This window comes from Balaenoptera physalus (genome assembly GCF_965194825.1).
Source record: "Balaenoptera physalus genome assembly, chromosome: 2".
NCBI lineage: Eukaryota > Metazoa > Chordata > Mammalia > Artiodactyla > Balaenopteridae > Balaenoptera > Balaenoptera physalus.
Genome location: NC_138883.1, coordinates 5,996,365 through 6,140,202, shown reverse-complemented (window position 1 = coordinate 6,140,202; position 143,838 = coordinate 5,996,365). Strand labels below are relative to the sequence as shown.

Below are 143,838 nucleotides of genomic sequence, written 5' to 3'. Positions count from 1 at the left end.
TCACACCACTTTGCAAATTCAGTCAGCTGGCCCTCTGTCCCGTGTCCTCACCACACACCACTACCCTCGCAGCCTGAGTGCCAGGGAGTGAATCCACCTATTCATTGATTACCTCCTGCCACCAGGAGCTCCCTACCGCCGCTGCCAGCTGGAAGCATGCCCCTCAGCGCCTGCCTTCCACTCACATGAAGTCAGAGAGCCTCACAGCCCCTGAGCACTGTGTCCCCTTGGGCTGCAACGTGGAGGTAGTGAGCACTCCCACAGACCCTGCAGGAAGGGACACCAGCTCCCCTCCCCCAGGGGACCCCACTGGCTTCAGTGAACTCCAGTGTCTGCAACTCCGCCAACTAGCTGGATGTCCTTGAGCAAGTCACCAACCCGCATCGTCTTCATGGGAGTAATGAGAGTGCCTCCATGGCGTCTCGTAGAGGGAATGCCAGGGAATGGTTTCGCACAGAACTGGGCATGTGGTGGTGATAACAGCCATCACTTTCTAGGGCTGATGGAGTACCAGATGCTTCTCTAAGGACTGTCCGTCCTTCTCTTGCATGGTCCTGGCCATCTTCTTATGTAGACAGCTCTAATGCCACCATCCCTACCTTTCAGAGGAGGAAACTGAGAGGCACAGTAACTTGCCCAGGATTTTGCAGCTGGCGAGTGAAGGATCAGGGCTGGTGCTGAGGTCCAGCTTCACAGCCACGGCGCTGCAGGCCCAGAAGAGAGAGACCCTGTGTACAGCCGCTGTCGCTACTCCTAAGTGTGCTAAGTGTGGTCCAGCGCAGACACGGTAGCTGTCGCTCATGCTCTGATATTCTGAGTGGGATTTTGTTGATGGTGTTCGGCTCTCTCCCCTTGAGTCTTTCTCTGGCACGCTGCCTTGTAAGCTGAGCTTACAAAATCAACCTTAAGAACACTGTTTCCCAAAGTGGAAATGATCAACAAAGACCTCCAGTGATGCGCTGCCTCGGCCCGGCCCCTGCCAAGCGCAGCCACCCAGCTCGCGAGCACACACGCTCACTGTTGCAACTTGTCCTCCAGTCTCCCTCCCGTCTACGCCATTAGAGGATCGGAGACTAATCCTGCGCCCTTTCTTCCAGCACACGGCTACCAGCGCCAGGGCCACTCCAGGAGGGGAGAATTCGCTAACCCGAGCTGGTTCCAAGACAAACAGAAAGCTCCCGCCTGCCCATCTCCACGGCCTGTGAAAATGAGACACGCTTTCTCCTTCGCATCGTGTGTGTGTGTGTGTAAGTGTGTGCACGTGGGTGTGTGTGCAAATGCAAGTGTGTCTGTGTATGTTGGTATATGTACATTTGTGAGAGCGGGAGTGTGGCTCAGTGTGCATTATCTGTGTGTGTGTGTGTGTGTGGTGTGAGTGTGTGCGTGAGTACGTGAGTGGCAGGGCGGGGTGTGGTGAAGGATCAAGAGCCCAGGTGTAAACCCGGACACCCTGAAGAAATGCTTGTCTGAGTAAATTCCCTGGGAAATTCCCTCTCCTCGTCTCGCTTCTTTCCATCCATTCCCAAACCCCTTGGGGCCAAAAATCCTGAGCCCCTCCCAGCTTATTTGTGCTAAAGTACAATTTTGAAGGGCAGAGATACAGGGGAATAAATCTCTGCATGAGGTTGAAGACAATGCCCTAGGCCCACCGGCTGAATTGGCCCAGCAAACCCTTTGGGGTCAATCACATCACTTGGAGCCAGAAGGAGCCCATGCGGTCAAGCTGCCCCATGTTACAGATGAGGGCCCTGAGGGAGAGAGGAAAAGGAAACCCCACCCAGACTGGGGACCTGCCAAGGGCACTGGCACCTGCTGTCTTCCTGAATCCTGTGACAGACCTTTAAGACAAAAGTCTACTGTGCAAAGGAGGAAACCGAGGCTCCAAGAGTGACTTTACTTGCCTTTAAGGTCACAGAGCCGAGAAGTGGCAGGCGCGAAGCCTGGTCCTCTGAATGCAGGCCTGTCTGTCCACTGCTCCTCGTGGCCTGGGAGGCCTGGGCTGGGGAAAGGAGAGCCTGCTGACACCCAGGCCCCTGCTGTTCTCACTCGGCTTCTAGCAGCTCAAGATTTGGCTTTTCCTTCCATTGGTGGCACAGTGGGGTGTTTTGACTGGGGCTTGGGTGTGGTGGGGAGAGGGAATGTTTCTGGTTTGGAGGCTCTTATTGCTGGTTAGCTGTCTGTTCAGATTCACCCTGGGCACTGAAGACTGCCCAAAAGTCTATCATCGTCCCATCTCCCTCCGAAGGGCCCTGTGGCTGAACGTCCTGGCCAGCTGAAGCCGAGTGGCTGCAGCATGTGGGGAGGCACGTTCCCATGTGCAGCCCTGGGCCCGGCTTCCCGGGACCCCACCTCCCTGGCTGCTCTTCCAGCTCCTATTCCTGGAAAAATCCCCTCCAGGAGGTCCCTGTGCATGGAGCTTGGGGTCCTTCGAAGAACCAGGGACGGCTGCACAGGAGTGGGCCAGGGCTGACCGAAGGGTGCGGGCCCTTCGCTGGGATGGTCCCTGGTCCGCATTCTCCCTTCTCAGGCCCTGCACTGCTCAGGCCTCCCCGCCTCTCTCTCTCCTTCCTTATCCCTTTTCCTCTATCTTAGCATCTCTCTCTCTTTCTCTCTCTCTCTCTCTGTGTCTCCATTCTCACTGTCTGTCTTCTCTCTTCCCTCAGTTTCTCTCTGCCTCCATCTCTGGCTTCATCTCCATCTGACTCCATCTTTACCTCTCTAGGCCTCTCTTCCCCGTAATAATCTCTCATTCGCTCCTTTCTTCGTTTCTACCACCATGGGACAGGCTTGAGTTCAAATCCAGGCTCCACCCCTTCCTAGCTATTTGACTGAAGGTGAATCATTTTACCCCTGAGGCCCTCAGTGTCCTAATCTGTAAGATGGAGACAGTAACATCAGTCTCCCTGGATTCTTAGGAGGGTTTGAGAGGTAACAGAGGTAAAATACCGAGGAAACAGGTTGCAGTTATGACAGGGTCAGGGGAGGACAGATGCTGAGGGAGGCCCGGAGCTGGAATGAGACAGGTCCTTCCCTAGGCTTGGAGCCCCGCACGCTGCCCTCGCATCTCTGGCTCTGCCTCCGGTCTCCTCTGGCTTCTCTCTCACCGTCCGTGTCTTCACTCCAGGAGGAGCTCCGTAAATGCCAGGCTGTCGCCCCTTTGCTCATTGCCCCTGTCCCCAAAGTAGAGCCATGCCTGGAGCCCATTCAGCATAAAGCTAAGCCAGTGGAGAGTTCTAGAAATAACTCCTTTGCCCCATGGAAGGAGATGCTTCTTTATACCTATAAAGTTGGCAAAGTTAAAGAAGACACTGTTAGCACCCAGCCTAAGAAAGGGAGCAGGGACCGTGCAGGCTCCCGTGTTGCTGGTGGGACAAAAGAGCAGAGATGGTGTTTTATATACTACTGTATGCTTTGTGCTGGCACTTATTAGTAAGTGAATGGCATAATAACAACAAATGAATATCACAATAATATTTTGATAAGGGAGTATCAAAACAAGACTTTTTTCAATTCTTATCAAAATAAATATTATAAAAAGATTTTTTCAATTTTATTAAAAATCTTGTGTTATACTTACTGTGTCAGTAACTGCCCTAAGCACAGAAAGGTTAAGTAATTCTCCCAGACACACACAGCTCGTAAGGAGCAGAGCTGGGATTCAAGCATATAAAACTATAATAGTAAGACAGGAATAAAGACACAGACCTACTAGAGAATGGACTTGAGGATGTGGAGAGGGGGAAGGGTAAGATGTGACAAAGTGGGAGAGTGGCATGGACATATATACACTACCAAACGTAAAATAGATAGCTAGTGGGAAGCAGCCGCATAGCACAAGGAGATCGGATTAGCTCGGTGGTTTGTGACCACCTAGAGGGGTGGGATAGGGAGGGTGGGAGGGAGGGAGACGCAAGAGGGAAGAGATATGGGAACATATGTATATGTATAGCTGATTCACTTTGTTGTGGGGTAGAAGCTAACACACCACTGTAAAGCAATTATACTCCAATAAAGATGTTAAAAAAAAGAAAACTATAATAGTACAGTATATAAAATATATAAAGCATATATCTAATTTTACATATTAACATATCTAATAAACATACATAAAAACACATAGAGCATATATCTAATAATTGATATTTTATATACAATATATAATTTACAGATAATTTATAAACATATATACATTTATATATGAACATATATAGTTTTATATGTATAATTTATAGCTATTTATATGTAAGGTATATAAAACAAAAATTTGCAAGTGAGAACATTATAACAGTATAAACTGGCTGGAAATACCACCTGGTAAAGTAGTGAGTTGCCCATCGTGGGAAGTGTGCAGGCAGAGGCTAAAGGGCTGCCCACTGGAGCTGCTTGAAATGGAAGTCTCGTGTGGGGAGGGAGGTGCAGAGACTGTGTGCTCAGTGACCCTTGATCCTCAGTCTTGGCAGTTAGCCTGCTGGGGTGGGCTGGGGAGGCGCCTGTCTCCAGCGTCCCCGTGAACGATGGGTGGGTCTGAGGCCAGGGCGGACAGAAGAGAAGAATAAACGTCAGGAGCATCGAGAGCCGCCAGCCGGGACTTCTAGCTGTAAGTCGGGGGTTTCAGGCCACCTAGCAACCCGGACAGTGTGGAGATGGGCAGCCTTGCTGCAGCACCCTCCCTGCAGAGGAGGGAACCACTGACCATGACACCAGCTAGGAACCCTCTGCCTCAAGGGCAACCCCACGCCACGCTCCCTGCTCAGCACACCAGCACCAAGGAACGAGTTCATCCCCACCGGATCTGCTTCTGCACAGGTCCTGTGGGGATGAACGCACGGTGGGGGAACTGGAGTCACGGAAATGAAACTGACACCAGCACAGGGCAGGCTCTGCTCGGTACCAGGGCTTGTGGGAAAGGATGCTGGGAACTGCTGCTTCCTGGTTCTCTATGCTGCCCAGGGAGTCAGAGTCGGAAAGACCTGGTTCTAAATCCCAGCCCTGCACTCACTGGTCTGCATAAGCCACTTGCTCTATCTGAGCCTTACTTTTCTCCTTTATAAAATGGGATAACACTAAGCCCTACCTCGCAGGGTCGTTGAGAATGTTCAAGGAAATGCCGATTAGAAAATGGCCCCCTCAGAGCCCGACACTGCGGGTGCCCAGCAGACCTGAGCTTCCTTCCCCAGCTCCTGTGTGAGCCCGTGAAGAGGTATGAGATGCCTGAATATGGTGGTCCCCGTACGGACTAGAATCAGTTGTGTTTCTGATCCTTGGCCCACCTCTGTCTGCCTCATGGAGTCGAGTCACTTCTATCAAGGCCCTTCACCTCTCTGGGCTTCGCTTCCCCTCTGAGACTTAGACCTCAGAGCTTTCCACGGACCGCCCCGTCAGAAGGAGCCTACGGTGAAAGAAGAAATCTTTGGAATCAGTGCTTAAAAAGCAGTACAGGGGAGCTGACTCCCAGCGATAGCTGAGACCCACTGCATGAGGTGATACCCTGCGTAATGATCTTTTTCTTTTATCCTGACCTGATAGCAATACTGAGAGGCAAGGGGGCATGGGGCCTATCCCATTAAAGACGGGGAAGCAGAGGCCCAGGGAGACCGCATCACTCCAGGTGGTTGGGAACTCCCTTCTCTTGGCCCCCATTTCAGTGCATTCCCCAACCCCCTTCTTCTTTTCCCCAGAGAGATAAAATAAAATCATCATCGTAAAGCCGTGATTCAGACACCTCTCTCATCCCCGGCCACAGGGCAGGGTCCCACTACCTCTCGAATTTGTCAGCTCAGCTCTGTAACCTTATCCCAGTAGTCCTGTGGCCACAGCCCTCACTCCACTCTGGGTGTTTCTGAGCGTGACAGAGGAAGACAGAGCTCCTGTAACATCGGAGCCCTCCCTCCCTTGCCCGCAGTCAGAAATAAAAGTCCTTACTCATTTTTGTAAGACAAGCCAAGGCCGGGAGTCACAGCTGGACGGGGGGTGGGCAGCAGCCTGTTTTCTCGGGGGGTGGGGGGAGGGTATCAAAGATGTGAGCGCTGTGAAGCCACCTTCTGTCTCCTCCCAAAGCAGTTCCTTATTTGGGAAGCTTTTGACTATGATCATGGCTCCATTAGCATAAGTTCTTGGGAGACAGAAAGGACTCGTCGCGGTTCTCCCACAAGACTGTGTTCACACCAAGAACAAGGGAGATGCCAAGAGTGGCCTTCGCCGTCACCAGAAGTGGCAGCTGAGTTGAAGAATTTCTTCCTCTAGGCGTGTTTTCCCCTGTCTCCCTGTGAACTGACTTCTCTCTGGGGAAAGTGGATCTCACTGTCACCGCCGCAGCCTCCCTGCCCACCCTCCATGCTCAGCGCTCCAGTTAAAATCATGTCCTGTCTCTGCTACAGGTTTATGAGGCCCTGTTTCAAGGATGACAGTCTCCTCTCCGGGTGAGAACAGGAGAGCCGGGGCCAACTGTTACAAAACAGGCTTCTTGGAAGGAAGCCGGCGGGGGTGGGGAGGGAGACCCACAGTCAAACTAGGACAGCGTTTCCCAAGAGGAGCCAAGCAAGACTCCACATGATTTCAATCAGGGAAGGATACCCGGCTGTTAGCCACTCCACCTCCCAACCAGAACCAGACACATCCAGATGTCTGCATTACATCCTGTCTCCCCCAGGTGTCTGCCTCTTTCCACCGCTGGCCTTGCCTTGCCCCTGCCGGGGCACACCTGAAATGCACTCCAGCCCTCACTGCTCTCCAAGGTCGGTGGTAATTGCTCAGAGCACTCACACAGGGTTGTAGTTTACGGGGTATTTTATAGCTTTCACAGCATTGCCCATGAAGTGATGAAACAGCATAGGCCCTGAGCTGCTCCTGGGCTGCTGCTCCTGGGGGGACATTTCAGGGTGTTACACAGGAAGTGGCATGGTGGCCCCGTTTGTACTCAGTGGGGGACGTGTTTCCAGATGGAACTCCCAGCAGGAAATGAAATAAATGCCCCTCCCAGTCAAAGGAAGGGTTTAGAAGCCACAGCCACCAGCACAGCGGGAGGAAAGCCCACTGGTTTAGGGGCCAGGGCCCTCAGCTCTGAGAGCTAGGGAGCTACAGCAGCACCCAGCCCCTCCAGACTCCATGCTGAGGTACTGCTGTGTGCAAGGGGGCAGGTGATGCAAAGCTGAGGTCCAAGGGCAGACCCAGGCCACTGGCTCAAGGCCAGAGCCACAGAGCTGATCCTGATGGGCCCAGAGCCGTTTCCCCAGCCCCAGGTTAGCAGGTGTCAGTGAGGACAGACAGGAGCCCCCCGTGGAGTGCCCTCAACCCCTTTAGAGCCTGTCAGAACTGCAGGAAGTTCTCATTCTGGACTGTGGGTTTGGTCATGGTCCACCCACCCTTGAGACATTCTTGCTAAACCCCCAGATTGAGAGCCCACCCAGTATTATTGTCCAGATGGGCAGGCCCCTCAGAGAATTCCAGCTGAATGGCCTCCGTGATACATCTTGGCATCCACCATTCTATTTGACCACTCGGACACTGCTGCTAAGAGAAGGTTCTCCTGCTGGAGGGAGCCTGGGCTGTGTCCTTTCTCTGCCTCACTGTCTATCCTTTGTGGGCCCCATCCCATCCATAGACCACACTGTCTATGCCTGGTCCAGAGCACCTGGGCCAAATGATGTCTGAGGCTCCTTTCTAATGGAAAACCTCCAGGACTCTGCCCTCTGAATTCAGCTTCAAGAGGAGATGGTTTTAAACCTCAGGCTCAGAGTGAAACCTGGGGACAAGGCAAGTTCAGGGAAAGATGGATTCAGTCCTTTATCTCCAAGCAAAGGCACAGCCCAGATCTCCCAGGAAGCCTCCCTTATTTTCCACCTCAAGCCTTCCACGCTGGGAGGAGCATCTGCTTTCTGCTTTCTCATGATCTCCTGTCCCCTCCCCTGTCTGCTCCTCCCTCTGCCTGCCCCTCCTCCATTACAGCAGCCTCCTGCATGGCTCTGACAGTGTTCCCTCTCCTCCAAAATGAGCAGGAACTCAAAGGTTGTCGGAGGATGTCAACAGGGGTCAGATGGAGCCTGGATCTTTCAGACCAGAGCCCTTGACCTGGGGATTGTGGATGGCTTCGGGAGGGACAAAAGTCCCTGTGTGTGATTACGCCCGCATGCATCTTCCTGGAGGGCTGGAGTCAAGTTCTGAAAGTGTTCTGTGACCCAGAAAACCTCAAAATCAAAGCAAAAGAAAGGAGACGGAGAAAGTTGAGAGTGTTTGCTCATCCATTAGTTGGTCAGTCATTCAGTATTACCTCTGGAGGGCCTGCTGAGTGCCAGGCTCTGTGCTGGGCACTGGACATACCCAATTTAGTATCAGTGGAGATTAAAAACTGTCCTTGTGGTGCTTACAGTTGCCTATGGGGACACGTGTTAATCAAAAGTACACAAATAAATGTAAAATGGCAACTCTGCCAAGAAGAGGTCCACGGAGGAGCCCAGGAAGTAGAGAGAAGCCTGCTATGACGGAGGTACAGATTCAGGGGTTTGAAGACAGAGAACTGATAGGCTGATGCCAAATCCGAAAGGACCTAGAGTAGCCAGCTCAGAGCCTGGCCTTCAGATGGCTTGGTATAAGGAGAGCGCTGGCAGAGAACCAGCTGGAAGGCCACAGCACATTACCCTATGGGGGTAGGGATGAGTGGCTCATTTGACAGATGAGAACACTGAGGCATGGAGAGTTTAGGCAACTGGAAAAGGTCACATGGGGTCCTGTTGCCACCTCCCAGGGGCCTCCAACTTCCAGGCACCCCATAGCAGGGCCTGGGGGAAACCCCAGCCATCTAAGATACTCATCACCCACCCTCAAAACCTGCTCCTCCAGCCAAATGTTGGGTCTGTAAGCTCCCTGGAGGCGGGGCTTGCTGAGCAGAGTGTTAGGCACATGGTAGGCCATGGAGAGTTGCCTGGATGACGAAATTAATCATCAAAAAGAGGGTGGATGTGGTCCCATCAATGACACCCAAGGCCCCCTTCCTCACTTGAGGTCTGGAGGTGACACAAGAGACAAGGGAGCAGCTTCTTTATCTCAAACCAAACCCAGCCCCAAAACCACAGGCTGGAAAATCAATATGGAGCCAAACAAATTAATAGTCAAGAGGTGGAGGTTAAAACCCATAGCCAAGTTCACGTAGCTGTTTTCAACGAACAGAGCCTGGAAGCCCTGCTTTTTCGTTCAGGAAATATGGCCCCCATCAGTTGCTGGAGAGTAATTACCCATTAGAGCCACAAAATGCCAATGCTCTGCTCTCTCCACTTGAAACGAGCAAACTTTTATGATTTGGAGGGAGGAATAAATTGCTCTAAGTATGACATGTACAAACAGCTGGGCTCTGCCGGGATGCCTGAGGAACCCATAGTCAATAAACACCTAGAGGACATTAGGATGGGCTCTAAGAAAAGGCCTCCTCCAAGGGATTAAAGCCCAGAGGTGAGCTGGAAATCTTCCTCTCCATCCTGACCCCTTCCTGGCCCATCCCCCAGCCAACAAAGCCAGGTATTCAGAGTGGATTTTCCCTCCATCCCTCCCACCTCCACCCCCTTCCACATCACCATCTCTCTCCTGGTTGCAGCAGCAGCCTTCCAGGCCTCCCTGGTCCTAGGCTCATCCCTCCACTCCAACCTCCCCCCAGGCTACTACACATGCAAACCCAACTGCAGCACTCCCAGCGCAAAGCCCACCAATGCCTCTTCAATGCCTCCAAGATCAAGGCCACAGCATTTCATCCAAGACTGGACTTATTGCAGCAACCTCCCACCTGCTTTCAGCTCACCAGCCTCTCATCTAAACTTCAGATAATTTACTGCTTCTAGGGCAGCTCCACTGGACAGTCCACAGGTGCCTCGAACTCAGTATGGCAGGACCAAACTTGTCACCTCAGCCCCACCCACCCCAAATTGCCCTCTTCCCCTGCTTCAGTAAACGGTCCCACCTTCCAGCCAGCCAGGACCACCTCCAAGTGGGCAGTCAGGACCTGCGGCCTTACCCCCTGATCTCCTGCCCCACACTCACCCTCTCTCCATCAGCCTGCAGCCCAGCTTCTGTCACTTTCCCCATCCCCATAAGCTCTCACATGACCTTCCTGCCCCCAACTGACCCACTTCTTCCTCAAGGCAATGCCAGCTGCTGTTAGAAATAAAAAACACAATTTCAGAGGTCTAGCATGATAGATCTTTATTTCTCACGTAGCTAAGGGGCCAGGGCCAGTGCCCCTGGTTACAGCAGGTGTTTTTTCTGCAGGTGGTGACTCAGGGACCCACGTTCCTTCCATTCTGTGTCTCTGCCATTCCCCAGGACTCAGAGCTCTCTGCTTGGAGATAGTGGAAGAGCTCTCCATGGAAGAGCTTAGAGACCCAGCTTTATCTCCAGCATCCCAGCCCCTGACTGATTGAGAGCCAGTCACCTGGCTACACCTGGATGCAAGGGCTTCTGGGAAATGTAGTTCTTCCATGAACAGCCTCACCTGAGTCCTAATACCATATGGTGGGAGAGGAAGGGTGAGTTTCTTGGTGGTCCTCAGCCACCTCGCCACACCATCCCCCTCTCTACCCCCTTACAGAGTGAGGCCAGTCCCGCATCCTTGGGGGGCATAAGAGGTTCCCTGGACAGTGTAGCTCACCTCCTCAGCCTCAGCCCTACCCACACGTTTGCCCTGTGCCCCCAGGAGGCTGAAAGCCTTGAAGGCCTCCGAATGCACTGGCCTCCTCCTCTCCACACCTCGGCACAGGGGGATCCCTCTGTGGACGCCAGGATAAAAACACCAGTTGACTGTGGAGAGCAATGATGAACCTTCAGACAGTCGCCGTGGCCCCTCCGAGCAGATCTTAGACCTAGAGGGAGCTGGACTCCGGGACATGGCCCGTGATGCTTTCTTGCACTCCCGGCGGGGCCAGGCTGTGGACAGGACATTAACACACTTCACTTCGCCGGGACCTCCCAGCGAGCCTGGAGCAGGGTCCAGTCACCGCCTTCCCTTTGCCGATTAGGAATTTGAAGCTCTGGAGGGCAGGGGGCTCCTTCAGCGTCACACACATTTGCTGAGTGGCTCCAATGTGCTAGGCAGTGAGAGCACAGGACTCATGGGCAGGGCACCCTCACCCAGCACCACCACCTTGGGGCTCAGCACAGAGCCTGGATCCCAGGCCCTCTGGTCCAAGGCAGCCCTTCTGGCCTCTGTCTCAGGGCCTCTGGGCGGGTGAAGGTCCATCCTCCCTAACTAACTGTCACCGGTTCCAGAAGGGCGGGCTGGAGCTGTATCTCCTCCCTGCTCCCTGAACCACAGACTTGAACAGCATCCTGGGACCAGAGAGAGGAGAGATCACACGGGAGGGGGGGTTGGCCTTGCGGTGGAGTGGGAGCTAAGCTCTACCAGAAAGCTTTTAACCTGAGGAGAGAGAGACAGGAAAGAGTTTTAGATGGAAGAATCAGGATGACGGGATGAAGGGATCTCGGAGAAGAGGCAGGGTGCAGGAGTCCAAGTGTCGGAGCAAAGAAGCCCTGGGGCCTGGCGAGGCTGAAGCCCAGGAGGCCGGGCCTAGAGGCGTCAGCAGCCCCCGATCAGGGAGGGACTCTGGCCAGTGCCCCCCGTCTCAGACCCGCAACGTGGCTTTATCCAGAGCAGCAACTCGGTCACCACCGACTTTGTGGAGGAGAACAGGCCGGGGAGCAGCTGTCCCCAGAGCTCCTAACCCTCCTGGCGCCGATCAATCCCCAAACCCCTCCCCCTCAGGAAGCGAGCCTGGGCTGCTTGGAACAATCCCAAATCAATAATACATCTTAATCAAATAGTAGCAAATCTTTAATTGAAACCAATCATGGAATTGCATTCTTCTCCCTTCCAAAGAGCTGTGCTTTTGATTAGGCAGACAGAAGACAGCATAATTTCCCACCCAGGGACTCAGGGTCCTGCCCAGGCCCCCCCTTTTCTCTGCTCAGTGGCTGAGGAAGATAAGACCAGTTGTGGGGTTGGTGAGCTCCCAGGCAGGCCGCGGTCTGGGGCTGGCTGTGGTGTGGGTTTCCTTGTGTGGTCCCACAGAGGCTCCCTGATGAGGCCTGGCTGGGGTGGCCACCAGGAGGTGGGAGCTGTCCCTACCTGGGCTCCATAAGAGCCCGGGGTTGGGTGTTGCTGTCTCTGTAGCCCCAGGGTGAAGGAGGGATGAATGAGTATCCCAGGGCCTGGAGGTGCCAGGAGGGCCTCCCTGGGGGGGAGTCTGCAAGCAGCTGGGAGGTGGAGAGCTGGGGATCTGGTGACTGCCGGTAACTGGACCCGGCCTCTGTATCTCAAGGCCAATGTCCAATCGAAGTGCTGTCATCTCTCCCTTCCACCCCAGCCTGAGCATTCCCATACACAGGATGCAGCTCAGCATCTTTCCATGAGACGTGAGTGGGTTGGACCTGAGTCATCTACTCTTTTACCAGAGACCTTTGTGACCAAGCATGCCCTCGGCTCTGGCTCTAGCAAGGCGACCCATCCTCTAGGGGCCTGAGTCCCTGCCCGGCCGCAGTCCCGGGCTCACTGCCCTCACCTCCATGGGGAACCTCCTGGGGCCGCACTTGGCGTGTGTAAGCACTTTGGGTCTCCCAAGCCAGGATTCTGCTAGTTGTCCTGCTTACCTAGCCCCCCTCAGGACCTCTCATTCTTGCCTCTGACAGTCAGGGGGCCCACCTGACCCTGTGGAGTAAAGGGTTAGTTAGCTCTGTGTCCACATGACCCACCCCCTCCTTGGCATTCCTTGGGAAGCCTCCCCAACTCCATACATACTGTAGGACAACTAATCTTAGGTCCTGTCCCCCATCCATCAGAGGAGCCAGGCTGCCAGTGTACCTCACCCCTGGCCACAGCAGTTTGTTCTGGGACAGATATATGAGCCAGATGAGGCCGGTCACAGGCTTCTGCCAAGATCGCTAAGCTCGGAGGATGTTGCCCAGGTGAGCACCATCTTACCTGCCAGATGAAGTCAAGAAGTGGCCAGCAGAACCGTGAGATGCATGAGGGAGTGGGGCACTTGGCAGTGTTGCTTGAGGTCCTGGATCCAGCTGACCTGAAGGTCCAAATGGGATATCTCAGTTACCGGGACAATAAATTCCCCTTTTTGTTCAAACCCCTTTGAGTTGGGTTTTGTCACTATCAAAGGGCTTCTAACCTGATCCTGATGAAAATGTCATGAAATGTCACAAAATGTGTGAGCAAATGCTGGACTTAAAACCACCCAACATCACGACCCTCACAGTGAACTCCGGGGTCACTTGTTCCCAACCTTGCTAAGGATGAGGACTCCTTTACAATGTCCAAAAAAACCTCACAAAGCCTCACAGAATAATACCTGCACCTTTACTCTCCCTGGCATGATTGCAAAAACACACAAAGAATTCGGTAAACTCTCTAAATGAATGTGTGTTTTTTTCTATAACGAGTATCTGCATACATCAGAGAAAATCACCCACACGCATGGTAGAATATTCATTATTATCAGTCCTGAGAGGTGCTTGCTGGCAGGTCGTGTGGACTTAGGCGGGAAGTCTCAGCGTCTCCCGGCCATCTCCCAATCAGCCAGAACCCGAGTCTCCCAAGTCCTCCAGGGAGAGGTTGCCCATCTCAGGCTCCAGGTCCCTGCACTGGGAAACCAGGGGATCACTCTTCTCTTAGCCTTCTTCCAAGACGCCCAGGCTTCCCGCAGCCCCAAGTCTGAGTGGCCCGGCCACCAGCAGTGTCAGGAGCCTTTTTCTCGTGCTTGTTTAAGGCACTTCTTCAGGATTCCCGTCTTCAGTTGGTTTCTGCAGGAGTTTCATTCCCCCCTGATATGCTCTACACCAGTGCTTCTCAATTGCAGCAACAGATCACCTGGGACATCACCGGAAATCCCAGACCCGGATTCTGTAGGTCCAGCTGGAGCCCAAGAATTTTTATTTCTAACAAGCGGCTGGCTGTGTCCTTGGCCACGTGATCTTGCTGTTCAGCCCCACAAACTTGAATGTTCCTAACATCCCACGTGCCGGCTTCATCTGTGCCCCTGGTGCCCCACCCACTGTGGTGACAGGAGGGACATACTTGGGCACGTGAGGTAGGGAAAACCACTTCCTTGTTGGAGTCCAAACAGGACATGGCACAGCAGCTTCCTGGGACACTTCCTGTGTAACGTCATGAACCTTCCCCTGGAAACAGCTTGACCATTTCCTATCCAATACCCTGAGCGAGGGCTGACAAGCTCTCCAGGTCTCCCCACCCGCCCCCAGACCTCATCTCTACTCCTCCACTCCTACCAACTTCTTTAGCCAGAACAAAACACTTTCAATTCCTCTGCAATGCCAGGCTACCAGCCTCTCTCTCTCTCTCTCTTTCTCCCTTCCCCTCTCTCTCTCCTTCACCCCCTTCTCTCTTTACTTTTACTGTCAGATTTCACCTCCTTGAGAAGCTTCTTGCTCCACACACCATCAGAGTTAACCATTCTGTCCCCCATGCTTCCTGGCCCATGTGCTACTGAGAACTTGCACAGCAGGGTGAGGAGCTGGAAGGCAAGGATGGTTCTTATCCACCTCTACTGCCTAACGCACTGCCTGACCTGTGGTGTGGGGACCCAGTATCTGTTGATTTGGAGAGAACAGAGTGTCCAAAGTTGTAAGACAGGGAGTTTTAGCTTTTAGAGCAAGAAAAGAGCAAAATCTAACACCTTCGTCATAGAGATGAGGCCACAGAAGCTCAGAGAAGTGAGGGGACTTGTCTAAGGCCACCCAGCAAGAAAGTATCACAGCAGGAAATCAAACTCAGATCTGAGTCCAGAGATCTCAGGCTTTTCTGGCTTTCCCAGGCTGTCCCTATGGAATGGTATTTGCTGAAATGGCGTTTTAGGTCTCTGAGCAACTCTTCTTTCTTTTGATTTTAACTTGGAGGACACTGTAAACTAAGGATGGCTTGCTTGTTTTACCCTCTTTGCTTTGGCAGCTAGCAAGCTCAGAGCCAAATTTCTAACAACATAATGGATACAGGCTGGCATCTCATGGACTGGCATTTCTCTTTTTTCTTATCCTCCTGCCCTGGTTTCCTCCCTTACTAATTCTTTCCTCTTGTACTGTTTGTTGCACACCTCTAGGTACAAGATATAAATACTTGAATAGTGATGTAGCACACATGACAAGACTGGAGTCAGAGCCAGCCCTCTGGACCCCCACCCTGGCACTCCTCAGCATCTCTGAACATCCCTTGCCCTCAAGGAGCTTACAGTTGTGGAGCTCTTCCGACCAAACCCAGGAGAACTTTCAAAGATCTCACCATCCTCATTTTATTTATCCCAAACTTTAGAAATTTCTCTGAAAACCCGATTAAGCATTTTCGCAGCACACAGCACACAAAAATCAAAACCTCCCCAGCCATTCATTTTGCCAGTTATTCTGGGAGAACAAGAAGAGTTCAGGGGAAAGAACAGAAGTGAATTTCATTACTATAAGAAGACACCAAGAACAGAATATGATTCACAGAGGTCACTGAGTTCTGACAGGCACATTTTGCTAAACAATTACCTGTTTTGTGCATTGTCGTAAACTATGGCATCTTCCATAAAATGTCCAAATGTTACCGAGGGTGGAATTGGACCTCAGGGCCCTATTTCCCACCACATTACAAGTCAGTAATTAACTCAGCTCAGAGGTCCTGGTCCTCCCTCGGCACCTCCAGGTTCTGCCTTTCTTCGCGTCTTTCAAGACAACTCAGTAGCTCACAGACTCAGAGCCTCAGGACCGTGTCTGTAAAATGCTCCCCATATTCCCAAACATCACACCACCAGGCAGCCTGATGCAGTTTAATTAACCTTCACCCGGGGTCACCCACATGGCAAAGAGGTTCTCGGGGGTGCCATCAAAGGAGCACACACTGAGATTCCCGAGGAAATCCTGTTCTCGTGGCAATACAGGGACACCAGACCCTAGTTCCTTGTGCCTCCAAGAGCCTGTCAATGGCTCCCTAACCAGAGCTTGAACCCCATCTCCCAGGAGAAGCACTCAGGGTCTTCCATGACCCGAGGGCTCCCTCATCAGCCATCTTGTTCCACCTACACCTACACTCCAGCCCCACACAAGCACCGGGCCGTGCTCCAAAGGTACCATGTCCTTGACGTCTCTGTGCCTTTATCCATGCTGCCCATCCCCCACCTTCTCTTGACAAACTCCCGCTCATCCTGCAAGAACCCCATTAACTCCTCCAACAGCCTCACTCCAATCACCCATCATTAGCCAGGTCCTCCTCCTGCATCTATCAAGCTGACGGCAAGAAAAGTCAATTCCAACCTCAAGCCGTAGAAGGAGGCCATGTGGCATGGTGTCCAGAAACCTCTCATTCCCGCTCACACCACAGTTATGGTTGGTAAATACCAGACGTACAGTCATGTACAGCAAGCAACTACTACTAAGTCACACTTTTTATCTGTTTTAGCTGTTTGGGTTCCATATCCGATTTCTTTTTAAAAAAAAATAATAAACTTGTTTTGTGCTTTAAAAAAAAATTACGCTATGAGTTTGACACTGGTTCCTGGGAACGGGTGGAGAATAGCTGTGAACCAAGCTGTCGGAGACTACAGAGCAGAGCACCTCCCAGACGGGACAGCGTTAAGTAGGGCTAGCCTGGGGGAAACCGGGAAGGGCATTTCGAGCAGGGGGTACAGTATGTACGAAGGCCCTGACTTTGACACATTCATCTGCCAAAGGCCACAGCCTCTGTCTATCTGCCCCTCTCTCCGGGTCTATGCCCCTTTGCCCTCTCAGGCCTGGCAGGGGCAGCTCCCCACTGGCGGCAGGCAGGGGGGGCACTCACCAGCCCTTGTTGGTTTCATTTAGTTCTGCCCACAACTTTGTAAATGTCCTCTCAAACTCTCCAGTCACCCCTTCTGAGCATGTCAACTGCTCCCCACCAGGACCCAGACCTACACTGCCCACAGTCTTGATTCATCTACTCAACCATGGAGAAGAAAAGGATGCAAATCTGGAATTTGTAGAGTGCCCACATCAGGACAGGCACTTTGCCTGTGTCATCTCATTTGATCCTCATAAACAATTCTGTGATACAAGTGTCATCGGTCCCTTTTAGAGAGGAGGAGACAGAGGCGTACAAAGGTGAAGTGACTGGTCTAAAATAACAGGCTTTTTTCTTTTAATCCTAGAAGCATCTTTTCTAAACATCTCTCCCTCGCTGTGAAGGGACATGACTAAGGACCACTCTTGCTTCTCCCGGATTTATGTATACGGAGAATCTTGAATGATGGCCACTTAAGGTTAGTGATGCTTATTGGGGGGTGGGGCGAGTGACAGGATTTGTGGTGTATGAGATTGTTTTCCTTTTACCTTTGTACTTTTATATATTGCTTAAATTTTCAAAATAATGAACAGCCATCATTTTATTAAAAAAAAAATGATAATTATTCTAAAAAATAGAAACTGGGGCATAGGAAAGTCAGTGGTGGGGAACATTCTGTGCATTCCTCTGTCATGACTGCAGGGCCAGAAAGGAGGGTGTAATCCCAACATCACCCTGATATCAGACACTGGCTCAGCTCACTGAGGCCACCCCTCACATTAAAATGGGTACCTGGGCTGAAAGTGTGTATTTTCATCCTACTCCAAAGTAATTTCACAAAAATATTTGTGAATTAGTAATTTTGTGACATAGAAATTTGCTTATATCACATGCCAGAGTCATATATCTTGTCAGTGAAAGTGTTTCTGGTTCATATTTCAGGAATTAGGAGAATCTGTAGTTCCTAGTGTGTCACCAAGAGCCCCGTGACATCCAGATGTGGGTGTTCCTTCCAGAATATATTTGCGACCTACCGGAGAAGGTGATGTCCAAGGTCCCGTCTACCCCAAGTGTCAAGAGTCTGTGTATTAGCTGATGTAGATGTCACCTAGAGATGATCCCATCTCCCAGGCTAAACCCAATAAAAAGTCGGTGACTGCCAGGCGTAAACTGAGAAGGATTTGATGTTACAGTTGGGTTCATGGGGAAAAGAGCAATGATTGATTAGTCAGGTCTGCACGGTTGTGAGAGGAGGTGTTGGAGCAATAAAATCTCTCACCTGATTCCAAGTCCTCAGATTCAAGCAACTTGATCAAAACTTTTGTTATATTAATTCCTCAAGATATTTAAAATTGTCTGAAATATTGCGAGGTGGCATGCTGCTCACCAACTCTCCACATTTCCTGCTCTCCTGGGCACATCTGAAGTTTAGTTTAGGCATTCTTTTTTTCTTTTAAATTAGCTTTAGTGAAGTATAATTTATATACGATAGAATTCACCAATCATAAGTGTACAATTTGGTAAGTTTCCACAAACGTACACAGTCATGTAACCACCACTATATTCATGATATAGGACGTTTCCATCACCCTGAAAGTTCCCTTGTGCCCTTTGGAAGTCAAGCCCCTCCTCCCACCCAGTGGCCCCTCCGACTCACTAGTCTGCTGTCTATCACTGAAGCTTTGCCTTTTCTAGAATTTTACATAAATGAAAAGAATTCATATAGAATCTTTGGCTTCTTTCATTTGGTTTCTCTCATTTAACATAATGCATTTGAGATTCAACCATGTTCTTGCACATATGAATAATTCAATACATTTTATTGCTGACTACTATTCCATTGTTTATCCATTCAAACACTGATGAACATCAAAGTTTTCCCAGGGTTGTTGGCTATTATAAATAAAGTTAGGCAAAACCTTTATGTGAACCCATGTTTTTATTTCTCTTAGGTAAATATCTAGGAATGCAATTGTGGGTCATACAGTAAGGGTGTACCTAACTTTTTAGAAACTGCCAAGCTCTTTTCCAAAGATGTGTATTATTTTGCATCCCCATTAGCAATATATGAGCATTCCAGTTGCTCTTCATTCTTGTTGGCTTTTGTTAGTCTCTGTCTCTGTCTTTTTTAATTTTAGCAATTGACTGATGATGTTGTGCACGTTTTCATGTGCTTGTTTGACATTCATGTATCTTCTTTGGAATAGTGTCTGTTCAGATATTTTGCCTGTTGTTTTTATCCTATTGTTTGTCTTTTTATTATTGAGTTGTGAAAGTTCTTTTTATATTCTGGATACTAGTTCTTTATTAGATAGCTGTTTTGCAAATATTATTTCCCAATTTATGTCTTGCCTTTTCATTTCCTTAATGGGGTCCTTTGAAGAGCAAATGTTTTAAGTTTGAAATCCACTGATTTTTTTGTTTGTTTGTTTTTTAGTTCACCTGCTTTGTGTTTTATTTTTTAAATCTTTACCTAATTAATACAAGATCATGGAGATTTTCTCTTGTTTTTTTTTTTTAAGTTTTATAATTTTAGCTCTTATATTTAAGCCTGTGATACATTTTATGTTAATTTTGAGGTGGGAAGTAAGGGTTGAGGTTCATTTTTTGGTATATGGATATTACCTTGGGACAATAGTCAAAAACCGATATGTATGTATGGTTCTATTTCTGGACTCTATATTCTGCCCCATTGATCTATAAATCCACCTTTATGGCAATACCAAGTCTTGATTATTATAACTTTACAGTAAGTTTTGAAATCAAGTGATGTGAGTGCTCCAATTTTTTAAAGTATTTAGGCTATTCTGAATCCTTAATATTTCTACATAAATTTTAGAATCAGCTTGTCAATTTCTATTTTAGAAATCCTGATGGAATTTCAATTAGGATTGTTTTGAATTCATAGATAAATATAGGGAGAATTAATATTGAGTCTTGCCATCTATGAACATAGTATATCTCTTCATTTCTTTAATTTCTCTAAGCAGTGTTTGGTAGTGTTCAGTGTACACACATGCATTTTTTGTTAAATTTATTCCTTGAAATATCTTTTTTTATATGATTGTGAATTGTACAGGCATACCTCAGAGATATTGCAGGTTTGGCTTCAGACTGCCACAATAAAGCAAACATTGCAATAAAGTGAGTCAGGTGAATTTTTTGGTTTCCCAATGCATATAAAAGTTGTGTTTACACTATACTATAGTAAGTGTGTAATAGCATTATGTCTAAAAAAAGTACATACTTTAAAAAATAGTTTATTGCTAAAAAATGCTAACCGTCATCTGAACCATCAATAAGTCTTAGTAGTAACATCAAAGATCACTGATCACAAATCACCATAACAAATTTAATAATAATGAAAAAGTTTGAAATATTGTGAGAAGTACCAGAATGTGACACAGAGACTGGAAGTGAGCAGATGCCATTGGAAAAATTGTGCCTGTTGACTTGCTCAGTGCAGGATTGCCACAAACCTTCAATTTGTGAAAAATGCAATATCTGTGAAGTGCAATAAAGTGAAGCACAATAAAACAAGTTATGCTTGTATTGCTTTTTAAAATTTATATGACAATTATTCATTGGTATTTATAGAAATACCATCGACTTTTGCATATTGACCTTGTATTCTGCAACCTTATCAAATTCACTTATCTGTTCTAGTAGCTTTTTTGTAGATTCTTTGGGATTTTCTATGTGGAAGATAATGTCATCTGGGAAGAAACAGCTTTACTCCTTCCTTTCTAGTTCATATGGCTTTTACTTCTTTTTCTTACCTTATGGCATTGTCTAGAATCTCACATATAATGATGAACAGAAGTGGTAAATGCAGACATCATTGCCTTGTTCATGATCTGAGGGAAAAGCATTCAGTTTTTCACCATTAAGTAGGATGTTAGCTATAAGCTGACTTAGTTTCTTTCTGTAACTACTTAGCTAAGAGTTTTTAATCATTACTAGGTACTGAATTTTGTCAAATACATTTTCTGCATACATTGAGATGATCATATGATTTACTTTCTAGTCTGCTAACATGATGAATTACATTAATTGATATTTTAATTCCTGGCATAAAACCCATTTGATCACGATGTATTGTCATTTTATATATTACTGGAATCAGTTGGCTAAAATTTTAAATATTTATATGCAAGAAGGATATTAGTCTGTAGTCTTCTTTCTTGTAATATCTTTATATGGTTTGAGTATCAGGGTAGTGCTAGCCTCATAAAATAAGTTGTATTACCCCCTCTTTTTCTATTTACAGCAAGAATTGGTATGCAATTAATATTATTTCCTTCTTAAATGGTAGATAGAATTCACCAGTGAAGCCAGCTGAGCCTGGAGGGATTTTTGTTGGTTTATTTTCGTGGGAAAGATTTAAACTACAAATTCAATTTATTTGCTAGATATAGAGCTATTCAGGTTGTCTATTTCTTCTTGACTGAGCTTTTGTAGCTAGTGTATTTTAGAGAACTTGCCCATTTCATATAAGTTGTGGAATATATTGGCATTAAGGTGTTCATAGTATTCTCTTATTATTATTTTAATATCTGTAGGACATGTAGTGATGCCTACTCTCTCGTTCTTGATATTGATAATTTGTGTCATCTCTCTTTTTCCTGATTGGTCTAGCTAGAGACTTATCAATTTTGTTGATCTCACAAAGAACTAGATTTTGTTTTTATTGATTTTCTCTATTGTTTTTCTTTTTTCTATTTCAGTGCTTTCTGCTCTTATCTTTATTCCTTTTTTCTGATTATTTGAGGTTTAGTTTGCTCTATTTTTTTAGTTTCTTAAATTGGAAGATTAAGTCACTGATTTGATAACTTATTTTCTTATAGAAATATTTAGCGCTGTAAATTTCTCTTTAAGCACTACTTTAGCTGTGTCTCACAAATTTTTATGTTTTGTTTACATTTTTATTCAGTTTAAAATATTTTTTAAATTTTCTTGTGATTTCTTGTTTGATGCATGAATCATTAAGTGTGATATTTACTTTCCAAATATTTTGGGAATTTTCCAGATCTCTTTTTGTTATTGACTTCCAGTTTAATACTATTGTGATCAGAGAGCATTAGTATGATTTCTAACCACTAAAATTTATTAAGACTTGTTTTTATAGCCCAGGATATTATCTGTCTTAGTGAGTGTTCCTTATGTTCTTTAAAAAAATGTGTACTTTGCTTTTGTTGTTTAAGTGTTCTATAAATGTCAATTAGGTCGAGGTGATAGTGTTGGTTGGTAGTAATGTCTTCCACATCCTTTTTCATTTTCTATCTATTTGTTCTGTCAAGTATCAAGAGAGGAGCATGAAATCTCCAATTGTAATTGTAGTTTTGTCTATTTCTCTTTTTAATTTTTCCAGGTTTTCTGCACATAGTTTAAAGTTCTATTATTATATACATATGCATTTAGGATTATTATACCCTCTTCATAAATTACTATAGGTACACTGTTGAGGGTTATCATGGTCCCTTTTATAAGTGATGCTCAACTTTTTTGTCTGAGGCCCACTTAGTTGTAGCAAATCATCCTGAAGTTCATTACCCTGCCCATTCCCATTTTCCAAAGTAATTACCAAGAAAAAAAAAGATTAACAAAATGAAAACCTAGAAGGTATTCTACCAGTACATTTACCAATTTGAGACTAGAAACCATTGAAAACCACTTGAATTCAAGACCACACTGAAAATTCACTAATAACAAAGTGTCCTTACCCAAAACTAAGGAAATTTCAACTCTTTACCTATGTATTTGATCTGCTGTAATTTTGCATCATTGTCAGGAAGTCAGGTTCCTTGATGGAGTGCTAAAATAAAGTTCTTAGTAAACTCCGGTAATGCACTATATTTAATTTATGAGAACTATATTTGTTAACTTTGAATAACTCAATGAGTTACTGCTAAGTAAACATCAGCCATGCATAACAACAAAAATAAATGAGCTTATGCATCATTCACAACTAAGAACTGGACTCAGAATGTACATTTCTAATTAGTTTGTGACTTTCCAGGAGTCCCTTACTTCCCACCAGTGTGTGGTGGACCACACATTGAGAACCACAACTCCATGCAAGGATTCATTAGAGAAACTGCTTTCAGATTAAGGTACCAGAAAACACTCTGCTTCCTCTGAAGCACTACAATGGCTCTTTTCACACTGATGACTATACTCATTGTATCCCTTTTCTCTTTGACAGCCAGGAAGCTCGGAGCCAAACTTGCAAATTGTCTTGCGTGTTTTCATTCTCACTTCTATTTAAAGCAGCATTTGCCCTAATCGTATTATTCATATTGCTCTAATTATTAAACATTGCTCTTATCAGCCATCTCTTTATCTCTTTTTCTTATTTGTGTGTGTGTTGAACCAAGCACTGACATGAATAAATAAATGCATGACTCTCTGTGGGTCGCTTCAGATATTCCCACCATCCCTGAACGCAAAAATCCGACCCCAGCTTTGCATTCTGCAAGTCCCCTCCGGCCCCTTCCAAGCTGCTAAAAATATCCTTGCGTACTTAACTCTTTTAAGATAGAGGAGAAACAAAGTCAGCTCCCTGCCAGCCATCCCAGCATAAGAACATCCCAGAATTGCAGACACGGCCAGGGCCTGGTGGGCATGAGACGACTGAGAAATGAAAAGCAATCCTGGTCACGTGGCATCGCAGTGGAAGCCGGCTGCCGGGGGATGCCTTGTGCATTCTGCTAGAGCAGTTACCGGGGTCTGGAGTCCCGGCGAACATGACATTGTAATCTCAGTTATGTTTTATTTATGGGGAGTGGTGGCACATCGAGGTTGTGTTAACAAACAAAGATGATTGCTTCTGAGCCACTCTCGTCCTGAGGTAATTAACACAAAGTAATGCACCAGTTGGGGGATTCAAAGAGCCGACAACATCTTCCATAGGAAAATGATCTGCAACACCCAGGCCAAAAGGGTGGAATCTGGAGAAATGAGGAAGTGTTTTATCTCTGGTTAAAGGTGCCTCATTAAAAGGCACTGGCATACATTATCGTTCCTTTTTTAAAAAAATCCATATAACATTAAGAAAACTACAGAGTATAAAATGTCAGGGGCAGAGATGTGTGGATTTGCAGCTGTTGGTAAAGTGGGCCAGGGGCTCCCGGTGTATCTTGCATGGCATAAATTAAAAATATTGACTGCAACCCAAATAGCATTTGCAATCAGCTCAATGTGGCAATGTGTTATGCAGACCATTTGCTTTTAAAAAAATTAAAATATGAATCAAACTTGGATGACAAAGAAGTTCAACTCGGGAAAAATCAGATACATCATCAAAAGGTCACAATTCGTAGACAAATTGCTGTTAAAATTTATGACTTGTTTGCAAAATGTACTGTTGATCATTGGTAACTGCTAAATGCTTGGGCGCCTTCTGACTAAATAAATAAATAAATAAAGCGCTCTGCATTCATTAGGGGGAAAAAATATGAAAAACTACCTGGGATGCTAATACCTAGCTGAGGGAGGGTAGAGGCCGAGGCTGCTAGTCTGGGCAAAGCAGAGGAGGAAGGACTCGGGGAGCTCAGAATCCAAAAGCAAAGAGGAATGAGTATCCGCCAGACTGAATCACGATCACTCCTTGGGAAAATCTGAGATGGCCAATTGTCTAAAAATCACAAAAAGCAGAGCATCTAAACATTAACCAGCAAGGTTCCTGAGGCCCCAGAAGACGTGCTTAGAGATTCTGTGCAATTCTAACCTTCCCGAGGGCCCCAGCTCTGACCCTCATCTGTGCCGCATTCTCCAACTTCACTCCCTACTCATCTCTGAACTCCCTGGTGGCAGAGACCACGCCCAGGTCAGATGGGCCCCTCCAGTGCCCAGCAGAGCACCCGGCACCGAGCAGGGCAAACTGGAGGGCTTTGTGGTCTCTCCCCAGCATGCCTTCCACCCTTCTTGCATTGGGCAGCAGCTACAGATCTACGGTAGGGTAGAAATGCCCCCGTCATTCCAATCCTAGGCCGCTGGCCACCCTGATTGGTTTAGAAAACCAGGATTAAGCCAGTTGGCACATAGCTTTCTTCTGGCCAAGGAATTGGTTCAGAAATAGCCATGCGGTCCATTTCAGGCCAATGAGAAGTGAGGGAGAGTTGGCTGGGGAATTCTAGGAAAGGGGGTTCCTCCCTCTTCTGAGAGAGCCCCTAGAAACCTGTACCCTCACTCCTCGGGACCACGTGAGGTGGGGATAGGAAGTGGAATAGAAGGAGATGAAACGGGGAAGGTACACTGAACCCAGCTGTGAAGGATTTGAACGCCATGCTGAAGCCTCCGCAGCCCCCCCTAAAGTTAGGTTAGGGCCATGTCATTGCTTTCTGGCCAAGGGGATGGGGACAGAAGTGATACTCATCACTCCCTGTCCTGACCCAGTAGGACACCTGCGTGTGACTCTCCATATTTCCCAATACTGATGGCTCAGAGCAGAGGATCCAGCAGAGACCCCCGAGGAGACTCTGATCAGCTCCATCCAATAGAACTTTCTGTGACGGTGGAAATGTCCTATGTCTGTACTGCCCAATATGATGACCACTAGCCACATGTGGCTACTGAGCCCTTGAAAGGTGGCCGGTGCAACTGAGGACCTGAATTTTTACTTTTATTGATTTTTAAAATTCACTTGAATTTAAATAGTTTCTGGTAGCTACCATATTGGACAGCACAGTTCTAGAAGATGGCAGCAAAACAAGACAGAAGGGGCTGGAATCCCTGAATCTCTCCATAGGAAGCTGCCCACCATTCACTTTGTGGAACTGTGACATTAACAAGAAATCAACCTTCATTACATTGAGTCATCGGGATTTTGAGGCTGTGCCAGCAGAAGTGTGAAGGATCCTGGCTGACGCACTGGTGCTTATTGGGTGTTGACTCAGTGCGCCGTGCTGAGCGCTCTGCGTGCCGTATCTTAGTCAATCATCCCAACAACTGAAGGAGGTGGGTAGCATTAGTACCCACATGATACAGATGAGGAAACTGAGGTGTAGGGTGGTCATGCATATGGAAAGAGGCTGAATGGGATTACAACCCAAGACATCCGGCTTCAGAGCCCCTCCAGGGTTAAAACCAAGGGACCCATGAGGGATGTTCTTGTCGGGACCCAGAAGGAAGGCAGTGGCTACATTGGAGATGAACCCCAAAGAGTTCTATGATCTAAGGGGGCTCAGAGAAGAAGGACCCATGGCAAAAGAGGCACCAGGTACCTGGTGGTCTTGTTCCTGGCTTTGAACTCCTCCTTGCCATGCTGGTCTGACAGTGCCTCTGAGGGGAGGGTAGCTGATTCCCCAGGGTTCTGTACCCCCCCACACACAGGTGGGTGTTCCCCCCACTGAGCACAACGGGACACTTCCTCCTTCCTCAACTCATAGCCCTCCAGGACCCGGGATGCTAAAAGCCACAGGGGACCGTGCCAGGGCCTATGTGCCCATAGGTGAGAAAGCAGCACATGGTCTGGGGTGCAGGAGGTGCAGGAGGTGGGGCAGGAGAGGATCTCCAATCATACGTCCCGTAGGACATGGATGGGAGGGGACACATATTCCTGAAGGCGGGGACAACGTGGAGAAAGGCCAGATGTCTGGGAAGAGATTGCAGTGTTCACAGGGGCAGGAGGCTTCCTCTGAGGGATGCGCTGTGGCAGGTGAGGTGAACTTGGGGTTGCTGTCGTTCATTTGGTTGTTTATTTAATACATCCATCATTTTCTGATATATGTCTAGGAGCATAAGTTCTTCAGAGCCTTCCTCACGCCTCACCTCATCAATCTTCCAACCGTGCTGTGAGGACGGCACATCCACCCCGGTTTGCACAGAAGGAAACAGCCTGAGAAGTGACGGGACCCGTCCAGGGTGAGGCCTCAGAAAAAAATGTGGAGCCAGGAGGCGCCAGCTGATGGGGGCAAGGCCAACTCTCCCTCGCTTCCCATCGGCCTGAAATGGACCGCACCAGCTCTGGAGATGAGCGCTCATTTAACCCACACGGGACTTCTCGCATGTGAACCTCCCCAAAACACCCGGCATCAGAATCTCTCAGGATTTATGTTTAAAATGCATACTCCACGTTACTCAGCCACAAAAAAAGAATGAAATAACGCCATTAGCAGCAACATGGATGGACCTAGAGATGATCATACTAAGTGAAGGAAGTCAGACAGAGAAAGACAAATATCCTATGATATCACTCATATGTGGAATCTAATTTTTAAAATATGATACAAATGAACTTAGTTACAAAACAGAAACAGACTAACAGACTGAGAAAACAAACTTATGAAACGTGGTGGGGAGGAATAAAGCACAAGCTTGGAATTAACATACACACACTACTATATATAAGGTAGATGATAACCAAAAAGGACCTACTGTATACAGGGAACTCTACTCCATATTCTATCATAACCTATATGGGAAAAGAATCTGAAAAAGAATGAATATATGTATATGTATAACTGAATCACTTGTCTGTACACCTGAAACTGACACAACATTGTAAACCAACTCTGCTCCAACTAAAACATGCATATTCCAGGAGCCAGACCTGCAGCCTCAGACTCTCCGAGCAGCACGAGCCGGAAATCTGTATTTTAAGTACAACCTCCATGGATGATGCTTCTACCAGTTAAAATGTGAGAACCAGCAGACTGATCAGGTTTCGGGGCTCCACACCTTCAGGGAGCCTGTGGGACTTTCTCCAAGAGGCAGCAGCCTCTGGACAGGGTCACTGGTCCCTAGAGCCCTCAGGATGACCTGGGTGGGTGCCACACAGCATCTTTGCCCAGAAGATGCTCTCCAGGGCGTGTGCACTGGGTGTGCAGTGCAGGGGAGGGAGGAAAGGATAGGAGATGAAAGCACAGAAGGAGAGACGGAGGCGAGTGAGACTCAGTGATGACAGACAGACAGACAGAGCGAGAAAGTGGAGGGAGAGGGAGGGGAGGGAGCATACGAAAGACTAGAAGACACAGGAGACAGTGCTACGTGATGGCTCCCATCTGCCAGGTCTCTGGCCCCTCCTGCGAGCGAGGGCCGGCCAGGCCGGATCAGCGCCCCACCTCCGGAGCAGCGCCCACCCCACATGCCAGCCACCCCCTGCCCAGCTGTCCGGCGCTCAGGGCTGGGCCAAGTGGGTGTCTCCGTGACTGTGCCCGGCAAGGCTCCCCCAGACGCACACATGGTGAGGGGTGCGTGTTGGAGCCAGCCTTCCCGAGTCCAATCCCAATGGCGGTCAGGAGGCTGCGGGTCGCCTGCAGACTGCAGGGGGGTCACAGGTGGGAGGCAGGGGGCAAAGAGGCTGGAGTGGTGAGGGGTGAGGTCCAGGGCTTGCTGGGAACATGGAACCACAACCAGAAAAGGAAAGGGAAAGCAATGGAATTTTGTCAGGCACCTTGCTTGTACCAGGGGCCTTGGCTACCCTTTGCTGTTTGACCCTCACAACTCTGCAGTGAAGAGATCTTGTCCCCATATTACAGATAAGGAAACTGAGGCTAAGAGATTACAGACCCCAGGTATTTAGCCGGTAAGAAGCAGAGCCGAGATTCCTGATCAGTCTCAAGTGCATCCAATTCTAAATTCCATATTCTTTCCACGGCACAAAAGCTTCTAAGTTCATAAGAAGACAAAGAACAGTACAGGAGATTTTGAAAACAGTGCAAGTTGGCAATACCAGAGCCATCACAAGGCAGTCATGACCAATCATAGACAGGGATGTTTGGGAGTCTGGGGGAAAGAAGAGTAGCTTCAACATAATGTCTTGGGAAGGCTCCATGGGGTGAAGGGAGTTATCTATTTATTTATAATTCTCTATCTCACCATCTTCTATAAAGTATTGAGGAGGTTACAATAAGATCACATATACAATCAAGCTGTCAAAATAGAAACTCAAAAATAATATAGAAGAAGAAATATTTTTTTCGACATCACTACAGCAATCGAAGGAGGAATATTTTTTTTAAATCTCAAACTAACGTGGATGCTGTGGTTGAACACTAAATTTACACGGAGCTTCCTGGCAGTTGTGGCAAAAAGGGAAATGCAACAAGTTACATGATTCAGATACAAGATGAACTATATGGACTTATCAAGAGAGATGTTTATTTCTCAATGCTAAGTCCTAGAAATCAGGGATAAGAGTTCCAGATGAATAAAATGTCACAAACACTTGTTATCTTGTTACACACACAGATACACACACACATATATAACTACGTATATAAAACATGTGTATATATAACAATATAGTTGTGTAGTTACATAGCTGTACAACTATATAACTATACAAGTATAGTTGTGTAGTTGTATATAAAACTTGTATATGTAACTCTATATACTCATAGTTTTATATATATGATTGTAAATACAGTGTATAACTATATAGTTATATATACAGCTGTAGCAGTAGAGCTAAATAGTACATAGTTATATGGTACATAGTTATATATAGCGTGTGCCTTTGTGTGTGTGTGTGTGTGTGTGTCTAAACTCAAAAGAAAGGGAATCCTTCCTGTAATAAACCATGATGGAAAAGAATATGAAAAAGAATATGTATATATGTATAACTGAATCACTATGCTGTACACCAGAAACTAGCACAACATTGGAAGCCCACTATACTTTAAGTTTTAAAAAAATTTAAGTTGCATGTACCTAATGAAAAAAAAAAAAGGAAATCCTGGAAAGAAAAAGGAATCAAAGCCAGAGTGGTGAGAACTGACTCCACAGCTCATGGGTTGCAGACCCACAAACAGAACCTGGAACTTGGGACTGGAGTTCTGGCATCAGTCCCTGGGATGCTGGGCACCTAGACTGGATCCTTCTATATAAAGCCTGGATGCTGAAGAGCTTCTCTGTTGGCAAAAACAGGACAAGAAACACTATACCCACTTGAAGGCAGTAAAGAAGTGTGTGGCCTCTCTGGGCCTTAGGTGGAAAAAAGTGCTGGGGCCAAGCATGTGTGGGATCCAGGTTTACACTCCCTTTCGAGACCAGCTGAAGTTGCTGGGGTCCCACAGAAGGAGCCATTAATGTGTTCTGAAGGATGTTTTTATAGCAGAAGTCATCAGACTCACCCAGAGGGGGAACCCACAAAGATGAACTCACAATCCGAAATCACAAACCACCATGGAAACAGATCCATGAGAGTCCTTGGGGGAAACAAACCAGCGAGAACTCAGAATGATGCAAAGAGCTGAGCAAGAGATCAAACTACTGTGTTCGAAGGATGTCAAACAACGTAACAGAACGTGTCTTTAACAAACTTTTTGTTTGTTTTCATTGGCCATGGTTGAGAGAATTGTTAAGTGACAATAATTGTTTTTGTAGCCAGCCCTAGAAATGACCATCCATGGCAGATGAAAGTATCACATTATAATGAACCCCATTTTAGGTGTAGCCATAGAGATAAAGCTAATTGCTAGTGCAGTTTTGTGATGTTGTACCTGGAAATGAGGTAGATCGTGAAATTCAGAGAGAACTGGCCATCTTGAAGGATACAAGTGGTCAGACTCTGGTGAGAGTCTAAGTTCTGGTCCTCTTTAAGAAAGGGGACAGTCTTAAGCCCAGTTACAGGTGCTCCGAGGTTTCCAAGCGGTTGGCTCACTGGATATGGAGGCACGTTTACAAAGAGCTATTAATTGAATCCTCATCATAACTCTATGACGTAGTGTCTTGATCAGCTCACGCTGCCACAACAAAATACTACTATCTTCTGTCCTCTATCACCTCCTTTACCTCCTGTCCATGACAGTCCGCCCTCCACATGCAGCCAGAAGAGTCCCACTAAAATGTAATCCAGAATCAGCCACCAGCATCCTTCCCACGCATTTCCTCCTGGCACTTGTTTTGACTCATATGTGTCTTCATAAAATCACAAGTATATAACAGACCCTGTAATGTGTTTATTTTAAAACCTAACATTCCATCACGAACACCTCTGCAGTGCCATTTAAGTCGATCCAATAGCATTATTTTTGATAATCACTTTGATAATCACTTAAGTAAGTTCTATCACTTACTTATCTCATCCCGTGTTTTGGGGCATTTTCTAGATTTCCAGTACAGTGAACATCTTTTTAGTTAAATCTGTGACAGAATTATAGTTTCTTGAGGATGACTTTCTAGAAGAGACATTATGTCAGAGATTAATCAAAAAAAGGCAAGTTTGCTTGTGTTGTGATCCATGCTAGGTCTGGGGATGTATAGGCATTACCAAATTGCCCAATGGTAATTCTGTACGGAGCCTTTACGTGTCTGAGAAAATCATCTGCTAGAGCAAATGGCTCCAAGAGAGAGCAAATACTGGAGAGACACTTATTAGAGCCTCTCTGACACACATTATTCACTTGAATATTTTCAGTTGCAAAGAAATAGCACTAACCTCCTGAAACTCTGGAAAAGGTAGGAGAAATGAGGCTCTCCCTGAAGCATCTGCGTCTGATATACTTCCATAGCCACACACACATTTAGCTAGATAATTTGGAATCATAGCATATGAACATTTTCTATTCTTTTAAGAGTTAACATTAGGTAGGGCAGAAGATCTGAACAGACATTTCTCCAAAGAAGACGGACAGATGGCCAAAAACACGTGAAAAGATGCTCATCATCACTAATTATTAGAGAAATGTAAATCAAAACTACAGTGAGATATCACCTCACACTGGTCAGAATGGCCATTATCAAAAAAATCTATGAACAATAAATGCTGGAGAGGGTGTGGAGAAAAGGGAACCCTCCTACACTGTTGGTGGGAATGTAAATTGGTACAGCCACTATGGAAAACAGTATGGAGGCTCCTTTAAAAACTAAACATAGAACTATCATATGATCCAGCAATCCAACTCCTGGGCATATATCCAGAGAAAACCATAATTCGAAAAGATACATGCACCCCAATATTCATCGCAGCACTATTTACAATAGCCAGGACATGGAAGTAACCTAAATGTCCATTGACAGAGGAATGGATAAAGAAGATGTGGTACATATATATAATGGAATATTACTCAGTCATAAAAAAGAATGAAATAATGTCATTTGCAGCAACATGGATGGACCTAGAGATTGTCATACTGAGTGAAGTAAGTCAGACAGAGAAAGACAAATATGATATTGCTTATATGCGGAATCTAAAAAAAAGGGTACAAATGAACTTATCTACAAAACAGAATTAGAGTTACAGATGTAGAAAACAAACTTATGGTTACGGGGGGAAGGGAAGGGATAAATTGGGAGATTGGGATTGACATATGCAAACTACTATATATAAAATAGATAACTAATAAGAACCTACCGTATAGCACGGGGAACTCTACTCGATACTCTGTAATGGCCTATATGGGAAAAGAATCTTAAAAAAGGGTGGATATATGTATATGTATAACTGATTCAGTTTGCTGTACACCTGAAACTAACACAACATTGTAAATCAACTATATTCCAATAAAAATTTTTTTAAAAGTTAGCATTATCTCACATACAGTTTTTCTACTATTACCAAAGTCAACCCCCTCATTTTAAATGGATATAAATATTCCATTTGAACAAAGTCTTTTTCAATCATTCACTTCTTTTTTATTGAACACAGAGGCTGCTTCCAACGTTTGGCTGTCATGCATGTCATTGGTTGGAATTTCTCTTCATGAATAATAAGCAGTGTGTCTATGTTTCTTTTTTCCCTTTGGCTACTGAGAAGCTTAGACTCAGATTTATGATTTAAGTGTAGCAACGTATAGCCTGCTTCTCTACGCTATACTTTTACACAGGTGTGTACACCTTGCTCTTATCTTTTCTTCTCTCTGGTCCTGATGTTTTACTGCTTACTTATATTTTATTATGTTTCCTATTGGCCTCTTCAGAGCTTTGTGGAATTATTGAAAAAGAATTTAATGAAATGTCAAAGTGACCATCTGTAGGCATATAACTCTTCCTCTCTCTAGGAATCGCTGACTAGTATACTTAGTACAGTTGCTGAGAATAACATGACCAAATCAAATAATCACAATACCATTAAGCCCTTGATTTGTACTACCCCAGAGTTTTCAGAAGGAAAAAGTGGAGCGTGGTTGAAACACGATAGAGGTAACAAAACTGAACCCTCAGTTACACCACCAAACACAGGCCAAAAGGCTGAGTGCCAAAAGTGGTTGAATGTCTGGGAGTGTCACCTGCAATCTACCTCTTAATTTCTTCCTTTCACTTACCAATTCCTTGGGTCTGTTTCCACACTGTACCTTGGGCCATGGAGTAGATGCTTTGTACAATCTTGTCAATGGAAGGGAGGAAGAAGGGCTATGAAGAAACAAGGAGGAAGGAGACACCATCCCTGATCCTCAGTAGTTCCTGGCTTTGCTGGAAGACCTGACTACCCTTTGGAAACTTCAGCCTGCAATGCATTTTGTGCCAAAAAAGTTTCATATGGCCTGTCCCATAAGTGACATGCCAGCATTGTTATCACATCATGGGATTTAGACTGGGAGGGAGACCACCCACTTCCTCTAGACCGGACCCCTGGGTTCACATCCTGGATGTGTCCCAAACTAGACATTTCTTATTTTTTACATCTTTGATTACGAAAGGTCACAGAAACACAAGTATATTTTCATCGTGGCCTGTGAGAAAGAAACCACAGTAAAGGGAGACAGTTTGGACTGCAGCAGGACACAATGGGGCAAGGACCGGGTTTCTAATCTGTAATGAAGACATGAATGTCTCCCCCAGCTTCATGTTGGACCCTGAGCTCCCATCCAAAAGACAGAACCCTGCTTGTCTGTTCACACACTGCCTCCCCAGCTAACTGGGAGTCATGCATGCTGTGGACTGCATCTCTAGGGTCTAGGAGCATGGGGCACTCAGTAGGAACTCCAGGATCATTAAGGAAATAAATAACTGAATAGATGGATGGATGTCCCATCCTGCCAACTGAAAGGTAAACCCCTGGAAGGCAGGGGTGAGCCTTATTGATCTGTAACTTCCCAGCAGAGTCTGTGACACAGCATAGGTCTTTGATAAATGTTTATTAAATGAACAACTTGTGGGTGGTTGGCTGGATGGATAAATGGAAGGATGGATGGATGGATGGATGAATGGAATGGAATGGAAGGATGAATGGATAAATGGGTAGGTGGATGGATGAATGGTTGATGGGTGGAATGGATGAATTGATGGATAAATAAATGGATATATAGATAGAAGGATGGAGGGGTGGATGGATGGATGGACGGATGGATGGATGTGCTATACTTTAGGGTTTGGGAGAGGATTCCTATATTAGATGGGCTTGTAATAGATGACTTTTAAGGGTCCCAGCCAACTATCAGATTTTGCTTCTCCATGGGCTTCACTGTGCTTTCTCAACATCCATGCATTTTCCTGTGCCATACCCTCTGAAAGACATGCCATTTCTCCCTCACCTGTCCTCAACTTCCCAGTGAATTCTTACTCATTTTTCAAGGAGCAGCACAATTTCCCTAATCCGCCCTCTCCCCAGCGGATTAGTTGCTCCCTCTTCTGGGCTGCTCTCACTGCCCACATTGCCCCATCCTGCAGCCTTGTTTCATAATGCATTTCTTTCATTAAACAAGGAGTCCCTCGAGAGCAAAGACCAGGCCCTAGACCTCCCTGTGTGCTCAGGTCTGACCTCCAGCTCAGTCTTTGCTTTGGGAATTAAATAGACTTTTGAGCTCAACCTGCTTTGACTTCTTTAGCACATCCTAGATGATCTTTAACCAGAATGCTATAAAATTGTTTGGAAGGCTAGACAGAGCAGGCAATTAGTGACTAAGATTTCACCTGCACACAAGAAAGTCAGAATTTGATCCTCCCTGGCTTGAAAGTTACATGAGTTTCATTATATATTTCATCACATTAACATTTTTTTTAAAGTTCTATTCATCTAGTTTTAACTCCAAAGCAGAAGAAGATGTTTTCTAGCTCTAATTGCTGAACTTACAGTTGAAGAGTGAGCTGTGTAGCAGCCTACTCTCATGTCCCCAACGTGCTCGGGACCGCTTAGAAAATGGGGAGACCTTGTGACTTGCAAGGTGGCTGAAGACCCCGAGGTAAAACCAGCAAAAACATGGGATTTTCTGTTCTTGAGAACCCATTCTCACACTGAGTTTCGTCATCTGAATAGGGCACATTTCTGACCTTAACTTTCCCATCAAATTTGGTTACTCTGTGCACACACGGCATGCTCATCTGAAGGCAGAATGGGTCCTTCCAGATCACCTTAACTCTCCATTTTACAGGTGGGAAAACTGAGGCCCAGAAAAGGGAAAGGAGTGGCCTGAGGTCACAGAGCTACCAATGGGACCATGAGAATTGAATGGAGCTTTTCCTTTGCCCTGCTGGTGATCTCCAAATTGGGCTTTCTTAAAAGGGCTGAGGGAAGGGACAGGCCATGAGTGTGAATGTCAGGCATTCACACATGTTCACACATCATCACAAGCATTTTTTTTTTTACTCAGTTTAGGTGTCTGTTCGTCAACCCTAAGATGGAGGTTCTTCCCCAAATGACCACATCTCTGTGTATTCCAATCAGAAAGCAACTCACCATTTCAGTTCTGCTATTTGCACCGTTTTCTGGGCAGGAAAAATCACAAGTCAGTGGGGGATAGGCAGGACCTACAGAAAAGAAGAGAATTCTTCTCGGGGAATTCTTATTCCCTACACCCCTAGAAAGCAGGGCAGGCCACCTGCCCTGAATGGCTACCCACTCCATTTTTAGTGCTGGACTTTAAATCCTACCTCTATTCATCCGGCGGTTAGATATGGCCTTGGGAGCATGGTGACTTTTTGAAGACAGCACACAGAGGAACACATCTCCCTCATTCTTCCTAACATCTGGCCAGAACCCACACAGCATCTTTGCAAGCATGGCTTGGTGTTTTCATTTTTTGCAAAGTCTCCTTGTGAAGATTCCCAGGCTGCCTACCTTGGTACCTGCTTTGTGGATGGTGCCCAGTGAGTTTGCAGAAAAGTGACTTGACTGGAATGTTCTTTGTGTCTTGAAGAGCAGGAAACATAAGAAGAGTGGTCGAGGGGGACGTCCCTGGTAGGTGGTTAAGACTCTGCATTTCCGCTGCAGGGGGCATGGGTTCGATCCCTCGTTGGGGAACTAGGATCCCACATGCCACAGGGTGCGGCCGAAAAGAAAAAGAGTGGTCGAGAACCCAGTGGGTCTTTGATCCCTTTTCACACAGGGGTGGGCTCTGACCCTCACTCATTGGAGGAAAGCAACAGTTTCCTAAGTGGGTGAAACCCAAAGGAAAGCTGCCATCTTCCTCTTCCATCTTGTCGGTTGCTCTGGGCCCAGCACCGGGAAAAGCCAAGCTAAAGGCTATTTCCTTCTGAAAGACATTGCCTCCTGCTCCAGATCTGAGATTATCCCTAAAGAAAGCATCCTCAAATCTGTCAACCTCTCGCACAGGGGAAGGGAAGGTGGTCCTCCTGTGTGATTCTATTAAAACTCATGGATGGGTGGAGATGCTCTCTAGTCCAACAGCCTCCCTTCATGATGGGAACCCCAGGGGACCAGACACAGAGTAGCAGGGCCTCTGTCCCACTCATTTCTGACCCCTCGGTGCCTCACCCAGTGGCTCTCCCTGGGAATTCAGGAAAGGTTAGCCGAATTATACCAGACCCGAGCCTTGTCATTCCCAGACAAGGGCTTTTAGTTCTAAACCACTTGTTCTCAAACTTGGCTGTATAAGAGTCACCTGGGTCATTTTCAAAAATACTGATGCCTGGATCTCACCTCCAGATTCTGATAGAAATTGGTCTGGGGTGAGGCCTGGACCCTGGGATTTTGAAAAATTCCCATGTGGTTCCAATGTGCAGGCAGGATGGAGAACCACTATTCCACATCACAGGGCTTCACGGGGGTAAACAAAAGCACTCTTGGTCTCTCATGGCATTATTTTCTGTCCTCCCAAATACAGGAGTAAGGGGTTGAGTCAGGAGGAAAATGGAGAAAGACCTTTAAGTCACCCTTGGAAATAAGCTGTCCATCCCCTACCCTTGAAAGACACAGAAAAGGACAAGGTTTGGAGATCAAGTTAAATGTCCAATTTATTTTTATAACTTGAAACCAGAACAAACTTGGTTTTGAACAAGCGTACAAATGAAATGGCAGACACATGCTGAACTGAACATTGTGACATTAAGGGAAAAAAAGAGGCCCAAAATCTTGTACAGAGAATAAAAGGAACAATAAATATTTTACTAAGCCATATTGAAATGACCTCCTGTCATCTCAACATTTTATCCATAATAAAAAAAAAAAAGTGCCTGTTTCTTAAACAGAGCACAAATACCAAGCAATAATAAATAGTTCCAAACTTGTAGTAAAAGACAGAACCTCCAAGTAAACAACAAAATCTCATACAATAAGTAATAGAAAAGGTAATAAAAATATTTCGCCTTGCCAGTACAAATGCAAACAACTTAACTCAATGTAACTTTGCTTCACAGAGCTGATACAAAGAGCACCAAAATCATGGGTTTGCCTGTGTTCCCCAAAATCTTTGACTGTCACTTAGGACAGGGACGAAAGGCTGATTTCCCTACTTTTCACATTTTTGCTTAGAGGAATTCAGCTTCCTCCTCCCCCCTCCCCCGCCCCCCCCCCGTGAAAGACCCTCAAATGGCAAGTGGCAGGTTCCAATTTGGGGCAACTTTGAACCAAGTTGTGGCAGTGTGGAAACCGGCAGGGTCAGCTGGGTCCCCCAGGCTCGGGGCCACTCTCACTGGGTCATCTGCTTCAGTGTTGGCTTTTTAAACATGAAAGAGAAGCAAAATGCTCATTTCTCTGCAGTCGACAGAGACAAAAATCTTTGTGCTTTAGGATGGCTTAGTCCTGGAATCGTGGTGACTTTGCGGAAGCTGGTGAGAGCTGGCTAGCTTTTGTTAACTACAGGAGGATCGCCTTGGAGGCTCTAAAGGACCTTCCCAGGGCATCCAGAGGAAAGGCCGGCCCCTAGGTCTTCGGATCAAGCAGGTAGGAAACGGACATCTCAGCTTTATCTTCCACTTCCTCTCCCTTTCTTTCTACTTTGCAAAGGTAAATGGCAAGGAGCAAAGGGCATACTAAACAGAAAAGCGCCCAGAAGAAAGATTTCGGCATTTGGTAAAGAATTGCCCGACAGGATGCTTGGTTATACTTTTGTAACCTGAAATGGTTTCTTAGAGTTCCTGAAATAAAAAATGGCTTCCTGATATAGGTATTTTTTCAAAACGTATTATTCCCTCATCCAAAAAACCACCATTTTATTATCTTAAAGCTACTTGGCTTTACAAAAAAAAAAAAAAAAAAAAAAAGAGTGGGGGAACAGAGAGGGAGAAATAAATCAAATAAAAACGAAAAGAACAAATAAAGGACTGACAGAGGCGTTAAGGATGGAGAGGAAACACAGAGGAAGGAAAGAGAAAGAGCTATGGAAAGGCACCGAATTCGTCCCAGGCCCTAGGCATTCGGAAACTGACGGAATGTACGTTTCGGAGAGAAAAGCAGCAAAGCAGGTAAGAAAGACAACAGGCCAACACTCTCCAAGGGATAAAAGGTCCTGGTCGTGATGGGGACTCCTTCCTGAAATCCGATTTGCACTGGTCCCAGCCACAGATCACGTCACCTGCGCCTAGCTGATACGCCAGCTCCCTTCATTACAATTTTTGTTTGTTTGCTTGCTTGTTTAATGCTTTCTCAAGGACTAAAGAAAGCTCAGCTTGCATTTCTTTCTGCTCTGAAGGGCAGGGTGACGGCAGAGAAGGAAGATGCTTTGGGCTCTCCTCTACATCTGACATCTTTATAGATGCCTCTTAAAGAAAGGGAGGGCTCTGTGAAATGGTACCTATACCTTGACAAAAACTGATTTTTCCACTCAACACGAATAAAGAATTTCCCATCTGGTCTGCTTTGGCCACACCAGGGAGCCTTGATGCAAGGTTCAGGGCATTCAGAGTGAAGCCCTACTCGAACAGTCCTTTGTAGAGGCCAATTCCGACAAAAATATATACAACTAAAATGATTTGTGAACCAAAGCATTTAGCTACTTCCTTTTGTTTCTTTTCCTCAAAGGTTGTCAAACAACCCTTTTTTCTCCTGTACAATAGGACTTAACATACAAATTTTTTTTGCAATATTTTATCCTGCCAAATTAAAAAAATATATTATGGCAGCCTGCTTGTTTTTGTTTTTTTTTTCTTTTTATTTCCAAATTCACTAACAAAAAGGTACATTAAATCCTTTTAAAAGGACAAGCTTACAGTTAAAAAATTACAAGCTCCAGTAAAAATACAGCAAGTGCCTACATCATATGAACCAACCAATATATCCATTCCAGAGAGAGGTGGGAGGAGAAAAATAAGTACAGATCAGAAATGTGGATTTTTTTTTTCTGCAAAGCAATAACAATATTAAGCACTTTTTTTTCTACATACTTTTTCTACATGGTGTAGCAATCCCCTTTTAATCCCCAAATACAAGTTTCTATACATTTTTTTTTGAAATAAAAATTCAACACCCAAGGCAGAAAAAAATTTACTAAAACTCCGACTTTACAGTTACTGTGACAAGAACAAATTATTATAGACCCCACCATTTAAATTTTACTGCAACATTTTCAAGGAAAAGAAAAGGGTTTTTTTTTTTTCTTGTTTTGTCAAATGCCCAGGCATTCTCGATTATTACAAATACTGGTCCACTTTTACAGTAATCAAGAAATTTTCATATATATAATATATACTAAAACCCCGTCACCAAAAGAAAACAATATACACGCAGCCACTGTGGCATCTTTTTATAACCTATTAAGCAAACTCTGAAAAAAACGATCGCTCCAACACACATACACACAATTTTTTTTTTTACCCTTGTATGTATCCAATACTGTAAACGTATTTTTAAGACAGAGTGCACTAAATTTAAGTTTAGAAAAAAATTAGCCGTTGTTCCTGAATTGTTTTTGTTCTGTTTTTCATTCAACGATATCAACTTGTACCTTGTGTCACTTGAGTTTTAATTCAGCAGTAAATCACCTCCACTCCACATCTAAGCAGCGTTGTCCCACAGACAAAAGGGGCTGAGGATAATTCAGCTAATGGATATCCAAGGTTGTGCTGGGTTTATTTCTTCATTTGATTGGGTCTTATGGCATTTTCATGTCTTCAACCAGGATTTTTGAAAATTTATTTAAAGTAAATGTGGCTTTGTTTGTTTCTAAAGAAATGTACTTTTCTCGTTTTACTTTTTTTTAAAAAAAAGTCTTTTCATTTCAAAAAAAAAAAAAAAGTTTTGCATTTGTCTCAAGAGACTCAATTAGGAAGATCAGTTTTCAAGGCACTCACATCAAATTGAATGGCAGTAGAAAAACTGTCCAATAAATTATTTTATTTTGTTCTTTATAGTGCCAGTATTGTGAATGCCATGCTTAGCAATACTGACACTCAGTCTCAGCCATCCCTTACAGTTTAACCCACCTCTGGGCCAAAAAGAAGAAGATGCTGCAATTTCTTGTTTAGAAGCCATTTAATTTAAATGCAAACAAAAGCTTTAAAGTGCGGGTCAACAGAATTCAAATGTCTAATCTTAACAGTCCAATGTTTAGTACCTTCCAACCTAATGGGATAGAAAAAAAAAAAAAACAAAAACCTGGGAAGTAGCGCTGGGCACCTTCGGATGGAACTCTTCCCGTTTTCCAGTAAAAGGGAACTGAAATTGGCAAGATCCTCCCCCCACTCCCCCCCAACCCCCGTGCGTACAATGTCATCAGTGTGCATTACATGAGAGAATAGTAATTTCCCTCAATTCACCATCAGTACACTTGTCTGCTTGGGAAACGATCAGTTGTCACTGGCAGCAATGTATGACTTCGGATTTCTGTGGTGGGGGTGATAGAGAGAGAGAAGCTGTCAAGCCAGAAGAAACCTGAAAGAACACCGTTGGTTTCTCTCCTTTCTGTGTCACTGCAGGCCACCACCGTCTACCCCCAAAAGTACCCTCAGCCCATTTTATTTAGTCGAATCTACGGCAAATAGCAGAGATGGCATCCCAGGGCCCACCGACATTCCGAGAAAAGTACAGGATCTGCTGGGAATGCACAATTTTAGAATGCTCTTGGGCCATTTCCCAGGGGCAGCCCTCAAAAACTCCTGTTTCTCTGGCAGTGCTGAGTTTTCTGAGGGCCTCTCCCCCCCCACCACTCAAAGGTTTCCTTATGGATTGCAAAGTTGAAATCAACACAGAAAAGGCCTCTGTTACTCGGGACATCATCAGTGCTACATCTCCTTTCCGATTCTGAAACAAAGTGCTACAACTTTAAAGATTGTTATCCGCTGTTCATCCACCCCCTCCCCCAAAACAAAAACAAAAGCAAAAACGCATGCCACTTTTTATTTCAGGACAAAAAAAAAAAAAGAATAAAAAAGTAAACAACTTTAAAAGTCATTTAAGTGTTGGCTTCTTCACAAGAAATTACACATGCTTAGCTTAGATTTCAAAAAAGCAGCGCCCTCCCCCCCCAAATTATAATTTAAAATATATGCTTCCCCTCTACATAGCTCGGGAGTCATCGCTCAGGCTACTACTGAGTTTTTAAAAAACCAAAAAAAAAAAAAAACCAAAAAAAACAAAAAAACTGAAGAAGGGATGGATACCCAACAAAATCTCTTAAAGGAATTTCAACAGAAAGAATAATAATAAAAAGTACCTGCACATGCCAAAAAAATTACAAAACCCAATAAATACAGAAATTATTGCACAGTTAAAAGGCTCCACAATTTTTACTGCCTTAATCAACCCTCGGGTTTCCATAGGACTTCGCAGACACAGGTTAGGTTGGAGGGCCGCCTCCCCTGGGGCCCCGGGGGCTCGCAGGGGGTGCCGAGCGGCGGCGACACGGAGGCAAGTGTCAGGTCAGCATTCTCTCGCTTGGCGACGGGGCTACTGTACAGGTGCGCGGGGTTGGGGTGGGGGGGTGGCCCGCGCGCGCTTAGCTCCTCTCGGCCTGCTCGATTTTGACGTCGTTAGTCAGCAAGTGCTCGCCGTGCCACTTTTTCATGTGTTTCTCCAGGGTGCTGTAGACGCTGAAGGGCATCTGGCAGATGTCGCAGCGGTACACCTCCTTGCCGATCTGCCCGTGCGTCTTCATGTGGCGCGTGAGCTTGCTGCTCTGCGCGCACGCGTAGTTGCACAGCTCGCACTTGTAAGGCCGCTCACCGGTGTGGCTCCGCCGGTGCACCGTCAGGTTGCTGCAGTTCTTGAACACCTTGCCGCAGTACTCGCACGTGTCGCTGCGCCGGCCCTCCTTGGAGCTCGGCCTCCCGGGGCCCGGGCCGCCCAGGTGCGGCGTGCTGCCCCCGCTGGCCGTGCCGCTGCGGCCCGACAGCCCGCCGTCCAGCAGGTCCCCGGGCGGCGTGGAGAAGCGCAGGCTGCCGTTCTCGGACGAGTGCTCGGACGACGTGGCGAAGGGCGACTGGCGCGCGTCCGTGAAGCCCAGGAAGGGGTCCTTCATGAAGTGCCGCGACGCGGCGTAGCCCACGAGCCACTGCGAGTACACGTTCTCGGACGGGATGAGCGCGGCGGGCGGCAGCTCCAGGTCCTTCTCCACCTTGATGCGCTTGGCCGCGCTGTTGAGCCCGGGGCTGGGCAGCGGCGCCGGCTTGCGCGGGAAGAGGCCCGGGAAGGGCTCGGCGCCCGGCGCAAAGCCGCCGCCGCGCCCGTTGACCGCGCCGCCCGGGCCCGCGTCGCCGCAGCCGCCCGCGTCGTCATCGTCGCCCGGGTCCCCGCCGCCCGCCGAGCGCTTCAGGAAGGCGCCGCGCTTCTGCTTGTCAGCCAGCAGCTCGCCGTAGGGCGGCAGCGCGCCCAGGCCCACGTTCTCCATGACCTTGCCCAGCACCAGCGCCTTCTCGTCGGCCAGCGCCTTGGCCGCGCCGCCCACGCCGCCGCCCGCGCCCGGCACCCCGGCCACCCCGCCGCCACCGCCGCCGTTCTCCCGGTTGCGGCTCAGCTCCGAGTCCATGCTGAAGCTCGACTCGGGCCGGCTCTCGTTCTCCAGCAGCAGCTCCTCCTCCTCCTCCTCCTCCTCCTCGTCCTCCTCCTCAGGCTCGTGGCCCAGCGACGGGTCGCTCTCGTGGTGGCGGAAGTCGCCGTCGGCCGCCTTGAGGCCCTCGCCGGCCAGCTCGCTGGTGCCGGGCTCCGGGGAGCTGGCGGCCGAGAGCCCGTCGTCGGAGCGGCCGGCCAGCGAGCCGGCCTTGTGCATGTGCGTCTTCATGTGGCGCTTGAGCTTGCTCGCCTGCGAGCACGCGTGGTCGCACAGCTGGCACTTGTAGGGCTTCTCGCCCGTGTGGCTGCGCCGGTGCACGATGAGATTGCTCTGGAACTTGAAGGTCTTGCCGCAGAACTCGCACGACTTGCTCTTGGCCGGCGGCTGGGGCGGCGGCGTGCCGCCGGGGGGCATGGGTGGCAGCGGCGGGGTGCTCAGGAACGGGGACTTGGGGCTGGGCTGGAAGGGGTTCAGGAGCCGGTGCATAGGGTTGCCGCGGCCCGGGGACACGGGCGGCGGCGTGGAGCTGTTGCCCGCCAGCTCGCGGAGCCGCCGCGAGAAGTCCATGGCGGGCGAGTCGATGGCCATGGGGTTCAGGCGCATGACTCGGTCGAAGGCACTGGGGTGCTGGGCGACGAGCCCCATCTCCTCGGCGCTGAGGCGGTGCGGGTCCAGGTGGTGGCGCGGCGGCGGGCTGAAGAGCGGTGGCGTGCCGGGCAGGCGGCCCTCGCCGAAGCCCGGGTGGTCCCGCAGGATGGGGCCCGTCATGCGCAGCAGGTTGAAGGGGTTGCTGTCGCCCAGGAAATTCATGAGCGGGGACTGGGCCACGGCCTCGGGCCCGAGTGGCGGCGGGATGGTGAGCCGCGGCGTGAGCGAGCTGCTGGCCGGCCCGGGCTCCAGGTAGATGCGGAAGCCGTGCGTGTTCTGCGCGTGCTGCAGCAGGAACCACGCGCTGTTGAAGGGCTGCTTGCATGTTGTGCAAATGTAGCTGGAAGGCTCATCTTTACCTGGGGAGACACACGGACGGAAAGGCAGAGAGAGCGTGAGAAGCGGAGGACGGGGGCTCGCGCACCACGGGGCCACTGACCTGGAGGCGAGCCGGGGCCGAGTGCGTCCCGGGATCCGCGGCTCTTGAGGGCGGCAGCAGCGGGACGGCTTCTGAGCAGACCCAGGCCTGCGACCCCCTGGCAGAACCCCGGCAGAGGGGCTGAAGAAGCCTGCTCTGTGGGCTGGCGGCCCCGGCAAAGCCCGGACCAGGCGTGTGACCTCAGCAAGTTACTCCAATTCGGTAGACATCCCTCTGTGCCCCTAAAATATGGTGTCCTTAAGCCCATCGCCTCAGAAGCCAAAGGAGATGTGTTTGTGAGAATGCCTGATTCCAGTAATAGGAAGTATGGAAAGGATGGACTGCATAAAAGATAGCAGGGCAGATTTCAGCCATTCAGGGCTACCTTCACACTGGCCACGGTCTAGACCAGGGATTGTCAAGCAAGGCACTACTGACATGTAGACCCTGATGATTCTCCGCCTGGGGGCCGGGGGCCGCCCTGTGCTTTGTAGGATGTTCAGCAGCAGCCCTGGCCTCTACCCATTAGAAGCCAGTAGCACTCCCTCCCCTCCCAATCATGAGGATCAAAAATCTCTCCAGGCACTGCCACACCTCCCTGGGGGGCAAAACTGCCCCCTCCCCTCGCCCCCCCCCACCCAGTCACTGACTAGGCAGTCTTTGATCCAAGGAAGTTCTAAGAAGCACAAATCAAACCAAATCGCCTTGCAAACATTTTAAGAGAAACGGCTGATACCTCTGCATCATTTGGGATTTTAACTACAGGAAATCCCAGGGTTTCATACACCAGGGTCCGTGCAGAAAGCGCTGTCAAATTTAAACACGACGCGTAGGAACAGAAGGCATTCGGCATGTCATGAACACCACTACTGGGTGACAGCTGCCCCCCACCATTGCCCTCCTGGCCTCACACACACACACACACACACACACACACACCCCTAACCACAGTGTGGAATCTGGCCTCCAGAGACCCCTGGGGAGGGGGAGGGGTGAGGTCCTGTGCCAGAAACACTGAGTGAAAGAATGTCCCATCTGACAGGACGGTCAGGATTAATGGTGGCAAGTGTGGATTTGTTACAAACTGGCTCTGGTGACATCGGGAGCCAGTCTTAGGGGACGCTGGTGGCATGGAGCCAAAGCGTCCCTGTCTTCGTCCATCATTAGGGTCATTGCAAAATGGAGCCCGGACCTTCCAACCAGAACCTCTTTTGTGGCCAACGTCCTCAACCTGCGGGTGAAACTAGCTGCTTCTCCAGCCCGAACCTCTTCTAATGCTTCACGTGCACAGGACACGTGTGGGCAGGTCCTGCCTTCCACCATCAGATTTGCTCACTGGCCGGGGAAGGAAAAGGGAACACGACATCACGGCTGAGATCTTGAAATACCCCTTTTTGTTTTTTCAAACTTTCTTGTACCTGGAAGATTTTAACGCTGATAAAGCACGGTAGCTGCAAACTCCCTGGTGGAGCCAAATGTGCGTGTTAATTTTCATACCCCGTATCAGTAAGGGGAGGGGGACGTACAGCGAGGCGGGCTGGAGCAGACAATCCCCATCTCAGCCACTCCCAGGAAGATTAAGGACTTCTGAAATCCCGTACAGAGATGAATTTTTTTGGTTTTCCAGCCACGAATTATGTTTCTTGGGGGCTTCACCCTTAGCAGTAAAATCCAAGTGGCTCTGGGACCAAACATCCCCAGTTCCTTACAGGTTAAACTGGACCTCTCCCAAGGTCCAAGGGGCCTGGACCTCCCTGAGCCATGCAGTGTGTGCGGGCTGTCCAGGGGGCAGGGGGGCAGGGTGGAGATTCTCCCAGACACAGAAGCAACTGGGCCAGATCACCCACCACTGGAAACCAAGACCTGCCTTCCAGGTCTGGTGGTCTCTGGGCATCACTGCACGCTCGTGTGCAATAGGACATGTGTCTGTGTGTTTGGTAGTGAGGAGACCAGGAGGGGAGGGGGGAGGCGGGGAGGACAAAAAGGAAAAAAGAATTCCGAAGTTCAGCTTCACCTCACTTTTACACACAGCTCCAGGAGAACTTCTGAGGCAATTTTCTTTCTCCAGGGTGTCCGGGTAACTTCCTCCTCCCAGTATGTCTGTGTAACTCAGTTCCCCATGCTGGAGCCCCTGGGGAGCATTTCCCCACCTGGAAACGGGGTCTTTCCTTCCCAAGGCCCTGGGCGGCCATGGTCCTCGCTGCGGGAGCGGTAAGGCCACACGGACACCGCAGTCTTCCCGTCCTCCGTGCCACCCCGCTATGGCAGGGAGCGCCAGCTTCTCGGAGGCACCATCTCCTGTCCTGGCTTATTAGTTAACGCGTGTGGGGGACAGAACTCTTCCCCTCAGACAGCCTCGTGGGAAGGCTGGCCAGAAGCCACAACATTTGGAGTCCTCCTCAAATGCTCTTCTGGAGCAAGGCAGAATAAGTAAGTAATAAATAAGAAGATAAAGGAAAAGTCCCTTTCTGACACAGGAGCTAATAACACAAATGAAGCACCACCTCCCACAAGGTCATAGATCTTGCGATTAAGGAGCACGCTGTGCCCTTCACCTCGGCTCCAGCCACTCTCCTTGACCAAGTTACTGCACACAGCTGCTCTGGTTCCTCGGGTTTTTAAGACGGGCCGCCTCCCTTCCCCCAGTCTCTTTTTTCATCATCTTCATTTCCTTGGGTCTCTCCAGAGCACTTCCTGTTTCTTCTTCTGATGGCTACACATTTTCTAGAAAGTTCTACTGCCCGTGAGGAATGTGGGTATCAGAAGACAATGCAAAACTCTCAGGCAGGCCAGGAATGAAACGGCCAATTAAAATATATATGTTTTTTAACTCAAACGGCAGCTGCTGAGAAGCATGTACCTGCATGTCCTAAAGAGTTCAGATGTTTCCACTTTTTGTTTAAAAAAAAAAAAGAGCAAAAAACACTGCTAAAACTCTAACTCGGAGCAACCGGGAGGAAGTTAACTGTCCGGAATTCACCATCGGGGGAGAAAAGCTCTGTGTGTATCCCTCGAATAGGATTCCAGGGTCCCTCGTCAAGCCGGGGTAAGCTCTTTTCCCGCACGTCTGAACCCATCTGGCTCGCACACTTCTCTCCACGCCATGGCAAGATTCACCACAGGTGCCAGTCTTCCCAGGATCTGACAGCTTCCGATGTTTTTAAAATCTCCCAGCCCTCAAAGGCCCTCCCTAGACAACGCACTTTCCACTCTCCTTCGTAACTTTCTTTTTTAAATAAAATGTTCATTTCCATGTTACCACTTCATGGTTATCTCTTACCTAGAAGTAGCCTTGAGCACTGGGGCTGCTCACTTTTGAGAACAATGTCAGGAAGCCTTTGAAGAGCCGCTCGGAACATTTTTCTGTTCAAAAACTCACTAAATATTTTAAAGGCCCAACACACACAGTCACCCATGGCTCCTTTTTAAATGCAGCGGAAGACCCTCGGTGAGAGGGCTGCTTCAGACTCAGGGCTGTCCCCCCTCCTGGAGCTCAAGGCCACCTGCCCAGAGGTGAGCTGGAAGCTCTACCATGTGCCGACTTTGCTGGTGGCCCAGACAGGATCCATGTCCCAACACGCTGCCCCTGTGGCTGCCGACATTCCAACTGAGAGGTCGACACCTAGGTTATTTTGAAGCGACTTACCCAGTGACGCCAAACCTGGCTTAGAGGCCTAGAAACGTCAGCTGCATTTGGATCACTACGTCGGGCTTGGCGACTCAGAACCCAGGGCCCGTGTCTTGTTTGCTTGCTTCCTTCCTTTTTCCTTTCTCAGACATTTTTGGTATCCATTGGCAGAAACCCACACTGGGTCTTCTTTTGCTCTCCTGGCTTTCAAGGGAGGCCCTGTGTTTTTCTCAAATTCGAAACGCTCCCTGTGATCTCTGTTAAAGAGAACCCTGGACAGCAGCGTGACTTCACCTCCGCCTTGACATTCCCAGCAGAGTGATGTTGATCAAGTCACTTAACCTGTCTGAGCCTCTGTCTCCTCATCAGTAGAGTGGGAATAACATACCTGCTTCCAAAGACGGCTGGGGAAGCAAATGAGATCGCGCATGTGGACACACCCTATAAAATTCACACATCACTACGCCCATGTTATGGTTGGGCTTTGCACGTTTTGTTTTTTATTATCCATCTTGTACCTGGCAGTGGATGTTTCAGGGATGCCTTTCAGTGTAACTCTGGCAGTAATAAAACCCTGGAGGAATTTTCTTTTCTTTTTATTTTTTAACATCTTTATTGGAGTATAATTGCTTTACAATGGTGTGTTAGTTTCTGCTGTATAACAAAGTGAATCAGCTATACATATGCATATATCCCCATATCTCCTCCCTCTTGTGTCTTCCTCCCACCCTCTCTATCCCACCCCTCTAAGTGGTCACAAAGCACCAAGCTGATCTCCCTGTGCTATGCAGCTGCTTCCCACTAGCTATCTGTTTTACATTTGGTAGTGTATATATGTCCATGCCACTCTCTCACTTCGTCCCAGCTTACCCTTCCCCCTCCCCGTGTCCTCAAGTCCATTCTCTACAGCTGCATCTTTATTCCTCTCCTGCCCCTAGGTTCTTCAGAACCTTTTTTTTTTTTAGATTCCATATATATGTGTTAGCATACAGTATTTGTTTTTCTCTTTCTGACTTAACTTCACTCTGTGTGACAGACTCTAGGTCCATCTACCTCACTACAAATAACTCAATTTCGTTTCTTTTTATGGCTGAATAATATTCCATTGTATATATGTGCCACATCTTCTTTATCCATTCATCTGTCGAGGGACACTTAGGTTGCTTCCATGTCCTGGCTATTGTAAATAGAGCTGCAATGAACATTGTGGTACATGCCTCTTTTTGAATTATGGTTTTCTCAGGGTATATGCCCAGGAGTGGGACTGCTGTGTCATATGGTAGTTCTGTTTTTAGTTTTTTAAGGAACCACCATACTCTTCTCCATAGTGGCGGTATCAATTTACATTCCCACCAGCAGTGCAAGAGGGTTCCCTTTTCTCCACACCCTCTCCCCTGGAGGAATTTTAATGCAGCCTGCCTAATGCATTAGAGGTTCCAGGGAAGTAGAAACTTGCAAACGTTGAGGAAACATAATTTTTTATCGTGACTCTTGGGAACAAACACGCAACTGGGCTCCTGCAATGAAGTGCTACCGCCCCCCCTCTGCTAGTAGTAGTTTTTTTTTTCTTTTTTTAATGAGTATTTAAATAATTGTTCTTCCTTATTATGCTGGTTACTCTAATAATACCAATAAAGGTATCAGGGATGTTCAATAAAAAGCACACCTTTCATTGAGTTATTATTCAATAAAAAAGCCATAATTGAGAACAATAATTTAAGAGGGCTCTCCTAAGGCCAAGTGATACCCAGTAGAAGGGTATTCCTGCCTGCAGGGGATTTAGTGGTTCACGGCTACTCAGAAGCCACAAGCAGACACCACCTCCCAGCTCAAGCAGGGCCTGGGTGATCACCAGCCAGGGCCTTTCTCCTCCCAAAGCTGGAGGCAAAATGAGAGTCCTGACACTTGGACACTGAAGAAAGAACTGGGTCTTGGCTTCACGTGGCCCTCTACAGTTTGCAAAGCACTTGACAGTTGATTTGGCATTTTCACAGCCATTAGCGCATTTCAGCGTCACTCACACGACCGCTGAGGGAGGCCAGGCAAGGACCACCTCCCTGCTGGCACGTGATGGTGCTGCAGCTCAGAGAAGCAGAGTCCCCCAGCCAGCAAGGGGAGGGCCACGTCCCCGCTCAGGCTTCCCGAGCCCTGGCTCCATCCCAGCTGCCCCGCCCCCCACAGCACCACCTGAGATCGTTCTCTTTACACTTGTCAGGGCCTGTTGCACAGTGAAAAGGTCCTCCTGTCACACTGTGTGTGTCTTCCCAGTGAAGGGCATCGATTACCCTTTCACGGAGCCCAGTCGGGTCCACCACGGACCTCGTCCCTGGAGTGGAGATGTTTAAGAGAGCAGGTGAGCCTACAGGGCAACGTGCCACTCAGGACCTGGTGAAGGGGTCATGAGACACCGGCAGCCAGATTCTGGGGCAGGCTGTTAGATCCAGGGTCTCCCTGTGGCAGGCCCCTTCCCCTCTCTGGATTTTAGGGTACACAGTACCCAAGGAGAGGGCTGGATTCATTGGCCGACCACCCAATCCTCCTCCAGAATCTATGCCCACTAGCAATGCCATCTCCTCAGTGCCAAAATGTTAGTCATTATTGTCACTATTATCTCTAGATGTGTAGACCCCTTATTAGTTTAAAGACTGTCTTCCCTTTCATGATCCCAGAAAGAAAATGTCAGTTGGTTTCCTTGGGGAACTCTGTAAGTTTCGTGTTCATATCATTTCTGAGCACAGTCACCTACGAAACCTATAAGCATCCCCGCTTGTTCTGAAAGCATCCTATCAAACAAAACCTCAGCCTCTGCAAGAGAGAAGGTGGAGCTAAGGCGATAATAACAGCAGTAACAAGAAACCATCATTAAACCCTTACACGAGCTGCCTGTAGCTAAGGAGAACTGTCCTCACAACTCCCAAGGTCAAGAACTGTCATCAGCACCATTTCACAGATGAGGAAACTGAAGACTGGAAGAGATACGGTGATCAGCCCAGAGCCGCACAGCCAGCTGTGCTCTAGATAAAGGCTTAGTCAAAAGAGGAAAGGGTGCAGACCTGGGCCCCTCCCAAGCCAAGGGACCCTAGGGTAGGAGACAGGGCAGTTGTGTGTGCCTCGGGATCTTACCTTTCGTCCCAGCCACACGCTAGTGAAATGTGGAGGTGTGTTGTTCTCAGCTAGAATTGCAAGAACTTGGTGAACTCAGGCCAATTATCTCATGGAAAAGTAATAGATGCCCTTTGTTGGGTGTTGGTTCTGGTGGTGACAGCAGTAGCACTACTACTACTACTACTAAATGGTCTCCCTGGTGATGAAGTGCTGAGGCAGCCTCAGTCTAACACCGCCAATGCCCCTCCGCCAATGCCCGTGGCAGACATTGCCAATCCATCCCCACACTCCCCCACCAGGCCTCGGAATCCTCTTTAACCCAGAGCTCCAGACAGCCATTACCACCACATAGAGTGTGCGTCTGCCTCTTTGCCATCCCTGGATCCCAGCTCACGTAAGCCCACTAAGTGGGGGGGACCAAGATAGATAGGGCTGAGTGGACTAGGTAGCAGGGTGTGTCCTGCTGAGAGCAATGCCTACACTTGCCTTTCATTCATTCATTGAAGAAGTAGGAGCTGGGCGCCCTTTATCCACTAGGTATTCTGCTGGTATCGAGGGATGCAGCTCTCGAATTCCAGGGGGAGACAAGAGCACCTAATAACCCTCTCAATTATTTCATGGAAAGTCTGAATGCTGCCAGGGCCAAGTTCAAGGTGCTGGGAGAGAAAAGCATGCAAGGGCTTGGCTGATTTCGGGGTTTAGAACCTGCCTCACCCCATGTAGTCTCATGATAACTCTCTGCCCGTGACCACTTAGAGGAGCAATAAAAGGCTCAGAGACCGCAAGTAAGTTGCCGGAGGCCACGTGACTGGCCTTGGGTTATTTATTTAAAATTCATCATCTGGTCTGGATTCCAAGCTCCCTGAGGACCGGGGCTGAGCTGATCTTGCCCACTGCCGCAACTCCGGCCACCAGCAGGGTGACGAACGCACACGTGCTTCAGAATTGCCGGTGCCTGTGTTAGCCGTGTTCTGTCTGTTTGCTCCCCCCTGGTCAGCGTGGCTAAAGTCATCACAGGCAGAACAAGGGCGTCTGCCCAGGTCTGGGTGAACCTTCCCAGGCTGCACAGTCTGCCCTCCAGGCGAGGCCGCCTCTGCAGCAGGGCCCAGCTCAGCACTCAACACGACCCCGCATCCCGGGCTCGCTGGGCAGTACCCCGCCCAGCATGCCCACGCCTCTCCGCTGGCTGTGTTCCAGCCACCAGAGGATGCTGGGATCCAGGTGACTCCAAAGAACCCAGACGCTCCGCCACCGCCCCCCATCCACCTCTAAGCCGCCCTGGCAGAGTGGGCGAGCGGGCCAGCGATCCTCTCAAATCACAGCCCTGACGGCCCTGCTGCCCGGAGGAAGCACCAGGCTCTCAGCCGTCAGGATCCGGCCGGACTCACTGCCCACTCACGCGCTGGCCCCCCACCCTCCTGGTCCTCTCCTTGCCCGTGCATCTCACACCTCCTTGCACCTGCCGTTTCAGCTGCCTGGAATACCTGCCTTTCCTCCTCTCCCTGCAAAACATCTTCTTAGACACAGCCCAAGCGTAGCCCCCTCTGATCCCCACAGCCTTGGGGGAATGCTGCTCGACACTGATCACCACGCTGTCATCACCTGCCTTTGACTCTGGTGGGCTTGACTCACGTACCACTGCGTGTGCCAGAGGTGGACCTGTGGGCGCTCACAGCCACTCTGGAAAGTGGGCTCTAATCCAGATCTTATATAAAAGAGAAACTCAGTCTCATCACAGTTAAGTGAGGGGCCCCGGGTCAGACAGCTTGTGGGTCGCAGAGCCCAGATTCACGGCTGGGTCTGAGCCCAGGGCCTGGGTCGTGTCTGACACACACCAGCTGCCCCTCCACTAGGCCTGCAAACTCCGCCGTAACCGGCCCTGAACCAGCCACAGCACACCATTCCACCTGCCCCCGAGCAAACCAGCGAGCTGGCCGGTGCCGCAAGCTGGAGGCTCTTTGCAGGAAATGCCACGTGGAGCTTGGCTGAGAATCGAGAGGCCCCACAAGTAAGAAACCTCACCCCGCTGCGGTCCACTCACCCTGAGAGCGTCCCTGCGGCAGAGGTCAGCTTTGTGCTTCCGATGCCCGGAGGTTACCTCGGGCTGGAGGACTGGGCCTTCAGGCTTCACCACAGCCTCAAACCGAGGCCCCAGCATCCCCCTAGACAGCCAGGGGCACAAGAACCCCAGCAGAGTAAAAGCAGCATCCTGGGAAGTTACTAAACCCAAGGAAATCTGATCTTGTCCCAAATGGTCTAGGGACATCCCTTTCCCATTCATTCATTCATTCACTCATCCATCCGGTCACCATGTGCTAAGTGCTAGGACCCACAACAGGACCTACTTACTTGGAGGGATCAGCCACAGGTGGGGGTCGGGGGGAGCAGGGGCGGGTTAAGCTGTGGACACAAAGGATTCTGAGGCAGAGCAGGATCTGCCAAGTGACCTCAGAGCATCCAGGGAAGAGGCAGGCAGGAAACACCGCGTGGAGGTGAGTTCAAGCCAGACACAGGGAAAGTGGCACCGGCCCAGATCCAGCAGGGAAGGCACTCGGGGTGGAGAGCCCTGCGTGAACACCCTCGGGGTGCACCAAAGAAAAAGCAGCTCTGTTGGCTGCAGAAGCAGGCAGGGGTGGGGAGATAGGAGAGGCGATGAGAAAGGCAAGGACCTGCAGAGAATTGTGCAAGAGTGTTTCCATCCGAGGCAACCCCTGCTCGTTCTGCAGGGTTCCCCGTGCAGGGCCGTCCTCACTCACCCACACTCACCCTCCAAACCCAGGGCTAAATCGTAAACGTGAAGAAGATGCCCCGCTCTCGGTGTTCTCATTCTCCTCCTAAAAAGCCAGGAAGCCCCTCAGGACAACACCCAAGGTCTGCACAACACTACATCTGCACCCAGAAACCGTACCACTGGAGCAAAAGCTGAGAGGCTCTTCTCCACACGTCTGTTCCTTTGCTCCTTCCTCCCTTCCTACCTTTACTCTACACGTGCAGGCAGTGTGTGCCGTCTGCCAGGCCCGCACTGAGCTCAGGAGGGATGCCCACGCGGAGCCTGCGGTCCAGGGCAAGAGGCTGTTGACTCCACAAACATGCAGGAAGGGCTCAGGCCACTAGTTCACTAAGAAAGGGTGTGCCACACGGTGCAGGGCCCAGAGGAGGAGAGACTGACAGCCTGGGAGGATCGGGGGAGACTTCTCGCAGGAGGAGACCCTGGAGCTCAGCTCAGAAGGAAAAATGAGTCCATTGTGCAGAGAAAGGACAGAAAGTGTGTGCCCAGTGGAGGAAACTGCAGGCACAAAAGCATGGAGGTGGGATCTTAAGATTCGTGGAGGGGAGGACCTGGGTGTGGAACTGAAGAGGCGATGCGGGATCCATCTGAGTAGGCTCTGAAAACACGCAAAGAAACTGAGCTGCAGAGAGACCAAATTCCATTGCTGCAAATTCCATCACAATGAAAACTTTGATTTTTTTTTTTTTAAATGAAGATTTTCAAGCCCACACTCAAGGTCTATTTGAATCACCAACTGTTCAGTACAACAAAATCTCAGTACAACGAAAGGATGGAGGTAAACCTCTCGGAGAGTTTGGTTGCAGACCAGACCTGCCCTTCCCAAACTAAGAAACCCTAGTGTATAAAGAAATGAAACTGGGGGGTGGAAAACACAAAGAGGGAACTTCAAGTCCAATCTATGAGGATCACTAGCCTAGGAAGCGAGATGGCTTCTAAATCACCCTCTCCAGCAGAAGTTCTATTATTCCAGCAAGGCTCTTATCTGAACACCCACAGCTGAGAAGCCCACCTTCAGGAATGGGGTGGTCCAGACTCTTGGGGGAACAGGGAAGTATGAAAACTGAACTACGGCTGCAGGCCCCATACACCCCAGATTTCCCCCAAACAGTCTTGACTTCAACTGCTCGATTCTGTGGTCACACCAGGTGTGCAGTTCAGGCTCAGGAAACAGCCACCCAGCCCTGAAACAAAGCAACACCGCTAACTGTGGAGGGGGCATCTCGGGGCAGGGTGAGAACCGTGGTGTGTGCTAGTCAGACGGAAGAGCCGGAGGCAAGACACACAGAGTGATTTTATACGTGGCAACTCATTTACAGCATTCTTGGAAAACTACAGTGCACTCCTCAAGATCATCTTTATACAGCTGCCCCCCTTTATACCAGGCTCCCACATGCGATGGAGATAATGTCTTCCCCGAGATAGATGAACGCATCTCAGACTCCCTTGAAATCTGCTTTCTGTAGACTTCTCTGAAAAGGACCCACACTCTTCCAGTGGGTGTTGGTGGACTGAGAGATGAATGTACTCCCCCAACCCTCTCCCCCGCAGTATAGGGTTTTCTGAGAGGATTCTAGAATTCTGGGGACGGGAATTTAGCAGAGAACGTGAAGAGGAGGCATAGAGCAAACCATCCTTATCACTTAATGGAAAAATAAAGAGTGAATTAAGAAATAAACAGGCAAAACCCATCACGCAGTGAGCTGCTTGGGTGCTTCAGCGCCGGTGTGTACACACGTGTGCACACGTGTACACACGCCAAGCACATCTCACACACACATTCTGGCTGACACAGGAAGTCTCCCTTCTCTGTAATTCACGACTTCCTTCACGAGGCAGGCCTCCATCCTTCCTTTCCTTAAATCCACAGAAGTCTCCACATTCCACCCCAAGAAGTACCGCAGGGGCAGTAAACCTCGTTTTAATGGAGCGTACGTTTAGCTCGGAGGAGGTAACTGACGCTATGGAGAGCCTCGATGCCGACTTACACGGGTTAGCTAACGCAGAGGGGACCCAGAGCCACACACCACAAACAAGCGGTAATATATTACGTAGATTGTCCTGAGCGGCGTGCGTTAGAGCAAAAGTGTGCGGGTCCGCTGGGATTGATAAAACACAAGGAAACAGCAGATGCGCACCTGTAAATCTGTCTCATTTGTCTCTGAAGTGAAAGGTTATTCCCTTGTTCGGAATTTGTGAGAAAAACATGCTAGCCCAAGGTTTGTGGAGAATATCTGAATAAGTTGTGTATAATGATAGGCGATGATAGGATAAAAACTGGACCTTATGAACGGGGGAGCGCTGTCTGTCTCACCAAGTGCTTCCCACCGCTGAGTCGTGTCTCTTTAACGCATAAGCACTTCCACGTCACATGCCCCCCCCACAAAAGAGCTGCAAGGACTGGTACCAGACCCCACCGCCACTAACCGGTAACCACCCAAGCTTGACTCTGCCTGGGGGGGGTGGATTCTTTTCTTTTTTTCTTTTCTTTTTTTAGTTTTGTTTTCTTAAATATGTCTAGTACCTCCCTCCAACCAAGAGCCGAGACTGAAGTCACGCCCCTGCAGGACCACCTCCTCCAGTACGCCATCTTTCCCGGCTGGTCACCGGGTTTCGGGGAGCCGAGGCCAGGCGTAGGGAGGGGCCTCTGCCCCCGTGTGGACGCCCTGCTCCCCAGCGCCCTCCCTGGAGGCGAGCAGGGGGCCTGGCAGGAAGCACCAGCTGTGCCGCGCGCCCGGGGTTGGCACCTTGGCATCCCGGCTGGAGCCGAGGTGCCCGCCTGGCCCCATCCAGGTTAACCAACCGCAATGTTACAGTAACTCCAGACAGCCTGTCACCGAGCACAAAAGTCACCAGCGAGTGAATGTTCTTTTCTGCACCACAATTAAGACGAATCAATACGACGGGCCACAAATGGTATTTTACTCTCAATAAGAACTCGAGCTGAGTTTATTCAGAATATTTTAGCGCTTCCCCGGGGGAGTTTGGGCCGACGCAGATGGCAAATAAAGTACTCAGCCTAAGGCTACAGCACATTATGGTAATTCTAATGTCAGATGTACTTTAATATACAGCTCTATTTAATCACCCCATTATTTCACATTTCCATATGAAAAACCTGCGGCACTTCTGCGGTGCTTTGCCTCTGCCACGGTGCCAGCTTCCTGCAGCCCGCGGGCGGTGGGGAGATGGTCATCCTCGCCAGGCACGGCTCACAGTGCCGAAGTTCCCAGATGCCCCTCTGCACAACGGAGCTGCCCGGCATGATCAGAAAATCAGGCGGTTCGGAGATGCACCAAATGCCAGGGGAGGTTATGGGAAAGAGAAACCTAGCAGCCCCCACACTGGCTGCACACAGGTTCACACACACACACACACACACACACACACACACACACACACACACACACACGGGTGAGGGCTCACCACTCAGCCTCTCTCGAAACACCAATAACCCCAGCAATGTGGCTGGGTGGCCCAGTGGCTAGACCCAACCAAGGCACTGGGCTGGACCAGACGCGCCTCCCGCACGTGGTGGTCACAGCACTGCCCCACGCCCCCACCCCACAAGGGCAGAGGAAGGCGGTAGCAACGCCAAGGGTGGGAGGAAATGTGCAGGGGCAAGTGGAGGCTGGCTGGCGACAGAGGTGGGGAGAGCGTGAGGTGGGGTGGGAGGGGCAGAGGAGCTGCAGCCCAAACCGAGTGTACATCTGGAGCCAGGAGGCCCCCAGGATGTCCTGTCGGGTTTGCACTGGAGAATCTCAAGCTGAGGAGCTCAGGCCCCAGGGGAGGTGGAGTCCCGTGAATTCCAAATGGCTGGAGCACCTCAAGGCTGGCTCGGGTGGCCAGCTGGCGGGAAGAAGCCAGCGGAAGCATGGGTTTTGGCTGAGCCCAGGAAATCACTCTACCGCTGTCACATGCATACTTGGCCACATGGCGTTCCAGAGAAGCCCAGCACGAAACCCGCTGACCACCCAATTCTAGATTTCTCAAAGATGGGCTGCTGATGGGTGAAATGAAACCTGGCACCTGGCACCTGACCCTATTGGATGCCCCACTAACTAGTCAACATTTAAGGCCACAGAACAGGATTCCTGTACATGGGTACAGCATATGCCATCCAAATGAGGCTGCCGCTGCCCGTGAGCGGGCCAGGTCCCCCTCCTAACATGGGGGAAACAACCTCTAAGGGAAGCAAGGAGGCAGGCGGGTAGAGAGGGAGGCAGAGGAGGCGGGGAGAGAGGAAGGAAAGAGAGGCAATAAAACTGAGAAAGTCCTAGCGTACGTTGCCAGAAACACTAGCAAATTCCTCAGAATTGTTCACTTACCAATAAGACTATCAGTTACTTAATTCTAGCAGATTTGTCTCATAAGCTCAGTCTGGGAAATTTTTTTTAGAGGAAAACTGCTTGATTATTGGAAGGTACAGACTCTGGCTATTCCAAATCCTGCAGGTATCACTGCGACAATGAGCTCACCACCCAGCACCCACCACCCACCAGAGTCGCCCCTCAAACCAGCATCAGGACTTCTTCTTAAAATAAACTTTGGGGGGAAAATTCAACAGTGGGAATTCATTCTCCATTTCCAAGGCCTTTGATTCCACCCTATTATTTTTGGTGATTCGTGAACCTAAAAATAGATACTAATATTCCCCAGTCCTTTTTCCTGGCTGTGGCGAGTGCCAGTTCGGAAAAAAGAGCTCGAACAGTGGTTCTCAACTGAGGACTATTTCGCCCCTCTCGGGGATTTTGGCAATGTCTGGAGATATTTTTGATGGCCACGATTAGGAGGGTGGCAGTGTTACTGGCATCTAGTGGGTAGAGTCAGGGATGCTGGCGAACACCCTACAAAGGTCAGCAGTTCTGGGGCTGCCAATCCTCAGCCAGAGCCACCCCGGCTTCCCCAGCAGCACTGAAGCTGCACCTGGCAAAGCCGACCGCAAGGGGCAAGTGGGAATCGCGGGTAAGGCGGGGAGTGGGAAGGGGAGGAGAAAGAGGGGAGAAAGAGGGTGGAGAGAAACTCTGAGACCAGAGAAGAGAAGGAGGAGGGGCCCACATCATTGACTTTTGGCAGTAAGCGGACTTGTGGAATCCCAGTCAATTTCGTCATTATAGAAATCATATGAATTCCAGAACGGCCTGGAGCTGCAAATATCCGGGGCTCCTAGGGAGCTCTGTGCCTCGGAAAGGGGAATGCCAGCCTCAACAGGCAGAGGGAGCAGGGGGCATTCGATGTGCCAGCACCCCCTCCCCCCAGCCTGCCACCAAAAAACCATCCGCCTGACGGACGCCTCCCTCCAGAACTGGGCTCGGCCACCAACGCCAGGACGTCAGGGGCTGCCCTAGATTCAGCTGCTCAGACGTGAGTCTTGCAACAGCGGCTGCAGGAGATGAAAACCCAAATACACTTCCTGAAGTCAAAGAGATAAAAATACAGTTTCTGCTGCGTACACCACTCTTTAACAAGGCAGCAATCCTGACGCGTTGGGGGAGGGGGAGGAGGGAGCAGAGAGGATGACCACGCAAGCTTAAGCCCATTAAAAAAAAAAAAAAAAAAAAAAACACGATCCGGAGAGATTACATAAAAAGTACAATTAAGGACCGCTCAGAATCCCGAGGCCTTGGAGAACGTGCTGCCTCCGGAATATTTTTAGAACAATCACTGGAGTGATTCTTCTGAGTTGTAGAAACACTCCCAATCAGAAAGTCAATTTTTCCTCTATTTGCAGAAGTGAGCTGGCTCCACGGGACGGAATGCGTGTGTTTTGCTTGGCGCCTGTTCACAACGCTGTCTTGGCAGCGTTTCCTTGGAGCGCGCACGGTGAACCTGGCGCTCACACAGTAGCACTTTCATCTGAAGCGCCCGGGCCACGCTTCCCTAATAACAGCCTGGGAACTGCAAAACCCCTGCAAGCCCAGCCCTTTACATGGGGAACAGAGACGGGCTTTCGGGGGGCCCCTCTCGCCACAAGAGGGATTGTAAACTGGGGCTGGTGCTTTCAATAAAGCTGTTAAAAGGCGGAAAATAAAACAATGCCAGGGAGTTCTGGCGACCTTTCACCTCACCCCCACCACACACACACACTCACACTCACACACACCCAGCCCTGTTGGCTCCTCCTTCCCTCCCACTGCCCACACAGGTACCAGCTTATCTCTGGACCTTCTGAAGTCAGGATGGGAAGGGACACGGCCACTTCAGAACCTCATTGGGGTTGAGTCCCTTGGGCCTGACAGATCTGATTCTCCTGCTTGGTAGCTTTGGCTGAACGTGAATGCGTGAACTCAACTCTGAGCTACAGTTTCCTTCTCCACGAATGAGGTTAATACCTGTATTGAGGATCTAGGGCACGCATGTAAAGAATCTTACATCTGGCCGGCACCCAACAGAGGAAGCTATTCATGGGTAAGAATGTGAATGAGTGAATGAATGAGTGAGTGAGTGAGTCAGTGAATGAATGAGTGAATGATTAAATGAGAGAATGAATAAATGAGTGAGTGAATGAATGAGTGGGTGGGTGAGTGAGTGAATTGAGTGGGTAAGTGAATGAGTGAATAAATGAGTGAATGATTAATTGAGAGAATGAACAAATGAGTGGGTGAATAAATGAGTAGGTGAGTGAGTGAATTGAGTGGGTAAGCGAATGAGTGAATGAATAAATGAGTGAATGAATGAATGAGTGGGTGAGTGAGTGAACTGAGTGGGTAAGTGAATGAGTGAATGAATGAATGAGTGAGTGAATGAATGAATGAATGACAGCAGGATGGGGCTAGGAGGGAGGAGGAGGAGGGGGAGCGCTCATGAGCCCGCCCTTCACCATCACTGATCAGTAGCCGCGGCCCCGCCCTCCCCATCAGGGGAGCTGTCACTCAAACAAAGGACTTCCAGGTACCATTTCCTCCCCTCCCTGGCGTCAAGAAATGTAGTTATTTCGGCCTCTTGGATCTGGCTCATCACCACTGTCTTGCTTCACACATTCCCCTTTCTTTCTCTCTGTGTTGTTTACAAAGGTTTCACTCTGTTTTCAACTAATCAGAAAGGCCCCGCTAATACACAATTAACATGTGATTATAAAAAAAAATTAAAATAGCTTCCAGAAGAAGGAAATGTAATTAAGTAGAGAATGCTTTTCAATAAGTGCTTGCTTTAACCCATTGTCAGAACACGGTCTACGTTCATCCACAATGCCTGGAACAGATGCCAAGGGCAGAATGTTAAAAACAAGTAAAAAAGGACATTATTTTCGGGGGGCAATAATAACCATCAACTTGGTACAACATGCTGGAGAACTCAGATTCCGGCTGCAGAGGGCTGACCTCCCCCCAGTCCTCTCACCACCCTTTTCTGTAAAAACGCTTCTCTTCTAAAAAATAAAATAAATGATTAAACCCACCTCTAACATAATAAGTGAAACAGAGTGAAGAAACAAGAGCCAAACACACATATTTACAAACTCCACCATTAACAGAAGTTCTAGTCCAGACCACGAAAAGAGTTTGATATCACCACTTTTTAATCAAGTCCGGGATCATTTTGTTTCAGATCATTCTGGCCAAATTTCAGAAGGGATCTCTCTTAAAAACCCCCAAATCGAAAATGGATTTTTAACCTCACGTTCAAGAAGCAATGTGACAGATCGAAGGATTTTTTCTCCCACCTTTTCCTGCAGCCGCCCCGATGAAATCCAGCCATTCTATGGGCCCGATGCTGATGGTTTCTGCCAACCAATATGGTGCCACAGCAAACTGGAAATTCAAGGAGTTCCCATTTCCTTGGGAACCCTGTGAGAAACGTGTGTGTCCCCCGCACACGAACCATCTCCCAAAATGATGGAGAAGAAGCAACATCGGAAAGCTCAGGGCTGGTGGCAGGGCCACCACACCAGTCACCTGTCTTCCATCCTTTGAACCCGAGCACAGAGCAAACGCTCCCAGCCCCAGACTGTCCCCAGCCGCTGAGGGAGCAGTCAGTGAACGGCGCACACTTCCACCTGGCCGGCCAAGAAGCTGGGGCTTCTGGAATAACATCCCACCGTGGAGGCATCCCTCTGGGCCACTCAGGACACCATCCAGCGCTGCCCCTGCACCTTGAACCATGCACGAGGCACCACGGTTCTATTCCCAACTCGGCGGCTGTTAGCTGGGTGACCCTGGGCAAGGTGCTCGACTCCTCTGGATCCATCTCCAGTGTGACATTCCTCATCTGTGAGATGGCCCCAAGAGGAAGCAAATTTCTGTGTCTTACAGGAAGAAAAGTGAGATTCAAAGAGTTTAGGTGTCTGGCCCGCGGTCCTGTAGGAAGTGAGGGAGCAGAGACCACGGGCCTGGGTGCTATGGCCCAAGAGCCAGTCTTCTCAACCAGGGGGCCGACTGCCCTTGGGGACAGCAGCCCCCGGGAGCCGACAGACCCTGAGGGGCACTGGGCACCCACAGGCACCAGGTCACAGGACCTCATTTCATCCCACAAGTTACATGCTTTCACTGCAGTGTATGAGAAGCCTGTGGCTGAGGATTTACTCATGTCTGTCTAAGGCCACCCAAAGTGTGAAATTAAGGCAGGCAACAGCAAGGTCATCCAGCCCTCCCCACGTACCGGATGGGGAAACTGAGGCTGCCCAGTGGAAAAAAACACTTCCCAAGTCACACGTGTGTTCGGTGAGTCAAGCCCTGGTTCCTAACCTGGCCTTCTGAGTCCCCTCAACAAACCCACCCCAGGCACCAACAGGCTGGTCCGCTCTGACCCAGGGCTTCTTCTGAAGAAAAGAAAGAGAAGCCACCAATGTCTCCCCCGATATTCCCCACGCCTTCTTCGTGGGGTTTCCCCCAGCATCCCCATTTCACAGATGAGACCAGAATGCAGAAGGCTAACAGCAGGCCCACGGCCTACACTTCGCCACCCAGCATCCTGTCATCACCCCACCCCACAACCCCTGAGACACAGGACCCTTCCCTGGGACCCCAAATACAACAGCCTGCATATCTCAGCATTTGTTTGATAACTCCTACTAGGGTCACTGCCTCGGGTTCAGATGGAGGATCCAAGGCTCAGAGACATAAAGCAATCTGCCTGAGGTCACACAGCTCAAACCCATCCAGGGGCCGGCAGCCACGGCGGCGCTCAAACTAAATGTAAATACATTTCCCAGTAAAGCACCCCGACTCCGCTCCCAAGGGACAGCAGATCCCTCCGGAGTGGGAGCCTCTCTCCATCCATCCCAGAATCCCTTCATCACTTGGCACCGTCTTGACACATAGTAGGTGCTCTACCAACACCTGCTGAACTGAATCCTGCCTGCCGTCCAGAAAAGCCGTTAAAATTCTGCAGCCGGCGCCTGCCCCGCGCATCTGCACGGCGCAGCAAGAACTGACAATTCTTCCTAGATAAATATCTGGAAAGAAGTCGGGAAACAATTAAAACTAGAAGCTAATAAATGATGGAGAAGCCCATGAGCCAAGTCCTGGCCCACTTCCCAGTCTTCATTCATGCATCAAAAAACCCCAGCAGTCCGAGGCTTCAAGAGGGCAGCTGGGCAGTGGGGCTGTCCGGCGTAATATAAATGGGAATTAGATATGATCGAGTGTACTCATTGCATTCCCAACAGCAGACACTATCTCCCAACTCCCCCTCTCGTGTCTCCCCAGCCAAGCCCCCTCCTCAGGGAACTGGTGACAGATAATCTTGTAACCAGGCAACCAGGCGGAGGAAAGGTTCCAGAGTTCCTCCACTGGAGCGCGGACGGCTGCGTTCTGCTGAGGGTGGCTCCCGGGATGCAGCACCGTGACACCCTCTTCCGGACCTTAAAAAATTGGGGGAGGGGGCAGGTGCACGAGCTATCCCCCCCACCGTGAAAACTTAAGTGCTCTGGCGTCCTCCCTCCCCCTCCCAAGCCAGGCCAGAGGGCAGCTTTTCAGGGAGACAGGTTTCCATGTCTCCCCCAATGACAACCATGGCTGTGGATGGACCTGTAACGGAAGGTCCCGGGGCCACAGTCTTTCCAGAAAAGCTCTCGCTCTGCGGCGGCCATCCTCCTTGCCTATCTGCCACCTGTAGCTGTCTTAACAAATGCTCCCAAGATTCCAGGGAGCCTCAGAGGTTCAACCGGGTCAGCTGCACTTTGGGCAAATATGTGCCTACAAAGAGAGTGCCCTGTATCCATGGCGGGGGGGAGGCGACGGAAAAAGGATGTTGGGGTTCTCAACCGACAAAATGGAAGCTCTGTGTGCGGGGAGCACGTGTACCATCCACTCTGACAAGTCAAAATGCTGTCAAGCTGTATTAGACACCTCGAGAGCTCTTTCACTGGGCGTTTGCCATAAGCCAGGTGTCCTCACATCCAAGGTGATACTGGGTCCAGGCCAGTTAGGTGGGTATCATGATTATCATGCTGATCATGGTAACATCGAGGCTCAGGGCTAGAGGCGGGAGCGGGAACATGTACCACGAGCTAGGAACTTGCTAGGAACTTGGCCGGGAGGATATGTATACATAATCTCGTGAACTTTCTTCTCAGCCTCGGAGGAGACCCAAGAGGCACAGCCAGGGGGGCAGCCGTGTGGCTTCCTGCCTCCCTCGCCTGTGCCCTTCCCAGGGTTCATGACAGAGCCTTTGCCAGCAGTCATCTCATCTTAGGGCACTGTGTAGGATTACGGTTGGTGGCATCGAGCAGATAAGTGAGAAGAGGACCACGGGCAGACGGGCACATCTGCAGAGGGCCCGGAGCCTACCAGGTGTCGCCCTGGGTCTAAAGAACCCCGTGGCCCCTTCCTGCCAGCCGGCTGAAGTCGGAATGCAAAGCAGGGTCCAGACACTCTGAATTCAGGGCAGAGCTGTCATTTTCTTTCTTTCTCTCCAGTAACCATAGTGCACTTAATAAAGAAAAGGAGTGAAGTTGGAAAATTGAAAATTGGAAAGAGAATAATTTTTTTTCCGGAAGGCAAGCCTCCAGGAGGTTCCTGTGGGTATCAGAGGGTAAGGGGCACTCAGGGAGGAAATGAAGACCCTGTTTTGGGGGGGTGGATATCATCCAAGTATCTAATAAGGTTCTTCTGACAACGCTAAGATACACACACAAACCGCACACTCCCTCTTCCTAGCTGCATGAACAGATATGATCCTTTCTAACATCTCTATCAGAATGGAAATGACCACGGCCAGAGACTGGGCAGACGCTGGAGCGAAGAAGATGCAGAGACTGGGGTCCATCAGCTCAACAGATGTCCTCACCATATGCCCCCACTTCTGGACCGTGCAGCCCCAGACCCAGAGGAGGGCCTCTGACTCCCAATTTGGGGCCACAAGAAGGGAATGGAAATAATGCCAATACAAAGAAGAGGCCTCCCAAACGCACAGGGATCCAAGCCTTCCGTGATGGGAAGCTATCCATCAGTGCTGGGCTGACACAAGTGTTTTCAGCTCGTATCCCCCCGTTACATCTAAGGGCTGAATGGTTTTCTGGGAAGTGGGAGGAGCTAATGAAACCACAAGCTTGGCAGAGCCCGAGGCAGGGTGTCCGGCTAGAAACTTCTCTTTCCAATCAGCCAAAGTCACCACAACTTTAAATCAATGTTACTGCGTCTTCTGATTTTTAAAGGAACACTTTCTTCTTGTAGAAAATTTTACAGATACAGACCAGGATACGGAAGGAAAATAGAAACCACCAAAGTAACGTCCATTAACATTTCTGTGCTCCCTTCCGGTCCCTTTTCAGTGGCCTTGTACAAACAGACATCTACTGATTGAGCTATTACTGTATACAGTTTTGGTTTGTGCTTTTCTCTCTTGATATTACATTGGGAGCATTTTCCCACATGGGCAGAAACACCGTGAAATCCTTATTTTCAATTGCTATGTGACGTGTCCCATCATACGGCTGGGAACCGTTCATGTAGCCATTCTCCTCCTATTGGAATCGACTTGCTTCCAAAACTTTCCACTATGACAAGGACACTGCAGGTGCGTGCCCATGTTTTCAGGCATATACCTAGTTAATCTTCAGCATGGTGACCCAGAAGTCGAATTCCTGGATCCAAGGGCATGAGGCATCTCTCTACATGTTCCCAGCTATGCCTCCAGCCCTCTAAATACTGAACTGCTTTACAACTCACCCTAAAAGGACACAAGAATACCTACATATTCTCAAGTCAAGAAAGCTTTCCACCTGATCGATAATTGTGGAAAAACATCCCCCAGAGGGGCTGGCAGGCGTGCACTCTCCTGGTCCCTGCCAGGCTGACAGTACCTATTGTACGGTACAGCTGTCTCCCCCGTGCACCCCAGAAGTCCACCCAGCCCCGATGACCCACCAGCGTGCCTCTCTGGACGCCCTGGACGCCACCTCCCTCCACATGGAATGATGCTATTGTCCACAAACAATCATTTTTTAAAAAACAAACAGAAAGGGCGTGTAAGCCAATACTTTAGCGAGATAACGTGTCCGCTTCCTGAAAATGCGAGATAATGAATAAAAATGTTCATTACGGAATTATTCACTTTCCTCCCCGATTCACATCCTGGTAATTACCGTGACCAGCCTAATAAAAACTGCTACAAACCGAAGGTCAACTGGCAGTTAGAAGTGTTCATTTTCATTTCAATGTATTCATCTCTGGCTCCTAATGGCCTCATTTTCTCCCATGCTCCTTAATAAATACCACTGAATTACAGGTTAAATAGCTAAATTAAATTATTGCAATTACAGCGTGCAGAGCCCTGAATCTGGGTTTACCTTTCCCAGTTCAATTAGAGGCGAAGTTTCAACAGCCGCGGAATTCTGACTGCTGTCAATATTCTCAATTGCTGAGAATCTGCGCAGACGCCCAGAAATTTGGTGAGAGGGTTTTTTTTCCCCCCGCTTGTTTCTGAGGGGCTGATTGGACTGCTCTCGACTGAAACAAAATCACACCATCAAAAGTGGTTTTTGGAAAGAGACCACAAGGCATAATTGATTCTTTTCGACTGAAAAGGGAAAAGACTTAGCAGGGTTCTGGCTAAATGTTCCGTGTGTGCGTGTGTGCGTTGTGTATGTGTGTGTATGTGTGTGTGCGTACACAAAAGAAAGCCCCATCTTCTGAAGGGGAAAAGTACATTTCAATAAATCCAAATCCCCCCCCCTTCATGCCACTGGCCCACAATGATTTTACAGGTCCACATTAAAGAGGCTCCTCATTATTTAAATATATTCGAACGCTTGTTGCTATTGTCTCACCACAGGATTAATTATCCAACATCCCTTATAAGACAGAGTGTCTTAATAATACGGAGTGCTTGGGAAGGAAAAAAAAAAAAAAAACCCTCACCAGTTCTGTTTTCCCAAATCCCAAGATATGAGAGTCTATTTCTTGTGAAAGAGCTCCCCCTTACTTCTCCATCCCTCTGCTTCTAAAGGCACCAAATTCCACCACGGACAGGGACTCTTGTCTTGTTGTGGTTTGTTTTTTTTTGTTTTTTTTTTAACAATCTTATTGACACACAGCACGGGTGAGCGATAAAACCCCTCTAGGCCCACCCATGAGTGTTTAGAAATCTGGGATGCTGCAGGGGTCCACATCAGGGAGAAGACAGCCCACCCACTTCCCTGGCCCCCGAGCCCAGTCCTGGCCAGGCTTGAAGGGAGGGCCGATTCCACCCCAGTGGGCGGGGAGGTAGGGGCCCGGCTGAAATCCCATTTGGAGCTTTGCCATCCGTGTTCCGAAAGCCCACAGCTGAGCGCGTGCCAAGCACTGAAAGGCTGGTCGCACCGCCACAGCCCGTGTATGTGGGCGGCGGCTGAGACCCTGGGCACATCGGCTATCAGGGCCAGGGGTCTACTCCCCGCCCGTGGCTCAGGAACCCACATCTGGAAGCCCTCCAACCACGACAGGCCTCCTCTGGAGGCCTGGGCACTTTGCCCCCCGCAAAGGTGGAGGATTCTCTGCCCAGGGCCCAGGGAAGCCACCTTGCCCGTGACGCTGGGGTGGGGGGCATCTGTGTTCACACCGTGAGGCCCACCACTCCAGCCAGGACCATGGCCAGGGCAAACGCCTGTTCCAGGCCTGGGCCACAGCCCACTAGGGCCACGTGCCCCCGGCACAGGGCAAGAGGCTGGCACGGCCACTTCCAGGTCAACCCAGAACGGAATCAGAAGCAGGGGTCCCGACAGGGAGCTCCCCGAGGGCAGGGTCTGCATGCGGGTCACGTGTTGGGCCCTCCCCCGGGCCTGGCACAGAGCAGCCGGCCCTCCGTCAATGTCTGCTGATCCAGACTGAACGGGCAACAGTCTCCCAGCTGTCCACGGGCCGGCCAGAGGGAGCCAGGGCTCCCTGTCCACAGCCAGGGGCCTCGGGGAGGCCCTCGGGCCGCTCTCCTCCCACACCACGCTTTGCTGACATGGGGACAGCCAGGCCCGGCGTGGTGAGGGGACGCCTGGGCGCTGAGGCAGGTCAGAGAGTGGACAGACGTGGCCCCAACTTTCCAGGCCCCCAGCATTCTCCTAAGGACCGGATTAACACCACAGAGCATCCAATTTCCCAGGAGAAGTGGCCAGTGGCCCATGCAAATATTTCTACAGAGGAAAACGCAACTCTAGCCAGGGATTTCTACCCCTGGAAGCCAAACCAAGACTCATTTTAAAGAATGCCTGAAAAACAAATTGACCATCCACTGCTTAAAATGGATCAGTAGTTGAAAAGCTGTCACACACAATTAACACATCAAATACTGGGGGGTTTTTATTGGGGGGGGAAGGAGGACACAAATGGTGACACCAGCCCTCCCAAGTACTAGGCATGCGCACATCTGGATCCCTATTTGAGCCTTGCAACAATCTGATGAGACATCACCATCACCATCATCATCATTCCGCTGGGGTGCTTCCTCCAGTTTACAGATGACAACCTAAGATTCAGAGAGGTGAAGTGACTTATCCAAGGTCACACAGCTGGGAGCCCTCGGTCTCCCATTAGAGGGCTGCCCCCTGGAGAAACAGCAGACCCCCAAGCCTGGCACCTGGGTACCTCTTGATCTGCCGCCAGCAGCCTGCTCCACCCCCTCTGCACTTTGTCCGAGGCCCCCGACATCAAGCTGGCTACTCGCAGGGCCCAGAAGTGTCTCTTCCCTCACACCCTGTGCGCTGCCACTCCCTTTGCCTCCAGTGGCCTCCCATCCTCCGTGCAGACTGGGGAAAGTCTTGGCCTCCCGTGATGGTCCCTGGATGCATCGCACTGTTCCCTGGCCATTTACCTGGTGTCCTCCAGGGGCTGCCTCCCTTGTCCCTGGATCCCAGTGCCTAGAACAGTGAGTGGCCTGAGCAAGACCCTTCCCCACTCTGGGCCTGGGTCTCTGGCTGGGGAGGGAGTCAGGCCAGACAACTCCCCACCCTCCACCAAGAATCCAGGGCCGCAGAGCCCGAGAGCTCTGGGGCAGGGGTGGCCACTGAAAAGCTATGTCCACGGAGAATCGTGTGGGGCTCCCTGGTCCCTGCCCTCGGCCGTCCAATACCACAGCCCACTTGGACAGGACAAACGGCAGCTGCCTTTTCCAAGCCTCCAGCACGCTCAGGCACCAGGCTGGGCCCTTCCACATGTCATCTCAATGAACTCCCCACTTCCCGGAGGAGGAAATTGAGGTTCGAACATGGGAAGGAGGCTCCCAGCCACCGAGCAGGAAGGCAGCGGCTGCTCCACTGCCCACCAGCCCCATTCTCGTCCCTGCCGCCTCAGCAGGCAGAACAGGCCTCGATGGCCACATGAGCACGGGCCCACCAGAGGGCCCACACTCGTCTCAGGTCTGCACCTGCAAATCCCACCGTCACGGGCGGAAACGGTGCAGGCATCCCCAGGCTCTGAGCCGGGGGGGGGCATGCAGTTATAAAGCGACCCCCCAACACACACACCTGAAGGCATCATTACAGCACAGCAGCAAGCAACCACCTCTACCTCTTGGGGCCGGATAAATCCTTTTGCAGCACCCCTACCCCAGCCCCTCCCACCCCTACCTTCGAGCCAACAGGCATCACAGAAAGGTCTGGGGTACCATGTGGTCCTGTCCTCCCAGGCCGCTGCAGATGGAAAGGCTTCTTCCTCATGGTTTGGGCCACTGCCCCTGCCCCAGACTTCCAGGCTCTTCCCAGCCCCCAGAGTGTGGGCACTCTGGGATCCTGCTCAGTCAGAGCTGACCTTGGAACGGAAAAGGCCGCACTGGGCATGATGATGGGGTGTGCAGCTGAAGGGGGACAGTCCCCATCCTGGGCGGCTGCTGCAGTTAAGACCAATGCCCCAGCTGCGTGGTGGCGCCTGGTGAACTTTGGAGACCGGCTATTTCCCCGGGGGTCTGGGGTGAAGGCAGAGGCTGAGGCTCCTATGAAGCCCCAGCTAGCCTGTACCGAGCGCCCTGAGCTCCTCTTGTCTGCAGCGACTGAGGGCATCTCGCCCTACAATGCAGGGGGGACGGAGGCGCAGGCACAGGGAGGCAGGTGGGGGACCCAGAACTTTGCTCCCCCCGCCCTGGCATTTCACCCCAACAGCGCACAGGTCGGGGGTGCATGGCGACCCCTCCCCCCAGGCCCTGCTCCACAGATGTCCTGCCAGCTGCCCACCGTGACCCCTCAGCTGCTCACTCAGCACATCCTCAGTGATGGGGCCACCGCTGGGCAGCCAGGAGCTGGGCATTGACATGCGTCCGACAAAAGTCCAGAACCTTCTCCCTGAAAGGTGACTTCCCTCTTTCCCTGCACCCAGGCAGAGGGGGAGCTTGAGCCCAAGTTGGGGAAGGAATGTTTCAGACTAAACCGAGTGCCAACATCTTAGTTCTACCCTTGGGTCCCTGAAGGTGGTCATGAAGGGCATTCCTTGTTCAAAAATGTTAAAAACGCTAAAAACTGAAAGAAACTCATGAACTCATCCACAATAAGGTCACGTGGGCAATGTGAACACAGTTGCTTGGCTTGGTTCCTAATTTAAGCCCACCTGGTGTGACAACACCTCTTATCAAAGGTATCTGGGATGGGACCGGTGGGCCAGGTCCCAGACCTGTGGGCAGGTGTTCGGAAGATGCACCTCCATTAAATTACTTTTAAAGGGAGGCTGAAATGACCGTTACTTAATGAAACGTGATTTTTCACAGCAGCGGGAAGGGGGAATTAAAACAGTTCCTTGAAGTAAGGGTAGGGCTGTCCTGGGAAGACGAGAGAGAATTCTGGGGCTGGTAACTCTGATGCGGCTTTATCCTCGGCCATTACTCCAGGGTGGTGTGGCCAGTGGTTCTCCAGACCCTAAAAATGAGCGTCCGGCGACATCCCTAACTCAGAATCCAGGGCCAGCTGGGCCCATGGAGAACTCCCATCTACTCTGGGTGTCCCATCCAGGTTTTATACAGTTTGGGGAAATTCAAGGATTTTCCCAAAGGCTGCACTGCCCACTTCTGACAATAGTTAGTTAAAAGCAGCCACACTGCAAGGTGTCAGCTACACTGGCATCTAAGGAAAGGGGAAAGTCAATTCCCCGCACCTCCTGTGTGCCAGGTCCCGCTCTGGGAGATTTACAAACCTCCACTTTCCAGAGAAGGCAAAGCAGCTCAAACATAAGTATATCTTAGCAGTCCTCTCCCCGCTCCCAGCCTTTGGGGAATGAGGTCAGGAATAAGTAAACAAACTGAGAGTAACAGGTCATGAGCAGAATGCACAATCTTCTATTCCCATATAGCGCCTCCAACAATCAAAAAAAATACCAGCCCAACTACCTCTCAACCACTGTGAAGCCATAAAGCCAGCCCCAAGGCCTTCCTTCAAACACCTTTCCTTTGCAGAACAAGTTGCTGAAGGAAGGTCAAGGTCACCCCGCAAGGGGCCGCCCTTTACAGTGAGGTCTCACAGGAAGGGAGCCCCCAAGGCCAGGGCTGCCTGAACACCTGAGGCCAGGGCTTTGGGAAGGGAACATCTAAGCCAGCGAGGTTCATCTGCCCGGGGCTGGAGCCAGTGGCCTCCTTGACCCAATTCTCTCTCTCTAGGGACAAAGATGCCGAATGAGGTCTGGGGATGCGGAATAAAAGGACCGGACCCTCCACTTTATGTTTTGTCTCAACTTCTACCAGGGTCAGTATGAGAACCTGTCTCCATTTCTGTGTGCTAAGTGCCATGGTGATCTGCAGTGTGACAGTCACTATTCCTTATCTCACAGATCCTCAAACTACAAGCCATGGCCTGGCTACCTGTTTTTGTAAATAAAGTTTTATTGAAACAGCCACACCCATTCAGTACACACTGTCCATGGATGCTCTTGCCCTGTAATGGCAGAGTTGAGTAGTTGCAACAGAGATGGTTGGGGCCCACAGAGCATAACATAGTTACTACCTGGACCTTTATCTTAGATAAAGTCCTGTCTTATCTAAAAAACCCTGGGATGAAGTCTCCCAGACTTGAAGTTGATGCAAAAATCTCTCTGTCTCGAAACATTATGCTTTGTTTCATAAGCAAATCGGAACTCACCATGTTTCCCTTTTTGCCAAGGCTGCCAGGAAGCTCAGAGCTAAATTCTGTACTCCTCTGCTGTGTAGTTTACTGGGATAACCTTTCCAATCGCTTGAATGTATGACTCCCATTGTTTCATCATTGCTTTAATGCTTCTGTTACTGGTTTACATAAAGTAAGAGGCTTTATATCCCTTTATTATCGATGCGGCTACGGTATAAATAATAAAGAGAAAAAGAGCATGAGGACAGGATGACACTCCAGCTCAGGGGTCCCTCTGAGTCATGATAAGTCTTTGCAGACCCCACTCTCACAATTCACCCAGGCAAGGGACACCTCCCCATTCCTTCCCTTCCAATCTCAACTCCTCCCAGTTGAGTCCTCTGGACCAGGAATTCCTGCATGAAGCTAGGTGAGCTTCAGGCACTCACTCTGGTCACCTCCAGTGCCCTACCTCCTTCTGATGGGCAAGACAGTCATTCACTCAGACCCTCCTGGAGAGTAAGGCCCACTTACATGCTAAGACTCAGAGACAGAAACACAAAGCTCAAAGCACAGTCCGTGCCCTGGGAACCCCCCATTCCACACAAGACGGTGATGGACTCAGTCCAGAGGTGTGTACTAAGTGCCGCCCAGGGGAGCTGGTCCCGGAGATGCGTTAGAGTGCTGGCTCTTTGGGAGTCAACAGGCTACCCAGAGTGCCTGAGGGGCTTGCCGGGCAGAGCGCAGCCAGGCCAAAGGGCAGAGGTGCCCAGGGCCCAGCAAGGAGCCCTGGAGGCCGAGCTCAGCCACCTGCCCACCACCACCAACGGGGTTCTGGCCAAGCAGTGTCCCACGGCTCCAGCTGGAAACCAGGCGTGCGGGCTGGGTGACCCCGAGCCAGCTACAGGCGCTCCCCGTCCTCACACCAACGTCGCGGCAGCAGCGGCCTTAGGAAGACGCGAGGAATTTATCAATCGAAGCTGTGATGCACGGCCTGCCTGGGGTGGTGAGTCCAGAGGTCCCGGAGGCCGTGAAGGCCGCAATGGGCATCCCCAAGGGTCCTGACATTTAAAAGCAAGAGCTCAGGATGCAATCCCTCGTCCTCCTGAGCAGCACAGTTTGAACTTGAGCTCAGCCAGGCCTGCCACCCCTTCCCCCCTACGGAAAAGCCCAGGTGTCACCGGGGCGCCAGCCACAGGCCCTGGGACTTCCCTGAGCCCTGGATCCCAGGTGTGCACAGGGACCTGCCCCCGCAGAGGCCAGCGTCTCCAGGGCCGCCGTGCCGCTAATCACCACACTATTTGCTTGGAGTTTATTAGGCAGTTGCTGCCACTGGTTGCCGGCAGCCTCTCATATTTACACCTAGCTTTCTCGAGGTCTCCCGAAGTGCGGAAGTAATAAAAGGACCGCGCCTTCGCGCCGCTGGCGGGGAGGGTAACCCAAGCAAAACCAAGCGCGGGGCTGCGTTTAACGAGAGGAAAGGGGCTTCCGGGCTCCCTCTGGCACGACTTCAGGATTCCGGCTACCAACCCTCCTTTGGGTGGTGACACGCCCAGCTGCCTCCATCCTGTCCAGGGAGGCTGGGGACAGAGCCTCTGCCCAGAATTCAGCCAGACTTGCTTGAAGCATTGCTGACCCAGGGCGCAGTGGGGTAGCGTGAAGGTGTATTTGCAGGAAGGACCACTCTGGCTGTCCATCCACCCATCCCCCAGACAGGAGCAGGCCCCTTCAGTGAGCCAGGCCGGATGCTCACACCAGAGATACAGAAGTCACTAGACACGGTCCCTGCCTCAGTCTAGAGAGGGGGACATGCAGGCAGACACCTACACTGCAGCCAGGCCAGGGCACCCAAGAGGAGGGAGGGAAGGCTCCCTGCAGGGAGCACGTCCCGGGGGCGGAGCACAGAGACGGCTGCACAGGAGGAAGGCAAATTCAAACCACATCTAGAGGGAGGAGAAGAAGGGCTGTGGCCTCGGAGACCTGGGATGAGCCTCCCTCTGCTGCTTCATAGCCGTGCGGTTCTGTAGGAGAGCCTTGACCTGTACAAGCCTCAGTTTCTGCATCTGGAAGATGGGAGTGGCCACTGTGATGAGGATTCAGGAGGTAAAGGATTGGAAAGACGGGGCCCATGGCTCCCCAGTCTCTCTCAGCTCACATTCCTACTGGACCCCAAAACTCTTTCTGTTGATCAAAACATACAGCCTCAGCTGACATCAGCCGGGAATTCTCAGGTAACTGAAGGGCAGGCTTGTCTCTGGGGTGCAAACCCCTAGAGACCACGGAGACCATGTGACGGAACAAGTCGAGTCCCGAGCCAGGACCAGGTCAGCGCAAGGGCCTCCCCAGTCCGTGGCAGCTGGGACAAGCAGAGAAGAGAACCAGCGGCCACAGTCCTGCACCCGCCCTCTCGGGCTCACAGTGATCTCAGCCAGGTACCAGAGAACACGGGTCCCCAGCGGCCGGGCGGGGAAACCTCAGCCTCAGGTGGGCCAGCGCCCACTACTCCAGGCAGCCAGGCCAGAGCAAGATCTGGGAGGGTGGGGCAGGGGCAGGATCCCAAAGAGCTCACCCGTAGCTCAGGTGAGAGGTGAGAGGCCTGGGGTTGAACTGGCCGGGCCAACCATCCCCTCTGCCTCTAAGTCTGTGACCTCACGCCAGGCCTTTCCTTCTCCGCATCTTCACTGCAACACTGGGCAATGCGGTCTGCTCCAGAGGGTCAGACTGGCCCCAGCACACACCAGCCCTCAGCGAGACAGCATCATTTTTACAACGGCTACACTTAAGCCGAGGCCTCCCAACTACCTCCCCCCAATTGTCCAATGACTTGGAAAGACCCACAAGACCCAGACATTCCCCTCAAGGGCTGAGGACACAGTGCAAGGTGGTGTCTCCTCTCCTATCAATTCCCTCACAGCAAAGTCATGCCAGGATGGAAATGAAATTTCAACTTCTGGGCTGGTGTGATCAATTAGTAGTGGCGGCCTCGCTTAGCCACTTAAGGTGCCCAGGCCCAAAGGACAGAGGTGCCGTGACTGACTAGTAATAGCTGCCACAGGTACAGGAGGGGGCAACGGAGGCACACGTGCTATCTACACACCTGACCCCAACACATCTCTGGACCACAGCATGCCATTCCTTCAGGAAGAAACAAACAAACACAGGCAGAACACGGACTGTAGAAAATAGGAAAACTGGGACAGCTGGTCCAAAAGAATGGCCAAGACCAGGGAAAGGAGGAAGAAGAGTTGCCTAGGATTTCCATAAATCTCTGAATTTTACCAGCAACAATAAACACAAGGCCATGGGTTTTCTAGCGCATCTTGCCTGCAGAGGTGTTTACTGAGAAGGTTTTCTCCAGGGAGAAATAACTGAGAATAGATCTCTCTGCTCAGCTAGCCACCTCCCTGGCTCTGGCCCCTTTGCTCTGGGTCTGGAACAGGCTCCCAAAGGCACCCAAGCAGCTCATGCCCAAGGACCAGGAAACCGCCATCCTGAGGTTTGGGTTCGTGGCGAGGTGCAGAGGGCCATTCAAAGAGGAGACACAGGCAGCAAAATCGGAAAGCCAGCACAGGGCAGGGGTTCCCAGGCAGGGAACTGAGGGCACGGCTTCCCACAGGGGACAAGGAGGTCCAGGCGAGCCCCAAAGAGCAGGTCACACTGGTCTAGCAGGGGACACTTGGGTACTCCAAAGCCGGGGGCCTCCACACATAGGATACGAGAGGACCCTGCGGCAGGGGCCCAGCCCTCATCATCACCCCCTCTGCTCAGCTGCCCCCAGCTTGGGTCATCATGGAGAAGACACCTTCCTCTCTACCGACAATGACAATGGTCATCACAGGATGGTCAGTAAAGGTGCCCTCGCTGGGGCCTTGCGCGTGCCAGGCCCCGTGCTTAGCACCGTGCACACACTGGAAACTAGGAAACTAGTTACCTCCTCTTAGTAAGTGAGGAAAGCCAGGCTCCAAGACGGAAGTGAAAGGCCACGGTCACCCAGTTAGGAAGGGGCAGAGCCAGGGCAAGCCCAGGCCTGGCAACTCCCCGGCAGGGTTCTCTATCCGCCCATCTCTGCCCCTGAAAGCACCAGCACGGTGGCCAATATGCACCAGGAGAGTAAGAGCCGGGGTCCCCGAGAAAGCCTGCATTCGCACACCAGGCCATCATTTGGGTCTCACTCCCTCTTGGTCCTGTGCATGTTTCACTGCTCCCTGGCCCTTCACAAAGCAACAGAGCAGCTGACCATGGAGGCTGGTCTTCAGGATGGAGGGCGGAAGCACCGTTCATGCACACACATGCACGTGCGTCCATGCACGCAAACACACACGCGCATACACACGTAGGCATGCACACATGTGGATACACATACATGTACATGCACATGCAGGCATGCACACACACATGCCTCCTTCTGGATACTCAAGTCCATTGCCCTTACTCCCCAGGGTGACCCCCTTAACATAAATGAACCTGCTGCTGTAGGGTCCGAAGGCTCTGACATGCTGGCCCACCTCTCACCCAGAGGTTCACTTGAAATGTCTACCCACCCTTCGGAGTCCTCCATCACGGGTTCCTCCGATCTAAACCTTTGTTTATTTTCTGGGAAATTTAATGGGTAAACAAACTGCTTTTCCAGCCTGCGCTTCTCATGGTCTACACGGGCTTTTTCTTCTTACTCATAAAAAGAGGGGGCTTTCCTGGTGGCGCAGTGGTTGAGAATCTGCCCGCCAATGCAGGGGACACGGGTTCGAGCCCTGGTCTGGGAAGATCCCACATGCCGCGGAGCAACTAGGCCCGTGAGCCACAACTACTGAGCCTGCGCGTCTGGAGCCTCTGCTCCGCAACAAGAGAGGCCGCGATAGTGAGAGGCCCGCGCACCGCGATGAAGAGTGGCCCCCGCTCGCCGCAACTAGAGAAAGCCCTCGCACAGAAACGAAGACCCAACACAGCCAAAAATAAATAAATAAAATAAATAAAATATTAAAAAATTTAAAAAAAGAGGAAACTTCAACTTAATAAAGGTAAATGAACTTGAACCCCTGCCCACTCCTACTGCCCCACACGCATCCCCCAAAAGACGTGATGGTGCCAAACTCAAGAAACCAAACTCTGCATCCCATCCCAAACCAAGAGCCTTCCCCTATCCTGACTGCTGACTTCACGGGTCCATCCTCCCCACACGCCTTCCATCTCCGTCTTTCTCAGATGTGTCCCTAAGCACTGTCCTCCTACCTGAGGATTCACCTGAGCGGTGGGCGGGCTGGAGCATCTTGTGGAATAAAGAGAAGCAAATCAAAATGGACCCCCCCAAAAAAGGCTAAATTTCCCAAAATCAAGTGGCACACCCAAAGCCAGAGAGACGCAACTCCAGGTCGGCCTGACAGCTACATCTTACAGAGCTCAAGTCTCGTATTTCTTCAGTATGCAAAGCTGCTGTTTCCCCTGGTCCAGCAGAGACTTCCCAGATGACACTCCCTCCCTCCCCGCCCCCCTGCAAGCTGCATCTGGGGCCAAAGGTCAGCTTACCTGTTGCCCAGGCCCGTGGTGAGAGGGTGAGAGGGTGGGAGGCACAGGAGACAACAGCCCGGGGGCTGTCCCCAGCCTCACTGAGCTCTTCAACCTCCCCGCCTGCCTTGGTGGCTTTCCCCCAAAGCAGGATGCACGGCCTTCAGACAAGAAGTCTCTGGGTCTGGCCCCTCCCCTCCAGTGACACCTCCCTGCCTTGGTTTAGGACTTGGACATCGGAGGCTCCTGGGAAAGATATCCCAAATCTAGAGACCAGTTTTTCTTCTTCTTCCTTCCTTCCTTCCTCCCTCGGCCCTCCCTCCCTCCCTCCCTTCCTTTCTTTTTCTCTGTGCTGCACAGCTTGCAGGATCTTAGTTCCATAACCAGGGATCGGACTCGGGGCCGGGCAGTGAAAGCCCCGAGTCCTAACCACTGGACCACCAGGGAATTCTCAAGACCAGTTTCTTCGAGGGCACAAAACCTAGTCTGTCTTCTGCACCCTCACCTGAGCAGGAAACCCACCAGCAGAGGGGACCCTGGGATTCTGTGCCAGGGCTGGGCACGGAGTGGAGAGCTCACTGTACCCCACGCCCATCTGCTTCCAATTCACATGAGCAGACAGATATGGAACCTTTTCAACTGGACATTAATCATTCACAGCAATTAGATCCCCGAGACCTCGCAGAGGGAGTGCGATGAGCCCAGGAAGGAAGGAAGCCCTGAAGCGCTAAGCAGCATGGCTGTGCCAACCTAAGTGTGCCGACACCAAGGGAGATAAAGGCCCCGGGTCGCTCCCTCTCACCTGCCGCGTGCAAAGCCCCAACTGTGGTCAGATGGTAGAGGGCTGCGCTGCAGAACGCTCGGTGGATTATTCTGCAGTAAGGTATAATTGAAAGGATTAACATGAAGGCGATGTTTCCCTTCCAAAAATTCGAGGAACGCCAAAACGACTCTCATCTGGTCTGCTATGACTCATGTTTTAATAGAGGAACTTAATTTTCACTTCTGAGGAATTTGGGCTCCGGGAAACATCGTCTAAGAAACACTCGTTTTGCTGCACCGACAAGAAGTACCGCCACCCCGAAAGTAAAAATAAAGGTCCCCCAGCCTGTGCCCTGTCTCCCAGAACCCACTGTCATCCATCGGGTGGGGCCTCCATACGCTGGGACAGAGCCCGAGGTCTCAGGGGAAAGGGTGGGGTCTGAGGTCAACCAGGCAGGTCCTAACTTGGCGTGGTGGCCCTTCCCGTCTCGGAGGCACTGCTCAGGCCGGGCCTACCCAGAGGCACCTGGCAACACTGCATAGCAGCCCCTGGCACGGTACACTGTGTGGGCAGGATGTGAGGCTCCTGAAGAGGGACGGTCTCCACACCCCGACCCTATGGCATCCTCCGCCCCGCAGCACTGGCTCCCAGGAGACTGAGCCCCAGGACCCTGACTCCTGCCTCTGCCTGAGCCCGGTCCTCACGCCCAGCAGGGGCCGATGGAACCAGGGCTCAGAGGTCAGGACAACCTGTCACCACCCACCAGCTGCCTGATTAGTGGAGGCAAGATTCCCTACCTCCGTGATGAGACATCACAGAAGCTCCAGAAACGCCCATCCCTTCCCAGACCCCGCCCACCTCGCACCACCCGTGTGCCCACATCCGTGTCCTTGCCCTGAGCCCCACAGAGACCCTGCCCCCCGGGGACCCTCCAGACACCCCACCCCACTCTGGATTCCAACAAGTGTTGAGTTTTACCTAAAAACTGAACCCACGATGAGCATCTGGGGTGCAGATTTCTTGCAACCAGCAGTACCTGGCAAGCCTCTGCTTTTCTGCCTCTTTACCTTCCCAGCTGTATTTTCGTATTTACATTGCCCCCAGCAGGTCCCTAGCGCCCACAGCATCTAGCTGATGGATAGTTCCTGAAGGGGAGTAGGGATCATGGGGGCCGGCTTGAGGCCGCAGCACGCCAGTACCATCGTCACACCACGGAAGAGCCCCACAGGTGAGAATTTCCCATCAAGCATGCCTGGACAGAGGATGCTCCGAGACACCACCAATCCTCAGGTGCTCATCACCGCATCCTGGCAGCTCTGTTACCTGACGGGCCGCAGCAGGAGTCCCTCCTCTGTGCTGCGCACCATTCACCGAGGCTTCTGCAGGACCCGACAGTGACCAGGATGGCGCCTGCCACCCCTACCCCAACCCTGCAATGGAGAACAGATATCCAGATCCCCTCCCCAACTCTTCCCCACCTCTGCTCCGGCCAAGGGAGAGGCGCTCATTTATAAGTTGCAGATAATGTCACCCACCATTCATCCAAATGTGTCACTTACATCCCATTAGACAGTAATTATTTTTTAATTAAAACTAAGAAAACTGGCATGCCTGTGCCGACTTTATGCATCTGTTATGGGTTAAAATAGCTTTTAAAAAATGTTTCGGAGACCGCAGTCTATTGTGGCCATGGCCTCTGCCAAAGAAAACGCAAGCTTGCTTATTTTCTCTGTGGGGCGCGACAGCGCCTGTGTGTGCCGGAACAGAATCGGCTGGCCGTGAAAAGAATTCTAAATAAAACACAAACATGGAATTTGGCAACGCCACAGAAGCAAGCTTAAGACTAATTCCAGCATGCGGACGGCTCTCACATAGTAAGTCTGGCTCCAGCATAAATGAAACCAGGCACTGTAAAATACCAAGCAAGTTGGAGTTTCAACTTAAAGGGACAGAACGCTGGTTCCAGGTATAAAAGCTTATTAAGCCGGCTCACACTGGCTCCATAAATCCATAGGTTATTAGCTGTTTGCTTTCAGCCAATCCCTCTTAAAGAGATGCATATTAGGAGAGAGAGAAAGAGAGAAGGAGAAATGAAAACCATCACTTTGCACTTGACTTTTAGCGCAGCCGTTCTGGAAATACTGTGTTCATTATCTCAATTAGAGGAGAGAGACTATCAGACCTCAAATACACACAAACCCAGAAGGGAGGGGAAGGTGGTGGGGGGGGGCCCGAGGGATGCAAGGTAAGAAAGCCCATCGCATTGCAAAGATGAAAACGGTCCCCCCCCCCGGAAACCAGAAACATCAGGGGGTGGGACTCGGCCACAGGGGGAAAGCCATGTGGATGCTGGAATACCCCCACCCAGGGAGACTGCAATGGTAAGGATTTTGATAATAATTATAGCAACAATAAAAATAGTGTAGTCATACCTGCTACTGTTCACCACCTTTCTTTTCCAGCTGCGGCTGAAGGTGGTATAGTGTAACAGGGACAGTTCTAAAGTCTAATCAAGTGGTTAAGGGCTCTGAAGTCAGACTTGCCTCAGTTTCCAAATGTGTAAAATGGGGATAACAGTACCTTCCTCACAGAGCTGGGGTGAGGGATGCTGAGGATGGAACCCCACAGTAAGCATTTAGCAAAGCACCCGTGTCAGAGTCGGGACTTGAACTCAGCCATCCAAAGGCAAAGCTGGCACCCCCCACCGCCACACTCTCCTGGGCAGGGCACCCACGGGACTGGCCAGATTTTCCGGACTGGGAACTGTGGGCTCCCTCTGAGATTGGGGTGGGGCAGGAGCCGCAGTCTCCCCCAGAAGGTACTGAGAAGGCCAGTTCATCCCCAGAGAGAGACTTGCCCTCAAAGGCTTCAGCGGACCTCAGCGCTGAAACACGATCGCACGCACCGCAATCCAGGAAGAACTGCAAAGTTCAGGGAAGAAAAATAATCAAAAGTGTCTCCACCATAAACACCCGGCCCTGGGCGGAGGTGCGGGCGGGGAAGGGCCCTGTTCTGTGCTGAGAGTGCTTCCACACCACCACACACACACACATGCACACACACACACACACGTGCATATATACACACACTCACATATACACACATGTATGCATGCACAGACATATAAACACATGCACTCACATATACACTCACACTCACATATACATACAAAATACACACACATGCGTATACATACACGCACATGCATACATACACACACTCACATATACACACACGTATGCATGTACAGACATATAAACACATGCACTCACATAGATACACTCACATATACGTACAAAATACACACACATGCGTATACATACACACACGCGCACATGCATACATACACACACTCACATATACACACACGTATGCATGTACAGACATATAAACACATGCACTCACATATACACTCACACTCACATATACGAACAAAATACACACACATGCGTGTACATACACATGCATGCACAAATACACACATTCATATACACATACACACACATGCATACATACACACTCACATATACATACACACGTATGCATGTACAGACATATAAACACATGCACTCACATTCACACTCACATATACGTACAAAATACACGCACATGCGTATACATACACATGCATGCACAAATACACACATTCATATACACATACACACACACACAAATATACACTCAGATATTAACACACAAACACACAGGGCCTCCTATTACGGGGTCTGTGCCAGGCCCAAGGACCTGGCAGAGGCAATGGGAAAAACCAGGGAGAATATTACATGAGGCGATGTTTTGCTCCAAACGAAAAAGCCATGGAATGTTTTCCCTCAAGTCTTGGTTATTTCTTGCAGGTCCACTCAGACCCAGCTCATCACAGCCTCACCCAGAGGGAAGCCCTGACCCTCCTGGTCCCGGAGTTAAACCAGCTTCAGTCCTCCCAGTGGACCAGGTGTGGCCACAGTCAGGCCGCTCAGGGACTATCCTCCCAGCAAAGATATGCACGGCCAAATGGGGGTTCCTGACCCTCTGACCCACCCCCGTCCCCACCCTGCTCCACAGGCTGCCGCACCCTGACGTGGTGACATCACACATGTGCATCTTCCTGAAAAGATGCTCGACGTCTTAGAAAATGCAGACTAAAAATACCCCTGGCTTCTCAGAGCCGGTTTACAAAAATAATTATATTTTCTTTAAAAAAAGCAGATTATAGGCAAGTATGTGTCCGGCTATTTTTAGCTTCTATTCAACTCTACTAATTTTTTCTCATAATAATCATTGCAGACTTTTTTTTTTTTAAAGCCACCCGCCTCTCTGTTAATAATCGTGTTCTGACTTGGCACAGGGGACTGGGAGGGGGGCACACAGCCTTCCGTAAACCATGCAGGTCTGAGTGCTGCCCAGAGGTGACAGCGTCTGAGAATCACCCAATTCCTGCGGAAAGGAACATGTGGCCATTCCACCGGAGACCAGCTCCAAGTTCAACCCCCCACACATTTGGGAGACTCCCTGCATGCGCCTGAATCTGTCCCTGAACTCAGGAGTTCACAGAGGGCACCGAACTGGGGTTCCTGGCCTGGAGGGGCTCACAATCTCGGAAGGCGTATGTCGTGGGTTGAATGGCGGCCCCCCGAAATGAAACACCCATAACCAAATCCTTAGAATCGTGACTATGACCTTATTTGGAAAACGGGTCATTGCAGACATAATTAAGTTCAGAATCTGAGATGTCGCCCTAGATTACCCGGGTGGGCTCTAAATCCAATGACAATTGTCCTTTTAATTATCCAGGAGAGAAGACAGACCCCCAAGGAGGAGGCCACGTGACCAGGGAGGCAGAGACGGGAAGGATGCGGCCACAAGCCAAGGAATGCCCGGAGCCACCAGAAGCTGGAAGAGGCCAGGAGCAGATTCTCCCCTTCAGAGGGCGCACAGCCCCGCTGACATCTTAGCAAGGTTGGCATGATGACCCCCCAAGCAGAGGCAGATGGGAGAGGCTCAGAGAGGGGCAGCCCAGGCCCCGGGACACCAGCCAGCTCTAACCTTGCCCCCAGGTGTCCCCACTCTAAATACACTTTCTGCTGAACTGAACCCAAATCAACGCCCTGAGGACACAGCAGGAAGGAAAGTGAAAACTGTCCATCTGCAAAACTTTCTTCCCCTCACCTCTCAAGCTAGTGAAATGTTTAGCTGACAGCCAAAAACCAGCATCTGGGACACGGGGCCATGGTGGGGAAGCGTTTACAAGAGAGATTGATGTTAGAGACCCTGAAAGGAACTGAAGACACTGGCCCGTGACCAGGGCCACAAGCACCAAGCCTGAGTCGGGGTGGGGGGGCCGGTTCCATCCCGGACGCTCAGGCCTATTAACCACATAACCTGGGCCAGCTGGTGTCCACATCCCTGAGACTCGGGGTCCCCAGGTATAAACTCCAACCGTCAGGTGAGGAGACTGGGCCCCCTGAGCCCTGCTGGCAAGGAATGTGAAACGGTGCCGACACTGTGGGACACATGTGGGCGGTTCCTCATTGAGTTAAACTTGAATTACCATACGATCCAGCAATTCCACCCTGGGTATCCACCCAAAGAACTGAAGGCAGGGTCTCCCACTATTACGCCTACACCCACACTCCCAGCAGCACTAGGTGGAAATAACCAGTGTCCATCACAGGACGAATGGATCGACTCTGGTCCAGCCACACAACGAATATTACTCAACCTTCAAAAGGAAGGTGTAACCTCTATGGGAGAAGAATCTGAAAAAGAATGAATATATGTATATGAACTGCATCACTTAGCTGTATACCTGAAACTAGCACAACATTGTAAATCAACTCTACTCCAACAAAAAATAAAAATTATATTTAAAGAAAGAAAGAAAGAAAAAGGAAGGTGATTCCGACACATGCTGTAACCTTGAGGACCTAGTACTGAGTGACACAAGCCAGACACCAAAAAGACCGTGATTCCACTCATAGGAGAGCCCCCGAGGGGTCAGACTCATAGAGACAGGAAGTGGAATGATGGTTGTGGGCTGGAGCGGTGGGGGGGGGGGGTGGGGGTGGGGGGGATGAGTGTTTAATGGGGACAGAGCTTCCATTTGGGATGACGAAAAAGTGCTGGCGATGGATGGTGGTGATGGTAGCAGAACAATGTGACTGTACTTAATGCAACTTGACTAAAAAGGGTTAAAATGGTACATTTCATGTTTTGCATAGTTTACCATGATTAAAAAAAAAAAAAAATTCCAGCACACATAGGCTCAAACCGTTGCGAGAAAGAATCGGTGCAGATGATCGTACGCAGCCCGTGCACACAGTGGGCCCTCAAGCAGTGGTTCCCTTTACTAGTAAAGCAAGAATAAAACAAGGTGCTGGTTAATAAAGCACAAGGAAATTCAAGACGAGGGCGCCTGCGTCAGAAAGCACTGCTTACATACAGCTCCAAGGGCAACTCAGGCACCCGGGGGCCTGGTCCCACCAGCCACTCCTCACCTCTTATGAACAAAGGCAATCATTAAAAATGTCTGGGCTTATGAAGAGACTCCAACTGCCCCGTCTCTGCAGGTAGTGACTCCGTTTTTGCATTAACCTCCCTGGAGAAGTTCCGAGCTCTCTGATCCCTTCCGCTGAAATCATAAAACACAGGCATTCTTATCTCCCCGAGCTGCTCTGTGATTCATAACTTGCTCCTCTCCCTCACACCTGCCAGGTAGAAGGCCAGCAGGTGGGCAGTCTGGGAGCCAGAAAGCAAGAAAAGGAGCAGGCTGTGGTTCCCAGACCCGAGGAGACCTGGGTTCAAATCCCACCTCTGCCATCTACCAGCTGTGCAATTTCGGGCAAGTCGCATCACCTCTCTGGTCACAGTCTCGTCACCTGTGAACTACAGAATAGGTTGCCTTCCTAAGGGAGAAGCTTACACGTGTGGGAAGGCCCCTGCAGAGAGCCTGATGCACAGTGGGGACACAAAAATGATGACCAGGCCATGACCCGGTGGCCCCCTGCTGAGTGTAAAGACGCTGATGGGAGAGGAAATCACGGTGGATGCATCACCCACCCTGACCACACACCGTGGTCACACCCCACCCCCACCCCGGGCTCTCAGTTATCATTAAATAACACCCAAGGAGGGGGTGGGAGTGACGGGCACGCTGTGATTCCCCGCAGGTATAACGCCGGGCAGCTCCGGGCAGCTAAACCCCACACAGAGGGACCCTTGCCCGCCAAGGGTGTCTTCCCATCGCTTTTTGGATTAACTTGGCCAGCCTTGATTATGTTTGGATAAACTTTATTTCATGGTTTAGACTATTTGGGTTTGATTGTGAAATATGTACAGTACACAGCCCCTCTGCCCTGACCGGCCCTGGGGTTTGAAAAGTCAAGTACATGTTGTTCCTCCCACCAAAAAAGCAACAAAGAACACCTCCAGCTGTAAGGACGATGAAAAGTTGGTTTCTCCTGAAGGAGGAGAAATTGCTTCTAGGGAACTGTGTATGAAAATGAGGTGGGAACAGCATTCCCTGTATTTCTTCGGCTTGCTCTCACAAACATGAACACACCTTTTCGGGGTCTTCATCATTCACCAGCACCCAGAGGGCTCAGCCAGCCCAAGCACTGGGAAGACCAAGATAGGGATAGAAGTCAACCTGGTATGTGAAGGAATTTGAGGTTGATTTGATGAGAAAAGCTTTTCCCATGCTCCAGGCCTCTTCTTCAATGTCAAAACTTCCCTCTGGTGGTCTGAGGGTCCAGAAAAACTCTGTGTCCCCGCAAGTCACTAACAACTCAGACCCCTTAGGGGCCAGCCGGGGCTACAGAAGGCTCACTGGGTCAGCAGGACCCCTCTTGGCAGGTACCCACACCCACATCTGTCACTGACCCACGCCTTGGAAGAAGCCTGTCCCCTCGGCCAGCCTCACCTTCTCCATCAGGAAAACCCCAGTGGTCCTCGGGGGCCCTCCCAGCTCCCACAAGCCCAGTTGTTTAACTTCCTTTAAGCAGAGAAAGGCATCACGGAGCGTGTACCTCGCACTCTGTGCTCCCCCACTGCCGTGAGCTCCTCTAGGGCAGAGACCCCAGGGAGCTCATTCCTGGATCCCTGCGTCCTGCCCAGATCAGGCACCAGCACGATCGGTGAAGGACGGAAGACGCAGGGGACTCTCCCAGGATCGTGTCCGAATGCGGTCTGGTCCCTCACGGGTGAGCTGCTTTCCTGTTGCCCACGTCTGAGCCACCAAGCAGCCCAACGTGAAGCCGGAAGGGAGAGCCGAGAACACGACTTCACAGCTGGCCAGACCTGAGTTCCGATCTCAGTTCTGCTGTTTGTGTGCTGTGTGACCCCCGGGGCATTGCTTGGCCTCTCTGAGCCCCAGTATCCTCATGAGCAAAAGGATGGAGCTGCCTTTCCTTACAGGTGTTATGACGACGGGTGAGTGAGTGAGGTATGCAAAGTGCCCAGGACAGTGCTGGGAACTAGCAGGCCCTTCACACACAGCGGCAAGTCTTAGCAGCAGTGATGGCGGTGGGCCTTCCTCCTCTTTCATTCATGCTAAGAAAACCTCTCAGGCAGGACTTTCAAAGAGATGGCAACCAAGTCATCATCGAGGTACGGGGTACCCAAGGCTTTTCAACAGCCCAGTCTTCTCCTTCCTGCCCCCCACACTTTCCTTTGCCTCTGCTTCCCCACGTGCTGGCGATCAGCAGAGGCCACCCCAGAGTGGAGGCCCATCAGGGGACCCTCCAAGGCAGGGATCAAGAGCAGATACTTCTCGTGTCCCCATTTCCCAGATGGGGAAACTGAGGCTTGGAGAAAGAAAGCGGCTGGCCCAGGGTCACATATTCACACCCGTGCACCTTGAGAACAAGGACTAAGCACGGTCCCATCTCTGGAGCTTCCCACAATGCCTGCAGCTCTTCCGCCAATATGTGTCCACTATGGCATTTAAGTTCAAGCATAAATCCATGCCACAGAAGAGATGCCCAAGAAGAGATGGAGCTGCCAGCGATCAAAGCACAACCACGGAACGTCTCAAACCTGGGACGCACAGAGGCAGGTCCCCACTGCAGATGGCAAAACTGGGGGTCCGAGAGGCTAGGTACAGGGCTCCCCAAAGCAAAATTTCTATCCGTTGCCAAATCTAACTGCACGTTTCACGTGGCTTCAGCTAGACGATGAATTTCCTTCTCCAGTTTTCAATATGAACTCAAGAGGGGCAGAATAGCCTAGTGGGCAGAGCCTGGGGGACTCAGTCCAAGCCGGCTCTGCCACACACATCTTGTGGTCTCTTCCCCACTCTCTGCCTCGGTGTCCCCCATCTAGACAATGAAGGGGTTGGGTGAGATGATCTCTCGGGACCCATGATCCTAGATCGTTTAAAATTAACTCAAGCCTTCAGGTCAGCAGAGGCGGACCGATTTCCGGAGCATTCCATCCAAGCAGAGGGCGCACAGCCTCCTCTGCCCCTTTCGGATTCCCTTTCAAGCTGCAGAACGTGGCCGCCTTGCTCTGAGATCTCTGATGTCGGTGGTCAGTGCTGCTTCTTCACATCCACTAACTGCTTTAAAGCGCTGCACCCAGTGCTGCATTAAAAATTAATTACACATGCTATTTTATTGCCAGTGCATAATGTAATGAGCACCAGCTGTGCTAAACAGCCAAACTCCTTTTTAAGACAGCTATAAAAAAAAAAGAAAGAAAGAAAGAAACTGCACTTCCAAATGCCTCTCCTGTCAGAGCAGAAAAACAGCAACATCTTGTGCGGATTTGAACAGAACTCTTTGATTTAGCTCTGCCTTCAGAACGTCTGAAGGGCCGGCTTGGAGAGGGAAACGAAATCTGGTGAGGCTGCACCGGTCTCCACTCCGGGATGTTGCTGGGACCCCCCTTTTATCTAAGGACAGTCACGCGGGTAGGTGCCCCTGCCCCCCACTAGGCAGCCTCGCACTCCTTCTGGCCCCCAATCCCCGTCTGGCGCCCGGTGGTGCTGGAGGAGATGTGAGTCTGCAGTTCTGGCGGACAGGGGACTTTTCTGGAGTCCACCCGAGCCCTGCCACCCTCCATCCCGGGAGCCCTGCAGCTCTCCATGGCCTCTCCCGGCACTTCCTCCAATTACTGAAGGAGGTGCCTGGGTTCTAAAGGCAGGTGGTCAAGGGCAGCCTCTGCAGCAGCGTGATCCCAAGAAGCCAGCAGACACCAGAGCAGACTCCAGGAACCACTGATAAGCTGGACCACCAGCCCCTTGCACGATGTAGACACCGGCGCAGGGCGTACAGATGACTCTTTAAATTTGTAATAACTCCCCTGTAAGCCCTTCCTCCACAGCGATCCAACCACCATGGCCCCTGGGACCTGGTGAGCCCAGAAAGACCCCACAAGGAATGCAACTTTGCAGAATCAGGAGAAAGGCAAGGGTGTGTCTGGAACCTTCCCCGAGAGAGTGCTTCTGTCCGCCCACACTCACCCACACTCACTTCTCTTCTTCACCCCATACTCACCCCTCCCTCCAAGGTCTCCATGGAGGCCCCCACGCCCCACCGGAGCGCCTCTGCACCCCCTGCCCCAGACTGGAGGCATGCACCAGCAGGGGTCTGGAGAGCGTTGCCATCTTGGTCCACATCGCCCTGCGGCTGCCCACTGATCCTCCAGTGTCAATCAAACCCAGACCGAAATGAAACTAGGGCTTGCTTCTTGTTCTGGTATGAAATGTGCAAAGCACAGACCATATCATTAACATAAAACTTCCAGAAATAAGACCACTTTCCAGACAGACTGTATTAATTGCATCAAGCTTCCACAGCTAGGGTGGTCTAAGCTACGGCATCCCATTGGAAGGATTCGGTTATAAAAACCAACGCAAAATGAACACTGGGATATAATTGAAAGAGGAGAAGACGACAGATTCTACTGTGAAACCCTACTATTTACTTACAGGTATTCTTTTATCTTTATTGTCCCTTTAACCCATGCCAAGAAACCCCAGACTAGTTAAATAACACAGCAAGCACAATTTCAGTAGAAAAGTAAATTGAATTTAACTTTACAAGATTGCCCTGTGATTTCAGCATATACTAATGACTGCAACTGACTCCTTCTATTAAATCCAAACACTTCACTTCCCCGAGCTGGGATCCTGTGCGTTCTTGCTGAAGACCTTGAACTTCACCAAGCGCATGTATTAATCATTATGGCTGATGACCATTTGTGGCTTTTAAATATGCAATGAAGTTTCTCGGTTCCTTTTCCACTTCCCAATGCTGGTACATGATCTGAGCCAGCCAAGAGGCTAAATGCCTTTAAGAATGGAAACTAGGGATCCAGCTTGATTCCAAACAGAGCCGAGCAGGTAATGATATAATGATGTGAAACCCATCCTGCTCATGCATGAGTCAGAATGTCTGGAGGGCTCGCTCAGCAAGAGGCGTTGTTCTCAGCACCTGGCGTGTATGACCTCAGCCAGTCCTCAGAACAAGTCTTCAATGACCCCCATTTTACAGGTGGGGAAACTGAGGCAGAGGGTGGAAACGACTTGTCCAAGGTCACAGAGCCATACAGGACTGAGCAGCCTTCACCCTGCAGTCTGATACTCTGACGACTGCCTCCCAATGGTAGAAACCTCAGAATAGGGCAGGGTTCAGGGGTCCAAAGCTGAGTGGTTCTCTGAACACCCCACCCCTGCCTTGGGAACCCCAGCCAAGTCCCATACCCAGGCATCCCTAGCATCTCAGTAATCGAAACTGATCAATATGTTCTGCTTTAGAGATCAATATGAGGAGCCTCGTTTTTAAATGATACATATGTACCACACACACGTGTGTATGTGTGTGTGTGTGTGTGTGTATATATATATATATATATATATATATATATATATATATACACATATATTTACACAAGGGGAAACTGAGGCCCAGAGAGGGGAAATGACTTATTCAAGGTCACCGGCCAGGTGGAGTAAAGGCCAAGACCACAGCCTTAGACTTTTGATTCCCCAGGCACCTTGGAGAAGTTCCTACGTGGAATTTCTCAGGGAAGAAATTTCAGTTTCCAGGAACACCCCAACTCAACAGAGTCAAAAAGCAAAGGGGACCCCGCCTTCCCACTGTGACCATCAGAAGGAGATCTGGGGTTGGGGTCCTGGGAGGCGGGGCTGTTTGGGATGCCGCCAGCCGGAAAGGTACACAAACACACATACCTGTGTGGTTTTCTCCCCCATAAAATCACATCCTTCTATAAATAACCTCAAATGCATTCACGGGCATGCAATTAACCTGTGTGAAACACCGTTACACCAGGGTTTTCCGTATTAATTTGAAGAGATAGGTTCAGTGCGTCCTGATCCGAAAAGGGACAGAACAAAGTGAGGACAGCAGCCCCTTTCCATCTTGACAGAGGACCGCTTCTTCCTAACGGGTTACTGGGAATTTAATGACTCCATTCAAACTACTAATTAAACAGGCACTAAAAACACTTTAGCAAACAGCCCAGTGCCAGGGACAGAAGCCACAAAGGGACCAAAACCACTGGAATAGGATATTTTCAGGTACTGAAACTGATCTGAAAATACGATGGCACAACCTGGTGCAGGCTAATTACCGCAGACCCATCGATGAAAGATCAGTGCCGGCGATCAGGGTAGAGCGTCGGAAGCTGAGAGTCTGCCCCTTAGCAGGTCAGGAGGAGAGGTCCCAGGGACCCCAGGAATAGACACAGCCCCACCTCACTCCCCTCCCCAGCACTGCCAGCAAGCATAGCGGCTGCTCACGGGCTCTGAGCCCTCACGGCATCAAATTCTAAAATCAAGGAAGGCCTCTAAGCCAGGTGAGTCAACACAAAAGGTGAAGCAGGTGCAGGATGAGCGACCCAGGATCAAACCCCACTTCTGCTCTTCCATCCCCTCCCTATAGGTCCCCATTCCCACTCCACCACCCGGCCCACCAGACTGCAAGCTGCAGGAGGTCTGGGACCTGCCATGATGGACCGCACTGTGGTTTGCACAAGAATGAATGAATGGGGAATTCCCCGGCGGTCCAGTGGTTAGGACTCCGCACTTCCAGTGCTGGGGGCCAAGGTTCGATCCCTGGTCGGGAAACTAAGATCCCGCAAGACGCGCAGCACGGCCAAAAAAAAAAAAAAAATTAATGGATGAATGAATGAGTGAGTGAGTGAACGAATGAAGGCGAGCCTCATTTTCTCATCTGTAAAGTGGGGACAGTAAACCCACCTCCTAAGGTGACCGTGAGGAATAAATTCAAGAACGCACACAAAATGCCTAGCACAAGGCAGCACACAGCAGGTCCTCGATTCACGGTCCCTACAAGGAAACGGGTGGCACTGTGGCTGAGAGGGTGACTGGGTGAGAACGTCCCCAGGATGCAGGCAGAGGCATGTGGCTCAGCGGGAAGAGTGGTGGCCTTGTCGGGAGGCATCCTGACAACAAATCCCAGTTCTGCAACCTGGGCCCAGCCACTCACGCTCCCCGAGCCTCTGCTTCCCCATCTGTAAAACAGGGGTGTAACAGCTCCCGCTCGGGACCACAGCTTCTAAGCAGAGCCAGAGGTTAAGCAAAGCGGAAAGTTAAGCAAAGCCCCAGGCACTCCACTGCCAGGGAAAGCGCGTTCCCGCACCACAGCACTTAACCGAGTCCAGTCACGAACACTCAGGCTGATCTGTGACAGTACGGCCCCCCGAGTGGTTGCAGGGCTGCAGCACTAACTACAGGAAGCCGTTAGAGCGGGGCAGCCACTCAGACGGAGCCGGCATCCCACACCCAGCAAGCAGGGATCACGGCACAGACCTACGGGGCTGGGACCGGAGCCCCAGTCACCGTGGGCACCCGGGCAGCCCGGGGCAGGGAGCCGGCTTCTTTGTAAGCTGTGCAGACTCCTTCCCAGGTGATTCAGTCTTTGCTTTGTGCGTTCAAGACACAAGCCCAGTACCTATGACGTCACGATCTGTCACAGCAAGGGGTGCTGAAGGCTGCAGGCCAACCCCACCAGCAGGAAGGCCCGGGGAGCTCTTGACCCTGGAGCTGGGCCGCCTGTGGCCCTCTGCAGATCTGTGGCTCTAACAGGGACCATCCCTTGGGACGGCTTCAATTAAAAGCAAAACCTGCCCAATAAACATAGCTTTCCTTTTACCACCCGAGTCAAGAGAAAGCCTGCCACGTGCCCGGTGAGAAAGCAGGGACAGAGGATCTGCCCCGGCTCGGCACCATCCCTCTCCTTCCCTGGCCCCTGCAGGACACGAGCCACCACCAGTGTCTGTGTCGGCGTCCCGGCTCCCCTGGCCTCAGTGCTTTTCGCATCAGGCTCCGCGAAGATACTGGGCAGGAGAGGCTGCAATGAGAGGTCCCTGCCTGCAAATTCCAGGGACCCCAGGCCAGAGCAGGAGTTTGCGTTTTGTCTGGGGAGGGAGAAGGGATGTAACAGAGAGCAGGTTGGGTCGCCGCACTGCCCTGTCTGCCCATCTGTATAACGGGCAGCCACGCCGACCCGGAGCTGGGCACTCAGCCCCGCCCCCTACCCCTACTCCCCACACACACCCCACAATGTTTCGCTCCCTCCCAGAGCCGAAGCTAACAGGCCCCTTCAGAGAAAACTTTTTTCTAAAAGTTAATGGGCAACACATTCTCGCAAAGAGAAACTCAGCATTTTGGACGGCTCCAGGGATGTACACAGACAACCAAAGAATCTTCTCCTAGCCGTGAGCTGGGGGTGAGGGTACTGGCTGGGGTTGGGGAGAGGGGGCGGCAGTGGCGAGGGCAGAAGAAAACCTCAGATGTTAAACGTTATCCAATTAAACTTTAGCTAAACAACCCAAAGAGATGAAATTTGGAGGCTGGGGGAAGGCGTTCTGGGAGTGAGACCTCAGAATGGGTGGGGGCACGGGGGGACCTCCTGACCATTGGGGACCAGGGCACCCGGGTACAGTTCTGTCCACATCCTTCGCCACTTCCCCGGCGCCTCCCCAAAAGTGCCTTCCGGGGTGCAGGTTGCACGTCTCCCCTGGGTCCCCACCTTGCCCCAGCCCACCTGGGAGAGGCAGCTGCCAGCCCTGCCCAGGGCACACCCGCCATCCCCGGGAGCCCGCCCCCACCGCGGCCGTCGGTTACCTGACAACTGACACTGGCATCCAAAGGGAGCCTCCGTCTGACCCTCACCCTGAGTCCCGTCACCCGAGACAGGGCGCGCGCTGCAGCACGGCAGGGGGAAGCAGGGCGGTAGAGCGCCCAGGGCACGCAGAGGTGAAGTAATCACAGATGTGTGAGGGTGGGAGGAGGAAGCAGCTATGGGGGCCATCGCTGGCAGCTGGGCAGGCCTGCACGGCCCTGGAGAAAAAACAATAGAAAAGGCTGGTCAGTCGGACCCTGGACTGGGCAAGGGCTTCAGGCTGTGGAACGGGGCCCGGGGCAGAGGGCGGCAGGCTGCTCTTCCAGGGTGGGGGGCTCAGGGTGCCAGGCCCTGTGGGGGGCTTGGCGGGGGCGGGGAGGGGGGATGCAGCCGGGACTCGGGCAGGGGCAGGGAGCAGGGAAGCGGGTGGGGCCTGAGGGGCTCCTACGTACGTCCTCAGCTGCCAGGTTGGGCTGTCTTGGGACCAGACTTCCATCCCAGGAGGCCTAATGCCGGGGCTGGGACAGATAGGAGCTGTTGGGGGCCCCTGATCCCAGGAAGGTCTCCCCAGGTGGGGACTTCTGGAGTGTTCTGGAGCAGACTCCATTTGGGGATTTGTTTCCCCAAATCTGGGCCACCCCCCTCTGGAAGACCCAGGAAGTTCCAGGCCACCACTGTTCGCTCTATCAGGATGGGCTGCTGGTGCAGGCCTCGGACACCTCCAGGCCTCCTCCCAGCGCCTGGGCACTGCTGAGCCTCCAGCCCGGAGGACCGCCAGCCGGTGCCCCCTCCGGCCCACAGTCCTCAGCAACCAACACCTACACACAGCACCCAAGCCCCAAGACCTGTGGGACGGCTCTGAACGCCCCCCCACCCCGAGAAAGCCCTGGCACCGCCCAGCACCCCTCTTCACACCTCCCGGGTCTGACAGCCACAGCGCAGGGCCAGGGGCCTGCCTGTCTCCACCAGCCCTACGGCTCGTCCGGGCTCCCCGGCAAGGCCTGCGTTTGATTTGGCCGTTTATCTTAAATGGCTAAGAGACCACCAGGGCAAAACATTTGTGTGAAGCCCTTGCCAAAACCACAAGTGAAGAAGCCCAAATTCCCTGGGTAAATAATTGAGCGGAGAAGCATCAGACAAAAGGAAAACATCAACAAGATGACGGGCAGCTGGGCCCCGGGCCGGCTCTGCCAGGGATGCCACCCCGCACCCCCATGCTGTCAGTGCCCCGCACAGGTCTACAGGGGTGGGGACCTGCCCACTCTACGGCCCCATGAGGGAGTACCCCCTCCGGAAGAGCCACAGGGCCCTGCAAGCCCACCGTGAGCCAGCAGCCTACCAATCTTGATCGTGAGTGAGCTTCCCAGCATGCCCTTGGGGGCAGGGCTCAGAGACCCACTGCACAGACCAGGAAACTGACCACATGACTGCAGAAAACTGCAGACACCAGCAGCCAGCCCCACCAAAACCCCGGCTGGCTGCCTGGCTCCAGAACCAGGGCTCTTTCTCTGTGACCCCTGTCTCTCCAAAACGGGGGTATTATCCAGGACCGGGGGCATTAGAGCATTTGAGGACCACTTGCACATGTCCTGCCAAGAGGCCAACGCTAACACCACCACCAGCACCTGGCCCCTCTGGGCCAATGAAGACCTCGTGCTAGGCTAGGCTCGGGGCTCAGGCCATTTCTGAGCCCATGACACAGCCCTGGAAGGTGTGGCCAAGACCTCATGCGCTGTTCCAGCCACAGACACTGATTTGGTGCAGGCCCTCAGGAAAGGTCAGCATCTGAGACCAATGTCGGCCACCTCCTCCCGGAAGCCTGCCCTGGCTGGTCCTTGCCTGAAACTCCCCAGCAGTGGACACAGCATGTTCGTCCTGTCAACCACGTCAGCCCCGCTTCACACCATGGAAGGCTCCGGGTCATCGTAACTGTGACAGCGGCTTTGTGCTGGGCCCCTACCACAAGGAGCTGGGCTCACCTCACCACAAACACCCCACTCGGCAGGGAAGACCACCCCCCGTTCCACAGGGGGGAAACTGAGGCTCGGAGAGGTCTGGACTCGAACCCAGTGTGTCTCCAAAGCCTGGATGTGCCCTGCCTCCGCCTGGGGCTGCAGCTGGGGTGGAGTAACCAGGGCACCCCAGAATCTTGAGAGGAAGGGTGGGAGGGAGCCTGAGGGTCCTTGGGCTGAGTCGGGCCGCTGGAGGTTACAAAAAACAGCTCCGGGCCCCCAGGTTCTGGGTGAGGCCACATCACAACCACCACCATTTACCATGGCTGAGAAAACCAGCAGGATGCCCAGGTAACTGCCGTCCCCGGCCGGAAGGGTGCAGAACCTGTGTGTCCATGGTTGGGAGGAAGGACCAAAGGGCGTGTCTGGCCGCACCCCTCTCCTTCTGGAAGGGTCGGGCTGAGTTAGGCCAGAGTCTGTAAAGGCAAAAAGTCATCCTCCAACTCAGGTAGGGGTGGGGGGCTGGGCCGCCCCCTGGAGGGGCTTCTGAGTGGCCTCATTAGACTTCCGGCCTCCATGAAGCCCACCTGCTCCAGGGACTGGCTCAGTGGACGCAGGGGAGAGGGCAGCAAGGGTCAGGGGCTTCCAATCCTAAGCTGCCCACAGAGGACCCTCTGACCTGGGGGAGGTCCCCTCATCCCAGCCAGAGCAGCTTAAACCAGAGCCCTGCCCAAAGGTGGAAATCCAAAAACACTCTTCTGAAGCTGCAAAAGCCCAAGGTGATGCCAGGAGCCACCTATTGTATGATGACAGGAAGTGTCCAGAAGAGCAAATCCACAGAGACTGAGACGGAAAGCAGAGAAGTGGCCGCCAGGGGCCGGGGAGGGGGGCCGGGGGAGTAAGGGCTAAAGGGTAGAGGGTTTCTGTGGGGGGATGATGGAAATGCTCTGGCGTCAGACAGTGTGACGGCTGCACAACGTTGTGAACATACTCAAAACCACTGACTGCACACCTTAAACTGGTGAATTTTACATTATGTGACTCTTATCTGAATTTTTTTTAAAGCCCAACGTGAAGACTGTCTCTGGCTGCAGCACCTGTCCCAGGCCACCTCCCAGCCCTGGGGGTGGCTGCCTTGAAAAGCGCAGCCAGGGAATCCAGAACACACTTGACAGAGGACTTGAGACCCTGTGACGAGACTGTGCACCTAAACACAGGCGGAGGAAGCCCAGAGCACAGAGGCCACGCTGCCTCGGAGAGAGGCCCACGTCCGTCTCCTCCTCTGCCATCTCCTGGCCGCGTGACCCGGGCTGAGTCACTGTCTCAGAGCCTCGCCTTTAAAGGAAGGTCAGGACACGCCTGGCCAGAGCCAGGCTTCTAGTAAACACCCAATAACCGTCACTATCCTTCATTTATTTTCCATTCTGGAACTTTCCCTAACTCCCTATGGTTCCTCCCCACAGCACGGCAGCAAAGGCCACCACCACCCGTCCCCACAAAGCCCTGAAAGGCACTCCTTTAAAAAGGCACTTTCTTTTGAGATCTAGGCCGGCTCCCCTCTGGAATTGGAACAGACACACGTGCACCGAGGTATGTGGCAGAGGGACGCCAAGACGCCACCTCAGCTTTACGTGGGATCCAGGTGGCTTAAAGATAAAATCCCGGCTGGCTCGATTCCTTATCATGGAAGTTCACTTTGGTTAAAGGAAAAAAGAAGTAAACAATGGCTACATACGTCATCTCATTTAAGCCCAGCAGCCCTCCTATCAGATAGCTATTAGGACCCTCCTCTCACAAACAAGGAAACTGAGGCTGGGTGTCCAACACCACAAGGCTCAGAGGCCTGAGACTCTCGCTCTATGCAATCCGTACAGAAAGGTACAAAATGACCAAAATTAAGACCCCTAAGATGCTTCCTAAGCTCCAAATCCGGGTGATTTTGAATGCCTCCATTCTGCGGCAGTCTGTAACCAGCCATCTCCCTTCTAGAAGGGCCCTGCAGATGGTCCTGCCTCACTCTGCACACATGCGCACTACCCAGCAAACACGCCCACACGGACTGATGCAGACACAAAAAACTCCCTGGAAAAGCCCCAGCCTGGTTTCGAGGGGAAGGCGAGCCTCTCCCAACGCTGCATCCTCGGTGTCCCCTCCCACACGGGAGGGTTACAGATTCCCAGCTAGCAAGAGGAGTTCTAGAATACACTGTGCAGGAGATGTATATTTTTCTCCCTACTGCTGCCTTTCAATGGATACATTTTTTAAGCCAAGAACTCCTACTGATGGTGCAAAAATGAGTCATAGATCAAGGAGGGAGACAGACAGGGAGCGAGTGCCTGTGAGTGAGGGCCACTGGCAAGGAAACCTGACAGTCCCCGCGCCCCCTCCCCCCATGCCAAGACATTAATTCTCACAAGTCGGAGAAAATTACTATGCATGAATGCAAAAAGCATGATCAGGAGTAATTAACATGGCTTCATATGCAAATTTTATTAATGCAGAAGTACAAAGTCATTATGCAAATGAGACTTACGTCAACTCTCTTGACAAATATTCATCTCTGAGGCTCAAGTTTCTTCCTTTTTATTTATTTATTTAATTTCTCTCCCCCTCCCCCACCTTTTTTTCTCCTGGTGGTTTGATTTGGTTTTTCGATTTTTTTTTTTTTTTTTTTTGGCAGGTGGGGGGCAGGTAGTGCTGGTGGCCACTTCGGTGGCAGCAAACCACGAGGTCTGTTTGACAAGTCTGCAGAGTTGTTTTTCAACCAGAGAAATTTATTCTTGCATTGTTGATTTTTTTTTTTTGTGGGGGAGTGCTGCTGGCAGGTACAAGACAGCTCATAGGAGAAGAGGAAAAAGTAAAAAAATTAGAAAAAAGCTCTGGGCAGCAGGCAGCCAATCAAAATGCCAGAGCCTGTAATGAGGGCGATTGATGGCTGTTTGGCTTTTACTGCAGGGTAATGAACTAGACTCCAGTCTGAGGAGGGGGAAAATATGAATATTCATGAGACTGTGCTCCTGCCTTTGATGATTAAAGAAATTTTTAATATTCAAATAAGCACTTGCCAAGTGATTAACAAAGAACATGCACGCAGAAATATGGAAATGGGAGCCGGGAAAGATTTGAGAGGCGAACAGACTGCAGGAAAGGCAGCCCCAAATTTCATAAACAAGATAGGCAGATAACCCAGTTCGCACGCGGGCAAATAAAAACATTTCTTTCGATCGCTTAAATATTTTGCCAGCTACTTTGTCTTAAGGATGATAAAAATATTATGTATTAAGCGGGAGGGGATAGCAGGGAGGGAGATCAGAGAGAAATCGCATGAAGTCAAATGCTCTGCTCACACTGAAGAATCCTGATCCTGACCCTAGCCCACCTCCCCGCACCCCGATGGGAAATTGGGACTCTTTCTGGTTTTTGCTAGAGAGAGAAGATGGAGGGAAGCCAGCTTAGACGTGAAAACCCAGTGATGGAGGTTCTGGCCTGCCTGTTTGGGGCACTGCATAGTGGGGATATGGCCTGGGGTTGGCATGTCCGCAGCAAGTGGTCATTTGTTGCTTCGAGGCTGGTCCAGAGGCCCAAAGGCAGGGGACCATGACATCTAGAGGCGGAGGGGGTGTGATTCTTGGGGTCTCCAACCTGGAGAGCTCAGGGCCTCCTCTGGACTCAGACCCTGGTCAAAACACCTAAGGAAAGTAGTCATAGGGAATAACAGGTCCATCTCGAGAAGGTGAGCAGACTCAGACTCTAGCACGCGGTCCGGCCTGGGCCTCTGCAGGGCCATCGAGGGAAAGGGCTCCATCAATCCAACAGCCTCCATGAGCTGTCTGCTAGGGCTCCTATTTTAACAGCTCCACCACGGGTTCACGGTGAAGCACATAATAACAGTATTAGCTAGTAAAACGATCCTGCGGTTAAAATACATCTAATTAGCAGCCGATGACATCCATTTTGGCAATTTCCTATTTGAAAGAAGCAGAGCGCTACCTTAGAGACAGGCAGTGGATACTTACCCAATAAACCCAGGCCTTTCCATCATCTGTCTCTTTCTCTCTCTCCCTTTTTTGGGGGGACTGGGGAGGGGTGGGTAGAGAGTGGGGAGTGGCTGCGACAGTGGGACTAGAGAAGAAAGATTCTAAGGAGTCGTCTTTGTTACTCGGTTTCCGAGCTACAAGGGTCCTGGGGGAGGGGTACTCAAAAAATAAATTCCTTCACTCCACAGGTATTATTTCATGTCTTTTTCTTAGTTTTTCATAACCAAGCTCTGGGAACCAGCGAAGACTAGAACTTGTTTTTCATTTCACTATATATATATATATAAAATAAGACAAAGCAGAAGGGGAATCCAAGGCTTTAAGTGAACGCAGTGAGTCGCCGTGAGAACCTGCAAGCCCAAGGTCAGGTCCCCAAGGCAGGCCCCGAGGATGCGTGGGTGTGGGGACATGGCTTGGTCACTGCACCAGAGCGTTTGGGGGACCTAAAAATCCCCTATGGGGCGCTGCGGCTCCCCAAGTCCCACTTCCCACTACTGGATTCACATTTAGTCAGGCAAGTCTGAGCACCCACCAAGGTGTCCCTGGCTGCAGCAGGTTTGGGTTTGGGGGTGCCTGTGTAAGGTCCTTTAGAAGAGAAGCAAGGAAAAGGAGAAATGAGGTCTCACGGGGTTTGCACAGCTGCGTTTCAAGCCTTCCTTTACGGTCATTACAGGAGAGACAAAACACATAGCTCCAATCCATGCCTTTCCTGAGGCTGCACGCTGCAAACAGCAGCCCTCTCGCCTGCCTGGGAGGGTGGAGATTCCGATGCAGGTGGAAGGGGCTGCTTGGCTTCCCTCACTGCAGCCTGGGCCTGGCCGGGCTTAAGAACACCGTGGGTACCCAGTGCCGGGCGGCAGGAGGGAGGCCTGCGAGAACATCTCTGGGCTTAAGGCCAGGTCCACTGCCACTCCCCCAGTGCCCATCCAGAGACCGCCCAGAGCCCTGGGTTAACACCAGGGCATCTTCCTGCACCCACATTCTCAAGAAGGCTTGGCCACCGAGAGGAGGCCAGAAGCACAGCCCTCCCGACACCCTGAGCCAGGCCACCCCCCCTTGTCTGCCTCCCACCTCCTGTGCTCCTGAGATCTGTCACAGTGAATCACCGCTTCAACTATTTTTGCTCTGCAGTACGCGGCACATTTAATGCATCCCAGAAAAGGGAGAGGCGAGGCACAGGAACAACCTTGCCCCCCAAAAACACCACCACACCCGCTTTCCTCCTTCCACCAGGGCTCGAAAAGGGAACACCCTCCCGGGCAGCTGCATCTTGCAATTAGAAGCAGGCACACACGCACACCCCCTGGCCAGGTCCAAAAGCACCTGTTCCAATGACTACCAACCACAACTTCCTCAAGATGCAAGCAGCTGAAATACTCCAGGGCAGCAGATCCCCTTTCCTGCGCCCTGAGCCAAGGATCAGTGAGGCTACATCACAGATTCCAAAACCTTCCCTGGCCCTTCCAAAAGGTCCAATAAGGGAGCAGAGGAAATTTCACAGGCACTGCTGGGGAGGCAGGGTGTGGCTGAACCATATTCTGTGAACCATTTCGGGGTAAGATGGAGGCAGCTGAGCAAGTACTCGGGCTGACCATGCCAACCCCTAGTGGGCACCTGCAGGAGGAAGTACACAGCTTCAACTCTCCTTTTGCTGTCTTTCGGGGAAATCCCTGGAGCTCTCTGAACTGCTGGGATGCCAGTAAACACAATCACTTGTTCTCCAGCCGGGAGGTGAGGTCTAGGCACCGTGGCTTCGAGACACACACAGATAAATAGGTATGAGTCCTCTGGGATGACCTCAGCAGGAAGGGTCGGCCAAATTGGGGCCCACGATCCTGGAATGGGCAGGCCTGGGGACAACAGAAGGCGAAACCATGTGTCTCACTAGCTAGGAAAATGTATGCATGAACATCTATTATAGAGAGATTGTACATATATGCATACACACACACTCACGCATCCATCAGCAATGTGGGCATGTTAAAATGCCTGCATGCATTCCACGCACTCTATAGAGGCCAAGGACAAACCAGAGTTGACAGATTCTGTGAACCTCACCAGCAAAAACAGCCGACCAATACCTAGCAGAGGAATTTCCCCTCTCCCCCTGATTCGGGCCTTCTGATCAGAAGCTGGGTAGCGGCTTCAATCTTCAGCAGTTCCTGCCCTAAAACACAATGTATGCAAGATCCTCAAGGAATCTTCTCTTGGGCTGCATCAGGAGCCACAAACAGTATAAGCACGTACCTTCACGAAGCACCCCTGGGCAAAAAGCTCATTCTATACGTGGAAGTCAGAAGCTGGTTAAATCGTTTGGATTTCAAGCAGGAAGACTTTGGGACTTGGGGTCAGGACCCTGCGGCCCTTTCCCAGATGGCCAAGCTCCAATGACCAGCTTGGCCAGGCAGGCCTTAGACATGTCCCCATTCATTTCAGCCTGGGGGGAGGGGGGAGGGGGGAATCCACAGTCAAGACAGAAGTCACGTGTCACATGAAGGGAAATAAGCCAGGAGGTGATTCTTCAGATTTGGTGCCTACAGTGAGTTTTAAACTAAGGGCGTATTTTTGTTTCGCGTCAGCATCCACTGGGCCTGGTATCTGAGGGATGCCTGGGAACACCGAATCCTGACATTTGTTTACAAGCTGGTGAGTTCACAAGTTGTCGTGGTTTGCAGGTCCCACCAACTCCAACACTGGCTTTGCCATGTGCAGAGCCCACAATGGAACCACAGGACAAAGACTGAACTATGAGAACCCCAGAGAATTAAGAATGAAAATAAGGCAGCACAGCCAATGAAAAGAACATCAAGCCATTGGAATGCCCAGCAAGGTGCCCAGCAAGGAGGTTACCCTGATGACTCAGTCTGAGAGGAGCAGGCAGGAAAAGGGATTACAATTCCAGGTGTTGATGGAGTTGTGGATTTGAGCAATGCAGGCACCATCGACCTTTTTTAACATCAGACCATAAAATTCTACCTGGGCAATAAGGGAACATGCAACCACAAGGGCCAGTGGAGTTCCTTGTTTTAGATGGACTAGAAATTTAACTCGATTACAAGGATGTTTTAAAAAATCATAAATAATAAAGGAAGACAGGAAGGAAGGGAGAGAGAGAGGGAGGGAGGGAGAGAGGGAGGGAGGGAGGGAGGGAGAAAGAGAAAGAAAAAGAAGAAAAAAATCCTATTGTATTAAAAAAAAAAAAAACCCTGCTACAGTGTAAATGCATTTTTTGGTTTTAGTTGCATTTATTAGAGTTACATGCAATTGATCTCTACTATTGTAATAAAAAACCCAGCTCTCCCCTGCATTTTGTCGTTGATTGAGTCTTCTTCTTCTTCTTTCATTTCTTTTTACCTTTTGCTAATGGACATATAAAACACTGAGGTTCAATGCTTTGCATCACGTAAGAACAAAATCTTTCTATGGCCTCTTTATGTTTCTAAGCCAAGTCTGAAATGTCACTGACTAAAACACACTGAACAGGCCTATAATTACTTTCAACAAAATAGTTCCTTTAACTGAGTTTTCTGTAGGTAGCTGGCATTTCACATACATATTGTGAGCCTTCCTTTCAGCGCAGGTAGCACTTGATGGCGAAAATCACCAATGTTTCTTCTCAGGGGGCCGTCTGACAGCCACCTTCTTACTTCTTCTTCGACGTGAAATCATTTTCCTTTCCTAACACACCAACAGTGACGTACAGTGTGTGCACAACAAAATTTGTAAAAATTAACACTTCGCCGGATTAATTTAATAAAGATTGTTAGCACATTAACACCAATAACATTGCTCCTTGCGATTCAGTCTAGCCGCGTTCCCGGTGTCGCTGTAACAGGGGTTTACGTTCAGCTGAGGTTTACACCGCCATTTAATGTAATTAAAGAAACCGAAAGTGCAGTCCTCAATGGAAATATCATTTCTATTGCGGAGTATTCCCATTAGAAATTGGGGGAAATCAGAGCACGCTGACTTTGATTTTGTTGTAATTTTCTTTTCCCTTGGCTCTCTCTGAAACAGAGCTGATGTCCTGGACCTCACACTGAATGCACTGCAAAGATTCCCTGATAAGACCCGCCTAGCCTCCTGGAAGCAGCGCCCAACATTTATGTGCCATTGTTTTGATTTTGAAACTGTTAAAAAAAATTTTTTTTAATCTCTAGTCTATATTTGGCTGTAATTCTCTGCCCAGCAAACAGCATCACGTCGTGAAAATGACTTTTCAGATACCCCCAAGCAAGATTATGGATAAAAACCCAAAGGAAGGGAGGCCTCCCCAGCTGTTCTTATATATAAACAACGATAGTGTAGCTAGAATCCCAACAAGCTCCAAACCCCGAACCTGGACAAGAATTGAGCTATCACCTCAGAGGATGATCACAGCAAAAGCACTTGCTCAGGAGGCCTCCGAAACTAAACAGACACAACACCAACCTGAAAACAGGAAAAAAAAAATCTTTGTACTACATCATCCAAAATGGCAGAGAAAATTAAGTCTTGGGGCAGAAATGAACCCGACTCAGCTCTCCGGGCCGAGCAAACAAAAGTGAGACGGTTTCTAAGCCTGCTTGCCTCAGGTCCCTGTGCTGTGCAGGTGACTGAGTGGGGTTTTTTTTCCCCTTCCCTAAGTGCATTTTAATACCCTTATTCTACAATACATCCTAATTTCTTTGGGGAGAAAGAAAAAAAAAATTAGTGTCACTTAAAAAACGTCACTCTGTTTTGCAAAATCCAGCAGCTTCCTTGGCAGCAAGAGAGGCTGGCTGGCATTATCCCCTCATTTGACAAAACTACTATTTCTGGGCATGTGCTCAAAAACAGGTAGGAAGCAAATGCTGAGAAATAAGGAAGTAAAAACAGCCAACAGATTTTTCACTACCAAGAGCGCCAAGCGTAAACATGATTTATTTAGCTGTGTTTAACGTCTGTCCTCCACACAGCTACGAGACCACTTGGGTTGAAGGAAGGGTGGGGAGGAGGGGACAGAGTCGGGGGTGGGGGGTGGAGCTGGGGGGACAGCAGGGGACCGTGGAGTGGGGGGCGGCCCTGGCTGAGGACTTTCTGAACGGCTCCGTTCAGAGTTTTAGGAGAACAAGAATCTTTAGCCCCAAAATACATGCATGTGTCAAAAGAAGGCAGCAGTAATCTGCTGGTTAATTAACGAGCTGCCACTAACAAAAGATGGAAAACCCAGTTCATACAAACAATATTTACATGGGAGCTGCGAGATCCTGTCCCCAGCCCCCCACAGTTGCCTTCCTCTTTTGCAAACCACGTGGGCTGGGTGCAGGGAACGGCGAGGAGGCCCTCCGGGTTGGGGGGGGTTCCGAGCTTCCAAGTCCAGGGGGAAATCTCACTGCCTTCCCTGCCCACCCTTGCATGCCCACGTGGAATTGACTGAGATCTGTATTCAATTAAGGAGCACCAGACAGCTTCTGGCTCCAAGCCTGCACCAACGCAGGCTACGGGATCTGCCGTGCCTCCTCCACCCCCTCCAGCTCCCACGCCGATGCCAGGGAACCAGGGCTCCATCGCGTCCCCCGTGGAGAAGGCGGAGTGCCACACACCCCCACCCCGGCCCCAACCCTCAAGCCTGGGGTCTCGGCCCTCCTGGGGTGAACCAACCACATACGTAAAGAAAGCATCCGTAGTTTCCAACTAGCAAAACTAAGCCAGAGGTTTGGGGCCTTGCCAGAAGTGATTCCTATTAAAAGTCGAATTCAAGTCATTCAGCATTTGCTAGAAAAAGAATCCAAGCCTCTTCAAAAGAAAACCGGCAACAAAAATGTAAGACGAAGCCCCAACAGGACACTTGGGGCCTCCCATTTCCCCCGTGAAGGTACCATTTCAGTGCAGCCAGCTGTGTGCTCAGTGGGCATAAATGCCAATTTTTGTTAGCTTTGTGACGCGGTGGTATAGCAAACCGAGAATTTCCTCACCAGTCTGCACTGAGTTCCTTCCTCACCTGCACTTAGCAAGACTGTGCACTTAAAGGCTGCCTGCTGTATGCACTCCTCCCCAACACAAATCTACACTCCCTTTGCTCCACTCCTCTCCTGGGGCCAGACACCAAATGTCAGGAAAGATACCTTTTCTGGTGCACTCAGGTCAAGGACAACAACTCTATATTAGGATTCTGAATCACATGACAGTCCCCAACAATAACAAGGAGCTGAGGGAGAGGGGGCAGCTCCCTAAAATGAATGGGGATGGGGAGAGGTGTTTCCTATTGGTATTAGGTTCCTAAATTGGAAATTCAAGTCCTGCCCCTCACACCCCTCCTAAATCTCCCAATTCTTCCCCCTGCCATTGAAAATGACAAGCTACACAAGTAGCTGTTTGATTCCTTTCCTTTGCAAATTAGTCACCCTGCCCCCATGGACTAATAAACAAGAACAGTTTACACTTTTATGATGTCTTTGCAATCAGCAATTACTTCACTCCTCCAGAATGATTTGTTTTCAGATCTGGATGGCAGCAGGAGCATAAACACTTGGATAGCCCCATTTTACAGATGAAGAAAGGAAGAGATGAACTGGTTTGCCCTACGCTTTTTAGGAGCAAACCCATTTCAGACTTGCAGGTCCTTGCTCACATCTAGGATACTTCAACACGGCCCCCAGCACAAGAGCAACAGCTAATACTGATCACAAGTCTAACCCAGACTCAGGTGCTGCCTGGAGGCCATGCTCATAGAAAATCCTCTAAGAAAATCGAGATTGCTCACAGCAATAACATTGAAGATGCTTAACTGCACCTCTGGAGGAGGCCTCCCCGGGATCCCTGTGGCTACCAGTTCCATGGGTATTTCTACACGATCCAGCCGACAAAATCCCCCGTTCTCAAGCAAATCTCCAAAACATGGCTCCCGATCAAAGCAAGGCTAGTCACCTGTGCCCTGCAGACCTGTCCCACGGCTCAAAACAACATGCCGCAAAAGCAGCCCACCTGCCACTCGGACACTGAAAGGTGTGTGTCCTCCAGAGGAGGGAGAGGACCCAGAGGGGCTGCGAGCTCTCTTCGAGGATTCTGAACAAGAACCTTCCACCACTCTGCCCCAAGGCTTAACCAAAAACTAGCGGGAGAAATCACTAGTAAGTTTTATCATTGTTGAACCGTCAAAATAAAGAAAACAGAAATAAGGTGGCCTCCTCCTCCCCGCGATAGCCATTAAATCAGCCAATCACACGTTCACCTGTCTTGCAAGCCAAACATGATCACACCCGCACACACACACACACACCTGGTCTCCAAAAATCCTGAAATGGACATCCCTCTAAAGGAACTGCAGAGACCCAGGAGGAGGCCCCTCGAATACACACCCATAATTAGTGTTTCATGTTTCTTTCTGTAAAGGAATCCGGTAACATAAATATTAATCAAACATGAGAATCTGCCTCTTCAGTCTTGGACCATTATGAGTGTCGGATTGTGATCTTTACCCGTATTTACAGATATTCAAAGGCAGATTCTATCTTGTTAGAACTGTTATAAATGGACGTCTGAGAAATCAACGAGCAAGTTCAGGCAGATATGAAAACCTTCCTGTCCCGGACTGGCAGCAGCTTTGAGTTCCCAAGTGTTGAATTTGTTATTTTCCGCAGGCCTTTCAAAAAAAAAAAAAATTGACAAATGCCTTCAGCAGAAAAGCTAGCTGCTCAAAGTTCGGGTAAGCTAAATCTGAGATTTTTTTAAGATCACCTCTTACTCAAAATGCCATGAAAGCATTGTTTACAAAATACTTTAGCCTTTGAGAGCACAGAAAGTGCCATATTAATATTCTGTTATGATTGGGGTCAGCCCACATCATAAATATATATGTATATACATTTTTTTTTAATTACCTTGACTCTTGTTACAGCAAATATATTCTGATTGGTTCAGACCTACTTCTGAATAATGGAAAATAGAGACATGGTTCCAATTCTAGCTAGAAAAGCTGTCATGGTGAAGGTAAACTTTTAATCTTCTATAGGCAAACAGCATACATTTTTATTTCCAGAGCAACAGCTTTTGGGGAAATGTTTGAACATTCTCTTAAGAGCTTTGTGGTAAATACATTGGGCGTCCAACCAATGCTTTTCTGGGTCTTTAAGGGCCTGTTGGAGTGCTTTAAACAATTGGAGGCCAATTTTTAGGAAGCAAAAATAAAGAGCGACTCCTAGTACGGTGACCATTTGCATTCAAATTCTCTTTGGGGGGGTTATTGTAAGAGGTCAGGCTGGAAGAAGGACTGACATTAATTCCCTGTAATTCCAGGAGGCTTTGTGCCCCATGCTAGTGAAGGGTTCCATTCCCACACAATTGGGAAAACACTTTTGTTCCTGGGTGCTTTAAAATCCCAGCCCCAGGAATTCCCTCTAGAAAAGCAGACTCTCTCTCCTCCCCCGCAAAAACAAAACAAAACTCCAAAGAAAACCACTTTGGGACAGGGCTTTTGGCCCGGGATGGACATAAAAGGCACAAGGGAACTCTTTGAGGCACCTTCCAACCGGGCCTCACCTGGATCTAGGGAACTGTGGGACTCTGCCGGGCCGGGCCAAGGCGGGTTGATGAGGGCGGCAGGACCCTCTAGAGCATAGGCGGCAGGAGGAGAGGGGATCCCCAGGCGCCCCCAAGACCTGGGACCAACGCCAGGGAAGGAGTGCCACCCCAGCCTAGAAGGCCCGCCCCTCGCGCGAGGCGGGTGGGAAAGGGGGGTCCACTGGCAGGAGTTTTCAGGAGTCCTGAAATGCAACTCCCCACGCACGGAAAGGTCGCCAGCGCGGGCGCACGCCGGGGGTCTGGGGAGGGGGCGGCGGCGGCGGCGGGTGGAGGAGAGGCGGCCCTGCGCGCACAAAGGGGCCCCGGGCCCGCGGCCTCCCCGCCCTTGACCTTGGGTCTCCGCCTCCATCCATCTCCGCGCGCTGCCAGGGAAGAGGGCTGGCCCGGGGCCAGGGGCGAGCTCGCCGGGCGGCTTCGGAGCCGGGGACCAGGGGGGAGGATATCGGAAAGAAAGACTCAAGGGCAGCGAAGTGCTCCGAAGAAACCTGCATTCCAACTCCCCCGGCTCCTTTGGGAGCCGAGCCGGGTCTTGGGGCGTCTCCGATTCACAGCACGCCTCCGCCCCCAAGGAAAAGTTGCACGGATGCGCGAAGGAAGCCCCCTCCCCTGGGCTAACCCTACGACTCGCCCGCACCCCGCCTTCCACGGACCCGGGCCGAGAGGGGGAGGGGCGCTGTCACGGGAGGAAGAAAGGAGCGCGCCTTCCCGGCCAGGCCAGACGCGGGCAGGGTCAGCTGCGCCTCCGCCCGCCCCTCGCCGCCCAGCTCGGGCAGCTGGCCCATTAAGCCCCCGAATTATGCATGGGCCTGAAGCCCCCTCGGCCCTCCCGCCCCTGGAAGACGCAATCTACGTGGGCGGCGGCCGGGGGCCGGGTGGGCAGGAAGGAGTGGCTGATGGTCGCACAGCCGCGCGCCCCGGGCGCAGACCGGAGAGGCCGCTGGAGAGTCGGCGAGCCCGGCTGCCCCGCGGGGGCCAGACGCGCCCAGAGGCCCTCGAGCAGAGCCTCTGCACCCCCGGCGGGACCAGGACCGGCCGGGAGAGGGGCACCGACCGCAGGGGAGGCCCCCGGAGCGGTCACGAAGTTGCCAGAGTGTCCGCCCATTTCCCGTACGAGGTTGGGGGGGGGGGCTCCGGCCGCCCCCTCGCCCCTGCCTGAGCTCTGCACCACCCGCCGCGCAAAAGGCCATTGTGTGCCCGGTCTTGGCAGGGAAGGGAGACTAACGGACCCCAACCTTGGAGGCGGCCCCGGGGGGGCGGGGCCTAAAGTCCCCCGCCGGTGTGGCAGGAGGCGCTCCGTCCCCGCCCCCTCCCACGGGGGAGGGGATGACTTGCAGGTGGTGGGCACCGTGGGGGGGAGGGGAGGGGACTAGGCTGGGGGTGGGGGAGTCGCAGGAGATCCGGAGAGGCGGCCAGAGGACTCTTACACTTTGTAACCGTCAGGACACACGGGAAATTGCGTTCGTGGTGAGGCAGGTGGCGGCTGGTTTCATGGGAGCGGGAGAAAGGGGTTCAGTCTCAGAGTTGGGAGGATTTAGGTGTCCATCTTCCCACCCTCCCCCGTAACGCGCCAACGACCCAGGCCCCAAAGCGCAGGGCAGCCTCGTAACCCCTCGGAGTCAGGCATTCCCCACAGCTGGCTGCGTTCGGTGTCTGGAACCGCTGTGCTCCGGGCGGGCAGCACGACCCCGACGCCAGAGTGTGGACCTTGTTTGCTGTCTTAGGCCCCATTTGTTTCCTCTCCCCTTCCCTCCGAAGCAAAGGCCAGGTCAGGAAAATTAACATACTTCTTTTTCCCAGCCAGTAAAGTCGCCTCGCCTCCTTTGCAGGGAAAGTTTTACAAGCCAGTGATGTCAGTGATGCAGGGAGAAGACCACACTGCTTAGATTTCTTAATTGTCTGGCTTTGAACTCGGGGTGGGAGGGGGGAAGAATCCACTCTGGCTCCCTTGGAGAACTTAGTTTTGTGGGGTCTACCAACCTCAAACGTTTTAGCCAGTTGCTGGGGTGGGAGGGGGTCATCAAAGGTCTGTCCTGTTTCTCCTTAAGGGAGAGGAAGAACCCTAGATGACTGTGGTCACACTGAGCCCAGGACAGGCAGTCCCTGGCCCCCAGCCCCAGGGGAGGTCCCCTAGAACCCAGCTGGGGGCCATGCTCTCCAGATGCCATGCTCCGGCCCAGAAAAGCCTTTGAAATAAAGCCAGCGTTTCCTCCACTACTTTCAAGGATCCCCTTGGTACCTGATGTCAGGAGAACAAGCGTGTTTTCTGGACACTGCTGGGTTAGACAGGCATCCTCCCTCGCGCTCCATCACAGCCCAGGCACCGAGGCTGTCAGGCCACGGGGCTCTGCACATGCGGGTTCTTCTTGGGTGGGCGAGGACCCACGCACCTGTTGGCACCTTTGAGTCTGGATTCATCTGCCTACACCGAAGGCTGTGTCCACACTTGGAACGTGAAGGCGGTGGAAGCTGCCCAGGGTATTCAGCCAGGGTCAGCAGCCCTGATCAAATACTGCCTTGGCTTAGAGAACCAGCTTGCTGTCTCAGGCTGGGGGATGCACCCCGCCCTTGGTGGTACATCCAAATAACTGCCTTCTCCTCTCCACACCAGGACGGGGGGATTCTGACTTCTCACGTCCAACGAAATGCCCTTTTGTTGCTATTCTGCCACCCAAAGGAGCCTGGGGTCCCAGTTTCCATGCTGTCTGAGCAGCGGCAGGCAGCCCTTCTCCCAGACCTGTCTCTCATTCAAGTGGTCCCACCTCTCCCTCCCAGGCCTCCCCTCCCACACCCACCTAGCCTCAGCAGAGACTTCTCCTTCCTGAGCGCCCCCCACGCAGGGGGCCTCCAGAGCAAAACCAGCAGACCAGGAAGACAGCCCTAAGGACACCCACTTAAAAACAAAATAAAACGAAGCCCTGCCTTCTCCAGAAAGGCCTCCCTACCCCTGAGTCCAGCTAAGGGCCTCCAAGTCCTGATCCACCCCCACCCTGCCACCTGGAGCTCCTCCCTGGGCTCAATTCCAGCAAAGCTGACACTCCTGCCCCCTTAGGTCACTGGCTGCCACCTAGCAGTGCCTGGGCCAGGATGGGTCCAGATTCTGTGGGACCTGAGCTTTATACAATGCGGGGCGGTCCTCTTAACAAGAAAACAAAATACCAAGCCATATCTACAACACTGGGGACAGTGCCCAGAAGGGACCTGGGCACTCAAAGGACCCCTAACCTAAATTCCATCAGTCTCACTGGGCATGCACCAAATCCTCCCAGAAGAATCTTCACAGCTTGGAGCGGAAAGAGACCCTGTTTATCCTTTAGTGTAATAGTTTTCATTTTCAGCCACCAATTTCTTCAAAGAAAACCTACTTCCTAAGCCCAATATGTAACAAATGAGGAAAGTCCCTGAATGAACTTGCTTTATTCAATAAAATTAAACTTTCTGGCTTCTTAAAAAAAAGGAAGGGAATTTAGGTGGAAAGTTGGAGTCTACCCCCTACCCTGCTGCCAGGCTCCGGCAGCTGTTAGAAACCACTGGTGGCTCCTTCTCATATTTTGGCTAAGGAAGTTCAGGCCCAGAGAGGGGTAGGGTCTGCTCAAGGTCACACAGCATGCGGGCCACAGGTTTGGGACCTGCCCCTCCCCACACTGCATCCAATAAGCTCACCTGCCTGTTACTAACCCTACCCTGGGTGGGGGTCAGCTCCTAACAGGACAGTTTTGCACAGACGGCAGTAGGCACAAAATCCACAGACATGCCTAAGACAGGGCTGGGGGGTCCACTGTCCTGATTCCTTCACCCCACACTAGACCCCAAGTGCCATCACGGAGCTCCACCCTTAGGGTGGAAATCGGGAGCAGAAGGGGTCTGTGCCAGCCACAAAGACCCACATGAACCCCGGGCGGCCTGGGCTCCCTGGAGATGACCCGGTGAGGACCCCATGCCACCCTGCGAAGGCCACTGGCTGGAAGTCAGGAGCCTAGTTTCTAGGCACAACCGCGCCACTGACTCACAGGGTGGCTGTGCAAGGCGCCTAAAGTCTCTAGGACTCAGTTTCCTCGTCTACAAAATGAAAGTAATATCTGATTTACCGCCTTGGTGGGGCAGAGACAGCGGATGGGAACGTGGGATGAAATATGACCACCGGCAGCCCATGCCTCACCACAGGAAAGAGCATGACTGCCGGAGTTTACACCATGGGCCCCTGTTCACTGGCTGTGTGACCTTGGGCAAATGACTTAACGTCTCTGTGCTTCAGTTTCCTCTTCTGTAAAGTGAGGTTGCTAGGAGAATTAAATCAGTTAATATGTGTAAAACCCTTCAAACAGTGACTGGCACGAAGGATGTGTTAAAGTAAAAATCCAAATATGAAAAACTCAGTCTTTTTGTCTCCTCGGTGAAAAGAGGAATCCAAGGGCACAGGGGGTGACAGCCCGGCTGCCTTATTTATATAACTTACTGACGTAGAGCCCACTCCGAAGAGATTCTACAGTTGCTGGTTATGCATTAGTCAGGCAGGAAAATTAGGGGGGGGGGGGAAGCTGTCAAATGCCTAATAAAAAACTTAAGTCAACTACTAACTATTTACTGTCAAATAAAAACCCTAATAATAATAATAATAATTGAGGCTGAATGCTGGTTAGGTTCTCCGCTTGGGAGCCCAGTGCCTTTTTCTCTCACTCTCTTCCTTGACTTTCCTTCCCCCTTCCTGCCCTACTGCTGGAAGCAGGGATCCACCTATATAAATCACAGATAATAAGGTCCAAGACCTAAAAAGGGGAGAAAAAAATGACCCTTTAGCTGACTGGTATTTCGTGTCTTCTTAATTCAATACAACTTCCAACTACGACTCAGTGCTACAGTCACATTGCGTAGCTGCTGACACTCTTTGCCATGGTTTGGACAGTTTACCAAGGTACCTGCCATGTCCTGCCTCCCTGGGAGGCCAGCAGGACAGGGACCACTCACCCCCGTTTACAGGTGAGGAAACCAGGACTCGTGAGGGGAAATGGCTTGCCTCAAGCCACAGGGCTGGGCAGCCTGGTGTGGCCAAAGGTCACCTGTCCCTATTCAAGATAAACGGGGTCTGGACTCAGCCCTGCCGGCAACCAGTTACACAAGCTCAGACAAGTCTCGTAGTAGGCAAGAATGGGGAATCAGCAAAGAGATCCTTCCAGCTCAGGCCAGGAGGCCAGAAGCCCCATGCACCCCACTGGCGGCTCTATTATTAACAGTTAAGAATCCACAGGGACCTACTATATGCATACACTGTCTAAACCAAACCTTATAACAAGCCTGAATGGTAAGGAAGATTATCTCCATTGTACAGCAAACAGAGATTTGGAGAAGTGAACATATGGCTGTAGGTCATACAAGCCACTGGCAAAACGCAAATTCCAGCCCTGGTCCATCTGAATTCACATTTTATTGCTTGCTTTTCTGCCACCTTCACCAGGAAGTATGGGCAACTGTATGAGGATGCCTGGGACTGTGCATCAAGGGTTTTGGGGGCCTGAGGCCTCCTGGCAGTATCTCCAAGTGTCATACCCGGGACAGTCTTCAAAGACCACCTTGAATGGGGTCTAGAGATAGTGCCTGCCACCAATGGCTCCACCAGCCAGGCAGAATTAGAATACCTCTTCTCCCTAAAGGCCTCCACACCCTGTGCTATCCGAGGAAGCCAGGCAGACCTGAATCTGATTCCACTTTGCTGTGTGACCTCGGGAAAGTCCCTTAACCTCTCTGAGCCCCAGCTCAAAGTGGGATTAGAAATATCTATATTTCAGAGTGGGGTTAATGGTATCTGTTTCAAGACTGACATCTATTTCAAGGTGAGAAAACCCAAGAAAAGCACCTGGCACGGTGTGGGTGACCAAGTTGGCCCCCTCTTCCCCACCACCCACAGGCCCTGCCCAAGCTCTGAGGTCAGCCCTGCAATGCCCAGCACCCCAGCCAGAGCCCAGGGCCCTGTCCCTCAGACAGAACACTCCATGACTCCTTGGTGCAGACAGAACTAGTAATTAGCTGTCACGATTTAATAATAAAAAAAGATAATCCATGCCACAACACACATGGATTTAACTAATCTTAATTTGAAGGGAAAATAACAACTCTAAATATATCAAATGCAAGTTTTTTAAGACAACCTGCAAGTGGGGTTTATCTCCAGTTTCCAGCACAAGCAAGTTATTTAGTTTCTCCCACTGGCCAAGCTAATATTCTTTTTTTCACACTTATTTATTTTTTACAGTCTGATACGAACATTCTCAGAGCAGCATGTAAATCCTCCAGCTGAGCAGAAGCCCTTTTCTGCAACGCATTTTGTCACTGGGATCCCAAACCAAAGCCCTGGTCTGTGCCCTGCCTGCTACGTGAACCCCACCCCCTACCCGCAGACACACCCTGGCCCTTCCCGGGTTCCCAACAGAGACATACAGAGCGGGTGGAGCCATCACAGCAAGGACCTGCCCGCCACCTCCAGCCCAGGGGGACCTGCCACCTCCTGTCACCCACTGCCTGTCTCCTGCATTTCTCCAGAAATCTGACATTCGGGGTTTGGGAGGAGGAGAAAAAAAAAAATGGCAAAAGGCAAACCTATTTCTGACAGCTGATAGCTCATTCCTTCCGTGATAGCTTCTTCTGGTTACGGAAGGGGTGATAACAGGCAAAAATGAAATACCTGTGATCAGGGGCTATAAAATAGGAATTCTAAGGAGGAATCTGGAGAGAATGGCTGAGAGAGATCTCCAAAGTAAGTTTTCAAGATTCTGACTTAGAAAAGCAAGCACCTCATGCCACCAGGCAGGGTCCACGCTCTTTTAAAAGATTTCTAGATGCTTCCACTTCTCAGTGGTCTACCCAAGGCCAGACCCTGTGCTAGGTGGGCACTTAACACCCTCACCTCATTGAATTCTGAGCATGATGCCAAAAAAGTAAGTGCAGACAAGGAAACTGAGGCCCAGAAAAGTAAAGCGACTTGCCTGGGTGGGTCCGTAAATCCCACCCCGGCCGACTGGCAGCAGAGCCTGTGCCCCGTCAACCCCCCGGACCCCACCCCCAGGGCGACCCGCCCTCAGAGCTGTCACCATATGACAGTAATGTGACTGAAGACAGGGGAAGGAGGGGTGACACACCGGACGGGACATGTGAGGGTTGTCCTGAGGTTGTTTCTGACGATGGCATCCTCAGAACCCCATGGAAATTTCTCCCCGATCCCAAGGAGACCTACGGTCACTGACACCAGGAGGTGACGGAGCCAGGGAGGGAGCAGAGCATCCGTAAGGGAAGGCGGAGGGTGCTCGTGACTGCAGTACGTGCACCGTGCACCAGGCACGTGTCATTTAAACGTCATGACTGTTGTTCGGTAGGTTCCCGGACGAGGAAGCTGCAGCTCTGAAGGCCAAGTCACAATGCGAGGGGCCGGCAAGCAGCAGGGTGGGGCGCAGACTTGGGCTCTCCAGTGTAGGCCGCAAACCCAGACACCCCTATCCCCCGCTTCTCCTCACCCCTTCTCAGGATGCCCATCCCAGATAACAGCTCAGAGACTCATGCACTTTGCAAAGCCTACACCCCACTCCTCTCCCCTCCCAGGCTTTACTACTCGTGCTCCCCTTGATGGATGGGTCCCCCAGCTCCATCAGAACCCTCCACAGAGGCAGGGAGAATGCAGCATGAAGGGATCTTGAGAAACGTAAAGAACTCCTATACAGGCAGACATGTATCAGATGCCTGCCCCTGAGTCAGATCTCCAGCCAAAGGCCTTACCTCTGACCAATGCCAGCCCTCTGTCTGCAGATGCGCCTTGGACACAAGCTCCAGGGACCTCCTCCACCCACAGCTCATGGTCAAGGAGCAGCGCCCCGGACCTCGACCGCACACATCAAGGGCAGGGCTGCTCCCAGGCCGTGTCCCCCAAGCAGGACAGAGCAGCGGCCCAGATGGCCATCCTCCCACATGCTCCCACCCCCTGGATGCTCTCTCAGGTGGGGATGGCCGGGGTGGGGGAACGGCAGTAGGTGCTCAGTTGTTGGTTGAATGAATGAATGAATGAATGAATAAATATCCTCCAGGAGACAAGGCTTCAGAAACGTCCTCCTTCTACTCTCCTACTTCTCTATCATTCAAAAATAAATTAAAAAGGAAGAGTTAGCTATTTCTTTTATACCCGTCTCCAGAATACCATCTCAAAGAAAGGGTCCAACCCTGGTGTAATGACCTACAGAATCCCAACACAGTTCTCGCCCTGGGGATGCCCTTAACGGTGGAAGGGATCCCACATATTTACAGGCCAGCCCTGCCCATCCACCTCTGGAGCCCTGCCTCTAGAAGCACCTGGCAGAAGGAGAGTTGGGACCGGCCCGTCTGGACCACACTCAGACTGCGGGCTCCAGGAAAAGCGGGACCCTCACGACCACCTGGGCACCTCGCCTCAGACAGCCAAGCCAGAGGCGGCGTCCCAAGGATCAGCACTCCCCGCCCCGACCAGCTACCGACCGGGGCCAGCTCTGGGGACAACGGCGGAGCACGGACTGGCCAGAGCATCCCCCTGCCACGGCCGGGGAGCAGGCACAGGAGAGGCCTGGGCGAGGCCAGCGGTGCCCGCGGCTGGGGCAGCAGCTGTGTGGATTTCCGGAAGCCCGGGTGGAGAAGCGCCTGTGATTCCTAGTGCCCCTCTTAAAATATAAAGACTCAATTATCTTTGAGCAGCTTGCTTTACACATGAATTGACACATTTATTTTACAATAAATAACTGAAAGTTATCTGTGTTTCCTTTACTGTTAATCTACACAGAGAAATAATAAACAGGGCTTGTCTACAAAAATGCAACTACTGCAGTCCTCAGAATTCAATTAAGTTAAAATAATTAATACTCCCACCATATTAAATGACTATACATTTGAGCTACTGCAGTTTTGTTCTTTAATCTTTCCTTTTTATTAAAAAAAAGAAAAGAAAAGTTGGTGCCAAAGTAGGGAGGGGAAAAAGCAAAAAGGGAAACTGGGGAGGAAAGAGCATGACAGGCTGTTAAAATGGAATGGTCGTCTTCAGCTGACACAGCATGGAGACTGTCTTGTGCTTTCGATTAAAATAACATTTTAAATGCTTTGAACAAACATATCTCTTTAGACTTCTAAGGGATTATTTTACATATTTCTTCAAGAATGAAGAAATCCATTCGTCCTGTTGCTGAACAGAAAGGGCCAAGAATATCTTTCGTCACACACAGAAGAAAAATACTGTAGGCCACTGCAGTATTACAACCCAAAAAAGGGGGGGATGGCGGGGGACAGGGGAGACAGTGGGGTGAGGACAAAGCTGCCTCGGAGATTAACTTTGCCTTTTATGAAATCATATTTAGCCGCTTTCTTAAACAAACCTACCCACAAGGATCTGCCGCCTCTCATTGGAAAATACCTTCAATGTGAAATAAGGATTCGGATGGGTTCTGGCGAAAGCAGGAAGAAAGCCCTTCCATTGAAACATGAATAGGGGACCGTCTCATCGGCAGAAGCCACCCTGAAAGGTCTGTGTGCACTGATGCCAGGTGTTTATACCACTGGTGAAAACTATCCCTCTAGCGTCAGACAAAGAAAAGAAACACAGACAAAAGGGGCCCAACACCTTTGTGGATCATGGCTCCGGCCCTAAGGAAGGAAGGATCACTCAGATCTACACGGTGCTCTGAGAAACCAGGGTTTACAGGACTTTGGCCTGAACATGTCAGACACTTTTCTCAATGCCCTTGGCAACTTAAGAGTGTGGGAGACTTCGTGCTAGGACACCCACAAGAAGGCCAGCCGCACAGGCCAGTCTGGTTAGACGGGGTCCCCCAGGGCCCAGCCGGTGCCTGCAGGAATCTGCACACCACCGCAGTCTCTTCACAGGAGAGAGAGTTCATTAATCCCACTGTACAGATGGGCAAAGGGAGGCCCAAGGTCACAGAGCTGCCAGATGGCTGCCACAGATCAGCTGGGCTTGCTGCGTCACCCTGACTGCCTGCTGGGTGATGGGGGGTTCCTGGGCATGCCCCTCCATCTCACCCGTGGGAGCAGAGTGTCCCACTTCCATCAGGCTCACCCCGCAAGGACCACCCAAAGCCTCAGTCCCTCCAGTCCGTTTTGGACCAAGACACGGTGGAGATGGATACACAAACTTCCCAGCCAGGCACCTGCTTGTGCGCTGCCACACCAGAAGGGACCCCCAGGAGAAAAGTTCCACTAGCAAAGCATTTGTGGAGCCTCTGCTCCTTTAACCCGCACACCAGGCCTGCCGGGATTGTCCCTCCTGGTGACACGTGGAGAAACTGAGGCTCTGACCCTGAAGGTAGTCCAAAGTCTATCGGCAGGGTCTAAACCCTCACCTGCACGAACTCTGATAGCGTCTTGCTGCAGGACAGACTGCTGTTTCTAGGAAACACAGGCCAACCAGGGCCCTGAGCTCAGAAGTACGAACCGGAAGCAAACACTCTGGGCTGCACGGAGCACGGGCTCCCTGGAAGAGGCTCTGGTGCGCCATCACCTTGACCTGGAGAGGACTTGATGCAAACTCCCTGTGGTAAGCAGACCTGCCAGAGGACGCAAGCCTCTACACCTGTTCTTCAGGTGCTAAAAGCCAGCTGTCCAGGTGACCGGCCAAGTGGGCATGCCAGAAGGTACGGCCAACCTCCCCCAAGGGGCACATGCTCCAGCAACTTCTCACAGGCCCCTCCCCAGACCTACGCCTAGGATCAGGCAACATCAGAAGGGGCCTCTTTTGACAGATGGGAAACTGAGGCCAGAGAGCAGAGGAGAAATGAGGGCCCTGCCCACATGCAACATCTCATTAAGCCTCACGACCACCCCGACGAGATGGGTCTCATTCGCTCCACTGCACAGATGGGGAAACTGACTTGTCCAAGTTGTGAAGAACGAATTCCACCCAAGACTATCTGGTTCCAAAACCAGAGACTAAGCCAAGAACACCTGCAAAGGGAGGGCCAGCTAGCCTTCCGTCTTGTCCTCCTGGCCACCCACGGATCAGGCCCCACAATGGAGCCTGTTGCCAAAAGCAAAGCAGCCATCATCAGCCCACTGGGCCTCTCGGAGCTCCAGGCCCGTCTCCTCCTGAGGGTCACTGGACGGTGGCCCCTCGGCAAGGGCGAGCCCATCTGTGGCCCCATCCTGGTAGCCCCCGGGCCCTCCCAGCACCAGCACCCTCAGACAGGGGGCGAGCCTCCCGCAGAGCGAGGGGCGAGGGCAGGCCTGGGACCCGAGAGGTGGCTTCGGCAGCGGCCAGACAAGTGCAACGTTCCATACCTGCAATGTTCTCCTGCTTGGGGCAGATGCCTTTCGTGGGTGAGAGCAGGTGGTCATCTTCGTCGGGGGTGACCTGGATCCCGATCTCCACCGGCTCGGACACTTTCCTGAGCTCAGAGCGTGAGGAGGGCGGCGGGCTGCCCTTGTCCAGGCCTTTGTCATAGCAGCCACCCAGGCTGCCGCCACACTGCTTCTTCTTGTGCTCTATAAAAACCAGGATGTCCCCCAGGGGGAAGTTCATCTGACACTGTCCACAGGTGAGCAGGTCAGGGTCGGGGCCACCCACCATCAGCCCCAGGCTGCTGGGCTCCTCTATCTCCAGACCCTCATCTTCCTCGAGGATGGTGGCCTCCACATGCTCAGGCTCTGCTGGAGAGAGAAAGGAGAAGGGAGGGGGGGGGCAGAGAAGACAAGATGGGCTTAGGCAATCACAGGCACCCATCGCTCATTCCAACCCTTCCCCACCAAGAGGCAGGCCCCTCCGCTGCAGGATGCTAGACGTCACCACGTCCTCCCCACAACTCCTGGAGGCAGGGGGTCCACCATCCTGCGTGCAACAGATGGGCAAACTGAGGCTCCGGGAGCAGCGCTGCAGCTCCCAGAGGTTGTTGCTTAAGTGGTACTGATCTTACTGCTTTCTAGTTTATTTCCTGCCAGTTTCCCCCCCACCCCCAACTCAGCATAGGGACACACACATGACCACCCGCACATCCACACACATCTTGGTTTCACCAGAGACTGGGCGTCTCTCAAGCTTTGCAACATCTAAGAATCACCTGGGAGCTTTGAAAACCCCCAACACCCAGGCTGCACCCCAGACCAATTACACTGAGAGCCAAACATCAGGCTGTGTTGTTGTTTTTGTATTTTGTAAGATTCCCAGGTGATTCCGATGGGCGGCCAAGGCTGAGAACCGTGAGCCAGAGCTGTCTCTCCCTGCTTAGGCTCAAGCTGCCCCCTCCCTTCCCTCCCACCTTTCATTCACGTCCTCCCCATTCATAAGAGTCCTGCTTGCATTCCTCTACCTGAGACCTGGCTGCACACCAGACAAGAAAACAGAAACCCAGACGGGCGTCCCAGGGCCAGTCCTTACGAGAGAAAGGAACCCACGGGCTCAGAAAGCAACAAGTGAGCGTTGGTTCAAAAAGAAATATTGAAAGAAAAAAAAAAAAAATGCAGGGAAGAGACGCTGCGAGTTGGCTGGCTGAAAGAGGGAGCCGGCTTTCCTGCCAAACTCTCTGCTCCTGGTCAGCCTTCCATTGCTTTGTAGATTTCCCGACACTCACCAACTCCCCACTGTCCTTTTTTGTTTGTTGGTTTTATTGTCACTCCCAGAAAAAAGAAAAGAAAAAAAAAATAATTCTTCAGACTACAAAAGCATTTCTTGGCAGATGACAAACCACACTTTCAACGGGCTGTACATTTTCATATTTCTTTAGCAGCCGATATATCTCCTTTCATTCTTTTTTGTAGGGGGCACGGGACCCAAATATTTTGAAGCTAATAAATGCCTCAAAAAGCAGCAACCCCCTCAGGGAAAACTGGGAGACACGGCAGCCGAAACTGTCATAAATAAGGGAAGCGGACGGTGAGGTTGCATCCTTCCTCGGGGTCTGAGCAAATTCGGGGTGGAATTTTTCGAGAGCAAATGTCAGTCGTCATGTAGATAGCACAAGCGGCAGGGTCTTCAGAGAAGCAAGAGGGCAGCCAGAGGTCTGAAACCCGAGGAGGCAGGTACATTTTAAGTTGTATGGTATTTAGGAAAGGATAATGAAAACCACAGAAGAACAGAGGGAAGAAATGGAATGGGGGAAAACACATTCCGTGGCAGTGAAGTTATTGACGGGCCAGAGCCAAAGAACAGATAATTTAAGGAAAAAATTCTGTGGCATCTTCCATCCTACATATAAATCACTGTTCTGTATTTTCTGAACACAAGCTTCTTCAGGGCCTGTGAGAGTCCATGTGTAAGACCGAATAGACGGCACATGTAACATGTATGAACTAGGCATGCACGGGTCAGTGCACAGGTATTGCTGAGAAGGGAAGTGACAATGTGAGATCCCGCCTGTGCTTATAGAAAAGCAGACAGAACCCTCGATGAATTACACGTAGAAACGCACTGGAAATGTGGCCGCACAAAAACACCCCGCAGATGAGGAAATCCGAAATCTCTCGTCTGCATACCTCTAACAAAAAGAACCTATAAGGTAAGAGAAACAGTGTGCACAAAGGCAGCCCCAGAAACCATTAATTACACTTCAAAAAGAAATCGGAGTTTATTTTAAAAAGAGTTGGAAGACAATGCTACATAATTAATTTACCAATTTATTTTATGAAAAGACGCTTTGCTATGGTTAAAATGTAATCACAACCCTCACGCCGAACAGTGGTTCTAGGGGGGGCTGGGTTCCAGGTTCCTGTGAACGGTTTGCCAGAATGTAAAAGGTAATTATTCGGTGCCTCTTTTCCCTTTAATGATCTAACATTGAGCAATACTGTTTATATTGAAAAGCTCGCACCTTTAATTACCAATTACATATACATAATTTCAGAGCCAAAGGAGAGGGCTGTGAAAACAGTTCTTTAGAAATATAAGGATGTATCGTAGGCCATTTCTAGAGAAGGAACTCTAATAAATGGGGGGGAGGATGTCAAAATATTGTTTTGTTAAAAAGAGAGAGAGAGAGAGGCACAAAGGAAATGCGCTAAAATGCAAAAAAAAGGACAAAATGAAATTGAGAATTCAAATGAAACAGGGGTGAGTTCTGCGGAGGTACCCGGGCCCTCCTGAGCGGGCCTGGCAGCCGGCTGCATCCATAAGGGCATTTGATAAAAAATAAACAAAGACCAGAGCTCATCCATCCAAATCCCAGCTTGATCATCCTTTCTGAGGACGGGGAGGTGTTTTCTGCCGTCTAATTTCATCTTTGGTTTCCTTGTTTTGGTTTTGCTTGGTTTTGCTTTTCATTAACTTTTTCAGCCGAGTCCGTCCATCCGTACTCCCGGTGGGAGTTTTGGGAAGAAGCATGAATATCTCCTCTCTGTTGGGAGGTTTTAAGCTACATAATTTCAAATTTCTTTTCTCCTTTAAAAGAAACACAGACTAATTTTAAAATAAGCAAAGGTCACCTGTTCATAAGTATCCCTCCCTCACCCCTCCATCTTTTGCTAAGGACTCTGTACCAGTACTTTTTCCTTTTTCTCCTTTTTTTTTGGTTTTGTTGTTTTGGTAACATCTGGTATTCTTTCCTTTATTTGGCGGCCTCTGCCTTTTCACTTTCCTCATGCAGCAAGCCCTTGTGAGCCCCAGTAATTGAGTTTGAAAATATCCGAAGCCGTTCACTGGGCTGCAGGTCTAATTTCTCCCTCCAGCCAACCAGCCTGAGCAGCCAGGCGCTGCTGGCGTCCCATCCCGCAGACGGCTCTGAACTTGGGTCTCCAGACCCCGGGTCCAGCTCACTGCCTCCTCCAAGGGCGTGCAGGAGAAAAAGAAACACAAAAAAAATCCCCTCCCCACCCCCGCCACTTGCAGTGCTGAAAGTAAAACTCCTTAGGATGACAGGGGTTTTCACCCAACTCCAAGAATGGGGTTCCCTCTGCCCAGCCCCTGGCACGTGGAGCTCTGGGCTTTGACTCTGCAGGAGGCACTTCCCAGGAAGGCAGCGACGTCACCCCGAACCCCAAAACTGTCAAATTTCTAGGCCAGAGCAGGTGGACCAAGACAGCTTGCTGAATCTCATGTTCAAGGCCTTTGGAGACACCCCCAAAGACGGGCTGTGGTTTCACTTCCGCTGGCAGGCGGATACCGAGCTGGGCGTGTGGGGTGCATGTGTGTGCGTGTGTGTGTCTGTGTGTGTGTCCCTTCTTAGAACCCTGTCCCTCACAGAAGAAATAAAAGGAGAAAGAACCACTTGCCCAAGCTCAGAGGAGGGCAAAGTGAGACGGGCCTGGCCCCCACCCCAGAACCTTCCTTCCTCTGACCTGTGGGCACCTGGATGGAGCCCACACAGCCTCAGAGAACCAGGCCTCTGCTGGGACAGGCACCCTGAGACGAGAAAGCACCAGGAAAGTGAAAAGCCACATACAAACGAAACAGCCTTTCAAATTCCCAGACCCTACAAAACCAGCCCCTCAGGCTGCCCTGTCCGGCAAACTTCTTCAAAAAAAGAAGGCAAAGATGAGGTCTTTTCCCCTGAGAGGATTTCTGCTTTCATGCAAAGCTCCCCGAGTGTCAGGCAGCCCTGGAAAACACTGCTGCCCTCACTAGTACGAGCTGAATAAAGTAGAGGGATCGCTAAAATGTTTGACTCATTAGGAGGAAAAATGAATGAATGCAGCAGACAACCCGTCGAAACATCAGGTATCCGATTGGGGTGGGTTCTGAAATGTGACGTCCGAAAGCACATGGACAAACGTGTATTTACACACACACACTTACACATTTGTTGTAATTTTCCTTTACAACAAAACCACATTTAATTCACAAGGCGAGGCCTCCTCCCAGCTGATAAATGCATTCAGAAGCAATGAAATCAGGGTTCCCAGATAATAATGGACGTTGTTGTTAAGTGGATGGGGAAGCACTTGGTCCTAAGACTCGCTCCCCCATGCTTGGCTGGGAAGGAATTTGGGCAGAGGACAGATGGAAAGACATCATTAACACCGGCCCGGCCAAGCAGCCCACAGGCCCCCAGCAGCTGCAAAGGCTTAGCGGGCCTTACCTGGTCAGGGACTGCCCTACACACACGCTGGGCTCCAAGGGCCCCGCCCACCCTGGGTCTCCTCTAACAACTGCCCCTGCACCTGCCCTTCGGGGAATTCCAGCCAAGGGGCCGGCCTCCTGCTGTCCCCAGAGCACAGCGTGTGTGCCCTGCTGCACACAGAGCGCACAGGCCCGTGTCCCCTTACCCCTGCACTGATTCAAATCCAAATCGCTATCTTTAATGGCTAAGCCACAGACCAGGAGAAGCCTACATAGAATTATCGATTCAGTGATGGGGGGGCGGGGGGGTGGATAGGGGAAGGATGTGGGGAGGAGGGGTGCCAGGCTCTCAAAATCTTGTGCCACCAACGTCACAGCCGCCATCCTATTTGCACGAGTGTTTACAAGAAATGTTGAGCATCCATCCGCCTGCCGGAGCCCTGCCTCTGACTGGAGACGTTACACCTGCTTCCTACGAAGACGGAGCCTTTGCCAGCCAGCCCGTGCTCACCAGTAATCTGCAAAAGGATCTTTTCACTCTCCTGCCCGCGAACATTCAGGGAGGGGCCGAGACCCCAGGCGACACCTAAACGCCACTAAAACGCGCACTCGACGGAGCGCGACACTTTCTGAGCTTCCATCAATGTTTAATTTATTGGCTCCAAGAGAAAATAACAACCGTGTGTGGCGGGGGGAGGGGTGGATGGGAGAGAGAAGGAATCAATTCTTGGTGGAGAAAATAATCTATGACTAGATGACGCTTAAAGGCTCGACAAGACATTTATGAAGTTCTCCGCACAGAGGGAATCGCGCAGTGCCCGGCAGAGGAGTCGCAGATAAGCGGGGAGCCTCAGCCGAGCCAGGCACGTGTTCCGAGGACGTTCCTCGAGGGGCCACGGAGGGTCAGGACGCAGCCGGGTCCCTGCCCCCCCGTCTGCCCACCAAACTCCCGCCTCCAAGCAAGGACCCGGGGAGGGTGCAGCCAGGCGGGTCGGAGACAGGTTCCACCGAGAGATGAGCTCTCTCTTCCCGGACCACCTGCCCTCCAGGGAGAAGGGCTGAGGACTCCAGCCTGTTCCAGGTGTCACCCAGACCCCGAGCCTCCTTGAGACCCTCAAAGGCCGCCTCCCCAGCGCCCTCAAATCAGCTGCGGGGACGGGCACACACCAGGGCCGGCCACCACCCCACAAGGCCCCGTCTGCTCCATGCCAGACACAGCACACGCCTCAGAATGAAATGTTCAAGATTTCTGACATCGGGGCAGAGAGAAGGATGCCAGGGCACAAGCTTATCTGTAACGTGGATTTCCCTTCCCGTGAAAATGACCCAGGGTCTGGCTGACTGGGCCCATCATGGGGAAGGCCGGGGCTTGGCCTGCATTTCAGGAAGGCGGGGATTCCTGATCCCAGGAGAGGTTTGGGGTGCAGGAAGCAGACTCCAGGTGGGCGGTTCTGAGGGTGTAAGGAGTACCCCCATATACATACACACATTGTCCTCCATGCGCCCTGCCTGGTTTCAGAACACCTGAGCATGTTAAAATCAGCTCGCTGAAACACACCCTAACCTGCTCCATGGGCTCAGTCCAACCTCTCCCCCCTCCCCCACTGCATCCACCTCTCCAGATCCCCCAAAACTGAGCTCCGGAGGCCGGGTCTCACACAGTCAAAAGCAGGAAAAAGAGCCCATTCAGGAAAGCAGCGTTCAGGTGTGTTCACAGAGCCCGTCCACTACTAAAAGGTTACTAAGAAAAAAGTCAAGTCCATGATACCAAAGAATGGAGTGACCTATGTTTTAAGAAATAAAATAGTTCTTTAAAGAAAAAAAAAAAAAAAAAGGAAAGGTACAGAAATACTTCTAAACACATTCAGAAGATTCCATAACATTGCAAACGCCTTAAATCTTCAGAGACACGACAGAGCTCACAACGATGCGATATAAAAGCATTCTTGGGGGCCCAACGAAGAGATTTGTTTTATTTAACGCTGTGCTTTTTCAAAGGTGCTAAACAGAAGAAAAGAAGGACCGTCCATACAGGACGCTGAACTACAAGCCCTTAACTGGAGGAGATTCTCTGAGGCTGACAGCAAAACAGCAAGAGTGGAAGCTGCTTTCAGCATCTCGTTTCCAAGGTAGAAATTTAAACATGATCCTCCAACCCTTCTTTAATTCTTAGCAGGGCATCCATTTCTGAGGTACACGTTCATCACAGTAGCATTGGCATTCACCTTTCTTGAGTCATTTTTGTGTGTTGTTTTAGCACAGAAGTTGTTAGAACATTCTCAAGTGTATTTGCATTTCAGCAGTTCAGTTGAAGGGGGTCATAAAAAAGTTGTGTAAAACAGAGGATTTTTTTTTTTTTTTTTTACTTTGAAGTTACCTAATTTTGTGTGGTCTGGGATTTCATTATAGTACCAGAGCTCAGGCTGGCTGATTCAACACCCAAGCAGATTATCAGCTGCCTCGGAAAAAGAAATAAAGAATGAATTTCTTGAATTTCAGCAACTACACAAAAGACTTGCATATGTCAAAATGCCGGACGAGAGTCCCCGTGAATGTAGCACCATTAATCAAAGCGCGATCTGGTGTCACTTTTGCCAGTAAAAACGATGCCGTTCCCCTCACCCCGCTCGCAGGCTCGTGCAGAAGACACACGAAGTGCGTCCCTCTGCTTTCATGTGTCTCCAAATAGCCTGCTCTCGGCACTTTTTATACACGCCTGGGGAAAACTACTGCTCCAGGGAGGCAGTCAACAAACGGCTTTTCTTGGGGAGGGGACGACAGCTCGGGTAGATCTCACTGAGGTTTGGCTCTCTGGGAAGGAAGGAAGATTTGTGGGATGGGGAGCAGGGGGTGGGGAACAGGACACACAGGCCCCCAGGCCCAATCGTGTGAGTAAATAAAGAGAGCTGGGAAGTGACAAAGCCACGCTCAGAGCAGCCGGGTGACACAGACATTCATCCCTGGTCTTCTGATGTGCCCTCTCCTCATGAAAAAAATACACCAGTGGGCCCACAGCTAACACCACCTGCAGAAGCTTGGCCGACATCAACAACTTGACCATGGGCATGGTTCCCAAGGAGCATTTACTTTCCCCTGTCCTCCCAGATGTGACAACAGCATTAAACTTAGTCCAAAGTCCCTGGAGAGTTTCAGCTAAAGGTAGGACCTAACTGGACAGCCAGAAGGTCCTTCCTTAAGCCATAAGAGATGCAGGAGATAGTCCCCAAAGGTCAAGGACCCCATCTTTACCCTCCCCCGTATAATATTTCTCTTCACACATTGTGGTATCTGTAGTCTATGTTTAGTTACAGCTTGTGAAACTCCCCCAAGTTCCAAGGCAAAGGATTGGGGATTTCTGAAATGAATTTTTTGAACGGTTTTCTGCAGGCCAGAGGCAACTGCCCCAGCCCAAGTCTTCGAGGTGACAGTGAAGCCTCATCTCTGAGTTGTCAAACGAGCTCGCTGCCACAATATGCTTACAGCAGGCTCGATTCAAACATTAAATGAAGTAGAGAAATCATCAGATAAATTGCTGGCCCTCTGTACTGGAGAGTGAAGGCTCTTGCTCTGGCTGATGACAGCGCTAGGCTTTTGTCTGACCTAATTTATTTATCTTTCAGGTTAGAATAAAGCACTCCTTTCCTGTCGCCACGTAACCTCTTCTGCCCATATACTGAACCCAAGCAGAAGACTCTGGGTTAACTGTGCTGTCTGCAGATTTCTTGAACTTGGAGAAGAAGACATTATAGATCCACAAATTCCGTGATCAAAAGCACACATATTCCCCAGCACGAAATTACACGGTTAGGGGAGAAATCGCCTCATTAAAAGCCATCCATTAAGGGCACCGTTTGGGGTGAAAGGTATTAGCAACGCTGGGTCTAGCAAGCACATACTGCTTCCAAACAAAGTTTTACACATTATTTGAGTTGGCATTTTATCTCTTTGGGGAATGGTGCTATTTCCTTTAGTACAGTGGGAACATTACCTAATAAATGGAATTGAGAATCCAAGTGTTATAAAATCTGAGCTGAAAGGATTTCCACTCATCAAGCTGTTTTAGACGCATGACTCCCCAGAGCAGTGGCAGATCCCCAGGTCTGTGACATGCAACACAGGAATGGACAAAACGAGGTTCACTCTTCCCAGACCCCCTCACCCCATCAGGCATGCCTCAACGACCTAATGCAATTCAGAAAGTCAAGACCACAGACTAACCGGAGGAAACACGCCCGTTCAAAGCTAACAATTGTAACTGGTTTTTTTAAAAAAAAATTAAAAAGAAAAGAAAATTGCCCCCATCTGCCTAATGAGGGCTTGTAAATCAATGCCGATGGCTTGAAAATAGATTTCTCAAACTTATATTCTCATTTTGTCCTGCTCGACTCTCTGCAGGAAAATCAATATTACAACTTCACGCTTAGGACATTTTGCAGCAACGTAAACTGCTTTCGCGGTGATGGAACCCGGGTCCCGGCCCCTCGCAGCGACGGCTCCACGCATGACACGGGCACCGAGCTCCCCCTAGCTGCCAAGAAGCGCCAGACGCCGCTGGGCGTTGCAGCCTTGCCATCAACTTAAAAGCCAATTCAACTGAAAGTTTATTTTGGAAAGTATTTTATCACAACAAGCAACAGAGAATGCAAAGCGATCGGAGAAAGGAGATGAAAAGGAAAAAGAGAAGGCGGGTGCAAGCCGTGTTCTAAGCCCAAAGACAGTGCCAAGAGCTCGATTCTGATAAGGCGCTAGAAACCGGTGCCCTCTACAGTGGGAAACTGATCGATGGCTTTGCGTGCTTCCATCTCTCCTGAGACAGATGCTAATTACTGTCCAGTGCACCCAAAATCGGCCTTCCCTTTGGTCAATAAGACCCATCTAGCCCTGCACAGTGGCCAGCAAAGCATCACACCCCGCCATCTGACTCAGCCTCCCTCCATGTTCCTAAGGCCGCCTTCACCAAAGCAACTGCATTCACTCCAGCACTTGAGAAATGACTCTTTTTTCTGTTACGAAATATTTTGAAGGCCAGACAAAAATCGCCAAGGCCAAAGCACAGACAGAGAGCCACCTCCCACCCTCAAAAAAAAAGGAAATATGCCCCCGTACATAATTTGCAGGGAGGGAAACACTACCCTTTAAAAATATTATGGGTTGTTAAAATATGCTCATGGCTATTTTCTCTCAGGTGTGAATTACAAATGAATAAAATCCGCCTGGCATAACACCTTGGATGAACACATTTCTATTCTCCCTTAGAATCAGAACAGCTGACTTGTATCACACTTCTAATGATATGGGGTTCCCTTCTGTGCAGAAGGGAGACAAACTTCACTCCCCCCACCAACTACCAAATAAAAAGAGGGACCCAGGTCTTATGAAATTTATCAGAGGCCCAATTTTGAAAGATATGTGGACACCTGGAGATATACTCTACCCTGGGGAGTTAAGATAATTGTAAGCACAGCGGCCTTCAAAACACACAGCCACAGCAAAACCTAATTTAAAAGGCAAGCATGGAATTAACACAGCCTAACTTCCGCGTCAAATCTTGGGTCTCTAGTTGTTCTGCAAAATCGTGAATTCATACGGAAAATTACTAATCTTCCAAGGAAACCTGTTGGTGGGTTGTTGAAAAAAATCACCTTCGCTGGGGCTGTGTGATCTACCCTGGCCTTCTTATTTCCTTCGGGAAGCCTCAGAGCTCCTGCACGGCCTGGGGTTCATTTGCCTCCCCACTCACCCGGCCTGGCCCAGCGGACTCACGGCCCTTCCCTCTGCCTGGTCAGTCACTGCTTCTCATCCTCTCCTTTCCACTGTCCCTTTCTACTGTCACTGTGTTGTTTTGTGTTTGTTTTTATTAAAAGCTCTGTCTGTCCTCCAGTTTTAAAAGCCATATCCATCTGGGTCAAACATTTTGAAACAAACCAGAAGCCTAAGTCTTCATCCCCAGCTGTCTCCCACTCTCTCTTTTCTACCTCACCCCTCTTCTCACTGGCCCTGTCTGTAAATTTAACTAGCTCATTATGGAGCCCTTCTCCCACTTGCCAACCCCCCTGCAAGATGATCGATGCTGTTTGTGTGCTCTTCTGTTTCTCAAACCATCAGTTATCCTAAGTTGCATCATCTCTAAAGAACCTGAGGCCGGCGGGCTGCCACCCAACTGAAGATGCACCACGTTTTAGGCTGTTTTCTTTCACATTTAAAACCTAAAATGTGGACCCCGGATCGGGGCTGTGACAGCACCCATTTTGCTGGCCAGGGCTCCAGAGCACCCGAGACCCACGACTCCTGCATCACTGTGGAGAGGCACACTTGCACAGGCCCTACAGCCTAAACTGCATCCAATTCTTGCCTTTCCCCTGCCTGCACTCCCACCTCCCGGGTGACATAGGACAGACAGAAAAGCCAGCTGCTTTTGGATAATAAATAGCCTTGTCTGAAAACTGGTTGGACCACTCTCCCTGCTTAAACCCCTGCATATGCCCTGGGCTCTGTGCGCCCCAGAAAGGCAGGTGGGATATCCTTTGGCCCCTGGTCTCCTTCTCCCCACCTCTCCTTCCCTGCCACTGCTTCAGTGTCAGCCGGCTTCCCCCAGCACTGCTCTGAGCAAGACTGATACAGCCGTGAAACAAATGAAGGATGGAAGGATGTTGCACTAGGCACCCCTCGCCCCCCATGCCCAGCTGCCGCCAGTCCTCCTGGCCAGGGCTCGCTCCTGAGGTCCCAGGAACACCAGAGAGGAGAGAGCAAAAGCAAAGCGAACCTACCTGCTTCTTTCCCCCTTTACACACAACTGCAAACACTCCTGGCTCCTTCGCTGCTGCCAGCTTGGCAATGCACCCCAGACAACTCCCCCTTCCCGGACCCCCCTCCCCAAACTTCCCCCTCCTCAAAAACAACCCTTGCAATTATACAGAGGCTCTGTGGGGCAAATTGCCTCCTGGAGAAATTAGGCGTCTGCAAGTACAGACATTCTAACGGCCACTCCACCATCTAAACGGGGGAGGGGGGTAGAATAAGCGATTGCTAAAGGATTGGTAAAGGACGAAATGTCAACTGGCGATGAGGACCTTGATCAAACCAGGCTCAAATATGGTTGCAAAACATTTTGTTTTAAATGCAACCAGCGAGTCTTCTTTGATGTTACAATGATGAAAAATAGAAGTCCCCTTCCCTCCCTCCAGAAAGGTATCCCTCTCCCAAAGCAAGCCCACTTTAATATCTATTCCCTTCCCCCCAAAATAATAATAAATCCACAAATTCTTACTAATGTATCTGCTGTAACAAAGGAGAGATGGCAGCAGCAAATGCTCCAAGCTGATGGCGCCTATGCTGGGTTTTCAGGGGAGGGGAGAACCCCTTTATATATTTATTTATTTATTTAAATTTTTTAAAATATAACATAAATATTCGGCTCTCGGCCGCCCCGCAGCCAGTCCTCGGCGGCGGCTGGGCGCGCAGCCCTCTCCAGCTCCGCGCCGGCAGCCCGGCCCCAGCCTGACGAGGTGCTCCAAGGATTGCAGGAACACAACCTGCCCGCTGTTTCGATGGCACCCAGAGGACGTTTTATTTCTATTGCAGTTTTCAAAAAAAAAAAAAAAAAAGCAAAGGCGACCCAGGCACCGCGAGAGAAAGGACCGCGGGGAAAGGTTTGCGCGCGGCGGAGCAGCGGCCCCGCGGGCTGCGGCGGGCGGGGAGTGCTGCGAGCCGACCTTCCGGGTGCAAGCGTGCAGGCAGCCGGGCGAGCTCCCCTGCAAACCCCGTACCTGGCCCGCTCCCGCACGCTTCTTCCCTTTGCTAAACAAACCCGACTGGGGCGCTGGAAGCTGCTGCGTCTCTGCCCCGCTGCCTGACTTTGCCCGCCCCGCCACTTGCTTGAAATCCACACGATTTCAGCCGGTGGATTTCCACTGCGACCTGCCTTGTTTATTTAGATAGGGGAGATGAAAGATCCGAGATAGGAAGATGGGTGAGAGATTGATAGATCTCTTTCCTTTTTTCTTTTTTTCTTTCTTCCCTCCCCCCCCCCTACTATTTTACAAGCACATCCCTCTCTTCCCACTCCTAGCTAACAACGCTTTTTTTTTCCCCCGTGGCGGGGATTTTTCACCAGCCCCCGACGCCCCCACCATTTTTTGGAGTGGGGGAAAGAAGACAAGATCATCCCAGGAGACGGACGGAGGTGGGGAAATGGGGGTTGGGGTGCAGGAGCCCGGCAAACAGCCACGCAGCTGGATTCTTTTGCAAATAGCAAGAGGAGGGGAGAGAAAGGCGGCTGCGGAATCCTAGGACCGGCGTGGCCGGCGCCCTGCCCGGCCGGGTGCAGCGCCTGGGGGACTCGGAGCCGGCGGCCGCCCCTCGCCTCGCATCTCCCCCAGGCCCGAGCGCGCCCCGCTCTCCTCCGCCCGCGCCGTCAGCGCGGACCCACGCGCTAGCCAACTTTTCCCCACTTCCCGGCTCCCCCCTCCCCCTCCGCTCCCCCAGCCCCCTCCCCCTCCTCTCCAAACCCCGCCACCAGCGCCGCCGCCGCCACACACGCCGCTCGGAGGGGCGAGCGTCCAGCCGGGATCCGCGCGCACACACACACCTCCTCCAGCCCGCGCGCCCCCTCCCCGGCCCGGAGCCCGCTCCGCAGGCCCCCGAGCCCGAGGCGCGTCTGACTGCGCAGAGCCCGGACTCTCCGGGCTGCAAAGAAACTTTCCCAAGGCCCCCCGCCCCCTACCATGCTCTGGGCCGACGCCGCTGCCTCTGCGAGCCCGCGGGCCTCCCCGGCGCCCGGCCCGGCTGCGCCTGGCTCGGTGTCCCCAGCCCCGGGCGCCCGGAGCCCCATCCTCCGGCCCCTCGCGCGCACGCCGCAGACACTTACGGGTGATGAGCTCCCTCTGGGACAAGTGCTGCGGGTTGCCCTGTTTGCGGCGGGACATTGCCCCGGCATCTATTCTGGCATCGCCCGGAGAGCTGCACCGATGGGGGGAGCCGGGGGAGGGGTCCGAGCCGCCGCCGCTGCCGCCGCGCCGCGCCGCTGCCGCCGCCGCCGCCGCCGCGCCTCCTCCTCTGCCCGGGTTGGTGTTTTGGTTTTTTTTTTTTCCTTCCCCTCTTGCCCTCTCTTCCTCCTCTTCTTCTTCTTTATTTTGCTCTTTCTTCTATGCTGTTTTTTGTTTTGTTTGCAAAAAAAGAAAAAGAGAAGGAAAAAGAAAAACCTCTCGATCTAAAATAGGAGAAAGGCAAAAAAAAAAAAAAATCTGCTCTTGCTTGCCGCGGACTGGCTGGTTTCTTCAAAAATATATTCTTTTCAAGGAAAAAAAAATTGCTTACACTTCTTCAAACTGCTTGGCCTCCTGGACTTGCAAATGTCTTCTTGAACTTAAACCGGATTTTGCACCGGCTCCTGACACTTTCTTTCAGGGTCTGGTAGGTGGAAAGCGCACTTCTACCAGGAGGGGGAAAAGGAAAAAAAAAAAAATGCAAACAAATAAAAAATAGAAGAAAAAGAAAAGAAAAAAAAGCAAAGAAAACTTGGGGACTTGTCTCGTACCCCCTCACCCCGCCCCCTCCAAAAACCCAAAGCAATGTAAAACTGCCCCGGTTCGGTTGTTTCTGGGTTTTCTGCGGGCTGCCTGTTTTTTTCTCGGAGACTGACCCTTCCGAGGCTCTGGGGGGACTCCAGGAGCGGCTCCTTCCCAGTTCACCTGGCAGGCTGGCGCCGGCCGGAGAGGCTGCCGGGTCCCCGCGAGCGCTCCCCAGCGCTCCCCTGGCGCCGCGGGCCCGAGGGGAGCTGGGCTGAGGGGCGGCTCGCCCAGTGCGCCTGGGTCGGTGCGGGCGCGGACTGGGAGCTATAGATTGCAACGTGAAGATGGCGGAGTCCGGGTTCTCTGGGAGCTCTCGGTCTCTCTATGGCTGGGGCTGCCTCTGTACAATGGGATAAAATTCAAGTTCAAGTGCGGACGTGACGTTTAATCTGCACTAGAGACAAAAAGACCCAGAGAGTCGGAGCAGTGGGGGCGACTAGCGGTGGCTTTTTAACATTGTACCCTGTAAGAGAACAAGAAAGCACACACACACACACACACACTCGCGCGCGCGCGCGGACACACACACACTCACACACACATTCACCCGTGCGCACACCCGCAGTCCAGGCCGGCCACACGTGCAGCGTTTTAGTGCGCTCCTCTCCTCCCCGTACACTGCCAGCGCAAAACGCCCGGTGGGGGGGGGGGGGGGGGAGGGAGGACGCTGGGCAGGATATTTTTAAATAAAAGAAAATCCTCCATCCCTCCTCCCCTCCAGGGAGCTGGACCCCGAGAGACGGGGGGCGGAGTGCGCTGTGCGTGGAAGTAAGTTGAATCAACGCAAGTCCCCACCCACTCATCCGAAAGCTCTTTGGGGGGGGGGCGTGGGGATGGCTGTGAAAGAGGGTTGGGGTCGACACGGGAACTGGGGGCAGATGGTCAATTGCTTCATCTCCCTCGAAAAGTAGCTTGGTTGTTTTCACTTTTGTTTTATTGAGGGGTCGGGGTTAAACTTCCAAAGAGTGTCTCCATATAAATCCTGATATTCCAAACTCGGCGAGAGCGAAGCGGACAAAATAAAAGATGCTAAGAGGAGAGAATGAAGAGCACATTTGGGGGAGGGGAAACGTGAGACCTTGCCTGAGTCGCATTCCGGAAGGAATGTTCACCCGAATCTGTGCGCTCCCTCCGCCTCATCCCATTAACTCCTTGGGGTGTACACGGACACCCCGGCCCCAACGTCGAGATCTGTGGGAAGCGTGGGGGTGAGGGGCAGGGCTGCTCCACGTGGGAGAGGTTCTCGTACCTGCTGACCCAGAAGTAGGTGTGGCCGGATGTCTGGACCCACTCGTGTGAGTGACCCCCTCAGGTCCCCCAGTTCCCTCCCACCCCCTGACAATTACTGCAGCCTGGAAGTAACGCCCCCCTCCCCCAGGGCTCCTCCGCCCAGGGCAGGACTGGAAATCGCCCGTCAGACTGGGAAGGACACAGCTGCCTTGTCAGCCGTTTGATCTGCAGCCGGCGAGGACAAGAGGAGTTGTGGGCGCCTGTCCGTGGCCCGGGGACAAGGCCAGGCCGCAGCCCGCGTGGACCTCCACCCCCCCACCACCTCCAACCTCCTCGTCCCTCCCCAGGCCGCAGCCAACTTCATCTATTTCGCGACTTGCCCTCCCGGCTGGGCGCGCCACGCGGCCGGCCCCCTCACCCTTCCCAGGGCTTCTCGGGTCTGGGCCGGGAGGCGGCGAGGGCGGGTCCGGGCCTGGCTCGGGACTGGCTTTCGCGGGCGAGCCCAGCTGCACCCACCCCACCCCGCCCCCAGGCCGGGCCCTGGCGGCCTCACCGGAGCGAAAGGCTGGGCCGTGACGCCTCCGGGCGCGCCGCCTCCCTCAGGGCCTTTTCCTCGGGGGAGGATACGGGGGTGGGGGCGTTCGCCCCCAAGGTCGTGGGTCGGGCGACTGCACCGACAACTTAACAGAGCGCAGCGCCCATTAGCGAGGACAGAGAGACCTCCCAGCCCAAGCCACCCCCACTAAAAAATAATAACAATAAAATGTGCCCTAGCATGCAGCTCTGCGGACCGGGCGGCAGGGTCGGCGGACGAGCGGGTGGAGACTGGGCGGAGGGGGCGGCATGGGGGGCGAAGGGGCGCGGGTGGCGAGCCAGTCCGCACTAGCTACCCACCCGGGGCTGCACGCTGCAGCCCATCACCCACCACCTACACCCCACCTCCACGTGGTCCAAAGTCTGGAAGCACCTCCTCCCATGCAGCCCTACCACGAAAATCTTTCCAGGAAAGTGGCCTAAGTAAGAAAAAATGCCCACACGCACCTTAAATAAACTTCTTAAGAAAGCCATAAACCGGCCATCCCAACTTGCCCACATTCTTAAATTTGGGAGAGCTCTCTTTCTGAGCACTGGTGGTGCGAAGTCCAGAGAGGGATAGCGCTTTGCCCAAGGTCACACAGCGCACGGGGGCAGGTCTGGACTCAAATCGCCGCGGCTGGCCTGCCTCCCCGCGCCGCCGGCGCTCCGGCGCCCGAAATCTCAGCACGCGACCCTCACCCTTCCGGGGCCGATTACAAGGATGGGGGGACCCTGTCTGTGGCCTGGGGGAATGGGGCAGCCCCCTCCTAGGAAGGGGGCCCCTCCGCGGCCTGTGCAGGGTGCCTGGGGCCCCGGCTGCAGCTGCCTAGTCGCGCGCGCTCGGGCGCCTGGGTCCGGGGAGGGGGCACCCCCGCCCCACCCCCGCCCCACCCCCAGCAGGAAGTAGCGGGCAGGGGGCGGCGCGGGCCGCGACTGACCCGGGGAGCACTTCCTCATTGGCCCCACGCTGCCCCGACGGCGGGAAGAGGGACGCGCGGGCGGGCCGGCGCAGGGCTGGACACGCCGCCGCCCGCCGGCGCGCTCCACCTCGCGGCGGCCAGGGAGAGGCTGCCCTGCCCCTGCCCAGCCCTGTGCTGGCCCCTTCGCCCTCCTCCCCCTCCTCCTCCTCCGCCTCCTCTCGGGAGAGGCGGCCGGGCGCAGGCAGCGAGCGATCCCAGCTGCCGCTCCAGTCTCCTTTTTTTCCCTCTGCCCGTCTGGCACGGGCATCATTAGCGCTGAAAGCTGTTAATGTCTGGTCTCACAGCTCCCCCTTTAGTCTTGCTATGCTCCCTGTCTCGCGTTCCAAGTCGGATCAATAGCTGCCTCTCCGCCGACCTTGACCTCTCCCTCGACCCCGCCCGGCTTCGGCAGCTGGCCCCCAGTTTCCCCACTCTCTCGATGCCCAGACAACAGGCAGGCGGAGCGGGAGTGGGGTGGCGGAGCTCGGGTCACAGCCCCGTCCCTACCCCCTCCTCAGGACCCCTGGCAGGCAGGGGATCCAAGACCCTTCTGAGAAGGTTACTGCACACACACACAGACACACACACACCACTCCCTGACCTATCAAGCCTTTGTTTAGAATAAAAGTCACTCCCATCCCCAAAATAGGGTGGGGGGCGGGGGGCAGGTGCTTAACATATGAAAATATAAACGGGAAAAGTGCAAGTACAAATGTGGTCCTAAAGTAATACCACAATACTTCCGACTCTTTTCTTCAGAACCTGCTGTAGACCTACTGTGTGCTCCGCCCAGAGCTGGGGCTTTGTGCAGACTGCAATCAGACAGAAAGAAATGCCACATTTTCTGCACCATCTTTCAAAAAAAAGGAGAGGTCAGAAAGCTTTTTGAACTCACAAATATTTCTAGCTTCACAGTGCGTTCCAGCAGATAATCCTTAATATTTTTTAGTTTCTTTAAATTTCTTTATTGGGGACTAGTTCGGAAATCATAAATCAATTATCAAATCAGAGTGTCTTTTTGTTAACCTTGGGTGGAGCTCTGACTCCCAGTGTGTGCTGCGCGGACCACGCCATGCAATGGGGGCAGATTAAACAGTCACGTGACCCCCTAGCCAAGCTTCTTGTCTAAAATTCTTTGAACAATTCTCAGTGCTTAACACTTAGCTAAGGTGGGGCTCTATTCGAGATTCTGCAATGTTATCGTTGCCTTCTGAGCTGTTATATTTTATATTATGTCTTTACAAAAAATTGGAACGAATCGAGATGTGTAGTGTCAGTAAAAATGGGAACTCTATATTTCTGCAGAAAGAAAATCGTCGTTTCATTTGTTTGTTTGGTTTTTAAACACGGATCCACCCTCTAAAATGTAGTCAGATAACTTTGTAGCAATATAAAAACTCAACAACACATCTTATCAAATTACCTTGGGCTTCATTTCTGATGCTTTAAAAAAAAAAAAAAAATCCAGTCAAAGAGAAGGAAAATCTTTTCATATTCACAGGTGTAGGGCAAACTCAGAGGCAAACTGTGTCTGCTGATTTCTATTCCTTGGAGTCTATAAACGCTATTGACTGCGAAGATGAGGATAAGTAAAACACATCGATCTGATCAGTGGATTGACTTGTTTTAACTTTCGAAGAGACTGCAATGGAAGTCCTAAGCAAATCATATTTATGTACATATTAATAAGGTTCCCAAGATGGCCTTTATCTCCTTCTTTACTGTTCCAGAATCTCTAGGAGCTATCAAATCCAGAAGCCTAAAAAGACAAAAGAGGCATTTTAAGCTTCCTGGCGTATCTTCTAGAATTATTTTATGTCATTTCTGAAAATTACAGCAAATTTCTAAGAGCCATAGCTCTCAATTAAGGCTTTGCTAGATTTGGAGACGTTTTTTGCATTGTCACCTTATAGCAGAGACAGGACCACAAAACTTGCCTTCCAACAAGTGTTAGGTTGATCCTTTCCATGCACTGAATTTAGCAACATTGCTTTTGTTAAAACATGGCTTCATTTGCACCTTATTTGTTTCTGCGGTAATACCTGGGCTTGATACAGTGGTAGATTTCTGACTACCAGAAGCATGGAGGCTCTAGGAAATTGAGACATCCCTGCCTGCTGGCTTTATAGCTGCAGCCTGCAAGGGGTTAAACCAAAGTCACTGTTCCTGATTCATGTATTATTTTCCTTAAAAAAATACTTACCCAGCTCTCCGTATATGAAAAAGACTTACGCCCACGTTGAATGTTCCGAGCTCTGTCCCTGTCATCAGAAATGATATTGAATGGCTCAGCACTAGGGGATCTGGAACTACTTCTACAGCTTTCTCACCTCATTTGGAATTTTCTTGCCTCGCTAATTTTAATTCTTTAGTTGAGTCATCAATTCAAATTTGGTAGGGATTGGCATCACCCAGTTGGTCGACTTGGTAGAAATATTGTTCACGTGGTAGGGATTGGCATCACCCAGTTGGTCGACTTGGTAGAAATATTGTTCACGTGGTAGGGATTGGCATCACCCAGTTGGTCGACTTGGTAGAAATATTGTTCACGTGGTAGGGATTGGCATCACCCAGTTGGTCGACTTGGTAGAAATATTGTTCACGTGGTAGGGATTGGCATCACCCAGTTGGTCGACTTGGTAGAAATATTGTTCACGTGGTAGGGATTGGCATCACCCAGTTGGTCGACTTGGTAGAAATATTGTTCACGTGGTAGGGATTGGCATCACCCAGTTGGTCGACTTGGTAGAAATATTGTTCACAAAGATGTTCAGACTCCACCAAATCCCACCACCCCCCCCCCACATACACAGAGATCAGAGTGGTTGTGGGGAGTGTGGTGTGTGAGTGTGTGTGTGTGTGTGTGTGTGTGTGTGTGTGTGCTGTCCAAAAAGGGTCTCTCTGCTGCTTTCCGTCTTGTCACCGAGTCTCCAAATTGTATATCTGAAAATGCAAAACGCACACACAGACACCAGTTTGAATTCAGTGGGCTAGTGACCGTCAATCTACCCTATTTAGAGCACAGACAGGGAAGAGAAAGAGAGTTAAAATGGTTCATTTGGGGAAAGAACTGGGATTCAGAAGGGAATTTTCAGTTCCAACTCTGGCTGTCAGCGGCTGTCGTCAGACCTGGCGCTACAATGAGGTGTCTTGGTGATAGGAAACGGGGAGGCGCCGAGGAGGGAGGCAATAATGATCACCTTCTTAACAAGGGTTTTATGAGGCTGTGAGGATTAATTAGTTTGTATCCTTAAGCAGTTTGAGAAAGAGGAAGTTTCAGTAAATGCTAAGCTGGAGTTGTAGACACCTCTGACTCAGTTGTGAGCTCTGCGCCCCTCCCCCCGCCCCCCCCCAACAATCGTAGGCTCTGAATGCTCCTGTCTGTGCTGTGATGCTCTACAAAGGAAGTGGTGAAAAAGGGAAGTGAGGGGGAAGCACTCAGTTAGGAAGGAGCACAGGAGAGAGAGGCGTGAGTCAGGCGAGCATCCCTCTGAAAGGCAAAGGCACCGTTAATGAGGATGCTGCAAGGGGGCACTTACCAAAAAAATAAACCTAAAAACCGGCCAACACCTTGCTTTCAGATATGTCTTCCAGAGCTGGAAAAGACAAGGGAATCTGGGAGAGCTCATCGGCTGTTTCATAGTTTTAGAAAGACCCACAGTATGCTTTCAAGTGCATTCAACAAAGGTAGTTTGTATCCTAGAAAACACTTAAGGGCCATTCCCTCTGTTCAATAGCGGAGGGTTAAGGTTGCAAGCTGACAAATAAACAAGCCTCTACAACACAAAGTTTGAACTGCAGGTGCATTATTGGAGGTGGAATAATATATCTACAGTACGTGGAAGTTATCAAAGTTCTTCCATTGTGCGCATTCTAACACGTTGCATCTGCTTGAAGACACAGTTTACAAGGCTCAACTTACAAGGCAGACAATTTGCTACAACAAAAGATAATTAATGCTGTAGAGGGAAAACTGAGACGCTGGATTGCTGTGCATTCTGGTATTAGTTTAAGCTGGATCCTTTAAAAAAAATGATTTCAGTGTGATTTTAAGCCTTTGGAATCGTTGAAACAACAATGGCTTCTAAAATATGGATGTGGCAATAATGTTTCCGATTTGAACTTGCAACAAAGCCCCTCTGCTTCTCTCTCTTTCTCTCTCTCTCTCTCTTTCTCTGTCTCTCTCTCTTTCTCTCTCTCTCTCTTTCTCTCCCATATGTGTCCTGAAATGGAACACTGCACAGGAGCAAAGACACCCATCTTTGACCTGTCTCCGATGGTCCACCATCTCCACAGGGCAGATCTATGGTCGATTTTTTCACATTTGAATTTGGACTTCCAGATTCCAACCCATAGATTCATCAACTGTTGAGATTTAGCACCGGCATCTGCAGTTTCATTATTTGTATCTGATTAACAGGAACAATTAGAGAACTGAAGAGTGAGGACGCCGGTTTGGGGACCGTCTCGGTATTGTACCCAGACCACACATTCCAACTGGGAAGGAACACAGTAATGTAGAAAGCATTAGTGGATTTAACGCTCTGCATCGTGTTTGGGGAATCGAATTGTTGATGTTTCTGGCAAGAACTCATACTCCAATTGAAATCTATCAAACACCTTAAATTAGCTCTGGGTACCTAAAGGCACCCAACCCAGAGGCAAGTTGGAAAGCAGGAGAAGACAAGGGCAGGAGCTGCACGAGGGTGGCCGGGGCCTCCCTGAGTTCCCCCCAGGGTCCTCTGGCCTCAGTTTCAGGACCAGGATGCACGGGCCATGGTGCGAAGTTGCAACAACCCTGACTCTCACCGTGGTGGCCATGGAAGACAAGATGGAGGATCTTTGGATGGTTTGACGGGTGTCAGCTAACGGGATGGGAAGAGGCCACAGTGACATGAAGCCGTTGCCGATGGTAACTGAAGTCTTTTCCTTCAGCCAACCATTCCACGTGGACCTCAGCACAAATTATTGTTTTCAATTACCACCTGTGTATTCCTTCCCATGCAACTTATTGATGTAAAATTACAGCTACACCGGTATAAATAAGTTATGCTGCAGTTGTAAAATGGAAGAAATTTTGTTGTAGCAATTATGTTCAGCAAGATGACAAAATAAATTTCCAGAGCTGTGCCTGCAGTAACCTGGGGAATTTAAACCTCATAATTTCCATTCATTTCAGATAATTTGGAGTAATTTCTATATGTAATAACTTTGTAATGAAAAACACAGCAGTACTGAAGTGATTTCACTCAGTTTTTTTTTTTTCTCCTATGGTATACATGGCACAAAATAAATGATAAAAATAATATTTCCTTTTTATATGTGTGTGTGTTGAGTAATTCCTTCAGCAAAAAAATCATAAACTAATACCCAGACTAAATCTCTGTCCACAAAATGAAAAATAAATTGAGTTAAAGAAAGTGAAAAAGTATGAAAGGCTTTGGATGTTTTATTGTGACTTTATTGAATTGTCTTATTCTCAGGTTCCTTCTGATCTCTAAGGGTTACACTTCCCAAGTAAGGGGTGAATGCAGGCCTGCCCCCAGATTCCCAAGAGGGGGCCGCAGGGAGACCCCCAAAGCTGGAATATCCAGGCCAGGTAGCGATTTCTTCCCCAGAAACTGTAAGGAAAGGCAGTCTCCTCCTGAGATCAGCTGGGCTGTTCTGAGTTGCCGCTTCTCATCAAGGTCTTTAACAGCAACTTTCTCCGCGACTGGAAATGACTTATTAGGCTGGGCAGTGGTCACGGAGGGCCTCCTTTAATTAAAGACATGTGAGGTGGCGCTGCTTCCCTGGCTACCCCGGTGCCCTGCCCGACCTCTGACAGTGACACCCGCCACGGATGTACAGAGCCCCCAGACGCCCCGTGTGATCCCGCAGAAGCTCCCACTGCGTTGCTGGAGGTGACAAGGATGACAGCAGCTGCATTACTCCCAGTGCCGTGCAATTAGCCTCCAGGGCCCATCATGGGTTTCCTCCAGAATGAAAAATGGAGGCCAGATCTGGATGAGTCATCTACCCCCTAAACCCTGCCTGCCAGGAGGGAAGGCCAGACCACTTGTCAGCCCCCGAGAGGGCTGCCTGCTGCCTCCTACTAGAGTTTCTCCCCCTGCCCTGCACAATTCTGCCACTGCGTGCAGCCAGGGGCGCAGACCTGGGGTCTCGGGCTGTGTACCAGGTGCCCACTGGCTGGGTGGTCTGGGGAGAGAGGAGAGGGCCTTCATTCTCAGCTCAGCGACCTCCCTTGTCAGATGGGGCTCCAGAGCACCTGTGGGCTACTGGCTGAGCAGAGGTAGGTGCTGGCCCAGTCCCTGGCACATAGCAGTCACCCCATAAGCATCGCTGTGACTCATCCTTTCAACAATGCACACTGATGGGTGCCTGCCGTGTGCCAAACACGCTGAGGTCCAAAGACTGCTGTGTGGTTGCTCGTTCAGACAGACCTGAATTTGCCACACCACCCCTGCTCCGAGGACCACGTGGTAAAGCAGACACAGTTACAGGACTGCAGTAGTTGTAACACAGCCCACCACAGGGTCTCGTGGCCGTGCATCCTAAGTGCCATAGGAGCAAAGGAGGAGGCGGCAGGGGTCCTGAACAGAGTACAGAATTTTTCCCAGACCCTCAAGGCCTGCTAGGTCCGAGAGAGAGACTCGGGCGGTTTATCTTATCTAATCCTGGGAAGAGAAGGACCTTCATCCCCAGGAAGCCCAAGGCCAGTCGTGAAGAGGCCGGGCCAGAATCACCACCAGGTTTGTCTCGGGTACAACCATGCCACCAGCCTCTGCCCAGATGGGACTCCCAGCCATCCTGCAAGGCAGCAGCAGGTGGCTGGAGGCACCACTGGGTGTGGAACTAAGTCAGCAAAGCAAAATGAGTGCAGGACTGGAACCCAGGAAGACAGAGAAAATTTAAAGAGAAGCAAGGATGGGGTTAAGAGAGGAAGTATTTTTCCACTGGGGACTGCAAGATCCAGGAGAACACGACCGTGGCTCTCAAACCGAATCATCTAGAAATGGGATGAAGGAGCAAAAATAAAGACGATCTGGCTATGCCGAATCTCAGAGAGGGCTCAACAGAAGAAAGGGGCTTGAAGTCCAGCCAGAGGGAGTGGGGGTAGACAGAGGGGTCTGCTGGTTAAATTTTAGAATAGACAAATACTAATACTGGTGCAGACTGTTACAGAGTGCAGAGCCCGGTCCCCACCCCGACTTGAGTTTCTCCTTCCAGCAACCTTGTGAGATGTGCAGGGCGGGGCACAAGCATCTGGATCCACACCTCCGAGAGGCACAGGGGTTGAGGCCCTGCTGTACCCACTGTTTGCTGGGAAACCTCAGGAGAGCTGCTGCCCTTCCCAGCATCCCAGGTCCTCCTATGTTACATCCTAGACTCTCAGCGAGGATTACATCAGATAATCTATTTGAAAGCCCGGATCACGGGGCCTGACACATAGTAGGAATTTAATAAATTATAGATATTATTCTTTTCATGGAGCCTTACGCTGAGATCAAGAGGAAATTTACATCCAACCCAATCTATGGTATACACTTGAGCATTTCATTTCAGGAGTGAAAAGAGTAATTCTCCCTGGATTTCATTCATGAGCATATTTAACTAATGTTGGTGAAGCACCTACTATGTGTCAGGGACCAGGCTAAGCTCTGGGCAGACCCAGAGGTTAGCCTTGTCTTTATCAGCAAGCAGGCACATCATTGGGCTCTGAGCTCCTCAAAGCAGATGACAAAGTCTGCCTTTCCTCCTCTGCC

The 143,838-nt window shown here is 50.9% G+C and overlaps 1 protein-coding gene across 15 annotated transcripts; it reads right to left on the bottom strand.

Moving 5' to 3' along the window:
- Nucleotides 1–41,665: 41,665 nt before the first annotated feature.
- BCL11B (BCL11 transcription factor B) lies at nt 41,666–135,007 on the bottom strand. Of its 15 annotated transcripts, none has more exons than XM_082450723.1 (6): nt 134,956–135,007; nt 133,428–134,556; nt 132,461–133,168; nt 119,034–119,402; nt 93,217–93,432; nt 41,666–43,841 (listed from the first exon to the last, which is right to left on the bottom strand). In XM_082450723.1, exons 3-6 carry the CDS (start codon nt 132,660–132,662, stop codon nt 41,782–41,784), a joined length of 2,847 nt encoding a protein of 948 aa, XP_082306849.1. In that variant the 5' UTR covers nt 132,663–133,168; nt 133,428–134,556; nt 134,956–135,007; the 3' UTR covers nt 41,666–41,781. The 15 variants fall into 15 exon arrangements, with proteins under 15 accessions (XP_082306849.1, XP_082306848.1, XP_082306851.1 ...); XM_082450722.1 differs by having other exon boundaries at nt 133,428–133,647; nt 134,386–134,988; XM_082450725.1 differs by having other exon boundaries at nt 133,379–134,996.
- Nucleotides 135,008–143,838: the final 8,831 nt, after the last annotated feature.

Coding starts and splice junctions, on each gene's coding strand:
- BCL11B (XM_082450723.1), bottom strand. CDS start 132,662: ATGTCCCGCCGCAAACAGGGCAACCCGCAGCACTTGTCCCAGAGGGAG. Junction 119,403..132,460: donor CGGCGTCGGCCCAGAGCATG/GTAGGGGGCGGG, acceptor TTCTCTCTCCAG/CAGAGCCTGAGCATGTGGAG. Junction 43,842..93,216: donor ATGCCAGTGTCAGTTGTCAG/GTAACCGACGGC, acceptor GTGTCTCCCCAG/GTAAAGATGAGCCTTCCAGC.